At 41.5% G+C, this 125,134-nt stretch overlaps 6 protein-coding genes across 12 annotated transcripts in view; 3 read left to right on the plus strand and 3 right to left on the minus strand.

Moving 5' to 3' along the window:
* Positions 1-3,882, plus strand: part of LOC138203083 (dnaJ homolog subfamily C member 11-like) — an 8,804-nt gene extending 4,922 nt beyond the window's left edge. Inside the window, exons 13-17 of one of the 2 annotated variants that reach the window (XR_011178693.1) lie at positions 21-78; positions 1,209-1,351; positions 1,440-1,569; positions 1,694-1,820; positions 1,905-3,882. Coding sequence is in view for 1 of the 2 variants with exons in the window: in XM_069157666.1 (XP_069013767.1) it covers positions 21-78; positions 1,209-1,351; positions 1,440-1,569; positions 1,694-1,719 (357 nt within the window). In the remaining variant the exon portion in view is untranslated. Of the gene's footprint in view, positions 1-20; positions 79-1,208; positions 1,352-1,439; positions 1,570-1,693 lie in introns of both variants that reach the window. The other variant, XM_069157666.1, reaches the window with a different exon arrangement.
* Positions 3,883-3,926: 44 nt separating this feature from the next.
* phf13 (PHD finger protein 13) lies at positions 3,927-9,561 on the minus strand. The gene is made up of 5 exons (XM_069157683.1): positions 9,124-9,561; positions 8,237-8,338; positions 6,940-7,119; positions 6,407-6,827; positions 3,927-6,312 (listed from the first exon to the last, which is right to left on the minus strand). The coding sequence occupies exons 1-5, from the start codon at positions 9,166-9,168 to the stop codon at positions 6,080-6,082; spliced, it is 981 nt and encodes a 326-aa protein (XP_069013784.1). The 5' UTR covers positions 9,169-9,561; the 3' UTR covers positions 3,927-6,079.
* A 7,093-nt stretch (positions 9,562-16,654) lies between these two features.
* On the plus strand, positions 16,655-21,845 carry LOC138203098 (heme transporter hrg1-A-like). Its single transcript, XM_069157697.1, has 3 exons — positions 16,655-17,085; positions 19,497-19,664; positions 20,567-21,845. The coding sequence occupies exons 1-3, from the start codon at positions 16,956-16,958 to the stop codon at positions 20,701-20,703; spliced, it is 435 nt and encodes a 144-aa protein (XP_069013798.1). The 5' UTR covers positions 16,655-16,955; the 3' UTR covers positions 20,704-21,845.
* Positions 21,846-32,175: 10,330 nt separating this feature from the next.
* LOC138199358 (twist-related protein 2-like) lies at positions 32,176-38,643 on the plus strand. The gene is made up of 2 exons (XM_069151396.1): positions 32,176-33,187; positions 37,661-38,643. The coding sequence occupies exon 1, from the start codon at positions 32,280-32,282 to the stop codon at positions 32,850-32,852; it is 573 nt and encodes a 190-aa protein (XP_069007497.1). The 5' UTR covers positions 32,176-32,279; the 3' UTR covers positions 32,853-33,187; positions 37,661-38,643.
* A 172-nt stretch (positions 38,644-38,815) lies between these two features.
* LOC138203105 (histone deacetylase 7-like) lies at positions 38,816-81,395 on the minus strand. Of its 5 annotated transcripts, XM_069157737.1 has the most exons (26): positions 81,063-81,100; positions 75,480-75,612; positions 62,857-63,041; positions 62,111-62,198; positions 61,526-61,628; positions 61,199-61,278; positions 60,224-60,337; positions 59,849-59,949; positions 59,259-59,357; positions 58,643-58,796; positions 56,501-56,748; positions 56,001-56,246; positions 54,994-55,192; positions 54,682-54,815; positions 54,403-54,523; positions 54,241-54,290; positions 52,937-53,044; positions 52,632-52,687; positions 51,203-51,290; positions 50,382-50,501; positions 47,675-47,772; positions 44,465-44,583; positions 43,316-43,449; positions 43,146-43,230; positions 41,211-41,358; positions 38,816-41,128 (listed from the first exon to the last, which is right to left on the minus strand). In XM_069157737.1, exons 3-26 carry the CDS (start codon positions 62,986-62,988, stop codon positions 41,089-41,091), a joined length of 2,865 nt encoding a protein of 954 aa, XP_069013838.1. In that variant the 5' UTR covers positions 62,989-63,041; positions 75,480-75,612; positions 81,063-81,100; the 3' UTR covers positions 38,816-41,088. The 5 variants fall into 5 exon arrangements, with proteins under 5 accessions (XP_069013838.1, XP_069013819.1, XP_069013847.1 ...); XM_069157718.1 differs by lacking the exon at positions 75,480-75,612 and having other exon boundaries at positions 81,063-81,395; XM_069157746.1 differs by lacking the exons at positions 75,480-75,612; positions 81,063-81,100 and adding an exon at positions 72,332-72,362.
* A 12,354-nt stretch (positions 81,396-93,749) lies between these two features.
* On the minus strand, positions 93,750-121,985 carry LOC138203139 (vitamin D3 receptor B). Of its 2 annotated transcripts, XM_069157782.1 has the most exons (10): positions 121,512-121,985; positions 121,160-121,237; positions 109,554-109,701; positions 108,362-108,492; positions 106,870-107,066; positions 106,304-106,403; positions 103,037-103,217; positions 101,421-101,572; positions 100,171-100,287; positions 93,750-99,559 (listed from the first exon to the last, which is right to left on the minus strand). In XM_069157782.1, the coding sequence occupies exons 3-10, from the start codon at positions 109,697-109,699 to the stop codon at positions 99,306-99,308; spliced, it is 1,278 nt and encodes a 425-aa protein (XP_069013883.1). In that variant the 5' UTR covers positions 109,700-109,701; positions 121,160-121,237; positions 121,512-121,985; the 3' UTR covers positions 93,750-99,305. The 2 variants fall into 2 exon arrangements, with proteins under 2 accessions (XP_069013883.1, XP_069013894.1); XM_069157793.1 differs by lacking the exon at positions 121,160-121,237.
* Positions 121,986-125,134: the final 3,149 nt, after the last annotated feature.

Genomic DNA, 125,134 nt, shown 5'->3' on the forward strand with positions numbered 1-125,134 from the left:
CTCCCTTGGCCCCTCTGCAGGTTCTGCTGATGCAGGAGTCTGTGAGGAGAATCACGGAAGCAGAAGAATCCAAGATGGGTGGGACTACACACACACAGACACACACACACACACACACCACACACACCACACACACATACACACACACACACACACACACACACACACACACACACACACACACACACACACACACACACACACACACACACACACACACAGACATTACACTAGGGTGAAAAACTGAGAATCTTTTTTTAGTTTGTAGCCAGCCCAAACGTGGTAAAAATCCAAATGTGTACTTCAGACACATTTGTCATGGCAGCTGTCCACACACTACATAATATAGTGCAGCTTCAGGATCCTGTTTGTCTGACTTCATCTAATGCTTTAAAGCGAGTGATGATGGTGTTATAGGACATCTCTGTAGGTTAAACATTTAGAATGAAACGTGGGACATCAGAATGGACACTGGCATAAATCAAAGCAATGATTTCAGCGTGGTAATGGATTTCCTGTTATGTTGATTCACGACAAAGGCAGTATTACGACTTGTTGAAGTAAAGTATGTCATAGTTTTACGATGCAAAATGGTACGGTATGAGTAACTTGGGCACAACAACGAGAAGCATGGCTGAGAGCAACTTCACGGGGGAGGAGTTAGTTCCAAAAGGGGGAGGGGCTTCAGTGGTGTGGTCATCAGTTGCAAAATATCAGCTGTACAACAAACTACAGTATTATTTAAAGGCAAACTGTTACATTAATGCACACAGATAAGACTACACACATTTCTGTTTGTAATTCTGTGTTCTTGAATTTAACAACAGAATAATATTTAATATTTTTTCATATCGTCAAGGATATATTTATTGCAAAAATACCCTGAAATATATTTTTTTAGGGCCAAAATAATCCTGAATAGTTGGTAGAATAGTTGCTTTGCTGTAATATCAAGCAAACGTTGTAAAAAAAGATCACGCCAAAGTTTGTCAGAGTTAGTGTTTACATGGTTGTAGAAGGAATCCAAAGACCAACACTCACATTATAATCATGCATTAAACATCTTTGGTTTTCTGTGGTAATATTTCTGTTTTGATCCACACACACACACACACACACACACACACACACACACACACACACACACACACACACACACACACAGAGTTACATAAAAGCCCCTCACACCGCTGCATGTTACCGTGCAGGTCTGATCATCCTGAACGCCTGGTATGGAAAGTTTGTGTCAGACACCAGCCAGAAGCAGGAGAAAGCCAAGGTCATCGACGTGACTGTGCCTCTGCAGTGCCTGGTCAAAGACTCCAAACTCATCCTCACCGAGTCCTCCAAGGTGCGTCCAATCAAATGACGGTTTTGTGCCCGAAGGTCTCGTTCATCTGCTCTCATACATTGCAGTTGAATGGTTGCTCTGTGTGCAGGCGGGGTTGCCAGGCTTCTACGACCCCTGTGTGGGAGAGGAGAAGAGTCTAAAATTGCTGTACCAGTTCAGAGGTGTCATGCACCAAGTCCTCTCTGCAGACACGGAGCCACTTCGGATACCCAAGCAATGTTAGTATGCAGCCACTTTACCAGAGAGCCTCGTAGCTGCACACTAATTCCAACATTATTAAAACTCACACTATGAGCTTGCATCCATGTTCGAATTATATATATATTTGTTTTGTCTTGTCAGCGCACAGACTTGAGTCCGAGTCCTAGGAGACCACTGCTGCTGGAGAAACAGAAGGCGACTGCTGATAAAACAGACTTTGTGTAAACAGAAGAAGAGCCTGAGAGTGGAGGGGACGCATCAGAAATAAGTTTGTTTCCCTCCTCTGGCCCTCTTCTGTCACGGTATTAGAGAATCTGTTTATCAAGTTCCTCCACTCCTCCCTTTCCTGTAGGTCGTTCCCCGGGTCCGGCAGAATCCAGGAGACAGGTCTGAGGTTGTTTTTTGTTGTTGTCCCCAGTCGGCTACACCTTACAGAGCTGCTCCAGTATCAGCCTGCTGTAAGAGATCAGACATTAGCCCAGAACATAGTTTTATATGAGACTGACACTGCAGCCATGGTGATAAAAATACATAGATACGTAAAAAAAAATGTATCGATATTGATTATGTCAGGTGGATTACAGAGGAGCAGTGATCCTCCCCCCATGTCATTGTAGTCTTTGTCCTGTATGTGTATCACCCTGGTAGTTTTGAATCCAACAATGGTAGTCATTGCAATAATTCATGCAAATGTCTATAGTAACACTATGCAGGATCATGCCTCTGAGGACTGACCGAACTCATGTTTTTCTTTACTTGTCTCATCCTAATTTAATATATATTAATAATATATCTGCTGCTCAGTTAGGTGCCAGTCAGCCGAAGTAAACAGGTGCTTAAAACTTCTATCTGTGAAGGTAGGGAGGGATCGTACGAGCCAAGGAGGGAACGTGAGAACTGAAGAAGGAATTCTCCATATCGATTTTTTTTATTTCTCTTTCGAGACACCAATTTAAAGGCAAAAATTCAACTTGGATTTGATTAGCGTCAGTGTTTTATCGATTGTCTCTGCACGGAATTTTCTAAATTGATTTTTAATCCGGTGAAGGTTATAGTTTTTACTTTGCTGGTGTATGTCCGGCTCAAAGCCAGTGATAACAGTAAATACAGGTATAGATCTGATGCATTATTTTCAAATACGGATATTGAAATTGTTTTGTGGTTGGGATGTGACTCGGATCAACGCTTTGCCTCATGGAGCTTGTTTGCTGCTGAAGCGGTCACTGCAGCCGAGTCTCACTAAAACCACTTTGAATTTGGCTTTAAAATGTACATTGAGTTTCAACACCGGTCCTATGCCATATCCTTTAATTTGATACATTTTCATTCATTTTTTTTATTTAAAAAAATCTGCCACTCCTTATACTTAGTGATATACTGTCGAGACTAAAACCCTACTTCATACAGTGAGATTTAATTTCTGTATTTCAAATGATAATTCAAACACTAACTAACTGCTATTTTCTCATCAGAGTGGAGAGGTGGACAAGATGGTGACATTTATTCATATTAATTGCACAATGCAACTTCCATGTAATTAGATTTTTCTCCTTATTCTGATCTATTGTTTGTGTCCATATTTATAACTGTAGATAGATTGATTCTTAACTACCAGAAGTTGGCCAGTTATTCCATATTTTGTCGGGATGAGCCTGTTGGTGAACTTCAGGGAAATCCTGAAAAATCACTAGTGTAGGATGCAAATAGAATTTTATTGCATATAAAAGTAATATTTTGCACAAAATGTACAGTATTTAAAATAAACATTCGAGGCTAGTTGTCATCGAAGTGGTGCTGGAGCCTCTAATTGTAGCAGCAGTACACTTTTACTGAACTGCAGTTTGCATCTCGTAAGTAGTGACTAATGCAGTTATATAGCGTCCTCCTTTGATTTCAGTTCCAGTTCTATTGCTGTGATTTGTCTGACAGAAGGTGCGTAAAAATAAAACCGCACTGAGATGGAGAAAGTTTGGTGTTCAGTTTGAAGGATGCCTGTCTGTGTGTGTGTGTGTGTGTGTGTGTGTCCAGTGAGATCTATAGCAAGGATCCTGTGTAGAGGTCACTATTTGCAGCAGCCATTTTGCGCTGATTGTTTCTAGTATTTTTCTTTATTGTTTTTGTTTTTTTAGCTGTGTGTGCGCTGTGAAGTGTTTTGTCAGGTCATCTCTGCTCTAGTGCCACCATGAGGCCAGCCGACAAGACTGCACCCTGCCCTTACATTCCAACCCATCATCCGAACCTTCACTTCAGTATGTCAATGTTATGTATGGTTGAGGAGCCGATGTACTGTCCTGTAAAGACTACAATAAATATAAAAAAATAAAAAAAAGTGGCATGTGATTACTAGAACATAGCTGAAAAACCAATCAGCAGGTAAAACTGTAACTCTTTATTTACAATAGTTTACAATAGTTTCACAGAAACAGTTTGCACCACAGTACAGACAACGCTTTCTCAGTGAGGGGAAAGGACAACCCAGGACCAGAAGAAACAAGCTGTATCACAATGAGCATTGTTAACATTTATTACACCAATGTCTTTAAGACACAGATTAAAATTAAGAATTTGTGCCTGAAGATGTCTTCAGAGTCTCTTCAAGACATACGTGTCCTGAGAAACTGCAAGTGACTTTCGGTCTTAAAAACATCACAACCGAAGTGATTGCTGGGTACGAACCAGTTAGGTTAACCACTTTAAAACTCCTGTGTTCTCGACAAAACCCAACATTCATAGTGTGTGTGTCTGTGTGTGTGTCTGTGTGTAAGTTGGTCTCCGGTGAAGTCTTTGATTCTGCATTGTAAAACCCCATCCTGGACTAACATCCAAGGTTCTGAGTCTAAAAATCTGTCACTACAGTATGGCTTTGTATATAATCAGAAACAACATGTAGCCTACACAGACAGGCCCAACAGCAGATGGCACGTGAATAACAAAGCTTCAAATCTCTCATCCAAACTAGAGGAAGTTTTAGAGGAGAAATGTCCTAAAAAAACAAAAAACAAAAAAAAAAAAACATTTTCATTTAAACCTGCTTCATATAGAACTGAATACTGCTGTGAAAATGTTAGCGAGAGGTGATGAGGGACTGAGATCTGGTCTTATCGGATGCTTCAGACACAAAAACAAACCAACCCTGCCCACGGCACTTTGCAGATTTCTATTTCTCCATCTTACAAACAACCCAAAAACCATGGAGCTTAGTTGAGACAACTCACAGCACCACGTGCATCGCCGGCACCCTCATTCAAACAAACACACTCGCATGCATAATGTCAACTGGACTGTTGAGAGAATCTCTCTACCAACACTATTCTAGTTAAGATAGCTTCATTTTTTTTCTATCGATATCTCAACAGGACGGCCATAGGAGTTCCCTTATATAAATATATTTGTCTGTGATAACCTTGTCTTGGACATGAAACCGTTTACAAGTAAGTAGTAAATAATGGTTTTAATAATAAAAATGATTCATGAACAATACCGCCGCCCAACACAGTCATGAAATGCAGAACGAAAAACCACCTTTACTCGAAACCTGTTGCGTTATCCGATTCTTGTCAGATATGTGGCTGTTAAAGATATTTAAATAACAATTTCTTTATTCGGAAAACAAACAAAAAAAGGTGTGATAAGGACACTGTTTTAACACTTTGAGAAACACAGAGTGTGAAATCTCCCTTTATGGCCGAGTAACATTTTGATTCAGAGGAATAGCCGAGGCTGGAAGACAGCTTGTGAAGTGGAAGGGAGGAGAACAAGCGCTTGGTTCGGTTGTATGAGCTCATAGCTACAATGATATTCTTTCCAAAAATCTTAAATAAAAAAACAGAACAACAAACAGATGAAGCAGATGCAGACTCTAGGCTCTTATCCTACATCTTTGTTCTATTGGATTATACCTCAGCTTAAAACTATAGCACCGTCTGAAGCAATTATCACAAGGCTTAACTTGTTTTTTCTCATTTTAAATGGTTAATTAAGTAACATGAACGGAGGCATCATAGAGAAAACAAATCCAGTTTAATCTGAAAGATATACCTGTCTCTACGACAGAAAGGTCAGATGGATTTAAAAATCAAAAAAAGTGAGAAAAAGTGCAAACCATCTTTTCCCACAAATCCCAGCATGCACCATAGTGGGTGGCAGTTGTGAGGATATTCTGTCTACATGGCAGTTCAAATGTTTCCAGTGTTCACGAGACACAGAAGTCCCAACAAGTAGCGGTTTGCTGCTATGCTAATGTCATCTACAGACAGACATCCATTCAGTGATTGCTTTACGCACAGAGTCTGTAGGAAGCAGAAACAAACCTTAGTAAATCTAAAATAGCACTCAAAAGGTTTTCAAATGGGATAAGGGCTTGGGATAAGTCCACCAAAGTGTTTCTAGAAAATGTGGGTTCACGGTTGACCATGAAGGACAGAGACTGGAGGGGTGCAAGACCTGAATTTGAGGAAGGGGTCTGAGTCCAGCAGGTGGAAGGTACGCAGGAGCGGAAGGGGTCAGAGTTCAGGGTTCGTCCAGGGGTCAGTCTAGCAGATGCTTGCGTGGGCCGACACGAGAGCGGTGGGAGCGTCGGGCGTCCGCCGGTCCTTTCATCTCTCGGCAGCTCTGGCACACATATGTCTCTGGCACGTGGCTCTTGCGGATCTTGGCGCACGACAGGTGGATCCAGGTGTTACACTTGTTACATTCAATCATGGCCCGGCCCGCGAAAGGCTTCGTGCAGAAACATGTCACCAGGTCCCACGAGTCGTCGTCTGAGAAGACAGAAGAGAGAACACACCGAGCGTTCATTTCATTCAACCATCAGATTTCTGACATGTAAGCATTCGTAGCACAGTGAGATCTTACCCGAGTCCACCATTATGTCCTCATCCTCTCCTGACCCATCCTCGTCTCTGAACACCACCTGTTTCCCCTGGCGAAACACTGTTCTGCTTCCTGAAAAGCCCTCCACCTTCTGCACCTTTACGACCCCTTCTTCAAGGTCTTGACCATCCCAGTGTCGACGCTCCTCCTTGGGCTCCTCTTTGCAGGGGGATGGGTTTGGCAGGCACTGGGGGTGGAGGGGAATGCTGATCTCATCTTCAGGCTCTTCTTTGATCATTCGGCCGCTGAAGGAGACGGGGCACTGCGGCTCTGGGGTGGCTGAGCGGGCTTGCTGAACCTCGCTTTCCTCACCAGACTGATGCTCCCTCTCCTTTCTTCTCTTCTTCTTCTTCAGCTTGTCAGCTTTCCTGCGGTCGTCTGGATGCAGGGTGGTGATCGTGTGCTGCAGAAGAGAAAATATCAGGCGTGTATATCAAAATTAGGGCAAATCTGATTTGGTTTGATTTTAGGAGATGGACATATGTGGCGAATCATTTGACAGCACTTCAGCTTACGTCTTTCTTGGCGTGACTGGACAGTGTGGGTCCAGGCGGTGGGCGTTTCCTGCTCCTGTCCTGCGGGACCTTGGGAGGGCGTTGGGGGCAGGAGGTTGGGGGTCCTGGGGTCCAGCCATCACTGTCAGCTGTGCTGCCTGTACTGTTGGGTGGGCTGGAGCTACTGCGCAGTGAAGAATCCTATAATGGGAGTTCACGCTAGTTTTAGGCGATAAAGGTGGTGACTAACTGATTCAAAATGTGTGCGACAGCTCTTCACACAGATTCCTCTGCTGAACAATACAATGACCCTGTTAGAGAGAAACTGAGGAGCACCATAGTGAACCAAAAAAACCTTCAAAAGAGAGGCAGTCTGAATATAGAAACCCCTGCTGCTGATATTGACGAGGAGTGAGTAAATTTATCCAGCACTAATTCTGACAAAGTAAACTGCCCTCAACATGAAAAATAAATCAGAAAACAACACCTTGTGTGCCAGCACACAGACGGGAAGGGTGGCCTGATAACAGGACAGGGCTTCGATGTTTTGGGCAGTGTAGTGCATGTTCTTAATACACTGTGTTAAATGTATATGATTGTGTTACAAGCAGGAACATGGTGATAATTGAATTCTAAGTTGGACCAGGGCTACTTTCCACCCAACAGAGGGGTCAGATAAGGAAGTCACAAACAGCAGCGGACATTAAATGTAACAAAACAGTCAAAGGAAACCAGCAAAAACTAGCCAGGAGGCAATGCAGCCATGTCTTACACCAGGAACAGTCTGTGAAATGGCAAGAAAAAGCTAGAGATTAGAGATCTACAGAAACTACAGAGACAAAAAGGATTGGTTTAAGATAATCTCATTGTCCAGCTATCTATCTCTCTCTGTACCCAAACAGAAGATTAAAATTAGCAAATAGAGACCTTGGTCTCATACCCAAGTTGCTGAGTCAACATCATTCAAGAACAAAAAAAATATATGTGATAGACAGAAGGCTAAGTTTTACTACCCCTTCAGTTTGTCGGACTTTATTGCCTTTAATAATTTGCCACACACCTCTTGATCTAATATCATCTAATATTTATACGTTGATAAATATTAGACTAAAACAACATTATATAGGTTTTTCTACTTTACCAGGATTTTTTATTTTGCTTGTTTACATATGGAAACATGCAGTAGCTGCGTACAACAAGAGATATGGCTGATTCCAAACAGGGACATCAACATTAACAGGAGGCACCAATATAGCCCAACAATGGAGATGCGTATGTGTAGATGAACGTACAGGCACTGACAGCCTCGCGTACTTACCTCCTGGGGATACGGGATGTAACCGGCATAGGCCAATACAAAAGTGCAAAACTTGTTAAAATCCTCCACCGTCCTCCTCCTCCTGTATGGCGGACTGAACCCCTGAAGCAGAGAGAAGCATCCATGAAACGTTAGCTGCATCAAATCTACACAACATGGCGTTGACATGAAAGAAAACTGATCGCCACACATCCTCCGTGCTGACACTCAGAGACAACAAAAGTGAACCTTTTTTTTTTTTTTTTAGTTCAAGTTTGATGACATGCATGGACATATCCCCCCCCCCCCCACACACACACACACGCTGATGACCCCAACTAGAACCGGCAGCTTATGTTAGCCAGGTGAGTAGCTAATGTTAAAGGGCTGGTGTCCGTGTAGTTGAGCTGGCAAACGGAAACCTTGAAGCCGAAAAGTGCTTCGTATCACCAACTATCAAAAACAGTCCCAGAGAGTCATACAGACACGAGTGTTGGCAAACTGTTGACTGACGATGGAGGCGGACGGCGTGAAAACGATGGACAGTTAGCCGGCGTTCATGTTAGCATGCTTCGTGATGGAATGTTTTCTTTTTCGATGAAACACAGACCGAGCTAGCTGTAACGTGCACAAAGTACTGATTCAAGTCGCGACGTTAACGACTCCTTCTCGGACACTATGTCAGGATTCACTGGCGAAAGTTGACAGTCTAACGCAGACTTGTCTGAACGTTTAAAGCATGTGTAAAAACGTGCTTGAATTTCTGCACGATGGGCTAACTGTTCTGTCAACATTAGCGCGCCGAGCTAACGCTAACTAACATGCACCGTGTGCTGAGCAGGTCGACATCTCTGCTAACGTCGCTAGCCGCGACAGAAAACTCCTCTCAGTCACATAAAAACACTCACCTCGGACTCAAACGCGTGCGATGTCGATGGGTTAATGTCACCCATCCTTACTGAGGACCCGACACCACCTGACGTTTTGTCGATAACCTGCCAGGCTAAAGAAGCGGGCGACCCGCCGGGACCGTAGACACCGAGGCTGCTCAGCTTTTTCGCTCGCCAGATGTCAAACGTTACGGCTAACGTTGTCGATGCTACAACTAGAAGCAACAGTGTTAACTCAGTTGGCCATCGGCACGCGCGATAACATTACTCGGAGCGGCGCCAACCAACTACGGTAGTCAAGTTTCAAAGTTGTAAACCGCGTCTTCCGTGTCCACCGAGCGTTAACCGACGTTATTGCCGTGTCCCCATCGAGCTGTCCGGTAATGTCCCCGTTTGATCCAGTTTACTAACGGCTGCTTGGGGGAGCGGTTCAATTCGGCTGTCACTAGCTGTCTGGCCCTTCTTCTTCCTCCACATAATCAAGTCGCTGAGTGAACAACACGGTGCGTCAGCGCCCTCTTCTGGGCTGCCGTGTGAACTGCTCAAACTAACATGGCCAGAGGGGAAGATCACTGGGGCTGGAGGGCCACACAGACAATGCTTTTAATAAATGGCTACAACTAACTAATAATAACTAGCTCTAATAATATTATATTAGTACATTGAATAAATTAATCTCACATATCCGTTTTATGGTATCAGTTTCATAAAACAAAATACAAGAATAACAGTCAAAAAGTATGGGCCCATTTATCTTCTCATTTGCCATGGAACATTTTGAAATGAGCCATATCTGACTCACGGGCTGCAGTTTGATTACCCTGCCCTGTATACAAGAAATACTCTGCTTTAAGAAAACATGGACATAAGAGCCTGCCTCCAAGTTAAACGTTGCACTTCACATGACTTTGAAAGCTCCAATATCATAAAATCCAGTTTGTTAACACAAAGAAACTTTCAGAAGATGAATATAAAACAGCCTTCTAGTGGCAATTTTCTCAGCATCACTCTGCACAGTGAAGCTCAAACATCCGAGTGACTTAACACTAAAGCGAAACCCATTTAAGAGAATAAGGAGACTTTTCAGTATTGAAAACACAGTTAAAATGTTAGATCTACATGTTCCATGACACAAAACTGAAGCTAAGACGGTTGACATATACAAAGACGTGTGGAAGAAATGGAGAAGAAATTTTCATCACACATGTCAGAATAGGCCACATGGTCTCCACCATGCATTATATGAAACAGTAAAGCACACAAATGGAAAATGCATTTACTGCAGCCAATCAGAAACAGCAGAACATGATCTATACTTCATTATGGAAAATACAGTATTAAGAGACATCACCATCTTCAGTCACCAAGGAAGGCAGAACACCGGTACTATTCAGTCTTTTGGGGAGAACAGCAGGCAAGATATATAGTGGCATTATTTGTTTTTTTTAAATAAACTAATTTACCTAAAAGAGGTATTTTTCCTGCTTCTCTGGTTTAACGCTCCAGTCCAGTCAGTGGCGCCAGTGCAACGTTAAGCCGGTTTGCCACCTGCCAATAAACAACCAAAGAAGAAGAGCGCCTCTAAGACCACAGGACGTCCACTTTTAGTCACTTTTTTCCGAGGTTTTACCCGCGTCTTCTGTAGCTCTCGACAAGAAGTCTAACATTTCAGTGTAGCTGGTCATAGTGTTCAAAATGTCGCGCACCAAACTGGAGACTTTCCGGAGCTTTCTGACGGAACGGTTCACCGCCGCGGCTGTGGAGGTCTTTGGTGAAGTTGAACATATTGTGGAGGCGTGTTACGAGGAAAACAATCGACTCCGGAACATGGTGCTCAACCCCCAGATAAAACTCCCCAGGATGGGTCTGTTTCTTATGTCCGTCTCCAATCTCAACTGACTGATAGTTACTAACTGCACCTCACCTTGACTTGTTAAATAACAACACAGTGAAGTTACAAACCACATGGCTACATAACTACTGTTATTCAAGTACAATCAACTATATAAAGTCTTAAAGGAAACATGGTTAATAAAGGACTAAAACCTTCGAAAAACAACATTTAATATCCAGAGTGTGTGTAAGCATCCAAACATGAGGACAATAAACAAACTGGATATGACCAAACCAAGTAGAGATTGATTTTACAGTGATAGTTATTAGGTACTTTGCAGCAGTTTGCAGCCTAAGATTTTCCTCACAAAAAGCATTTAAACTCCTCCTGCACATTATAAAGGTTTTGAAATTAACTTCACCTCCACAACCTTGTAATGCTACCGTTTCTTTCATTAGAGCACAAAAAGAATTAAAACATGTTTGGACATTAAAAAAAGAAAGTAAAGAACACAAAGGCAGCATGTCAAATATAAATAAATTCTGATTCTATTCTGTTTTCCCAAAGCAGGCTGCTCCAACCACCAGACAGACAGAGTGCCAGTGTGACATCATGCATAAAGTCACCGAGAGGTTGGATGTCAGACGGACCGCTTAGTGGGGAAAAGAACTGCAGCCACAGGACTGTCATACACAACACTGAACACCTTCCAGTGAGTGGGCGGGGCTTCAGCTCCTTCAGGACACGCCCCCCCAGTCTCAGAGCGGAGAAGACTGATGATTTTCTCACGATTTCAAAGCCTAATTTAACAAACTTGTCTGTGTTTTTTTTCCATTGAAATTTGGATGGGTAGTTAACAACCCATATTTCTGTGGTGTGATGAACTTAAAACTCATTTTCATTTCTTTAATACTCAAAATAAGGCAAGAGATGTATAGTTAGTCAATATTGGTGTCTGTCTTTTTTTTTCATGACAGATGTTATTCAACACATTGCAGTAACCGCAGATGTCACAGAGCAGCCAAACACAGAGTTGGAAATATCGGAGCCATTGGCTAAAAAACCCAAAGAGCCGTGGTAAACAAGCATGTGTTAAATGTGGCACATTTTGACAAGAGTGAACCATCTTTTAAATGTCATCTTTTATGCATTAAGAAAAAAACCCACATTTATCAGTAATTATATTTGGCAGATTTTACAGCTCACCACCACCAGCCAAGAGTCCCTCTACTCTACATTTATGAATTTTCAGCCACTTATCTTTGCAGATTACTTCAAGTACTGATATATTTAAGGCTGTTTTGCACACACAGCATGTTTAAGATCTCCACAGACTTTGAGTAGTGTTCAAGTCAGAGAAACTTTCCTAATGATTCATTGTGAAGGAGCTATTGCAAAGCAACGAGTATAAATTATTTTATTGCAACAAAAGGTATTGGTTACAGGTTTAAAACTCATGTTATAACAGCACACCTACTGAGCTGAGCAAAGAGGCTTGCCCATTTTTTTTGTTCGTCAGCTGCCATGAATGTATAATAGTTTTGATTATTCAAACGAGATTGGTAATCACTGGACGATGAATCTACAGTGGGTACGGAAAGTATTCAGACCCCTTTAAATGTTTCACTCTTTGTTTCATTGCAGCCATTTGCTAAAATCAAAAAAGTTCATTTTATTTCTCATTAATGTACACTCAGCACCCCATCTTGACAGAAAAAAACAGAAATATAGAAATTTGTGCAAATTTATTAAAAAAGAAAAACTGAAATATCACATGGTCACAAGTATTCAGACCCTTTGCTCAGTATTGAGTAGAAGCACCCTTTTGAGCTAGTACAGCCATGAGTCTTCTTGGGAATGATGCAACAAGCTTTTCACACCTGGATTTGGGGATCCTCTGCCATTCTTCCTTGCAGATCCTCTCCAGTTCCGCCAGGTTGGATGGTGAACGTTGGTGGACAGCCATTTTCAGGTCTCTCCAGAGATGCTCAATTGGGTTTAGGTCAGGGCTCTGGCTGGGCCAGTCAAGAATGGTCACAGAGTTGTTCCGAAGCCACTCCTTTGTTATTTTAGCTGTGTGCTTAGGGCCATTGGTCTTGTTGGAAGGTGAACCTTCAGCCCAGTCTGAGGTCCAGAGCACTCTGGAAGAGGTTTTCTTCCAGGATATCTCTGTACTTGGCCGCATTCATCTTTCCTTCAATTGCAACCAGTCGTCCTGTCCCTGCAGCTGAAAAACACCCCCATAGCATGATGCTGCCACCACCATGTTTCACTGTTGGGATTGTATTGGGCAGGTGATGAGCAGTGCCTGGTTTTCTCCACACATACCGCTTAGAATTAACGCCAAAAAGTTCAATCTTGGTCTCATCAGACCAGAGAATCTTATTTCTCATAGTCTGGGAGTCCTTCATGTGTTTTTTTGGCAAACTCTATGCGGGCTTTCATATGTCTTGCACTGAGGAGAGGCTTCCGTCGGGCCACTCTGCCATAAAGCCCCGACTGGTGGAGGGCTGCAGTGATAGTTGACTTTGTGGAACTTTCTCCCATCTCCCTACTGCATCTCTGGAGCTCAGCCACAGTGATCTTTGGGTTCTTCTTTACCTCTCTCACCAAGGCTCTTCTCCCACGATTGCTCAGTTTGGTTGGACGGCCAGGTCTAGGAAGAGTTCTGGTCGTCCCAAACTTCTTCCATTTAAGGATTATGGAGGCCACTGTGCTCTTAGGAACCTTGAGTGCTGCAGAAATTATTTTGTAACCTTGGCCAGATCTGTGCCTTGCCACAATTCTGTCTCTGAGCTCCTTGGACAGTTCCTTTGACCTCATGATTCTCATTTGCTCTGACATGCACTGTGAGCTGTAAGGTCTTATATAGACAGGTGTGTGCCTTTCCTAATCAAGTCCAATCAGTTTAATTAAACACAGTTGGACTCCAATGAAGGAGTAGAACCATCTCAAGGAGGATCAGAAGAAATGGACAGCATGCGAGTTAAATATGAGTGTCACAGCAAAGGGTCTGAATACTTATGACCATGTGATATTTCAGTTTTTCTTTTTTAATAAATTTGCACAAATTTCTACATTTCTGTTTTTTTCTGTCAAGATGGGGTGCTGAGTGTACATTAATGAGAAATAAAATGAACTTTTTTGATTTTAGCAAATGGCTGCAATGAAACAAAGAGTGAAACATTTAAAGGGGTCTGAATACTTTCCGTACCCACTGTAAGTGTATGTCTCAGTTGATCAATGCTTCGTTCAGAAATGATTTCTGGACTTTCTTTGATTTGGCAGGTCTGCAAGGACGGCTACAGAATTATTTTTTCACAGTCTGATGATATGTTTTAAACTGTTGAAAGGAAATAATGATTTTGATCTTTTATCGTTCATCTCTCAAATCTTGCTTCAAAATAGAAGTATTCCTTTCAAAAACCATGCTTCATTTTCCAAGGTAGGAACAGTGACACTGAATGAATTTCCCTTTTTGTTTTTGAGGTAATCCTGCCTGTTTTTGATACATAACTAATAACATGAACCTGTTTCTTCCAGGATATTGCTCAGCAAATCTTTAATTTCTTCCCCAGCTGACTGCCACTCCTTTTTAGCAAGGCTCACTGAAGCCTTTAAGGATGTTCCTGATGACAAGAAGCCTCTGATAACCAAAATGGGTCTCACTACAAATGTGGAATTGGTTGACTGTGCTTATGGTAAAGTTTCTGAAGGTAGCCCCCTGTCCTACCAGAGCCCCGCGCCGTCGAGTCAGGATTGTGTAACTAATGACAAAGCTCCCCCTCGACCGCCATTTCCCCTCCCTTATCACAAACTGGAGCCGGCGTCTGTCATTCCTGCCCTCAGTGTCATGGAGCAGGAGCATGTGGATGTGATGCAGATCACCTGGGAACAAGCACACAATCTGGAACACTCCACACGTGAATGCAAGGAGACCTTAGAGGACCTGCGGAAGCTGCGTCTGACCAGCCGCTTCTGATTGATCTGCAGACTTAAACCAGGATGGAGCCATGTAGAGCACCTGGTGTTTAAGATCCAGAAAGAAGGAATATCGACGTCTAAAACGGCTCAGATTGGGAAGGAAATGAAGACGGAAGCGCTTCGGGAATACTGCCGCCGTTTGTGTGTCAACTGGTCCCCCTGTGGTCTGGTTGTCCATCCGAACGCTCCGTGGCTGGGCCTGATAGACTGGTGTTTGACCCCAGTGAGAAGAACCATTTTGGGCTAAATGTGTCAGATTGCGTAACTTCAAAGACTGCTCTTTCCTTGACTGCCGGGACGAAGTCTTGCGGCTGAAGACGAACCACTACTACTACTGGCACGTCCAAAGAGAGATGATGGTGACCAGCGCCTCATGGTGTGACCTGCTGGTGTTCTCCGTCGACGACCTGCTGGTTCAACGCATATACCGCGACAAGGTCATCATCAAAAACATGAAGAAGTTGGATGATGTTTTTTTCTTTTACTACTTGCCAAGTCTACTTTAACGGAGGTCGCAGCTGGCATATTTGTGGCAACATCAACCTGCTGTCGTAAAGGGTTTTTACACTGCTGCTCTGACCATTAGTCGAGCCATGCCGGCATCATGAGTTTTTATTTGCCTTTATTTACCCTCTTACTACCCTTCAAAGTTGCCCTGTTCTACCGCAGCATAAACTGTAAACAATGTTTATTTACTGATCAATCTACCAATCATTTTCTCAGTCATTTGAGCCCAAACTCAGATTGGTGCAGTTTACTGTCACACCTTTTATACATGTTTGAAAACCTGGAACGAGGTAATATTTGTTATTTATTTTTTAAAAAGACTCTGAGGATTTACTTGATTTTCAGAGAATGCTTAATTTCTAAAATTGTTGCTGATTTTTTTTTTCCCGCAGAGTAACTTTACGTTTTATCCTTTTTTGTTCAATATATTTGGATGAGGTCATTCATTGTATGAATACAGGAAGTATTGCAGTTTCAAAGTTTGGCAACATGTGACGACCAAAGCAGTAGAAGTTCTTTATCCAGTATGTTACTGTAGTTCTGAATCTGAGTTTGACTTTAAACAAACTGTTTAAATATTCAAAATGTTAAAAGCAATTCTGAAAACCTTAATAACTCCGTTGGTTTATTCGCTCAAACCAGCTACATACCAGCTGATGTTTCGACTGCATTCATCTTTAACTGTCCAACTGATATTTCTCCTTTTGATTGATCACATGTTCACATTTCAAACCCTTTCAGCTCTTAGAGCCACTTTAAACAGCAAAAACACATATTCAGCTCTTTTAACTCTCTTCACTTCCACCATTGAGACACCACTGCTTCCAGGTCTTCTCACACCATCGCTGACATTTTCGTACAATGGGGTTACTTTAACATTTCAACTCCTTCAAAATTGTATCTCCTGGTACCTTAGCTTTGCTCACAGCTCTCAATTTTGACAATCACTTCAACTACTTAATATAATATTATATATATTAATATAAACACATTTTATCCATTAATGCCCTCAAAAAATTCTCTATATATTTTTGGTCCAGTTTAATGAAATATAAGTTTATTCTTCATTGAGACCTTCATTTTTATTTTGGCAGTTTGGGTCCTCCCTATCTTTGGGACGGTTGAGATGTTTTGCTATTCCTCTCGTCCTGCAGGGGGCACTGTGTCCTCTCCACGTTTACGCGCTGCAGGACTGAGCAGATTTCTTTGGTTAATAGCGGGTGACGTAGAGTGATAACGTGTTGTTCTGCAGCTCGATAGAAAAAACAAAACAAAAATACTGCACTCCTTTCCATTAGAAATGCTTAGTCATGCCTCACACTTGGCCTCTGGGTATGTGACAGAAAGCATTAATCAGCAGGACACGCGCGTGCAGTCACATTTTGTCCTCACGGGCTCGTTTGCAGGTGGACCGGATGCAGTTGTTTAGAAAATAGCGGCTCGCTGCTCTCACAAATACTCGGCTCATACATTCCTGCAAGCGTCTCCTGCTTTTCCCCCCACACGGTCTGTGGTTTTGTTAAAAATGGGTATCAAAAAGACGCACGTCAGTATCGGCTACGCTTCGTTCGGTGCGCTCGTGGGCTTCGCTGCGTTCCTGTCGTGGAACATCGCGTTCAAACAGCCGTGGACCGGAGCTATGGGAGGACTGTCCGGTAAAGTAAACACCGTCTGCAACGACACATTCTCAGACATGAATTCATGAGGTCTGTTTTTTGTTCCACCAGTGATGCCCACCTTGTTTCTACACACCCTGATTACAAAATGAGCCTGTTATGAGACAGAGGTCATAGTTCAGACTTCTTTCTGAAGGGCACACAAATCAGTTGATATAATCAAGTCAGTTAGATTTGTTTAGATTTTACAGCTGATTTTGTTTTATTATTGACTAACAGCTACTTTTAGACGCATTTTGATCAAACTGTCATAGTGACTCATTATAACATTGTAGATTAAAAAAATAAATAAAACACAAAATTTAATACAGAGGCTGCTCACATTTAAATCAACTATTCAAAGTATATTTTGGTCTTTAACGAATTAAAACAACTTAGTGTCTATTACATCGACATAGGGAAGCCAAGTATTGCATTTTTATTATATAACTAAATAAATTAATTTATTAAGTGCATACGACATAAATTGCGGATTTTTTTCTACGAATGTTCGTTACTTTCTCTGCTTGAAAATCAATTTTGCTGCTTCTAAAAACACTGAAGTGAGAAGAACAGACATGGACAAAGTTGTACTTTAGAGACATAATTTGCATTTGATAAAATGTAATAAGTTCCAATATGTGTTTAAAAAAAAAAAAGCTTTACTACTATATTGTGACTTAAGTATCATGATAATATTGTATCATGAGCCCTCTGGTGAATCCCAACCATAATATTTTGCACCTTTTCCCTCCTGCTTCTGGTTGTAATTGATTTTAAGCCCTTACAAATAAATACTCTTACTGCACAGAAATGAATACAAATAAATGGAAATGTGTTGAATTTGTGAAGGAAAGGCAGCTGGCCTACAACATGTAATGGTTTTAATTGAAAAGTGCAAATCATATTCCACTTGATAAATGTAAAAAAAAAAAAAAAACTTTATAAAACAGGTATTAGTCACAGATGTGTAATTTTATAAGTTACAATGTTACATCCTGTTAAGTCTTTGAAAATGGAAACGGCTTGGGTTAATGCAGTTATGTAAAGTACTACGTTAAGTTTTGCATCAATGAATTTGACCTTTTGAGATGCTGAGTTTCGCAGGCTCATAGCTGTAAATTCTACTCTTATCTGTTCACAGGATGTTCAGTAATCAGTTTCAGAAGTTGTTAAATGTACTGTACATCTCACCAAAGGTCAAACTGGCTCCCTTATCATTTGCTTTTATATTTCTGATCGTAAGCGCAACCTTAGGCTCATTTTATTTCCTGCAAATAATATTAGTGACCATTCCTGATGAACTGCTACTAATACATTATTCTTTCTGACATCTACGAGCTGCATTTTCCCCGTCCAGCACCAAAAATTACAAGATTACATGATTGTGCATGTTTGTCATCACGTTGTTCCGTAAAAGCCAAAGTAGCACCCCGGTCTGTGAAAAGTGGAGAACTTCCTGCTGCGACAAATCAGTTCCTTTTATTACATTTCAAATGAAGAAAGAAGCGTGATTTATTGACTCAGCAGTTGGTAACTTGCTGTGTCATGATCTGTATGAAAAAAAATGCACATTCACCGCTCTTATCAGCAGAATTTCATGACCTACCAAACTCAGTTCAACGACTGTTATATATGATCAGGTAATATCAGCTGTGGTGTCGACCTATTTTATGACTACTTTTGATTAAAAAAAAAATATCCTCCGTAATGTATGAAACTCTACTTCCAGAGGTTTAAAATGACATTAGACGGGTTAAAATGTTTTTCTTGTTGGTGCACTCAAGGAAACTATGATGTTAAAAATAGCTTCTTTTAGCTATGCAACATAGTAATATGTAGGGCAGGGTGGCCCCTCTCTTATTAAGTGGATCAGATATCAGCGAGATGGGACAAACCCAGAGTAAATACAGATTCCCAGTCAGTGTCGCTGTAATATTCAGCGTTTGTGCTCTCAGTTACATCAGTTTATGTCACAGTGGGCCACAGATTCCCTGTTTTTTTTTTTTTTTAGCACCACGGTCTCCTGCTATCGTACATCCCACATTAAACATACCCCATGGATTTCCACGCATTGTGGAACTCAGATTTAAAATTTGGGGAAAAGAGAGCATTGATATTAGACTTGTAATCAGAACCGCCAGATAACTTGAGTTAAGGTAAATAAAGATGATACTGGATATTGTGCTGAAAATGCTCAAGTGGAAATATTCAGCTATGGTTTTAACTGCTTATTTAAAGTCTCTTCTTGCATATAAGAGATGTTAAAAAGCTGGATTTTTAATTGAAAATGTTGTTAATGGGTTAAGTTACCATGTAAAACCTCCAGCAGTGTTCACATTTAAGTGATTCATGAAGCAGATGTCTCCTGAAAACTCCCTTCACTGTGTATTCTGCGTCTCCTCACTCAGGTGTGCTGGCGCTTTGGACCCTGATCACTCACGTCATGTACCTGCAGGACTACTGGCGGACCTGGCTGAAGGGCCTCAAGTTCTTCTTCTTCGTCGGAGCTTTCTTCTCTCTGCTGGCAGTTGTAGCCTTCATCACTTTCCTGTCTGTTGCCATCAACAACAATGAGTGTAAGTTGTTCCGCATGACTCTCCATCGTCACATAAAGGCTGTTTATAAAGGCTATAATTTATGGTTAAATACTTCAGTGGGGTATTTTCTTTTTAAATGATGAGCATCCGATCAACATCACCCATCTTCATCTCTTTCCTCTCTTGGTTTGAGCAGCACCTCTCAGTTACAGTGGAGGGATCTTTTTTTAAAGTCTTGTGCTTCAAAGTTTGTGTCAGTGTTTTGAGGAAGTCCCTTTCCTGTTGTCATGTGACGATGGGTCATTGCGCAGAGCCACTTCCATGAGGAAATGTCTCTCTCAGTTTGGTGTGATAGAACCTAAGTGGTCTGCATAGCCCCAACTTCAACCTCATTGGGATCTTTTACTCGAGCAAAAGATTCAATTTAAAAATGGAACTTTTAAGAGGACGTACGCTGCTTTCCTGTTTTTCTGACGTTTTTTTTTACATTTCTATTCATGAAATGTGATAAATTCTGTGATAAATTCTTATTCCTTGCTTTGAGCATACATGTGATAACTTGAGGGTTTCTCACTTTGCAGTAAACTTTTACACTAAATTGGTATTTTTTTTCATCTTTTTTAGACTGAGTTAAATTCGTAGAAGTTTATAAATACGGATATAGATCATCTTCCAACGTTAGTACTCGACCTCACCGGTTCCTCTTGTGGCTGAATAGCAGCAGATCTCTTCAGACAGGTTTCAACATCTTTGGAAAACCTTCACAGAAGAATGAAGTCTATTAGAATAAGATGTCACATATGGGTATCCACATACTTTTGACCGTATTGTGTAGCAACGCTACAAAGATCTTTATGATATCACACTGTTGTACTGTGTATAACGTAAATGCATGAATATAACTGCGCAGAGTGCTGACTGCTCATCTCTCCCCGCCGCAGCGCTGACCGACCCCCAGAGTCTCTACCTGTCCTGCGTGTGGAGCTTCATTAGCCTGAAGTGGTCCGTCCTGCTCGTGCTGTCCGCTCACCGCTACCGCAAAGAGTTCGCCGACATCAGCATCCTCAGTGACTTCTGAGGTCGCTCTCAACATCCCACGGTAACTCCTCAGACTCTGGTGTAAACTCACTGTGCTGGCCTCCAAGCCTGAGTGTGTCACAGTGTGAAAGTGATGGAGGAGGATTTACAGGAGAGTTAATAATACTTTGCGTTGTCGATGAGCACCCTGACCCTGGTTACTCCCTTGCCTTCTTGGCCAGTGTCTCCCTTCATCTCCTCTGGGTTTTTGTCTTTTGAGTTTTCATCATGACCAGGATTTGTTGTCAACTTCTTAACTTTTCAGGCAAATCCCGCCCTGTTTCATATGATCCTCGGCAGATTTTATTTTCTTACCTTTTCACCTCCTCGGCCTCCTGCTTATTTATGCATCTGCACAATTTCCTCATGAAAAAAATGTACCTAAGACGTGGTCATTTTTTTTAACCATGCTTCTGTGAAGGGAATCACTGCATTTCAACACACTCCTGTGTTAATTAGCAGTTGCAGTTTCATACTGCAGCCACTAGAGGGGATCACTGTTCCAATCATAACTGTACAGCTCCTTGTAATCCCAACTTTTTTTATAAATGTATTTAAGTTTGTCAGTTTGTCATGACAAGCTTTCAAATGAAATCTGTACAACACAACACATCAACGCTGTGATGAACACGATGCTTTAAGGTCGATATACATCCAAACACTGCTTTAACAGTGTATCAGGGCCTCACTGAGGGCAGGTCACCTCAAACAAATCCTGCAACATCAACATGAAGACTCTCTTGTGCAATTCCAGATAAGCACCACATGTTCTGGTTCAGTGTATTTCTGAACTATGAATGGGCATTTTTAATGTAAAGAATGATTTTTGTAATGTTTTTTTATCAGTGGGACTTAAAATAAGAATAAGTTTGGGCTTTAATTCAGCAGTGATACCACTAATATGCATGCTATAAGTATTTATGTTTTTTTTTAATGTTATATCGTCTTCATTAGAACCATTTATGTTGTTGCTTAATGAGATTATTTTGCTGTATTTCCTTTAAGCGTTTTATCTCTGTACACTACTGTGTTAGAAATGAAGTACTCTGGCATTGTGTGTCCACATGTATCACTTGACTGAACGTAGGCGTGTGTGTTTCTGCAAGAGTGTGTATGAGGGTTAATAAAATATGTTTTTCGACATCTTATGTGCATTGGCAAGCTTTTTGCAACAAAATCTAAAATATAGACACATCAGTGGCCACTAACTCTTCTTGTTTTTGAATGAGGAGTTTGTCTTTTTACAGTTTCGGTTCCTCTCAAACATTTGATTCCTGCTGTTCTTTGAGGAGAAATTGCAACATCAAAAACAAAAAGATAAACTTTCATTTTTTTTTTCCACGACGCTCGTGACTTTAATGTAATATGAGAAAATGTCAGGGAATCAGATCAAGTGTGCTCCTCATTCTACTTCCTGCTAAGTCCGGGTCAGGGGGTCAGTGTTGGGCATTAGAGTGGGATTTGCACCATGAGAGCAACCAACCACTTCTTCCCACCGGACTGAGCCACATTTATTAAGAAAAAACACCCTGCAGAATTGCGATTGCAACAGTAAATGCAGGCCAATAACCTGCACTTTGAAGTTCAGGCAATTATTCCATCCATCCACATTTTTATTTTGTCCCTCAAAGGAGAGGTGGGGGTGGAGTGGAGGGGTGGGGATGGGGGGGTGCAGAGTGTTTTTGGTGTATGATTTAGTAAAGGCAGCCGCCTGATGGAAGGACTTTGAAGTTGATGTGAAAAATGTGTGACTGAATTAATGCAGTGTTATCAGTGTTTGGTAGTACAACTCATTAATGATTTGTCTGCAGAACTACAGTCAAATAACGTGTCTCTTAAATGCATCCTGCAGCTGTTAAGGAAAAAACTTCTACCATGATGAGAAATAAGGAAAGTGAACCCGCCACAGTGTTTCATTATTTACTACACTTATCAGAAACTTTTGATCCTTGAAAGGCCACTATCATTATTTCATTTTCTTTGTTGCCTCCCTGCATCCTTCCTCTGTGTTTTAAGGACATTTTTTGTGGTACTTATATCTTAATTGCATTATACTGGTTTGTTTGTAAGCCCCCAGAGTCTCACTGCATCAAGGTAATTGCGATGTTGTGGTTAAATCACCACGGTAACGTTTTTTTATCTGGCTGTTATAAACTTCGACATTAAGAAACTGAAAAACAACCCGGCTCACTTTCCATTGAGCAAGCTGGCTGCTTTGGAACCAAATGCACCCTATTAAGTTTATACACCAGCCTGTAAAACGTGTGTGTGTGTGAGAGTGTGTGAGAGTGTGTGTGTGTGTGTGTGTGTGTGTGTGTGTGTGTGTGTGTGTGTGTGTGTGTGTGTGCAGTTTGTAAAGAGAGGGAGGGGTCTCATTTTATTCAATTATGGGACTCCTCTCTACCCAAATCAAGGAAGGAAGTTGTCTTGACTGGCAGTCTGGCAGTGTGTGGTGAGACGGGAAACAAGAATTCAGACACTCAACTAACCAAAATCTCCCAAACTTCCTGTACGACACTTAAGACAAACAACAGATGAATCCAAATCTATAATAGCCTAAACCATCTACAGAGAATGTTATTTGTTTACACTGTATGCACACTTATTGAACAGATCATGTCAAAATTACAGCAACTGAGAGAACATAGTCTTCCACCTGTCTGCTGTCAAATCTGTTTATGTGCCTGACACTAAAATGTCAAGTTAGGGCACATTTTACTGCTCTTTGGCTGGTTTAGTTATTCATTACATGTTTTAAACTTGTCTGACATGCAGTTTCACATCAGTTGATAAAAGTAAAAGTCTGATATTCATAATTACATGGAAATACGACAGTGTCAGCAGCAAAATGTAGTGGTGGAAAGTAACTTTATATATAAGTACTGTACTTTAGTTGAAATGGCATTTCCATTTGATTCTACTTTTTACTTGGATTCCACGACACTTACAAGAAAACAGTTATTTTACAGATGAAGATTTTGAATATTTAAGAATTTCACAAAATGTAAATAAAAAACAACAGTGTATAAAACTCTTCCGTGATCAGTAATAATGATTCAATGACATTACTGGGGGATTCTATTTTATACTTAAACTGCTTCTGCTAAAAAACATTATAAATCTTTACTTCAATAATATTTTCAGTGCAGTACTGAATATTTGTACTTCAGTAAAGGATCTGAATCCTTCCTCTGCCACTGAAAATGTATCTAAACTACTAAACTCATTATGGAGCAGAATATAACCTCTCAGACTATCAAACTGCGTTGCTGGATTGTTATTGATGATGTATTGTACTGTAAAAGCTGTATGCAAGTTGATGAAATGCTAATTTTCAGCTACTTTATAATGTTGAGTAGTTTATTTTATTGCATATCATGTATCCTAACCTAATAAAATCTTAAGTCAGAATAAAATAGGGAAGTAAAAAGTAAATATCCTTTAATATAAAAGAAGTAGTTGAAGTATATAAAAAAAAAGGATAAAATGAAAATACGCGTATCTAAACTTGAGTAAAAGTACTTTGTTACTTCGAATGGCTGCTCAAAGATGAACAGTGATTCACAGGTTCGCTGGCTTTTCCATTGTGAAAGCTGAACAGTGGTATTAATAAGACAAAAGTAAAGCATTTGATCTAAAAAAAGAAGCATCAGGAGGGAAAAAAAAGCTAAATGAAAAGCAAACATCTTGAATTGGTCGAGAACCAGATGGCCTCTTTGACATGAAGAAGTCGCCTTGGCATTTTAAGAAGGCAGTCCCAGAATGATTTCCGAGGAACTTCCGCAAAGCGTGGTACAAAGCCCGCAGATATTTAAGCAATATCCATAGCAATTTACTGTTTTATTTACAAACTGAAACATATGTTTCCAGACCTTTGCAGCCCTCTCTCCTCCCATCTCTCCTTATTACCACACTGATTTACTGGTGCAGGATTTCTCCCACACTATTGGCTCAATAGTCTCTACTTCTTTCTCTCTTATCTTTTGCATCTGTCCGTCTTTATCATCTCTGTCCATCACTCATCTGTCAGTCAAGCTCCTTTTCCTCCCAGACCTGGCTGTCGTCAGCACAGTAGAAGCCCTACCTTTACACTTAGCTATTGTTCTTTTCCTCCCCTGACTCTTGTGCGTCTGTGTGCGATGCTCTCTATGCCTCTGGGACCACTGCGAGCTCGCATCTGAAACATTTTAGAGAGACACATATTTGCTGTTTTAGAGCACAAAGGGATACGCCATGGCAGAGGCTGTTTGAAGTGGCTTCACAGGGGGAACCAGAACCAGAGCGAGGGATTTGAGAAGCCATAAAGAAACGTTAACGCAATGTAACTTTGGGAAGGCCATCTAATCTAATGGAAGTGAGGACTGATTCAATGTGAAAGCAGCCCCCTTTGAAGCTGGCTCTGTTGATGTTTCTAATGCAATAGCTCTGCTGGGGAAACGCAGCATTCCTGTCTCCCTCGCAGACACTGCTTCACTGTACGTTTGACAGAACTGGATGCGTGATGGTGTGTAATCCTGGAGATCCCAGGTAGACACTGCTTCCAGGAACCAGCATTCGAAGTGTGAGGTTTGAGACAGCAGCATGAGACTTCCTGACAGGCTCCTTATCCGAAATAAATGATCACTCAAATGGATTTTAACATGGAATCTTTTTAACAATTTTTTTAAAAGAGCCAAAAAGATTTTAATCGCCCTTTTGATATCAAGATATTCAAACACAACCATTCAAGTTGCAGTTTACATGCATTTCTGTCCAGACTCATACAATTTATATAGTCAAGACTGGAGGAATCCTTTTCCATGTTCATATGTTTTGCCAATTAATCCAATTGAAAGTGAACAATGCTTCAAATATGGATGTTGCTGCAAAGAAGCTACAAATTCTAAAACATGGATGAATCTTTGCAGTTTCAAAGTGGACACCCAAGAATAGCATCACAGATTCAGTATCTGACCAAATATGAAATATGGTCACAATCTCCCCTTCTGCTCCCGAGTTGTTGGTGTTCAATAAAGGACCGAACAGTGTTACAGTTTGACGTCATAATAAAATTGACCTTTCAGATATGAAATGTCACCACTTCATAATTTTTTCCAATTAGACATTTTTATGAAATTTTGTCATATTTAGTGTACAAATTCTTGAGTTATCGCCACCAACCTGTTTTTTGAGCTAACGATGACCTTTGACCTCAGGAATCTAATCAGTTCATCCTCCAAGCCAAGTGATCGTTTGTGTCACATTTGAATAAAATTCCTTCGTTCGTGAGATATTGTATCGTCATAATAGGGGACGGACGCAAGGTCACAGTGATTTGGACCTTTGACCTTTTGACTGCCAAATTCAAATTCGTTAATCCGTGAGTCCAAGTCCAAAATAGAACAGGACGGGCAAGCTGAAATGATGCCTGTGTGGAGATATAACAACAGAAAGGGACCCGACAGCCAATCATATTGGCACATTTTGCAATGACAACAATAAACCTCCTTAATCCATCTACTGTATATAGACACTGTATATTGCACCAACAATACACAGCCTGGAGCCCCCCAGAGTCCAGGCTCACCACCGGGGTTGAATGGACAGTTGACACAAGGTAAAAGCCGTCATCAGCTCACTTTGCTTTGTTTTCAGCAGTCAGATGTAGAAGTTTTGTTAGAAAAGAACATAAAAGTTGTCCTGCAAGCATACTTTATAGGTTCATTTCTGAAGTTCACCGTGAAACGGGATTTTCCAAGCCAAGTGGCCACATGGTCAGCTGTGATCTGCTGAGTCACTCAGGCCTATTAGTGTTTCCATGTTAAATGTGAGTGGCTGACTCAGCAGGGAAAAGACTTAGGTGTGATTATATTCTGTATTTAGAGCTTGATCACATCAGCGTCTTTCTGTGTAGATGTTTAGACTCAGCATTATAAACTTTACTGAAAAAAGACGTGTTTTCTTCCGTTTGTGCTTCATGTGGACTGTTGCAACATAATCTTTATTGAAATGCAAAGATCTATTGGATATGTAACACTGATGAAGTGAGGATTCAAGTGTTTGTTATGTGTTGCCCCTGTTTCAAATTATCACGTGCACGGGTAGATCGTATGACCTGCTGCCCGCACATATGGACATGATATGACGTAACACTGAAGCAACATGTCACCCTCACTAATGTGCACACATGCCAAACCACACACACAGAAACCTCTCTTGTTTATAAGTGTATATTTCTTTTATTGTCTCCTGTTTCTGTGTAAAAGCTTTTGTCATGTCGCCTTTAGAAACCAAAAAAAGGTCAATGCTACCCCCCTCACCCTTACCACCACCACCACCACCACAACCGCAATCACATAGTCATTAACAGTCTTAGAAGCAGATAAATAATAGAAGCCGAGTTCAATTTCACTGAAATAAAAACTGAAATAACCAGCAAACTGCAGCTGAGTTTCACTCCATCTATTTCTCCTCTGAACATGTACCCATGATGCATTGCTTCTCCCTGGATGAGCCATACGGGTCTTCATTCAGTCCAACCTGCTGCTCAGCGTGCTCCAGCCCAGCACGCCGTCCCTCCAGCTCAGCTGTGAGCTCCACTGGGACTGTTCGTAATGTGCCACGGATGGACCCAAGCCCTTAAACACTGTAATCAGAGCCAGAGCAGGATATTGGCTAAATTACACATGAAAGCAGGGACATTTGAAGGAAGCTTGAGCGTAAAATATTATGATAAATTACCGTCTAATAGGAGGATATAAGTTGCAGCTAAACAAGAATAATACAGGCTCGCACACAGCGGGGAGGAAGGTGTTTTAAATGCAGGATGGCACTCCCACACAGTATCGAGAAACACTTGGCCAAAACCACTTTAGTTCAAAGTCTGTTTAGTTGCTGCGCTGGAGCTTTCAATCATATCACATGAGCTTCATTTTAGATTTTTTATTTTTTTTAGATGCTTTATAGAAATTATACAAACATAGAAGTACAAGAACAGCAAATATAACCAAACATAAGAAGAACAGTACATTGTATCGCTAGGGGGGATAAAAATAAAACTGTATACGAATAACTTAATAACTTAATGCAAGCTTTAATTGCTTTTTGCTTTAAGATGGTGTTGAATTGATGTTTATTGTGTTTATAAAAGATGTTTTTGTTGTTCCACATAAAGTAGTTATGAGGTGAAAAACTGGGCTTGTAGATGAGAGACCATGACAGGAAAGTATTAATGCCAGTAGTGATCATGTGAGCTCCTCCGTTGACGTCAGACGCATTTCTGCTTCCAGGTCACCTGACTTCTGCTGCTGTCGCAGGTTTGCACAGATGCCGGATGAGTTGTGTCTTTGTCAATCAGTGCCATGCTGTGGTTCAATTACGGTAGCTTTCTGTGATTTTGTAGACGCTTTTTCTTGGGCTCCCCTCGTCCCACACAGGTGACTCACCCACGGATCGCTGTCAGCTTAAAGTTCATCCTGTATCACAGGGGACTGTTGAGTGGATCGGAACTTTGCTATGTCCAAAATGTCACACAATATTTGTATTGACTTTTTGGACGACATAGCCTAATATAGTATGACATGTTTATGACATTCTTGATGATATACTATAGAATGACGTGTTTGATATTTTCTACGACATACTATAGTATGACATTTTCATGAGAAGTTGGACAACATTTGGGTATGACATTTAGACCCCCCCCCCCCCCCCCCCGGCTCCCCTCTCTCACGTAAACCTCCCCTGTTGTGTGCGAAGATGATTGAAACTAAGTCCAATGTTCCAGTCCAGTGTTGTGGAATCATTGTCAGGTTTAATCATGTTAATCAGGTGTATTTATGTTTGGCTGAGTTACCTCTACGGTTTTCTACTAAGAGCTACGTTACATTCGTTAATGCTGATTCCCTTATTATTATTTGAATAGTGATTACTGTTTATTTATGTTTAAATCAGTTAGTCAGGACAACTACTCCTTTGTACAGACCACACACACACACACACACACACACACACACACACACACACACACTGATTTAAAAAACTATTTAAAAGACTATAAACTGTTGTGCCTGTGTATTAGGTGCCTCCAACCTCAGAAAAGCTCTGTGGAATAAATGTCAGTCTCCATGTTCTGGCTGGACACTCAGTATTAAAAAAGACTTTTGAAACAGCTAAATAGTTCAATACATTAGTAAACAAACACGAGTGTTATCGTTCTAACTCGGGCCAAAAAAGTGAATTATTACCTCAAACTATTTCTTTATTTCAACTAGAAAAATCAGGTGAAGACTTTTTTCTCTGCTCGTGACCTTTTTGCTCCAAATCTCCAACCTCACTTCGACCTCATCCACACCTCTAGTTTAGTTGGCAAGAAGCCCCTCCCCTTTACCCCACCCATTCCCATCACCACCACCCTCAACCATCCCCCACCATTCTTGCACCTTCACCCCACTGCCCCCTCCTCCTCCTCCTGCTCCCGAACCCCTCTAAGTGGATACCCCACAGGAAGGGCTTCTCCAGGGGGGAAATGGGTCCCAGATGTCTGCCTTTGTGTCACTATAAGCTCCTCGGGAGGGATGGAGCCCTTGGAGGATGGATATTGGGGGGTGGGGGGTGGGTAGGAGAAGGCGCGAGTAAGAGGAGGGAGGGGGCCATCGTGCGCTGTGTGCAAACATCAATAACAGCAGCCAGGAGGGTGAAGAAACTCCCAGGGTGAAGGTGAGGAGGAATTTACTGATTGGTTCCTTTTGTTGGGGTTCAGTGTGGATTTCCAAACACATCACTTATGATCGGTCACACCGCCGCGCTCCTACCAGCCGAGTACGTCACCGCACAGCTTCGACCTCTCGGTGTATGATGGTAATTGAATTGACTGCATTAAGAACTTAAAGAAACAATTTTTTTCTCTGTGAACTTCAAAGTTTCGACGTGGCTACTCTTCCGTGCAGTGTTTCAGTCAGTGCCAAACCATGTGGTGTAGAGACAATACATTGGCCTCTTTTTTGATATCCAAGCCTCCCCGTGTGTGTTTATAAGCCCATGTACCATATATTGATATATATCGATATCTGTATGTTCTATTTTTGGCTCCAGAAAGAGTTGATTATGACCCCTGTGGAACCAGAACGAAGATGAGAGCGGGGCCTAAGTGTTTAGTGAAACATTATGTCAAGACTCTGACAAGGAAATGAAATGTGCAACATCAATCAGCCTATGAGGATCGAGATCAAACGAACCTCCACACTCCTGCATCTGGTTCTGTTTGGACAGCCTCACTTTTTTCCCCCCTTCTCCCTCTCCTTTCTTCTCCTTTTCTTTTCCCCTTTTCTTATTCTTCTCCCCGTTTCCCCCCTTCTTTTTTCTCCCTTTCTATTCTTCTATGCGCCACGACATTCCTGTTGGCCTACCCGCTACGTTAGCTCATTTTTTCCATGATGGTGGCACGGAGCCACGCTTTCGCTAAAGGTAAGCCGCAGCTCCCGAGATTAGCCTCAGCAACAATGACTTTCCTGTCCGTCCTCTCTCTCCATCAGAGCTCCCAATGAGCCTCAATTCTAATACCAGTTAATCCCGGAGCTGACTTGGCCCGTTATGTAAATTTAGCCTCATATAATTCACTGTATCTGTCCGCTTTGATGGCCAGATGAGTCTCTTTTTCTTCTTCCAAGTTGATTGAACCCAACTGCGATGGAGCTACTTTCCATTCAGCGTCACTCCGTGAATGAAATGTAAACCAGCGCAATCACGGGGCTCATCAAAAACCTTCTGAACCTTCTCTCTGTGCACACAATCCTTCAAATGCTGCTGCAGTCACACCCAAATTGTTGGCTATAGGAGCTGTCAGGCTGCGTGTACAGACTGATATGAGGTTCGGTTACAATCTGTGTTTGTAAATACTACCAGTTTTTTTTTGTCTCAATGTAATATCTCTGGACGAGGACTGAATTTAAATCAACTTTGAAAACATGAAACACATACGAAATCACATGGAGATCAAGGTGCCGAAATGCAAAGGCAATGCTGTCATCAAAAAGTACAACATTTTTGCAGTGGTGGAAAACTTCCCACAAGATTTCTTTGCAGTGATCCACCGATGAGTCACTCAAGTCATGACGCATGAAGGTCTGAATGGTTCGGTCGCTGTTGGGAAACTGATGAGGAGACGAAGGTAGATTCACGGAAGGATCTGTCATTTTGTCCCAGTTGTAGGTTGCACAAATCGAGCACACACAACCTGTTGTCCTTTTCTCAGGAGAGCGTACCTGCTGTGTCACGACTGCCAATGGGAGGGAAACGTGCTTAAGTGTCTGCAGAACCAGATGGGTTGGCGGTGTGGAGGTGGAACATGTGTCGGCTCTGCCTCGGGGCCGTGGATGGCACAATTAGGTGCTCTCTCACCTCTGCAGACTGAGGTCTATGGGCCACGGAGGTCAGGGGTTACTCAGGGTCCCTTCCTAACCCGACACGGAGGGAGTAGGACAGCTGACGCCAGCAGCGCTATCAGAGGTGTTTATCCTTAAAGAACGTTTCAACAACAAGCATTAGCCAGGTGTTGGATATTAGACGGGATAATAGTTTTACTCGCTCGTTGTTCGACAGCGTTTACAGCGAAATGTCATGAAAAAAGCTCATCTTGCGAAATTCTCTTCAGGATGTATGCTTGCACAACCTCACATTGTCACACCTACTTATAGTTAGTTATTATTTGTAGTTTATATATATGTGTATATATCACATATAAACATAAATTCCTCAACATAAAGTGCATTATTTAACCTTTAGTTCCTTCTTATTCCACAGTATTTCTGAGTTCACCTTGTGACCCTGTGGTTTGACAGATTTTTATATTGTCTGCTCGTCAGCATGATGAAGATTACGACAGAAAGACATCAGTCTTGTTCAAATGTTTAAGAAAAAAATAAAAACCGTCCACCGGTATGTGTGATTTATGATGTTGCAGGTTTTTTGTTAAAAAGCCTAAAGGAATGTGACCCCAATATTATCATCATGAATTCTGATATCATGAGAATCAAACATTAAAGTTTACGTGTGTCAGAAATACGAAGGTTTGTGTTGACACGAGGATGCAGGCGGACTGCCGATTCAGCCCCAAATCTGGAACCCATAAAGCTTCAGACATCTTTGCAACATTAGACGCAGCACTTCTTATTGGCTGAGAGCACCACTTACCCCCTCTCTCTATCACCCGCCCTGCTAATGCACACTTCCTGCTTTCCTGCCGACCACACCCTCTAGAAGCCCGCTGAGCCAATGAGAGCTGCCCGCAGGCTCCGGGTTAGCGTTTGGGTATAAAAGAGGCAGAGGTGGACCTGCCTGTCAGATGGTTTGTTGTTCTGTCTGGCAGGTTGAGAGGGGAGCGCAAAAGTGAGAGATTTAACAAGGTAACCAGGAAACAGGACAGCCGGGCGTCCAATCCGATGGAGCTTCAGCTGCCGTGACTTTGTTTGACGGAAGAGAAGGCTTTTGTTACGCAAGCTGAGGTTTGTTGAAGCTGTCAGCAAAGGTAAACCGTGCAAAAGAGCCTTACAGCATCCTGGTTTGGCAGTGGAGGTTGGAAGGTCATCAGTGGACAGTACGATGAGAGAAGAGGTGTCCTGCACCAACTCCCCTGAAGGAGGGCTCGGTGCCAGCGAAGAGGAGCTGGAGAGAGGATCGAAAAAGAGCCTGCAAACAGGAAATCGAAAACGTTCCCCTTATCCTAAGAAGGACAACCTCGGTCAGGCAGAGGAGAGCAGCACCGGCAGCCCCACCAGCCTGCTGCCGTCCGGGCCAAAAAGGACGAAGAAGAGCCCGACGACGGTCGTGTCGTTGGCCCCCACGTCTCTGGGCCCCCGGCCGGACGCGCCCTTCGAGGAACTCCACTCTCAGCGCGTCATCGCCAACGTGCGGGAGCGTCAACGCACTCAGTCCCTGAACGACGCCTTCGCCTCTCTACGCAAGATCATCCCCACGCTACCTTCAGACAAGCTGAGCAAGATCCAGATCCTGAAGCTGGCCTCGCGCTACATCGACTTCCTGTACCAGGTGCTGCAGAGCGACGAGATGGACGCCAAGTTGGCCAGCTGCAACTACCTGGCCCACGAAAGACTCAGCTACGCCTTCTCCGTCTGGAGGATGGAGGGCGCCTGGGCCATGTCCACCAGCCACTAGGACCCCACTGAACTCCTCTCACACACCCTCCTGTGTCCACATCTCCACCCCACCCCACCCACCTCTGTCTGTGTTTGCACCCATTTCCTGACCTCTGACCCTGTGAAGTCTTCCCTCACGGTCTGATCTTAACCTTTTCAGCTAAAACCCTCCTGCTCCACCTCTGTGCTCTGTAACGCTTCAGTTCCTCTCTACATCAGAATTAACATCCTCACTTTCATATCATTGAAACCCTGCGTACTTCACCCTGCTCCCCTCCACTGCTTCCTCTTCTCTCCCTGGTTTGTCCCACAGTTTTGTCGAGTGCAACAAGTCGCTCCACTGCAGCCCCTCAGGTATGAACAAAACATGCACACATTCACAGACAAACGTGTACAAATACGCCACAGAAATCACACGTGCACATGTGTATACACGTATGTTTTTGCCATGTCTTTACACGTGTACACATTCTCCTTGATCAACATGTTTCTTGTGACTTTCTTTCCGGTTTGAAAATAGTCTCATGAGTGTTTCGTTATTTGCCGTTTTGCATCTGACAAACAAATTCTGCAAACAAACACAATGCAGTAACATAGAAAGGATTTAAAAAGCATCTGGAAGTCCGTGCTGGTGAGTTGAGTTGGAAAAGACAAAATAAACAATGGACATGTTCTAAGTTTTGATCATGTGAGACACGAAGCACGTTATGTAAAGATGATGAAAAGCATTTATTTCAAAAATTTAAGGCAAATTTGTTTATAAAAGTGAATTTCCACAGGGAGACAATAATTGTGCCTAAACTGATTTAATATTTGATTAATAATGTCTTAGAAGAAAATATAAACAGTTACAATGTGTGTAGTCACAACACTTCGTACTGAGTGGGCCTACGATCACACACTGAAGATAATAGATAGTTTAGGAGCAACCATGGAAAACTTTTTTTTTTGCATTCATGTCTAAATATATTATATTATTACATTTGTTTACTTTGTTTATTTTTAGTTTTAAAAATTTGTAGTTTCTAAATGCAAGTATTCCAAAATGTTTGCCAAATTACAAATGAGGAAAAGTTGATCCTAAATATAGTGTAGCGTAAATATCTGTCAGATAAAGTAATGTAAAAAATTTACATTCCTCAATCACTTTAGCTGCTAAACTTTGCAATATTTTTTTTTGTTTGTTTTTCAAGCGTAATACACTATTAATTCTCATTTGTGTTTTTGTTTCTTTGTTGTTACATAAAATTGATTTGATTAAAAAATATTTGCTGCACGATAACAAAGTTATCTAATCAAATCAAAGCTTTCTGTCAAAAAAGGTAATATTTCAAATAAAAGTGATTTAAAATTCGCATGTTAAGTAAAAATATAGAAAGAAAAACAGTTTTGAATTGCATGTCATATACAGTGTTGCTTCTTCCTTTAATGTAAGATTGCAGTAAAAAGGAAGAAAAACTCATTTTAAAACTCGCTCTAAAAACAGTACAAAGAAAAGTCTCTAAACAATATCTGATGTTTATTCTTTTGACACATTCGATTATGAATGAATCTCTCCACCTACATGTACACAAATCCTTTTAGTAATAAATACTTTGATCAACAGAAGCAACTCTTCTATCTGACTATATTTCCTCGAACTGATGAAGCCTTGACGACAAGACGAAAATGATTAGTGCAATAAGTTAGATCAAAGGTGGAGTGTAAATTTAAAAAGAGTTCCTTCGAGGAACTCGCTTGTTTCGCTTTATGAACTAAAATGAACAGCATATTATCATCATCGTAATCTAAACTCTCCAGCTCCAGTGTTTGACAGACCTCTGATGAATTTAAGACAAATGTTTTCCTCCACAATCTCCAGGGTCTGTTTTTTTTTTGTTTTTTTTTTGGGCTACTTTAACAGACACCAGATTCCTGCACAGGTACAGAGCATGAAAGGAGGGAAAGAAAAAGGGAGAGTGAGGAGAAAAAAGAAAAGAAAAGTGGAGGCACATCACTCTCTCTCCCCTGCAGCCTTGCCCTCTTTCCTCAGGATCTTGTATCGTGCAATCAGGCCTCGCCGGGGCCCAGACATGCAGGAACCTTTAGATTGGAAACAGTTGTGAGGTATTAGGAAGGTGTGTGTACCAGGGTGAGGGTCAGGCACACGGGCCTGTGTATGTCAGTGCATGTACACGTGTACTGGTGTGCGTTTTGTGTATGTGTTTGTGGTAAGCTTTAATTAGCTGTGCAGCAGTGTGTGTGTGTGTGTGTGTGTGTGTGTGTGTGTGTGTGTGTGTGTGTGTGTGAGAGAGCCTGTGCATATAAGTAAACAGAGATACATTTACAGATGTTGCTTTAGTGATTTTTATCTCTTCCATCTCCTGGTTTTACTTTTGAGAGACTTTCTTCAAAAAGGCAGGCAGGAAGTCCTTCAAAAATAAAACGACAACATAAAAGCATTGAAGTGATTAAAAGAGTGACGGGTGGAGATATGAGGAGGAGCAGAGGCTGTGTAGAGATGAATCTGGATGTCTATGTCACACACGCTCTCGTCAGCTCAGGTCAAGGTAAACACATTGCTCACAGGCACAGATCTCAGCAACTGATTACAAACATGTGCAGCATTCACACATTTTCACTGTGCAGGACTCAGTGAATCACAAATGGCGCTACAGGCTATACAGTACAACACATATGCATTACACTGTCCAGACACACACACATGCAGCTGCGGACCATGTGCACACTGCAGGTGTTCCACTCTGAATTACTATTAAACCTCCAGTGGCCTCCGCTGCAGACGTCGAGGGCTCCAGTCAGCGCTGCGGATGGAAAGCCAAAGAAAGGCCCCCGTGCGTGCACGTGGAGCCGACTGTCCTTGAACGCATCGCGTAGTTATTACCCACCACTTTGCCTGCTCTGCCTGTTATCATCAGCTCTGCAGGGGCCGCCACAGAAAGTGCAAGAAAGCCTGCAACTTGACCTAAACGTGCAATTTTAGGAAAGAGATGAGGTTAGGAAAGGTCAGGGAACTTCAAAGGCGGAGCTTGCATGGATGTCTGTGTGTGTGTGCTTTAAAGCAGTGTGCATGTTGATGAGGTCATGTGGTTTAAATACGATGTGTGATGCTCTGTCATTCATACTTTTGAAAAGCCTCTGAAAGACTTTAGAAATTTTGAAATCATCCAAATGGTAAAGGCCCTATTTAAGTAAAAGTTTATCTGCCTGTCCTCTGTCGTAGATGGTCTGCAGGAGGTGGACAAAATAATGGAAACACTTTAAATCAGAGCTTGTAAAGTTCAGGTTTTCGTGAAAGTGAGTCATAAAGATTTACATATGTGGCCGTTTTAAAGCTAAACCGTGCTCTATTGGATTGCACTAAATTACACGGTGTTCCTGCTCTAAGTTTTTGCAAAGAAATAAATGGTTGATCGTTCTTTTTCTTTCCTGGGTTCACTTGATTAGTATGTTATTACAGCCTAAAATGTTATAGTTTCAGTGTAAAAGAGCCCTTCATATTTTCCTTGGAGGCCTACGAGCATGCACACGAACATGAGCGCACCGCGGACAGTTTGGAGCGTTGTGATGAGCACGATTTAAAGGCGTGTGGGTGTCTGGCTCAGCAGGAGACTCAGAATAAGAGGATTGTTCTGTTTGAGCTGGAACAAACAAAACTCTCCCTTCTGTTTACACTATAATCACAATGCCTGTCACTGCTCTTTCCTCTGCCGGAACCCCTGGCTCTGCAGCATCCATGTGTGTGTGTGTGTGTGTGTGTTTAACAGTTTGGACTGACCAGCTGTTGGATGCTCTTCTGTGCATATTAAATCTCTGGCGTTCACTCCTGGCTGATCTGGGACCAGATGTAAAGTCCTCTGCGGCTCATCTGCGTTTTTAAAAGCCTCATCCAGAAGTTGTGGCTTCTGATAGTCATCTTTTTATTTTTAGAGATCCAAACTAAGAGCTGGGTGCAGGTGGGGAGAGTTGTGTGTGTGTGTGTGTGTGTGTGCATTTGACTGCTGCAAGCATGTGTGCTTGTGCATGTATTCATATGTGTGCTGGCCAGACAGCTGCAGGGACAGAGGGCCACGGTGGAAGGGCTTGGGCTTCGACACGTAGGCAACAAAAGGCCACAGAACTCAAGCCACAAATCATCAGGATCAACGTTCAACCCACAGAAACAGTTCGAATAAAATCACAATTTTTAAAGTAAAAAAAAAAAAAAAAAGCCCCCCTCCAATACAAAGAATAAAATAAATTTAAAAAAAAAAAAAAAAAAAAAAAAATATATATATATATATAGGAGTTATTGTCAAATTTAAATACGTACGTTAAAATTCTTAAAATGTTAAGTGTTGTAACTTTAAACATTGACCAGACAAATATGAGGCAACATTGTCGTTACATTGTTTCATTAAAAAAAAAAAAAAAAAAAAAACAAAACAAAAAAAAAAAAACGCCTTTTGGCTGTCAATTTACACATTCACACTTTTGTTGCACGATAAACGTCACGCGATGGTACAACGCCCGCAAACATACATCGAACTCGTGCTTTCCGGACTTCCTTTCTCTCCCTCGATGTCTTACTGGAAGCTGGGAAAGGCACACTGTAATTAGGGAGAACTGAGAGCACTCCAGATGAAATGTTTGCTTGTTAAAACACGAGAAGATGAAGTTAAGGAGCTGTAGGGATTTTTCCACTTTCCACTAAACAGAAGTGTTTGTTTGTTCGTACACACACTTTACAACCTCAGACTAGGCCTCAGACTGACACACACTGTCCAATGTCTTCTTGTTTGGAAGTGTTACGAGTCTAATGTTTACTCATCGTTCTCATCTCTGCAGACAATCGACAAATGGAAACTTCTCTACACTCGAAGAAATCTGTTCCTGCCTCAACAAATATCTCCACTTTTTCTTTTTAATCTTTAAGAAACTGTTTGACTTTTTCTCTGGACATGTGCTCGACTCATGACCAAGTCGTCTCATAGTCTTCGCTGAGTGTTTCTGCAACTCCGGTGAGGAGACGTGAAAGTCTGAACATTTCAAATGATGAAAACAAGAAAAAATCCAAACAAACAAACAAACAAACAAACAAACAGCTGGCCTGCGGTGACAATGAAACAAAATGGCTGCTGGTTCGAGTGCCTTCGGAAACACCGGGACAACCGTCATCCACCCGACGACCTCGCGTTGGATGACTCACTGCCAGACAGACATTAAGATGACTAATGATAATGGCAGAGTGATGGTTAGAGGGCGGTCACAGCCAATGAATGTTTACAGCTAACATGCTAATAAGCTAATCGCTCTGGCTCTCACGGCCCCGACTTGTGGGAAGAGGAAGAGCACGAGGAATCTGACGCAGATCTTCTACTTTGTTGTGCTGTAGTAACTGGATAGCTTTCTGTGTATTTTGGTTGTTTTTTTGTTGTTTTTTTAAGTGTATTTGTGAATTTGGTGTATGCACACTGTATTACTTAAAACTCTGCTTATGCATTACTCTCGGCTTTCACGAAAAACTCCTTAAACCACTGATCGCAGTTCAGCCGCTTGGGTTTATGTTCACTTCTGCTTTTCTTTTAGCGAGCGCTGTGGAGAAAGGTGTATTTTTTACTTGGCAAGAAAATCTGATTAAAGTAGTTTTTTTTCTGCGGCTTTAAAATCTCTGTGCAAACTTGAGTTTCACTAAATAATGCAAAATTGAAACAGCAGAAAGTTTGAGGATTCATTTGTAACCATGTACGTAATTGCTGTTTGTTTCTTTTGTACCATTTTTCATTTTGCTTTTGATAATTTTTTCGTGTCATCTCCTGTGGACAATAAAATTTTTTGATGCTGTATACAAGTGCAGTATTTTTATAATCATCGGAGTGATTCATCAATGTTCAGAATTCAAATATCAGAGGGCACTGGTGAATTTTCTATGATAAAATAAAACAAGATAAACAAAGGTCAAAAACAGAAGCTTTTAGAGATAAATGAACAATCTCATTCAGATGCAGATAATTTGCCTTTATTCAGGACTTTTTTTGGAACCAAAAGTAGTAGAAAAGTCAAAAGGCAGACAAAAAAAAAACCCAAGTTATTATGTACACTGTACAGAAACAAAACCAGACAGTCAGTTATGAAGAAACTGGACTTGGCCTGCAGTTTTAATTAAGCTCCAGTTTGTTAAGGCTACCTTCACACAGGTTGGTCAGCATCATACTTCAATGGATAATTTGGTCTTTGAGGTCAAATACAAAAATAAATCATTTGCATTAATTAAGACAAAAAGATAAGACATGAGACGTGTCAGGTCTGTGACACTGTAAAACTATTTAAAGCTACACTCCTCTGTCGGGCCGTCCTACGTGTCCTACAGAGCTGAAGCGGCTCCGCGCTCCATCGCCATCATTTGTTTTCACATTTTTATTACATTAACAAATGTAACAAGTTATGGACAAGTTATGAGTTGCGAACACGACGCAACGTAAAGAAAGAACCAAACACAAAAAGCAAACATGCTGTATTAGCACCGTCATAATGGTGTTGGACACGCAAAGAGCACTTCAAAGACACAGCATCTGAACGGATAAATAGAAATCATGTCAAATGAATTTGTTTGTTATATCTGTCTTGAGCTTTTGATGCTTTTTTTTTTTGTTTGGATAAAAAAAAAGAAACATTCACAAACTCTTCAAAGTCTTTGAAGTTCTTCAGGCCATGCCAGTCCAGGGACAGGCACATTGTTCTCATAAACTTTGGTTGCGCTTAACCTGTGTCCAATTGCACTGTGTGGATATTCAACTATCTCAGTATTATTGCTGCATCCTAAATACTAAAACGCCATTGTTTGGTCCAGGGAGCAAAACATCCCCGACGCTGACAGTAAACAGACCACCGCTACGTAAATGTTGAACAAAAGACCAGATCAGATCGTCCTTGTTAGAAGGAAAAAATAAAAATAGTAAAAAAAAAGACATTAACAAATACAGCAGGAATGCTCATCCACAGGTAGAAACTCTGGTCCACTAAGCAACGTGATTAAAGTTCAGGTTTTTGACCCTCGTTTCTGAGGGTAAGTGCACTTTGTGCGGTTGTCAGAAAGTATTTGGATATGAGTTGCACCAAAAATGTCAAAACGTGATCTGCATTGTCGCATATACAATCATTACGGAGTGGTCAGGCTGCACTGAGGCATCATGGGTAATTTCGGTCTTTCCTGACGTTTCAGGAACTTCACAACTTTTCTCTCCTGATATCGATGCCTCAGTGACTCGAGGTATCAGCTCTTCACAGTGACTAATGCCACCGATTCAAACCATCTACATATTTAAGATGCACTTCGTCCGAAGACCGACGTGTCTGCTTTCATCTGTCGGCGAGCGAGAACAATAACTGCAGCGAGCTGAAGGCCGGCTGCGTGTGCTCGCCTGACAGGCCAAGAAAGAAAGAAAGAAAAAAGATTTAAGAAAATATGTGGACATCGAAAACAATATGAAACATATGTATCTCAGACTTCATTGTAGCTTCACTCTGGATTATTGGATTCTTAAAAAAAATCTCATGCTGACATTCACAAAAATGTGTGCCAAAGATCAAATGGATGAATATTCAAATAAAATGTGAACAAACAAGATGTTTGATTGTCAACATGCATCTCCACCTCCTCGTCCAGTTTACGGAACGATACGACGCAACATGATCAGAGACTCATCTTTTCCTTCACTGGATCTCTGTCACGTGGACAGATTACGTCACCGTAGCAGGACTTGTTCCTCACCGGCACGTCCTGTGGGGACGGCTCCTTCCGCTCTGAGTGACTGGCGCCAGTAAGCCGAGGTGACCTTTGACCCCGCCTTCAAGGTTACAACAGTCTGAGTGGTCTTAAAGTCATTTACAAGGTCACCGTTTAAAGACTCGGAGCCGTGCGTTGATGCTGCGTCATGTTGTGTTGCTCCCACTGCTACAGAGTAAAGATCCTTTCTTTAATCTGGGTGTCCTTCTTTTTTTTTCTTTTTTAAACTTTCCTCTCAGTTCCCTTCAGGAGAAGCCTGCAGAGACGTCATGAGAATATGAATGCGGCCCAGATGAACGTTGTTCCTCAGTGTTGGATTCAGACTGCAGCCAGTAGTAACGCAGGTGGAGTTTTTGTGAGGCTTCCAGTGATGAGCCAAATGCATAGCTGTGTGTGTGTGTGTGTGTGTGTGTGTGTGTGTGTGTGTGTGTGTGTGTGTGTGTGTGTGTGTTTCCACTGAGATTTGGTCGAAGGCAACAGTCAGGAGTCTTCAGAGAGAATCACCTTCTGCCATATTTTCAGGCCGATTCCTTAACAAACAAGAGTTTTTGTGAGACATGAAGTATGATATTGCAGCGCTGCTAAAGATATTAAAGACGATGACGTCCTCACCTGTCAGATGTGAGGGATCCCATGGACAGCGAGGCGATGGCCTTGACAGCCTCGCTGTCCGAGTCTCGTCTCAGCCTTCGTCTTTGCGCCTGCAGGTAGGACAGGTCCACGGTGTCGGCCGATTCCTTCACACTCTGCCAGTAGCCACCTGCAGGAGGCAAACAGAGAGAGCAAACAGGAGGGACGATGATGAACGGCTGCTGTTGTCGGTATTTCAGTGCCGTTTTCATCCTGAAAGCTTCCTCGAGGGGAAAGTGCCAGCATTATTAAAGCACTACTTGGTGTCTGATCCCCGGGTTGTAGCCTTTTGATCCGAATATAAACAATGACTGTGACATAAACAGCCCGTGGTCCAAATATCCATGTTAATAATTCCAGACATATAAACTCAAATTCAATCTGTTCTCTCAGGGCCTGCAGTCCTGTGTCAAAAAATAAATAAAAAAATTCAATCAGTGTTTGCGTGTTCATCTATGAGCGTGTGTGTCCTGGCTGTGCATGCAACTCGCATATATTTCACCCCGGGCCTAAATTATGGGCTTAACATTCTTGTGGCTATTCGAATATTTTTAATTAATCTAATTTGGTTGGGATAACATTTGTGTGCAATCAGGAGGGGATGTTGCGAAGGTCGTGTGCCAGAGGAGTGTTTGAAGATAATTGGAGCCAGGGCGGCCGTGTGTGTGTGTGTGTGTGTGTGTGTGTGTGTGTGTGTGTGTGTGCCTGTGTGTGAGAGAGAGAGAGAGCGAGAGAGAGAGAGAGAGAGAGAGACGGCTGGAGGGAGGGATGGGAGACAGGGATGTAAAGGAGGAGAGGTGGTCAGAGTGCAGGAGCGATGAGGGAGGAAATGGAGCAAAAATAGAAACCAAAGTTATAGTGAGTGGCAACATTCAGACGACATGCTGACCAGCTTCTAGAGATAGAAAAGAAAACAGAACTTTAATCTGCTAATTTTTGCTCCGAATTGTTAAACTAAACAGTGTCCAAAAGTTTACAAGTATTCTAAACTTCACAAAAACTCAATATTTTTGTTAATTTAATGAATATTTGCATTAAAAAAATTTCCACTTGGGGATTAATAAAGTAACTATCTATCTATCTATCTATCTATCTATCTATCTATCTATCTATCTATCTATCTATCTATGGCATAACGATACAACAACAGTAGAATAAGAAACAATCAGACTTTAAATTAATAATTCATAATCATCATAATTGTAATAACTATTTGTACTGCAATTTGACCATCCCTCCTCTGCAGCTCCTTCTAATGTTATGTTCTCCTTTTATATTCAACATTAAAGGTCTTCCTCCTTCTGGCTGGAGGGTCGAAGGATCGAGGATGTTTTGCGCAGTACAGATTGTACCAATTTTGGGTTATATATATATTAATAAATTCTGCCGTGTGTGAGGTGGCGAATATGGTGGTGTGATTATTACTGATGTAACATGACAGGGGTATTTCTTTGATCTCATCTTCAAATAAAAACATGCTTTTCTGCCAACATCAAGGGGCACTAATAACTCAGCCAATACAAATCTTTCCCTGAAAAATACTGCTCCTTTAAAAAGGCTGTTGGAAGCCTGTTTGTTCACTTCAAACCAGCTGATGGATATTTAGGTGTGTATGACCGTTGCTTGTCAATTGAAACAGGTTATGACCAACGTTAGTGAGATAATAAAGGCAACTGAGGCAGATTTAAGGAGATATCGTGCAGATGCAGGTTAGTTTGAGGAAGATGGCAAAAACTTTAGGAGGAAGAAGAAACAACAAATTTGCCAGAGTTTCCAACACACTGTAAACTAGCTTACAACTTGCAAGCTCCAAGTAAAATAAAGGGTGTGTATGATGTTCTGCTGGTTAGTAGAGCAATTTTTCTACGAGTTGTTTAAACAGTATTGAAAAACCTGTGTGCTGTGTTCTGCTCTCACCCTGAACTTGGATGACTCTCTGCAGAGAAAGCACTGCGTTCTCACAAGGCTTCTGGTCCAGCACGGACTGGGACAGAGGCTCCACCTGCGGACACACCGGAGTACCAGAGGTTAGAGGGCGGAACATACTGTATTTATCTGTGCAGGTATGTGGCAAACGCTCATCTCACCTCCATGCCCAGCAAGGCGCTGACACAGGCTTCAGAGGCATCACAGATGGCTTTGAGGTCATGCCCCCCCTCCAGAGCCAGGACCACCCGACCCCCGGCCAGTGACATCAGCTGACGGGTCAGGAAGCCAAAACCTGGTAGGGAACAAATAAAGAAAACAACAAAAAAAATACGTACATAAAGAGAAATTTATGTTTTGAATCCGCCAGGAATTTCTCTGTTGGAAGTAAAGAATTCATTCAGTGTTGCTAAGTTAGCCACGCTTTCCACGCAGGTCTCTCGCTAACAAAATGTGATTGGTCAGGATCAGGATGTGATGCCAGCATGTAAACAGTGAGTCCCAATCTCTGGACCCATCGGCTGTTGGTCTGGCCGCGATTTAGGCTTTGGGGATAACGACAAATATATAAAATATCTTGGCCCAGATATGTGCTGGCTGCACCGGAACACCCATCTGGGCCGAGACGTGCTCTTCTGTACACTGTTCATTGTTTTCAGTCTGATTAGGAACTTTAGATGCGAGAGGGGAGTTGGAAACATACATTTGCATATAAATGCAGATAAATGAAATAGCTAATTGAAAAAAAAAAGCTGAATTGTTTGTGCTCTCCACATTGATTGTTTACCTGCATGCAACCAAACCCTGCTCAAATGTGATTGGCCAATACTACTCACACAACTACAGCTACAAATGAAAACCAGAACAGTTACAGTATCTTGTCCAGTTGCCTCCAGATTCTGCATTCAAATGCAGATCGGTTTATAAAGATTAGGGACTTCCTGCCTTCGTGACGCCATTCAGCTCTCTGCATGTCATTGTTTATTATTTACTGCACATAGAAGATTTTTGAAGCTAAATTTGATCTAAAAATAAAAAGTAGTTCCTGGAAACAAAGATTTTCCTGATGCGCATCTCTGAAATCAATGCTTAAAACTGTTTAGCTATGAAAGAGCATTTATCCACCTGACAATAAAGTGTAATCAAGCTTATGATAAGTAGATATTTATTACAACTTATGTTAAAAGGTGAAGGTAAAAGCAGGTTCATATAAGGCAGATGTCAACCACAGACATGGGAGGGATTATTATTATAGAAGGTCATGTGCGTTTGTGTGTAAAGCTGTGAATGTGATGCTGGTTGAGCCTTACACTTGGCTGTGACCTTGTAGCCTCCCAGCGGTGACGAATGTCCTTCAACGGCATCAAAGCCGGCTGACACGAGCACCACATCAGGGGAGAACTCGTGTGCTATGGGCATCACGACAGCTCTGAGGACGAAGAGAGGAAACACAGCGCTGTAAACCAAACACTGTGTGCGTTAAGTTACATTCATAAACGCCTGTGGCCGAGCTGAAATTAGACAGTCGAGCTTTCAACAGGTGTTCATGATTTGCGAGAGAATAAGAACTGGGGAGAGTGAATACAGTATAACAGTGTGAGAAGGGAAGTCGCTCCGATCGAATTAACATCAGCGCAGGTTGAAAAAGATGAATTATTATAATGAACGGATTTGGAGTTGCCTGCAAAATTAAAATCGCAGCCGAGGTGTTTGATTTCCAACTGGAACATACGTACAATGTGAGACTTTTTTTTTCTGGACTGTTCACTGCAAACATTTACTTGATTGTAAACTCCCTCCATTTATAAATGATGAAAAGAGGAATTATCAAAGGCAACGCTCCGAGTGCTTGATCTCCGTTCTTGATCCACTGCTGGTCGGCAGCCAAAACTGGAGGGTGGGGCACCTCCCAGGTGTGAATGTGTGCAACTGTTTAAATGTGAAGCAAAGCCCTGTTGAAAAAAAAAGTCGCAGGAGTGCACAGAAAACCATTCCTGGATATTTAAAATTAAAAACGGTCCGAGCTGAGACTCTCTACTTCAGACAGGTGGCAAATACTAAAACACTTTCTGCCGTAAGTGACATACAGAGATAAAAAAACGAGACTCTTGGCATTTCTGGACTGAGACGTCCACATGCTGCATTGGCTGCTCAGGGGAGACCACTTTCCCTGCCTCCATGCTCTCCTTACTTCCTCTTGTCTCCTGCTGCCAGTTATTTAGCAAGAGCGCACGGCTCATGCCGCGTTTGATTCTCTCCCTAGCACACTCTCTCTCTCTCTCTCCCTCTCTCTCCGAGCGGCAGTTCAAAGGCGTTTGTGTGCGTCTGGTTCCTATTAGGAGCTCGTCCCTCTTCTCACGTCACTGACAGCCAGCCATCTGGGATCCATTGGGCCTAATTACGCCGCCTTTGGATTCCCTAACAATGCACCCCCCACTTCTTCTCCTCTCTTCTGCTGTATTCTCCTCTCCTTCATAGTTTGTGATTCGTCAGTAGCACTGGGAAATGCGCAAGAAAACACTGTATGTGCAGTGACATACAAGCAATGCACAGGCCAAAGTACCTGCATGCTCTTACTTTGAAACAAGAAGTTAGGTGTGTGCTGTTGCTACCGGTGATTACGCTGACCTTAAATTCTGTCCACCTCAGTAATCATTCCACACACACACACACACACACACACACACACACACACACACACACACACACACACACACACACACACACAAGCTACGTCATGACACTAAATCTCAGAGCAGCTGAGCTCTCTCTTGATTGTACTCGAGTCCCACCGCCGCTCTCAACCACAGTATTTCCCTTGTCACTAATACACACCCAAAAACAGAGACACACATCATCAGCAACCACCGCACTCTGGCTAGTTTTCTGTTCCATCCCGAAGAGAAACACACAGAGTCTGGAACACTCTGTAATTCAATTTGAATACATGATTTAGACGACAGAGCTGGCACCGGGCGAGATAGACTTAATTGCATAAACATGAATTCACGATGCATAAAATTTTGTCTGTATAGCGTGTTATGCATTTATTTGCCCCAGTTAATTCACAGAATGATGGCGGAGTTCACCGAAAACTATTTTAAAACAATGCATTTTGTTTGTTTCTACGTGTGTGTGTGTGTGTGTGTGTGTGTGTGTGTGTGTGTGTGTGTCTCTAACCCTAACTGATCTTAACTATGACGACAAATGACGAAGGTCTTTGCCTGCACTTGCATCGCAGTTACACAGTATGTGCCTCAGACCACCGGACCACCAGGAGACTTCTTCTCTCCAGAGCTTTGATTGGATATAAGTTTCTATGGCTAACACACAATGCGGTACAGTACTACACTGTGGTTAACTGAGGAAGTTTTACACATGAAAATACTTGACATTTCCTAAACGGGATGAAAAATAGCAAAACCAGACGCCTGCTCTGGAAAGGACCAGTTGTTTCTTAATTAGCATCCCGTGCTCCAGTAAACACTGGACTTAGTGTTTCCGAACTGGCATATTGGGTCTATGGATTTTACCAGTACGGGTTAGCTCATTAGCATCTTTCCTTTGACGAGGGGCCCACCCACTGTGTCTGCTGCATGCAGCACCATGCAGAGCTCCCATGCTGTTTAATCATCTGGTGGCGAGCCAGTGTTGCTGACAGAAACATTCCGAGTTCATTACAGTGCAGTGCACAACCAAACCATACTCATTCAGGAAAAATCACTTGAATGAAATGAGAAGTGTGGTGAGACCAAAGGTGTGTCTGGGTAACACATTGATGCACCGCTCTGTATTTAGTTCAACGGAGAGTTATTGCTTATGTTTATTCCATTGAATACAATGTGCGCAGACTCTCAGCTGGTTTATATTCAACATGTGCACCAGTGAATCTGTGATTCAGGCAGACTGTTTAAATCTAACTGTTTACCTGTGTGGTGGACCTGGGAGTGATCATCTTGTGTTTTAGTAATCTGTGCACGGACAGCCGAGGAGACTGAGTGGAAATAGCGTTGGCATGCGCTGCCGGGCTACATGCACAGCTGCTGTGTTCACTGTTGCTGGCTGATATGACCGTTGACATAAAGCAGGAGGAGATCGGTGTGTTTTGGAATCAACATTGAATATTCAGCAAGCAATTACATGCTTGTTGAGCTGCCAACCAGACACTTCAATGCATCATCCCTAAAAACCGTTACAGGTACACAACATATAGCTGTATAAATGTAAATGACAAATGAAATAGAAATATTATGATCTCAGGGGGAAAAAAACAACAACTCAATTTCAAGTCTTTGCAAGTTGACTTTTAGACTGTAATGACACAAAAGTGAACCTTGAGGAGGCTCTGTAATATGAAAACGACGTTATTTTCAGGTGAAAGCAATGTATGCAAGTATACTGAATTCATAGGTAACAGTCTTGAACATGCTGAAACACAGAATAGACCTGTAGAGTTAGGTATTCAATGGTTAGAAATGGAAATATGTGGCCAATAGAAAAAGCTTGAGTTCATTCTTTACCTGAATGCAGCGAGGTATTCTGCATCACCCATCGGAGGTTTCAAACCTCCCGTCCACCCGACATTCACGTTGAAGCCCTCCCCTGCACCTGCACCCACCTGGACAGGCAGACAGGAAGAGGAGGGAAGAGAGAATGAGAGGAGGAGAAAGAAAAAGAGTCTCCGTGAATGTCAGGAAAGTTAATGAGTCTCAGTCAACATTGAGAAACTGCGTGATGATGAAAGATTTGTGTCAAATGTTCACAAAATCAGCACCGCCGTTGCAAAACTTTGCATTGCAGCAACCGAGGGGAAAGTGGCTGCATCTCTTTAAGGAAACACCAGGGAGTGATTATGATTCCTAAATGAAAGACGGATGGCTGTTAATTCAACACCCCTGTCCCTCCATTTTGATTTTGATACAATTTGTCAAAAGGCCTTATAAATCACTCTGAGCCACAACAGAGTTACACCCGTTTACGGTTCTAAAGCTTAAGCCCACAGTGATACTGGGAATATTTTTATTTGCCAATTTCTGCCTAATATATAAAAAACAATGTATAAAATCACATACTGTATGTTGTAAAGTGAATTTATATACTGAAAACATATATAATTGAAATGACTGCATATTATGTGTTCTGTATATAGAACGTCTGGTATAGATGACATGTCAAATAAAACATACATGGTATACTACTCTATGCTCATTTTACATGTTGTAAATGGTTTTAGTGGATTTTTTTTATATATATTTTTTTTTTTATCTGTATCGAGGATGGTGTCTAATCCAAAATGCCAGGCAGATTCAGTGGAGCTCCTCTCAGTTTGACCTCACATATTTGGGGCAGAGAGTGAACTGAGGCCCGGGTCTTGGAAAGAAGGTTTAAGGATTCCTGCCTCTCTCTTTGTAGTCCTGCTAGCAGCCATTTAGCTGTTCTCTAGGCCCTTCACCATCACTCAATGTGTCAGTTTGAGGAGAGATCGAGGAGGTTGATTGACACGCTCTTGGCAAGAACACGTGGTAATTTCCTTTGTGAGTGTGTGTGTGTGTGTGTGTGTGTGTGTGTGTGTGTGTGTGTGTGTGTGTGCGCGTGCGTGCGTGCGTGCGTGCGAGACAGAGTGTGTGCATGGGTGTGAGAGGATGCTTGAAAGAGAAAGAATGCTGATGAGCATCGCAGAGCGTCTGTCTCCATTCTTCTCTCGGTGGACGGGATGTTCACAGGGCAAACGAAAAACACATGAGGCGTCCTGTCCTCTGCCAACTGGTAATGTACCCTCATGCACACGCACGTGCACACGGACACACACATAGACAGAGCCATGCACTGCTATAGCTCCAAGTCTCTTGCGCTCCTCTTTGTCGTCTTTCTCTCTTTCATGTTTCAAGAGTTGCTGGACTGGATTAGGTCTTCGCTGGTTTCTGTGAGGTACTCGGCACTTTCTGTTATGGCTATGACATCACAACCCTACCCCATGGTGTGTTATATACCTACACGGGGGACAGCGAGACTCCAGAGGTTTACCACACTGCTCAACAGAGGTTGAGAGGCCACTTAAGGCAAAGCCACATCCAAGCCAACAGAGCGTTTTATGTACCGTCCCTCATCAGGGGATTTTATGGGAAAACATTGACTTTTTTTATCCTCATTATTGTGGGGGAGGATGGGAGAATAAGAGGAGGGAATGTGGGGGATTGAATGGGTGGTGAATGCCAGCGTGGGTTGGGGTCAGTTCATCTGACTGCGGATAGTCATCACACTTGGTTTCTGGTAAGACCACAGGCAGAATTCCTGTACACAAACATAGCCATGCCATTCAACTGTACACATCCTGTTGTGAAGTCTTCACATCCGCAGTCCTCAAGCTTCTCAAATAAACCAGAAGCATGGAAATAAACCTTCAGCAAATACTTAAAAAAAACACTATATGTGCTCATGATGAATTTGCTGTATAAACACATTCATAGCATTTATCCTGAATAAGTTGTCATGGAAACAAACAAGATGAAAGAATGACAGCGGACAAAAGAAAACAAGTTTACATGAGTTTAAACTGTAAATGTTTACCTGAGAGCACACAGCCGCGACAACAGAAATCCTCTTCAATCCATTCAGATTAAACCTCGCACACACGTTGTGTTCAGATTTATATTGTTAGCGGTGCAATTTACATGATTGCACTGTTCAGATTGCAGTCATGACCCTTACACTGTTAGATAACACATCTGCAGCAATTTTTCCTTGTGTGATGCAGACTGCAATCATGAAAGTCAGTAATCAAACTGAGGTTATAGTTTAAACTTTTTAGGCATTGTAAACTTGTAACTTGAAAATGTATTTCATGTAGATTTTTTCTGTAATTTATGCTTCCTGTTTTGACAAGTAAATGCTAAACAGAAAGCTCTCTAGCGCCCTTATGTCACACTGGAATCAAACCAAATACTTCTATGCTTACATATCTATATTTTGAACTGCGCATCTTGGACAGTCAAATTAGACATCAAGAAAATGGCCATATCAATACCCCAAAATGTACTCAAATCATGTACTCCACAAAAGAAAAACTGGGGTTTGAGTATAAACATTCGTCATGTGTTATCCTTGAGCTATTGTATTCACAAGAGTCTAGGTACATCCAGAGACACACAAACGCCCAGATATCACCATGACAACACAAACAAAAGCAGAAAAACATAGTACTGCTGTAGAGGAATGTTTTGTACACACCTCGCTGGGATGTCCACTACCAGGAAAAAAGTTGCCATCGTCATGGCGATGTAGAGAGATGTACAGCACACTCGGGTCGTTATAGAAGGCTTCTTGGGTGCCGTTGCCATGGTGCACATCCTGCACAATGATCGGATTACAGGTTAAGAAGCTGCCAAGGGCAGATGCAGGTATTTCACACATAATTTAAACCTTGATGGAGTCACACGTTTGTTTAAAACAATGTAAACGATCAGAAAACCTTTCATTGTCTATTTTGTTACTTTACAGCACATGTTAAACATATGACCGAAAATGAAGAAAGCAGAGTTGTAAAACCTGCACAGCCTTTCCCTGTCAATGTTAATGAATTTCAATCCAACGGCTTTTTGATGAAGCAGGTAATATCTAGCGTTTGATGCTGTAATATACCAGAGAACATGCAGTGTGTTCAGACAGGCTGCAGGCTCATATACACACACATGCTGAACAGAAACAGCCACCTGGCTGCAGATCAATATCTGCACATGCATGTGTGGGTGTGCGCTCAAGTGACTGTGAGTGACTTTGTGTCTACTCTAAGCATATTTGACAGCCGAGCTCACAGATGGATACCAGAGATAACAGCGTCTTAATGATCTAAATGATAAATAGGAGTGCTACTGTACGGGGCTGCTCTGCATCTGGGACTTTGTTTGTACCCATGATTCATCTGTGTGCCCGTGCGATTGCATTTTTATTTGTTTATTACTGTCCATGTGGGGACCAGTGATACTGGACATGCGAGGGTGGGGGGGGGGGGGGGGGGGGGGGGGGAGGGGGGAGGGGGGGGGGGTCCTCACCCAGTCCACAATGAGGATCTTGCTGACGTTGAGTTTGTGTTGGAGCTGCTTGGCAGCGATGGCCACGGAGTTGAAGAAACAGAAGCCCCTGTGGACAAACAGACGGGAAGAGTGGCAGCCATATGTGTTTATCAGGACATCTTCAGCAAATTAATATCATAGAAGCCCCATATGGACCTTAGGAACCTTTCAGTCATGTCTTCAGTTATTTGGCGACATGTGGGGGCTATTCAGTCCAGGCTGTGACAATTACAGAACTTACTCCAATGTGTAAGTCACAAAGGGAAACTCTTGCCACGTTCACTCTAACTGTGAATATTTGACAAATGTTTTACTTCAACTTGTTTACCTTTCAGTCATGTCTTCAGTTATTTGGCGACATGTGGGGGCTATTCAGTCCAGGCTGTGACAATTACAGAACTTACTCCAATGTGTAAGTCACAAAGGGAAACTCTTGCCACGTTCACTCTGACTGCGAATATTTGACAAATGTTTTACTTCAACTTGTTTAGTATTTTACCTCCCTCTGCTGACAAGCGAAACTTGCGTTTCATATCAGAATATTATGCTTTGTCTAAAATCTTGTTTCCCTGAGAAATGCAGAATCCAAAGATTCAGTGACAAACAGAAAAACAAGCTTATCATAAAATTCCCTCCACATTTCAAATGATAACAGAGTGAGAATCGCTGGCAAGACGTGCGAGATGATTTCAGAGAAATGAACTCACAACTTGGAACAACATTTCCCTCAACACTCCCCGTCTACAATAAAAGGTATGCAAAAAAAGTGTTGATGTATGAAAAACAATGGAGGAATGTTGGAAGTGTCAGTGTCAGCATGGGTCGTAAAGTGTAAGTGCCTGTGTATGTGTGTGTGTGTGTGTGTGTGTGTGTGTAAGTGAGGTATATATTATATTCTGTCCAAACTTTGCTCATCAAGAAAAGTCATTATCATCCCATAAATAACCAGTGTCAAGCTCTGCTGAGCACGCACACACACAAACAGTCCCAGCTGAATGTGGTTACTTGGCTAATGCCTCCTATCAAAGACTGACAAATCTGTGCGCACAAAAAATGCACGTCCACACAAATACACACGTGCAGCTTTTTTTTTTTTTATTTTGCTGTGCTTTGTGTCTTGAAAGCTTAAAAGAAACTGAGCGGAGGAGGTAGTTTGCCTCGGGCATTGGGCAGGTAGCACACATCACACAAACTCACACATTAAGATAGAGAGACATAGGCTCGCTTGCTCTCTCTCTCTCTCTCAGACTATGGCTGATCCGTAAAAAAAACCCTTTGAAACACTTTGCAGGCCTCCTGGCTCCTGGTACGTGTGTGTGTGTGTGTGTGTGTGTGTGTGTGTGTGTGTGTGTGTGTGTGTGTGTGTGTGTGTGTGTGTGCGCGCGCGCGCGCGTGCTGCTGTACTTACAGAGGGGAGGAATGGTTTGCATGGTGTCCAGGGGGCCTCACCACTGCAAAGCCATTCTGTGAGAGGACAGAAAAAAAAAACCTCAACACTTTGCTGCTTTTATAAAACCATATCCCCAAACATCACAGCTTAAAAAGGTTCAAGTCACATTGTTGTAGATGTATTTAACTTTATAGACAATAATTGATAAGTTGTCAAAGTAAAGTGTATGTGATGTTTCCCCCACAACCTGTTACACTGCAGCTTTGAAATTCCCCACAAAACACACAACAGAGATGATGAAGGTATTTCATACGAAGACCCACCTTCAGTTCCCCTTGTGCCACCTTCAATGCCAGCTCTGTAACACACCCAGCGGCAAAACGGGAAGCTACTGATGTGTGATGTTCGTTCCAAATGGTATCTATATCTACCTGTCAGTAAAACAGTGGGAGACATCTGAAGTCAGTTCAAAAGTCAGCCACAGATATTAATAATAAAAAAAAAAAACTTATTTATTTACAATCAGTTTCAGACTCATCAAATCTGGACAAAGTTTGGACTGGTTGATCTTTACCGAAATCCAGTCTGATCAGTTTTACCGGACATTCACCCCAGAAAGCATCAATAAGTTTACAAGAAACATATGACTTTAACAATATTCTTATAGAGTATTCATATAGCTTGTTTAAAAATAATGAAACAGGTGACAGTGGACCTTTAATTTTTCTTGAAACAAACAATTGTGGAAGATTCCTTTTCTTTTTACACTGTCTTTGTCTATGTTGCATCTATTCTCAGTATAAACCCCATCTTTTGTTTCTATGTTCAAAAGTCATCTCTGGTGGTGTGCTGCCGTACTGCTCTGGAACAATGAAATCAGAGGAATTTCTTTTATCACAGACTTTGCCATCTTGTTCCAATCAGCTCTCTCCGCCAGAGCAGCCAAGGGCCGGAAATCCAGGCAGATCAGTCCTCTTATCAACTGACACCCAGCCCCCTTCAGCTTTTACTCCTCTCTCTCCTCTCTCCTCTCACTCTCCTCTCCTCTCTCTCACTCTCCTCTCTCTCTCTCCTCTCTCTCTCCTCTCTGTGTAGCAATAATCAGAGGAGAAATGTGTTTTGTCCGGTATCCACTTTGTTGTTCCTTCTCTGATTGTTCATTGTTAAACTTCATCAGTTCTGGTCTCCTATCTTTGCCTCTTGTCAAATTTTTCTTCCTTTTTCCCTGTTTCCCCACTTCCATTCCCTCTAAAAAAAAAAAAAAAAAAAAAAAAAAAAAAAAAATTCCTTTGCTGCAGTCTTTATGTTTATCCTTTTATTTCCTCAATCCTACATCTCACCTTTGTACAGTCTTTGATTTCTGAGGTCTCAAAGTTATCTTAGCCAAAAATAATAGCATTTGCAATTTGTAGTCTTATTAGCTTAATTGTGTAATGAGGCATAATCAGCCATGTAATGTTTGCTGTTCAGCACTGCAATTAGATAAGTGGAAAGATTCCCACATGACTTGGGTTTTAAAGAGGCCTGTGACGTGTGTGTGTGTGTGTGTGTGTGTGTGTGTGTGTGTGTGTGTGTGTGTGTGTGTGTGTGTGTGTGGTGTGTGTGCATATGTTTGTGTAGCACTCACTCCAACTCCTCCACACGGTAACATCACAAAACTCTGTTGAGATAAAATTCCTGCAGGAGATAATTTATGACATTTAATTGTCGTGAATATATTATATTATTTCTTTTATTGTTATTAGTACAGTGTCAGCATTATGTTTTTCACCATTCTTACTGATCTTACCAGCGAGCTTGCGGTTGTCCAACTTGAGGCGGTTGAGTGTGTTGGTGCCATACAAAAGCACATGTTTTTCTGAATGGACTGACTGCAGCTCTTCTGAGGTGGCCTTTCTACTGTGGATGCGCTACAACACACACACACACACACACACACACACACACACACACACACACACACACATGTATTTGTATATTTATGTGGCAGCTCTGTATACTGTGTACACTATGCTGCAGATAATGCTCTGGGCATCTGCCAGTGTAGTGTATAGTGTGTGCACCATACCTCACACTGGCTCCTAAGCCCTCTTTCCAGCAGTCTGGACCAGATGCTCTGAACCCTCCCAGCATGCTCAGGGTGGCGGCTGTTGTCCCCACAGGTACACTGGTGCTTCTGCATCTGAGCATCATAAACCAAACCTACATACACACAAACACAAACACACACCCACAAAAACACATCATCAAACCTAATTTTCTGTCTTTAATATTGTTACAATTCAGTTCTACATAAATTGTAACCAAAATATTCTGTATCACCAAGTAATTGGGTTCTGGCTTCTTTTCACATTTTCCTGATCAAAAAAGAGTCACTCACCTGTGGTGAAGCGTAGCTGGATGTCAGTAGCAGGGTTGGACAGTGACAGGGAAGGTATGGTGGTGGGTGAATGTGAAGCAGGAGGCAGCGAGGTGGAGGCCGGGGAGGATCGGGCCCGAACCAGAGGCTGGTGAGGCCAAATTACGGCAGGTACACTCAGGGAATCAAGCTGGGGGACTGCTCTAAGGATCACCTGCCTCTGTGTTTCCCAGGATAGAGGGTGAAGAGGAGAACAGACCATAAGGGTAATGGAAGTATTTCACAGCAGCAGCACATGGTAAAGACTACTTGAAGTAAACCTCCACATACTCAAGTCCAGTGCCTCTCACCAGTAAATTATAGATACTTATTTGGTCAATTTAGTTCTGCTTGTCTAGAACAAGTAACTGATAAAAGAAAAAGTCTCCATTGCTAAGCATGTTGCAACAATACAGTGACTCTCACTCTTTTTAGCTCGTATGAATAAAGCAACAGCGCCTCCTGATGGCAAAAACATGGTACAGTCAAGTGAATTCACATACTGTACATCCACTAGGGATGCAGGTATTTTTTTCTATGACATTTGACACAGTCATGAATAAAAGAGCTATTTTGGTTGCCATAACATGGCCTGCTAATCTGTTAATTCATACAAAGCACAATTAATGTGCACTAATTATGACCAGTTATTATTGTACAGAGGTCATAAATTAAGCTACGTTCATTAGCAGACACACTTTTTGTCAAAACACTTTTTGTTTTCAGTACCAGGAGAAAGTATTGATGAAATTTTCTATTAAGGAACCTAAAAGGCTGTGGCTCAGTCGGTAGAGTGGGTTGCACACTAATCAGAAAGTTGGTAGTTCGATCCCCAGCTCCTCCTGTCCACACGCCTAAGTGTCCTTGAGCAAAACACTGAACCTTAAATTGCTCCCGATGGTGTACCATCGATATGTTGTAAGTCGCTTTGGATACATCATCAGTCTGGAACAGTGTGTGTGCAAATGTGACCATGACTTTGTTAATACCTGATTGAGAGAATGTGAGGTCTCGATCAAGCTCTCCCGGGAGGAGGTAGTGGACTCTGTGTCGTAAACTGAGTCGGTGCTGGCAGTGCTCTGTCTCCTGTGGTAGCCGTCTTCACAAACTGAGCCCGGTTCGGAGCCGCAAACAGAACCTGTACCGGAACCTGATCCTGATCCACCCTCCTCCACGTCCATGTCCTCCGATGGGATCTGTGTCAGACGAGGCTTCTCAATGGATTTGCTTGGAAGCTAATAAGGGAGAAGTTTTACAGTGTTCAAGTGTTAAAGTTGTAAATTCTCTCTTTAAGGGAGTATCTGTACACAACTGATAATGAGAAATAATTTCTGTCTGTCCACAAATATTTTAGATGTTTAAAAAGGACATCCACTAATTTCTACACAAAGACTCCATAGAATCAGTCTAATGAAGAGCATTAGTCAGTCAGTCCGTATTAGAATCAATTAGTTTACTTTAATTTGCGTCAAAGCCTGCCTCCACTCACCTTGCTCATGAGTGGATTCTGCTTGAACCTTTCCAGCCCGCTCTTGTGGTATTGCTGGGGCAGCTGGTGCTGAGTGTGCAGGTGATGGCTGGCGTGCAGAGGGAGGGGTGAGTTGCTGTACGGTGGCGGCTCTGAGCGCGTTCTCTCCAAGGGTTTGTGAGATGGCAGGGTGAGTAAGCCCTCTCTTCTGGAGGGGGAGGACAGGCGAGGCTGGTGCTGCTGCAGAGGAGCAGAGCTCAAACCATGAACTGCGGTGAGGAGGAGAGAAAGGAACAGCTTACAACAGGGAATGCAGACGAGGGAAGACGGAGCCAACACAGGGGAAAAAATGAAGCACAGTGAGGATGGAGGTAAGAATGCCAAAAATTTAAATAAATATGCAATAGCTGTATTTCATGTTGAAAACATAGTTACAAAGAAAAAAAAATATTTTTAGAAAATCTTTTAGTTATACTGTGGAACACAGCTGTTGGCAATTCCAGTATATCATGTTGCCTGCATGTAAAGCATATTTCTGTATTGTTAAGGAATAGCATCACTGTTAAAAGCTCAGTAGAGAGCGCCCTTGTGCCGTTTATAATATTCAAGCAAACGACATGCAGTACAAGACAGTCAGGAGACTGATGTTCCTACAGCTTCCGATTTACAGATGAATAAAACATTTTCACTGCAGACATTTTGACTTGAACAGGAGAAGTTTTTTCCAGGAGCAGCACAGTTGCTACTGATGACATTAACAGTGGCTCTGTTCCATTTAGATATCTCTGCAAGGCTTGCCATTGAGCCAGGATGCTCAACATCAAGACCATTAGCTTCCAAATCTAAATGAAACACCCAATTACACCCACGGATGTCACTTAGTTTTGCAAAGTGGTGGGACCTTAAGAGAAATTTTTTTTAATAGTCTACAACATATGTGATTTTAGGCATGTGGGGATCGGAGGGAGATGAGAGTAGATAATTGCAGTGGAGAAAAAAAACAAAACCATCTCATTAAAAGGGCATTGTCTAGGCTACATGTCAACAACACGAAAATACTCAGCATGAAACCCACAACAACATTGACCACATGAGTAAGACTCCAAATGCATCACATGCACAGCTGCAACACAATGTCTCAGGTCAGACACCCCAGCGATAACATCCATAAACACTGGCCTAAAATATAGCATAATGAGAAAAAAAACACAACAAAGGAATAACGTGAACAACATTAGAACACTGGTTTCTTTAGACTGATTCAACATACTCGTAGTTGGTAACCAACCTTGGCGTTCAGCGAGACCATGTGGGGGCATTCATGTACAGGAACTTTCCTCTGGAGCAACAAACACAACATACAGCCATCGAACACAATTATGCTGCAAACTGAACTTTTTCTGGACAATTTTACACTGACTAGTAGAACCCACTACCTGCAGCATGTACTTTACTATGGCTGGCTGCGATAACTTGCAGGTGCTCTTTCCTCACACACTGGAGGGAGGGCGCTACTTCCCCTAACACACAATCAATGACACCCACACAGCTTACCCACAAGGCCACCATTCTTAAAGGGGAAGGCAGTGCCAGTAACAACCTCTATATTTATGTCACACTGTACATTTATAAAAAAAACTTTACACCTGCGCTTTTCTGGCTATGCAAAAATGTCTGTGAATTCTGTGAAGACAGCATATGTATGTATATATGTTGTTTTTTTTTTTTTTGCTGTGGCAAGAAACAGGAAGAAAAGGTGAAACTGTAAAAGAATGTATGCAATTGAACACACCACCATACAAAAAAAGAATATGATAAAAACAGTATGTCTGCCTATCCTCAATTTGGACTGATAAAAATGTTGGTATACAGAACAGAAAAGCCATGGGATGTCCTTATTATTCAATTGCATCTGAAAGAGCTCTGAAAATCCTCCAGTGACCAGATATACCTTACAGAAGCAGGGACTTGCAAAGACAGCAAGTGTGAATATTGAAGACGGACCCAAAGCCAATAAAAAATAAGGTAAAAAAGATATTTAAATATGCATACATGTTCCCTTGTGTTTCACTTTCTGTAAATGCCCAAATGCACGGCTTCTTAATATGTGTATGTCGAGGGACTTCATGCTTCTGGAGTAACATGAACAGTTATACAACTCACAAGAGACAAGCTGGGAGCGCACCAGCCCAGTATGCGGTTCCAGTATGAGCACAGGCTGCAGGTGCTGAGTCAGGGCCGGACTGCTGCCCTTCAGAGGCAGGTAGACCTGATGCAGGGCTGATACTGGCAATGGCCTTGCTAACCGCAAGCCAGCCTGAGGAGAGAGGGGAGAACAAATGAGTAGAGGAGAGATTATGTTTAGAAATTTCATCCCTCATCATGGGTGCAGTTTACACAAATGAGCAAAATGAAGGGTTAATGCTTAGGTCGGTGCTTAATGGACTGTCACATTGCAGAGATAGACTACTTAACAAATGTGTTAACAATGTCATTAAGTGAGTAAATTACTAAGATGGATTCACCTTATATAAAAAGCACTACAGAGCTCATGAGGGAAGGGAAAGCCTGAATATGCCACATTTCTTTCATAAGTGTTCATGTTGGCAGTCTCTATTTTAGATATTCAGTCTTAGATACACATAATCATGGCATGAATGTGTATCTACGCGAACTGTATCCTTGAAGTTGACACATGATTCTTGTTTGTAGTTTTTGTTGTCATATAACCATTTAAATAATGATTCTGAAGAGAATCCTATGATGTGTTGTTGCTCACCTGTGCAGGAAGTCCAGCAGTGATGTTGGGCAATGCATTGTGGTTGAGAGGCAGGGTGAAATGGGATAAACTACCATCGTTGTGAAGTAACCTGTATGACTGAATGAGGCAGAGTTTTTCATGATACAGATAATCAGGCACAGATTATTACATGAACCATTTTTAACATAAAAACATCAAGACACACATTTACATAACTCTCTTTAGTGCCTTTCACTGAAAGGACAGGATGAGCAAAAGTAAAGTGTTAATAAAATGGATGTATTTAAAAAATGTGCATCAAGCTTTATTAAATTCCAGTATATAAAGGATCGGGAATTATTACTGTATTGCATTAAACACCCAATTATCATTCAACTGTTGGTGGTTGTCCTTTAGACCAACCCTTGCCGATACTTTATAGAGTAAGTTGGACATCACATTTTTACTGCTTGACAAATAAAGCAAAATAATGTTGTATGAATTCATCCATAATGATGAGGATGTACGCTTGAACAAGATACTCAACCCCATCGCTATATTGTTATATGCTAATGTGGATTAGAAAGTCTGATAAATTGCTACAGTATAAACATAAAAGAAGGGCTCACCTCATGAGCCAGTGGAAGCAGCCCATTATCTGAATGAAGGCTGTCATTCGGTGAGCTGCACCCTGACGCTGGGGTGCTGCTGCTGCTGCTTGGGGAGGAGTCTGGGGGACAAAATTGAAAGACACCTTTTGTATATACGACACCGAACTCTATCGGAACTGTTTGCACGTAACAGAATAGAAAATCAATCTGTGTCAATGTGTTTCAAGTATGAGCTGAAATTGCAGAATGTATGTTGCTCAAATACATCTTTTAAGTGTCTTGTGTTTAAAAAAAAAAAATCACATCAAAGCAAAAATAACGGGAAAAACTTGCGACAAGAACTAATAAAACAGAATCTCATGAGAGTGATCCGGATAAATGTAGTTACTCTACCGTGAGTTTCTGTCCGATGCTTGACGGCAGGAGGGGCACTGATCTTACGCTTCAGCGGGTTTGGCCTGGTGGTGATGAGTTTCTTTAACTTCCACTTTAGTGTGGGCTCAGAGACTGCACACAGACACAAACATAATTATTACTGTGGTCTCACTTTAATTTGTCTTATATGGCTTCTCTGTCAGCTAGAAAGAACCTACTCATTAATGCACACACTATAATGTTGTGCTCAATTCCGATAACAGAACTGAGTTAAAACAATCTGAACCAAACAAATACCTCAGCCTTGGTCAGAAGCATAAAAGAGTTCCATGTATACATTAGTCAGTCTCCAATAAACCCAAACAAAGTAATCAATCAGTGGCTGGCTCAGCGCAGATAAAAGGAAAATCTTTGTTGTCGCCGAGCCAACAAAAGCACTGGAGGGTGTGTGTGTGTGTGTGTGTGCTGAGGGTTCTCCGGCAACGCAAATAAATAATGGTTACTGTACTCGCAGAAATGTACAGGAGGATGGAACTACTCCCATTCTCATTCACACGGTGAGGGAGTCCTGCTCTGGACTCTCACGCGGTTCATTTTACACATACCTTAATTAAAGTTATGTAACTGCTTTGGTCTTTGTCTCTCCCTGTCGCTGTTGTTTTTATGGCTGCTCAGCCTTTCTCTGGCCCTGCAGGCTTAATGCTTGATGAGCTTCCTTCATCCCAAAGCAAAGGACACTCCTGTCCCTCACTTTTCCATTCTATGTAACATAATGACAGTTTGCTGAAACCCTGAAAAGTATCACGCCAAACAAAATATTCCACTGAGCTATAATGCGGTGAAATGACTTTGAATCTTACTCAGGTTACACACACACACACACACACACACACACACTACAAGAGAACAGAGCTGATATGGAAAATCACCGGTGACCTTCACAGCTCTGACCTCAGGCTGAGATCCTAAACCACAGACACAGAAGTGTCTTACCTGTTCTGCGCAAGGCGAGATCCTTAGGCTGGTCACAGTGTGTAGCCTGGGGCTTCGGGAACATGTCAGGAGCTGGTAGCCTTGGTAACCAAAACAAAAGCAGATACACTGCTTCACTCACGAGTCTGTATGAGGAGAGTTTCTCTACTTTTTAATTATATTTTATTACTTTCAATAAAGTCAGAAAAGGAAGAGGCCACTTCACAAAAACCGAAAAAAGAAAGTTCTCTCAATTTCTTCATCCCATTGTTCTGTAGTTTTACCACAATAAGAGTCATGTTTTTTTCTGAGTATGTGCTGTGTTTGCATCATGGATGCTTTTCTCACCCGTATCCTGGAGCAAGACTGCTGTGATTGGGAGTGACCCTGTCGTTGGTAGGCTGGTTCTTCATGATTATATGTTCCCGAAGTTTCTGCTTCACCAGGGCACCTGCCAGACAATACAATCTGTCAATAAAGTCCATCATGAAAGGGACAATGATTTCCATCGTTCGCAGCTGTGATGGATATTATAAAATATTGATCAAAATTTTTCGATTTGCAGGATCAGAAAAGATTTTTCTTCAAGGTACTGATATTACCGTGTATCAAAAAACAGACTTAGTAGGAGAAGTAGGATCCAAGATGTTTGTTATGTCATTTTCCTCGACATGGTAAAAATAAAAACTTCACAAAGTGTGTCCTAAAACGAGTGTGTTCGTTTAACTACGGATTGATATGAGTACAATTTTCCTTGGAATATGAGAATACATCACAGTAATGATGGAAATCCCCTTCTTTTAAAATGAAAAACACAGTACAGTGTGCTATGACTCAGATGAAGAGCATGTCACCCACCTTATAGTCTTTTAACAAAAAAGAAACCTACCAAAGAATATGACAGTATGGAGAAATACAATACAGGCGACTCACTCTGTTCATTTTTATTCTTTCGGATCAGAAGTGGTCGCTCTTCTCTTTTCTCCTCGTCCATCTCTCTTTGCCTTTGTTCAGTATAATACTGAGAAGAAAGAAATGAAGAAATTTTAACACTGACATGGTGTGTCTGGCCGGACTGTGTCCATAAAGAGACCGAAAACTGTTATCGCAACAACATTTGCATATCGAGTAAAAGCCAATTCTTGACAACAGAAAGATAGCCTTGCATTCAGAGTGCAGCCTTCATCAGCTGATTTGTAATGAATGTCGATCAGAATTAAATGCCAAGATGCTGGTCTGTTTATAGTAACCTGACCTGCTTCTCACTCATTTCTGCTGAGCATTGTGTCTAGGTAAAGGCATGTGCTGAAAGCAGCTGGCTTGTTCCTGTGGCTGATGTGGAATGAGGTCTGTCTGCTTTGGACTCGGTGTGTCTCGCACAAATGAAATGCCAATGCTGCCTGATGGGGCAATACTTAAATGAGGTCAAAATCACATGAAGACACTTGTTATGTACTGAATGTTGATAATACAGAGGCTTTTATTGTGATGAATTAAATTCGTAAAAATAACCCACTGGCTGTACATTTACGCAGCCAATGGATTTGTCCGATCACTCTATGTCACAGCCATTCGTGTTGTACATTGACAGTTTGTGACTATACTTGGATCCGCTGAAGCTTCATTCTGTCACCCTCTGTCTGTACTGACTCAAGAGTGATACCTCCGTTTGGCCTCACCTGCATCTGGTGCTGGGAAAACTGGGAGCGATGCTGAGTGTTGAGAGGTCCCGGGAGGAAGGGAGGGTGGGAGGCCAGCATGGCCGGATCTGGGCCCAGATGCAACAACCTGTGGGTCACACTCAGGTCCATGGGCTGCTCCCCACTACTGGGTAATGAAACCTGATCGCTGATGATCACATCCACTACAAAAGGAGAAAGAGGAAAAAAAATAACCCATGGTGTCCTTGTAGTTATGGCTGCAACATCACATACTCTGTCACACTGTGCATGTTACTATTTTTCAATGTCGTCTGCCTGCTGGTCCTAAATAGATTGTCATCATTGATAAAGAGCATGAAAAGAGGTGCACATATCTTAGATTTCCAGTTCAAACACAAAGGGTCTCCCGGAGGATGTATGCATTTACCAGATATTTCCAACAAAAAAAACCCCCACAAAAAACCCCACAAGAACAATTGGAGAGTCACGTACTGTTTGTCATTTACATAAACATGATGAAGGGTGCACTCAGTATATTTAGCATACGTTTATGTTTGGATGTCCACTTGACATCTGTACATGACCCCATCATATTTCATTGTATTCAAGTCTTACTGCCTCAAGTGAAATGGCCAATGCCCAACATTAAATACAGGAAGGCAAAAGAGATGGGTGTTTGCATATAGTGGGTTGGATGTGTTTAAAAAGAAAGAAATAATGAAAGAAACTGGGTGGTGAGCTGTATTTGAACATTGTGTGGTTAAGGCATTTGGGTTAGGTACATAAATCTATCATCGCCCTTCAAGGTTTTTACAAAAATGAAAAGAAATGAATACCTAAATTTAGTAAAATTGAGACGACTGAACCAAACTTTGGTGTCCTAACAGAAGACAGATGTCTTTTTACAGGTGCAGAGGAGTGGAAAAAGGTTTTTGATCCATTTGTGGAGTTTGTGTTCGAGGGGCAGAAACCCTCTCTAGCTTTAAGATTAGACTCAAAATGTTCCTTTTTGATAAAGCCTATAGTTAGGGCTGGCTCGGGTAGATCTGAACCAACCCTGAGTTATGCTGTTATAGGCCGAGGCTGCTGGGGGACCTCGTTACACGCTGAGCTTCTTTTCTTTCCTCCTACCCTTTAACTGACTCATACCTCACCATCCTTTTCTCTCCCATAGTTTTTTCTTATTGTCTGTTGTCTCCATTCTGTTCCCTCGCTTGCGTAGTTTCTCTTCTTTCTTTTGCAGATGTCCCGTCATGGAGCTGCATGTCTCTGCCCTGCGCTTGTCGTCTCCCCCAACAGTTCTTCTCTTCTATCTCTATGCTGTCCTTTTCTCTCTATGCTCTCCTCTCACCCCAACCGGTCGAGGCAGATGGCCGCCCACCCCTGAGCCTGGTTCTGTCGGAGGTTTCTTCCTGTTAAGAGGGAGTTTTTCCTTCCCTCTGTTGGAGGTTTTTCTCCCTTACAGAGGAGAGTTTTTTTTCCCTCCTAGCTTATGTGGGAATTGTTGAATTGTTGGGTTTCTCTATAATATTGTAACATCTTGCTGTAAGGACTTTAATGTGTTAAGTGCCATGAAATAACCTATGTTGTGATTTGGCGCTATATAAATAAAGTTGAATTGAATTGAATTTATGCAATCCAGAGGCCACTGTACAAATCTGGGAGAGACTTTACTTTTCACCACGGATGCTTTAAACGTTGCATGTATGGCACTATGTGGGCCTGATGACATGACCGACATAAGATAACACAGAAACAAAGGCTAATAAGAACTGGTTGTGAGAAAACATCAGCTTAAGTTTTTTCTCAAGTTTGGTGAAAAAAAAAAAAAAAAAAAATTACAAAAATAAAAATAGCATAAGCGAGCTCGCAGGTAACTTGAAACTGTTTTCATGTGTCGATGTGACTGACACCTGAAACCAATAAATGTGGTGAAGAATGTTTCGGTATTGATACAAAGGTGTAGACAGATACAGTATGGAAGGAGACACCTTGCTCCCTCTGGGGTGGAGGGACAGTGGGAGGGAGGGAAAGATGTGGAAATTTACTGCACCACCTGAAAAAAGTCATCAACACGACTCCCAGAAACCCTGTAAGCGGGGGTTTATTTATGGTCCGTAAAGTGGAGCGAAGTTATCAGATTATTTTTAAGATGTGCAACAAACCAGCCCAAAACACAACTCGATAGGCAGGCTACAAATAAGTCCTACTGAACTGCCTCCCTGTCAAAGTCATTCCTAACAGCATGATTGACAGACAGAGAGGGAAATAATCATGTCCGTGAAGACATTCTGAGTTGACGGAATTCCTCTGAAGAAGAAAACATTCCCACGCTCTTCTTACTGCTGATTGTGTGAGACTCTACACACAGCAGGACATGAAAAAAACAAAACAAAACAAAAAAACAAGAGGTTCAAGCCAAGAGGTTTCAATATTGTTGCTTGATCACCCAACATCGAATCCCAAATAACACCCTTTGTTGTTGACAGCCTTGTGCTTTCGTATTTGCTGGATGTGTGACAGAGAAAAACTGAAAGACAGACAAGCATCAGTGACAGCAAAAATTTTGACGCATGATAATTTCCCGCATGGTACAAACAAAAGGAGACACAAGACAAAAAACCTCTTGTTAAAAAAATGTATGTCCGCAATTTGCTCTGGACAGTTTTCCTGCATCACTGGATTCCTACCTTAACAGGTAACGCAAGGAAGCCAGAGAAAAACTCTCAGAGATACTGCAGCCGGTTTCTGCCTGCGTGACTGTATATTATGCAACACTGCTGAAGTATATGGGGCTTGATTTTCTTTAAGTTTCAGATGTTTTTAAAAAAAAAAATTTATGTTATACAAAATTGAAAGTTGCAACAGGAAGTACAAGTTACAGCAGCACAGCATGTATAACCTGAAAAAAATGTGTGTTTTCAAAGGAAATCAGACAATCACTTGAGGAGCGGGACGGTGGTGGTTGTGGTGATGGGGACTCTGTCTGTATCTGCAAACACTCTCACATGATCGCCAAACAAGTCAACTCCCCACACAGAAAGGAAATGATCAGCTACTTCTCTCATCTAAACGGAGAAAAAAACACCTGTGGCATATTTAGACAGAGAAAACAGCAAATACCATTCTGCAACAAGCATGCGTGTCTGACGTCTACTCACTTTGAACAATTTGACCGTACAATGCATGTCCTCCCAGAGAAACACTGTTTACGCCGGCGGACGTTTTTGTATTTTATCCCACATTTTTAGACAATTTTACAGACAAGCCACACTTAAAAACAAATAGGTTTTGATTTTTGTACTGACGCTGTTACTTTAAGCAGAGTTACAGTGTAACTCATTATATGACTAGACACAAAACTAGCTTGGTCACTGCATTGTGCATTCAAAGAGCCAACGAAACAGTTAAGGTTTCTCCTTCCCTGACCCCGAAGGGTTTCAAAAGCTCCTGATTACTTCTTATATTACCAAATCTTCAAAAAGAGACAACATATACAGAACACACTTGTTTTAACATCACATTACAAAAAAGGAAAGCGATAGTAAACATATTTTTAGCCTAAATTTGATTTTGTTCTTCAAATATGCTCTGAAAATACAAGAAACATATGATAAGAGACAAAATCTGGAACATTTAAAAAAATAAAAAAAATAAGGAGAAGTGCCTCATGATAAGATCTGTGTGCATGCTTCTCTCTCTCTCTTTTGAGCGTTGTGATGCTATAAATAGCAAAGAGACAAACTTCTGGTTTCTGTAATAGCACATTCGTTTCACAACCACCATCCTCTTTCTGTGGGCCCTCAGCAGCAACACACTGTAGCACCGACACAAACACACACCATGGCCACACCTGCACACATGCATAGACTTTACTGGAGCGCGCACACTCACACAGACACACACTCTCACAAAGAAACAGTGACTTCCTGTTTCTAAAGTTAGTCTGCACCATAACATCCTCTTGGTTCATTTAGGCAAGCAGAAGCTGCTATTTTGGTTGAATGGCTTCACTGGCTCCTCTCTGCAGTTTGAGACAGTCACAGATATCCTTCGGCCGTATTTATATCCACACTGTGGCAAAAAATGTGCTTTGTTTACGGTTGGACAAGAGCGTGAACTTCCACAGTGGTATTGGATGAAGTAAAGTCTGGAAGTCACACGAGGTTAAGTGCTATTTACTGTACAGTATACATAAACACTTGCAGCAGGCCAGTTGCAAGCTTGGTTAGATGAGCAACAAAGCAGAAAGAGACAAAGTTCAGAGACAAAATGTTGCATTAAATATAAAACACATTAATATAGTTTCCAATTAGATATCAAGCATGCCTCTAAATGTAAATGTTTACACTCAGCTCTTTATTAATAGACCCAGTCGTACACACAAAAGTAATTGTACGACAGCTCCTTCCCCATGTTGGCCACTTTGAGCAGTCCCTCCTAGCTGCCACCTATCCCTCCGTCCTTTTCTCTGTCCCTCCCCCGTCCCTTCGTTTATAGGAATCCACAGCTGCTGGGCACATTCTGTCCCTCTGCTTCCGAGCAGCTGGAGTATCAATCTCCTTATGTGTTCATCCCCGTGTGTGTGTGTGTGCTTGAGTGTGTCCATCCTATGCATGCCGCGATATTAATAGCTTGCAGTTGTTTCTTGTGAGTGTACACAGCAGGTCTTTGTGTTTGCATAAGTACGATCTGCTTGTGTGACAGTTGAGAGTGTGTGTGCATGTGTATCAGTGGATAGGCGCTGGCGTGTATCGGTGCCAGTGTATTTATAGTGCCCATTTGTTTCTTCTTGAGGAACACTGAGGCTCTGTGTGCAAGTTTCAGGAGATGTAAAACCATGCCAGTGTATTTTTAGTGTCACCTGTCAGTAAACACTTGTCTTATGATGTGTAATCATGCAACGTGCACGTGTTTGAGGACCCCGAGTTTGTGCATTGCTCTTTTCTCGACATATTAATAGCATCACACCACTTGTTTTTATGAGTGTGTGGCATGTGTATGTGGTTATAAGTGTATTAATAGCATTGCCAATTGCCCACACATGCTTCTGTATGTGTATGGCGTGTGTCTGTCAGTAACTTGAGCCTCAGACGTACCGCAAATTAATGTGAATATGGAAGTTTTCTACGGCCAACCACGATTGGTAAATTGATGATAGTGGATCATTTTAATTTTTCCAGTGCTGAAATACAGTATATGTGGTTGTCAGATATGTGTATAGAAAGTGCAGTTCATAAATGTTTATTGGCCTCTTTTTCCAAGTATGTTTGACTCTCACTCATCTTGATCTAATACTTTTGTTATATTTGCTGATTTGTTAATATTTCGCTATAAAATGTCATAAAAAATGTGCACTTAATAACAAAATCTGAGGAATACTTCTCAAAGTTTTGTCTTGCAAAGAAATCTGTGGTCTAAATGTCATTGTCAGATGTCTATCATTTGTTGAGTAGTGCAGTGAACTCTGTAACACATACTGCATTTTCTTTTTCACCAAGACCTGTGAAGTAAAACATATTATGCCAAGACATAAACTATACGCTCCTACACTTCAGCAGGGTAATAGCACAAGCACATACGAGGTTCCTTTACCATCTGGTTCTCTGTGTCATAGTCATCAGCATTGTTTTGTACCGTTCCTGACACTCTTTTAGTCCAAAAGTTCAGAGGTCAGAGAGTTATAAGGCTTCTCTCGATGTCGTGTTCCTGAGGCGGGCCCTAGAAAAGGTGAGAAGTCTCCAGCTCACTGTGTGTATATGAGAGAATATCACAAGCTAGCATGGTCTTTAGCGAGGTTCTCAAGCTTTATTTCTCACAGACAAAAAACTGGCAACTGTTGAAATGGCTCCATTATTTCCCCCGTGTGTACCAAGGGGTCTTCGTTTTTAGCAGAGGAAAACAGGGCTAAATTTAGCCTAGCGTGCTGTCATAAGACTGCCATGAGTGATGAACTTTGTGATGCCCAAGAACATACGCACTCAGATGATATGCGTGTTCTGCTTTCTTGACCTGGGAGGTGTTTGTCATTCATAGCAGAGAGTGGTTATATAGTACATCAACACTACCCCAAATTCAAACCTGCCACACACACAATGTGATAATTCACATTAACGTTACTCTCAATTATGCAAATAAAGACACGAGTCACCATTTGACCAAACGGGACCACCAGCTGACTTCCTTTACATACTTCAAAAGAAACTGACTGATCATCTGAGCATGGACTGATTCAGGTCAGTGGTCACCAACAAATACATTGGCATATTTTGTTTTTTTACATGTAAACATTCAGCACCTGCATGATTTGACTGAGAAAACAGGTTTTCATATCAACTTCCTACTGTACGTGAATCACCCGTGAGTCTGCTTTATACTGTTCATCACTGTCTGTTATTGCACACTAGGTAAGAAGACTGTGTACACAGAAGGGCTTCTTTGTTTCAAATACACCCTGCAGTCAGTAAGAATAAGGTTACGGTCTTCTGTACTGGCCAGATTTTACTGCTGGTTTTGATAAAGTTACTGTTACTTTGGTTTGAACTTTGTTCATTCCCCAATACCTTCAATTATTTTGCTCTCTCACACACTATCTCACACTCTCTCACACACACACACACACACACACACACACACACACACACACACACACACACACACACACACACACACACACACACACACACGCACGCGATACACAGCAGAGGGATGGTGCTGTTGCTGTGTTTTTGAGGAGCAGAGTATATCAGTAGTCAGCTGAGTTGATCTTAAATCAGGAACAGGAAATGTGATCTGGGGCTCTGGCTGGTGCAGAACACTGTCCCTATTGTGAGTGTGCTGCTGTGGCGCACAGTGGGAGAACACTGGGGACTTTTAAAGGTTATCTGTCCTGGGAAAAGGTTGATATTCCCTTTCACAACTACACCACAGCAAATCAGGTATACAGAGAATGGATATCTGATGACTAAATATGTCTTTGTCTTTGCTCTGCTTCATTTATAAATGTGGAAGTCTATCCGTGTTCAATCGAGGGATAAGAAAAACACGCTTTTCTTTCAGTTTACTCAACTTTGGTCAAACCACTGACACAACATGCTGGAAATAAGTGATTAATCCTGGTGGTGGAAGGTCCCTGGTCAGCTTAGTCATCCATGCAGTATGCAACATGAAAATAAAACATTCCACTGAATGTTTAATGTCCTCTTAATAAGAATAAAATGGCTCACACGTAGGGCTGAAATCATTGACCATCCTTTGACAGTAAAAATTAATTGGCAACTATTGTGACAATCAATTCATTGTTTATGATTGAAACTAATGAATGTCCTGTCTGTTAAGTCACTGTCCATTGCTGAATGAGGTAACACAATGGTGATCGCGTCTGTGGCCCACCAATAATTTATTAAGTAGTCAATCAGCGGAAAATTAGTCCACATATACTTTGATAATTGATCAATCCTTTTAGTTATTTTTCAAGAAAGACATATTGTACAATTGGAAATTGAATATGTTTGGATTTTGGACTGAGTGGCAGATAAAAAAAAAAGAAAAAGCAATCGGAGTACATTATCTTGGACTCTGGAATATTAAACTGGGACATTTTTTGATACTTTCTGACATTCATCAAGAAAATTATCAATTAGATCATGAAAACAATCTTCCAGCCTTACAATCAACTATAACAGAGAGAAAGACAAAAATAAATTGCATTCAATGGAGATAAGGATTTCAAATTCAAAATTTAAGGTTCGCTAAAATCAAATAACTAAATCTACATTAAAGGCTGTTCTAAGCCAACTCGAACGCACACTCACAGCAAAAGAAAACTAAAACAACAAGCACACCTGTTTCCTTACAGTATTTGTGTCAAACCACACGATGGGCTGAGTGAAAAGAAAACACTCTGAATGTACATGATCATCTTCTGCGTTTTAAATAACTGTGGATTACTATTAGAGGGCTACCCACAATGCAAAGTGAATCCCAGCCTCGAGAGTAAGTCAAAACAACACTGACTGCTCACAACCCCCATCACAATGCAACAGTCTGATAAGAATTTTATGAATAGCGAGCATTTCTTACAACTAGTTAAGCCAAGGCGTGACTGGCAGCTGATGCCAATTGAATGAGAAAAAGGCAACTGAATGCAGGCTAAGGTGGTGAGAGGTCACTTGAACTTTCAGCCATGGACATAGACATATGGTACATAAAGAATGATACAATTCTTGTTTCAGTGATGCAATGTAAACATACAAAGAAAAGCACACAGGTAGATATTAGAAATTATGATAGGAAATAAAAGAAACTAAGGCGTTTTGGAGAAATCTAAAAGGCAACAGAGTGGAGCAGAGGAGTGTAGGTGGTGTCGATTCCTTTGGCATGGCCCACATAAAACTAATGTAACTTTATCTCTGCAATGGCACTGAGGCTATGACCTCATCCCGTGCTGAGAGAGCGAACCTGGACACATGAGAACATTATACCACGCATGGCTGCTATGGTGTGTGTGTGTGTGTCTTTTAATTTTCAAGGGGCTTGGGTGGGATTGAACAATTTTTACGACTTCTGTCATAATACAGCACACTCACAGAACTGCCCACACCGAGGTCACAAAAAACAAACATTTGTTGCCATGTAATGAATGATTTGGGCTTTTCCAATTGTGGGCAGAAATAAATCCACTAGGAAATTCTACACCAGCATGAACAATGAGGCCCTAATACCATAATTGCACAATTATGTACTCCATTTATCACTTTAAAATAGTCATGCTGGCTGTCAGATTAGGGTAATTACCAGGGCACCTGGTGTTACACAGCCAATTCATGCAGGTAAGGTAGGTATACTCTGGTGTCATGGTCACAGTAACACATATCATTTTTTTTTAAAATAAATTGTGACACCAGCATTTTCTTGAAGTGTAATTGACAACCATCTCGCTTTGAAAATCTCAGCCAGGTGACACTTTACACCTGCAGATTTTGGACACAAGCCAGAAGTAGGAAAACATGAATAAAGCAGTGTCTATGGCAGGAAGCTGCACATTTAAATTACATGTACACCACAAAACTGAGTAAACACAGCACGTTATTCAGCTGACATGCGATCCTGTGAATAAGAAAGCGGTGTCAGTGAAGACATTTGTCAACAAAGTGTTTGAAAGTAGTTTGCTAGCTACTTTACGGAGAAAACAACGCCTACCTTTTTGAAGTGGTGTTGAAAAGCGACGTATTTTGAATTTCATGCGACACCGGACGGACTGAAAGCCAGTTTTAAAGCAGCTGTAGGAAATCAGACAACAGAAAAAACGGATGCAAACGACGTCCGACAGTCTATTCTTGTCATCTTCGGAGTTGTTTTTTGGACTAAACTGGTCGTTATTTTAACCGTTTTTTTGTAATAATATGAAAAGCGTTGTTTTCCAACCGTCAGCACGCGCCGCTGTCAGAGCTGTAAACTAACCTGAGCTCTTCAACATGTGTCGGTAATTAACCTGAGGAAGAGGAGGACCGTCCGCCGTCACCGAGGGCTACTTTCCATTTATCTGTCTCCTCCTCACTGAGTTTGTGTGTCGGCGGTGAAACTGATAAAACCAGCTGGAAGTCTCACTTTCATCCGCGTGCGCGCTGCTGGTCAGAGGGCTCCATCTGCCGCACTCAGCTGGGTAAGGATGTTTACGGACTGTGTTTTGCTGCGCACCTTCCGCTTCACATCTGGCTTCAAAAATCATAACCAGCCCCACTTAAAAATGGTCAACAGTAGATAAGTACTTCTTTAATCTTTTTTAATCAGTTAAAAAAAAAAAAAGACATTAAAATGACCAGATCTGCTATATTTAGTCCGTTTCATGAGATGATTATTTGGAGAACAAAGAAGAAAACAAAGTTCTGATACACATCTTTTTTCAGTTTTTGGACTGTTTCTCTAATCTTTGATTTTTGGTGAGATATATGTTGGATCATTCATTAAAATGAAACCATTTGAGAAGTTTAGGAAAAGGGAAAAATCATTAGGTGGAGCTGTTAACTCAGACATCTGAAATGTGACTGACTACTCACTGATTTTTGGAAAGTTGGAAACCACAGGTTTAATCTTGAACCATGTGTTGTATTTCAAAAGCTATAACTTTAAAAGTTATATCATCCATTGTGTCAAATCTTCATCTTTAAAGTAACTAAAACTGTCAAATAAATGTAGTGGAACAGGAAAAAATAGTGCAGTGAAAGTATAAACTAGCATCATGTAAAAATACTTAAGTACAAGTACTTCAAAATTGCAGTTAAGTATAGGACTTGAGTAAATGTATTTAGGTAGTTTTCACCACTTACTGTATTAAAAATTAAAGTTAGTCAAGAAAAGAAAACATAATAATCCAAATTAAATGTGACGCATCTAAATTGTATAGTTGGTCCACAGCAAATCGTTGTTGTTTTTTTTTTTATAGTAGACTAAATCTTAGAGTTTTGGTAACTGACAACATTAATATTTTATAAGCCTGTCTCTATGTTAATTTAAAAAAAAAAAAATCGTAATTGTAAAGTTAAAAAAAAAATAGGACATGATCATTATCATAGGGAAAGCAAAGGTGTGTTACTTAAGATTTTAACTGTGGCTCCATTCTATCCCTGTAAACCATAACAGTGTTTGCATGAACAATACCAGGACCCTAAAACTGAAGCAGCAACACAGTAAATGGAATTTAACTGACATTAATTTTAATAGACACTGGTGCTTTTCTTTTTATGACATGTCAAAGTGTCATCAATGAAAAAGGCCAGCATCTACAGCCATCCAATAAAAATGTGGTGGAAAACAAATAAATGTTTGGTTACTTAGTTTCTCTTCCAGAAATGCAGAAATACAGGTACAGCAAGAGGTGAGATAAGACAAAAGGATGAGTCACTTTTCATGAGGTCACAACAGACACACCACAGATCCCTACGGAAATAGCAATGATTTAAGTGAAGCCACAGTGAATAACCACTGTCACTAAGTGTTGACATTATAAAAACCGGCAGGTGTTTATCAGCTACGTTCAGGGACACAAATTGAATACATATAATGAATTTACCCGCCCACCATGCTGACTACAAGAGGAGGACACAAACAAAGAGCTGAAATATTTCCAAAGTTATGATGAGCTAACTATGGACATGTAGATTAACACAGTGCAACTCCCCCATCACTCTTGTCCTCTTGTTTTGGTTCATGATCATACTGTGCAGTCAGTAAGGAGGACTTATTTGGATATTTTACTTTTCAAGTTTTACACAAAGTCTATCTTTAAACAATGCAACATCTGGTTGTGGTTCTGATTGTCCTGTCAGACAGGACAATTTTAAGGGAAGTGGTCAAAAGAGCTCAGAACAAACTGGCCAAAAATCTAAGCACGGCTCTGAAAATGATTAGTAAACCACAGCGGCATATGTAAAAGAGGAAGGTCTCAAACCCTGTGATTTTTAATTTCCATTTTATAGCACATTTGATTTGTTTCATTCAGGAGGGTGCTGTCGAGCCCTCAGAGAATGTATGCACATATATATATACACACTTGTACAGGATCTGACACATACCTACGTGAACCCAAAGGTATTTTTTGAATCTCCCTGAACCACAAAATCCTATTTTATTTCACATGTATGCTCATGATATTTACTATTCATTTACTCAATGTTGCTCATCCTCACATGTCCTCTTCCAAACTGAAGTCTTTCTATGTCTTTCAGTCTCCTCACCCTGCTCTGCCAAATAAGGTCAACATCATTGGATCCATGAAGACAAACAAATCTTAGAGAATACAACTAATAAAAGATGGTGAAAACGGCCCTGTTTTTTGTTAGTTTTTTATTCCATGTGACTTAGATCTTCCTGGCCTTATGAGGGAGTTGGTGCGTTTGCCATTGTTAAGTTAAATTGTATACCTAAGGGGAAAATTGTGGCCTGAGTTAAAGAGAGAGAGAAAAAAAAGCTGCTATCAACAACAGTATGTCTTTTCCCTGTACTCTTGGCAGGATTTAGCAGTCTATCCCCCAGTCACGGGGTTGACTGTGGCAAGAATAATTTGAGATACGTTCAAGCAAATTGAATCTCATAACATTCCATTTTGAACAGCACATGCTAGAGACAGAGCTTCTCCTATTGCAGATATAAAGACGGCCTGGGAACGGTAGCGACTAAAGTGACACTGGAAATTTATATATCTAAAAATTGATGTATTTACTTATCACAATTTCATGAGCCATTATATTCATATTAACTATGTCAAAAACAAACATTAGGTCTGCATAAAATTGAAAACAATATCAACTATGATGAGACTGCTTAGTATTTGTGTTACCACGTCTGTCATTATCAGATAGAGCTCTTCCTTCTTATCTTTCATCATAACTACATCGGGGCCACTGCTGGTAGCATGTTTTGGAATTTGTGTGCGGGCATGTTACTCGACTAGAAGGACAGTCATTAGACCCTTCAATAAAAACATCCCCACCTTGCACTAAAATGAGAATATAAGTGAGATGCTGTGGAGAAGTCATCCCCAAAAATCTCGCCCCCAGAATCTCAATGCGGCTCGATTTTCCTACAAAACCCGCAAGAAGATCTTAATAACTGAGAGAAGAGTAAAGATAAATATGGCATACATGGGTAGGACTCCAAGGTGGAGGTTTGTGGCCAGTGGGGCTCACTCCTCTTCCAGTCACAGGAAGCCGGTAGGAATGAGAGGAATGCAGTCAGGCCATACGGTGATGGAGGGAGCAGCAGTTGCAGGGAATACTGCCAGAAAGAAAGAAAAAAAGAAAAGAGTCAAGGAAAAGATAGCGAGGGTGAGAAAGTGATTAGAGACAGAAAAGGAGAGGGGCGTTAATAATTAAGATGCCTCATCGGCCAAAAGCCAATGTTGACATGCCTCCAGAGCTGCAATGACACACTTGCAAAAACAAATGCCCAGCGGCAGCCTTTGTGATTGCACACAGTAAAAGTGTGATTTGTTTCACTGACATCCGACAGTTTGATTTGAATAATGTGCGTGATATTGGAGGGGTCCGGGACGGAAATGCCACAGTATATTATTGGGACCTGTGGAATGTGTGGAGTTATCAGTCGGACAGATTTCCTGGTAACGGGTGCAAGCTGGGGATCCACAAACAATAATCTGTTTTTTACTATCCAGGGGGTCATCCTCACTGACAGACACGTACAGAATACGAACCGAGAGACATGTTATGAAAACACACAGACACACAGCCACATGCACACAAACGGCTATAGACACGGTGTGAACGCGGTGTCCATTTTATTCGTACAGTTTTTTTTTCTTTTATTCTAATATCTTTTAGCTTGAAAAGTCGCTTGCTGTTTTGAAACTATGATTTAATTTTTTTTTACATTTTTATTTTGTTGTACACTTAAATTTGATTTAAATGGCAGAAAATCCCAAATTTGTCTTTACATTCATTTCACAACAGGACAAAACCTAAGGATCTTCAAGAAGTGAAACAAAAGAAACCTCATCCAGATTGACATACAGAGTCAACTAAATTAGAAATAGTAATTGTAGTAATCCTGCTATGATGCTATTGCACTGATAAGGGTACAACAAACATTTAGAGCTGCATTTAATATTTTGTCAGTATCAACTAGAATTACACTTTCGTGATTGTGTGGTTCTGCTAGTCAGTCAAGTTGCATTTTACATCCATATCTGTCCAGACTCGTATAATATATTTAGACTTTAAAAGAATCCTCTTATTTGCTTGCATGCTTGGCCAATAAAACAGATTGACAGTAGACAATATGTATGAATTAAAATATGAATGTTGCTGCAAAGAAGCTACAAACTCCAAAACATGGATGCTTCTCACACCTTCAACCCGACAGCACAAAAGCTCCATACAATCACCACAGTTTCAAGGTGGAGACTGTGGAAGATTTTTCTTGAGTAGACTGGTCACAGGTGAGGCTTGGATCGAAGGTAGATTGACTTCCTTATTTAACATGCAGCACGGTGAGAAGTTCATAGCTTGTGAGACTGCAAAGTTCTCCAAGTTGAACGAAAAATAGCACAGTATTTATACACTCACTTTACATAGCAGTGGGGTAGGATGTGCTTTTCTGAATCAGTAGCGTAAATTTTTGGGTACAATGGTTACACCCAATGGTGTCAGCCGATTAGACATATGTCCATAGATAAGTACAGGTCACACTTCGCAACCATGTTAAAAATAGAGTACATCCCGGTCACACCTCGTTTATCTATGAATGACAGTTTGTGTGTGTGCACGTTGTCAGTTTTCACAATGAGGCTTGTATTCTCGCAACAGAGTGAAAATATATACTAATAGGTTTTGCTGAAACTGCTCATAAGCTGCTATAAAAATATGTTATGTTATGTTATGTTATGTTATATATGTTAATAATATATGTTAATAATATATGTTAATAATATGTAATGTTATTAATCCTAACATGTATATACAGGAGATATTAAATATCTTTACAACACCTAAGATTAGTGTCTTCAGTGTCTGAACAAATGTGAAATATGGTCATAATCTCCCATTCTGTTCCTGAGTTATGGCGTTAAATAATGGCGAGAAAAGGGTTTTTGCAGGACATTTTGATGCCACAGTAAAGTTGACCTTTGGGCTGTAAAATGTGATGGTTGTAATATGTTTGTGTGAAATCTTTCAAAATTAAATGATCAATTCTTGAGTTATGACCACAACAGATTTTGTGAGGTCACACTAGCCTCGACCTTTGACCTCCTGGTTTAATGTATTCACGAGCATGGCATGGACAGCTAATAAAAACAGTCGAGCTTCGAGCAGCTAAAAAGTCAGACGGTGGAGTCCAAAACATGTTCACCACAATGACTTTATAAGGTGATAAATTGTCAGTGTTGTGTTTACAGCTTGTTCTGCTGCTCAAAAGTAACAAACAACAACCACAGCAAAGAGACACTGCCGACGCTGCTCTGAACTGTTCATGTGGGATGCAGAAATAAGAAGGAAATTTCATTGACCTAAAAATGTTTATATCATTGCCTTTTGTATTCATAAATGAAACAAATTAAAGTACAAAGAAACAAAAGTAACAAAGTTCTATTTCATATATAAAAACAGTGGTTTTACATGTGAACTCGTCTGATGAACTGTATGATAAAAACATAGCACGTGTTCAGATGGGTTCCACTAAGCTCGAGCTGACAGCTGTGTGGTGACATTTGAAGCACGAAGGTGCTGGAGGGTGCTGGAAGCTGCTCACAGCGGCGGGTCGCCTCTAAAGCATTTCCATTCCCAACAGCAAAGCAAAGCGAAACCACAGAGAGGAGCGATAGCACTCGGCGCTCGCCTAGTTTCTCTGGAAACTGAGTGTGATGCTGGAAAGTGTTGCTGTACGACGCCCTCACACTCCCGTGTGAACACGTGTGGGAAAAGTTCAAAACAGAGTTTAGAACGACGTGTAAACCTTCGGAAAGTTGTAGCTTTTAATATATCATCAACCTGAACAAACCTGTGAGGTGAAGCTGCTGTGAAATTTAATTTTGAAAAGGTTTTATGATGTGGGATTCAATGTTGCTGCCTGCGTCATAATATAAACAGAGAGGTGCGTAGAAAGCAGAAACCTTGAAATGTATTATATTTCTTGCTTGTAGGGGTTTCCAGCTCTAGACAAGTCATTTCTAAATCTCTCTAGTTACACCGCTCAGATTCTTGTAGTAAAAGTACTTTTCCACAAGATGGTGGTATTCAAATAAATGACTGTCTCATTTGTTTATTAATGAACACAAACAACAGCCTGCTAGGATATTAAAGATAGAACTGGCCAATCACTCGTGTCTTGTAAATCAACCACTCGCCTTGGGCTAATTTGACTTCAGTTTGCCACCTTTCCTGTCATGAAGAAGCCTCTTCAGACCAGAACAGAATTAAGTAAAGGTGACCTGGTTTTAACGTCTGTATTTCTGGTGTTTAGAGACACTTTAATGTCATTCAGCAACTTGGAAAATGTAACGCACCAGAGCAAATCCAATTTGGTAATTGTAAACAAAGATGCTTACTTTTTCCAAAAGACTCATCCAGCACCGCTGTCACAAGGACAGATACAGGAGATCATTCCTGCCCACCGCTATCAGACTATACAATAACTCACCTCTGGTCAAATCCATCACCCAACAATAATACCGTTGGCTGTTGTTTACTTGCTTAATTCCTTGCACTATTGTTTAGTTAGTTTAATTTAATATTATTCTATTTTATTGTATATATTGTGCATTTTCATATTTAATATTTTTTTATTTTATTGCTTTACCTGTACCTATAATGCTGCTGTAGCGGAAAAAAAAAAAAAAAACCTCCCCTTGTGGGATTAATAAAGTAACTATCTACCTATCTATCTAGCTTTAAAGTTTTGATTGGACAGTAGAGCCTAAAAACATTCTCAGAAAACCGTTATTGAAGGAGACTTACATGGAAAATGAATGTCTTCTTTTGAGATATATCTTCAAATTTTTAAAGATAGCTTAATTCACATGACAAATGTTGAATATTCAGAAATGAAACACAACATTGTCGGTAATCCTTCTGTATCTTCGATACACACTCAGAGCTGTAGTCTGAATCTGAGAGAGGGAAAGTTAGTGTGTCCCAGAGGGCCACTTCCAGCCAACTGTGGCCTCTTAACCCGGCACCCCTCGACCTTTACAAACCACACAAACACAAGTCTGACCATTTATCACAATGACACAAATACAAACCGTCAAGCTCATCGAGTTACAGTTTGGCTGCTCAGGCTGATTTCTAATTAAGCACAGGACATTTCTTTGTTCTCCCCTAACTTAACTAAATATGGCTCCAGGTTTCAATATATTCCCAGTAGCGCTACAACTTTGAATTATTTTCATTATTGATTCATATACAAATTATTTTCTCAACGAATAATTTTGTTCTACGTGTTTCCACAAGTCCCCCAAAATAAAGTCTATATATCTCAAATATCTCATTTAATCCAACCAATCCAAACAAAGCCGATTTACAGTCATCAAAGACAAACTTTTACCAATAATCAACTTCTTAAAACACAGATTCTCAGCTCATTGTTGCAGTAAGTCCAAGCAAAACTATGACTGTCATCATTATAGCTCCATTATTTTTGGAGAGGACACAGAGCAATTAAAGTCTGATTTACAGTCCAACAAACCACGGAGACCGGTGTCTAAAAATGGAGCGGCACATGAGAGTAAAAATAGAGCAAAAGTTTGGTGTTTTCAATGAAAAAAGAGCAAGCAGAGGTTGAGGCCAGCACTTCATGTCATGCAGCAAGATTTATGTAGAGTGCACAATAACAAGGAAGAGGGGGTGAAAAGCTAAACCTGCTATAAACAGATGACTGCTAACTTTCTTTTTACCCTACTTTCTAATAACGCAGCTTTAAATCATGTGGCAATGGAGATGTGATATACAGAGTTTTCTATATAACGATTTGTGGGTAAAAAAATTAATGCAGGATTTAACATATCAATGTTTGCTTCTTGTCTGCAGTGTCCTTGCTTGAAAGGACATTTATTCAGTCCAGAGGAGAGTCAGATGTTGTGAGAGCAACTTGATTAACTCTCCCTGTCAACCAAACCTCTTTCTAACCTTTCACTGTCGTCTCCCTCTCCATCTCTACCACTCTGTGCCTGTCTCCCTAATTGCAGTGAGGGACTATTGCTTTGTGCCTCCTCACTCTCTGCACTCTAATTCTTCTCGTGGACAGACGAGCTCTCCGGGGTGGGTTGGTTCTGTTTCCAATTTTCTCCCCTTCCCCATCCTGAGAAACAACACTTCCAAAACCAAACAAGCAAAACCAGAAAAATGAAGTCAAGTTATTTGTTTCTGTTTCTCACACAAGGCTCCTCGTGTACATTTTATATGTGTACATGAATCTGAAGCACAGATTACGATGTGTTAGGGTAGCTGAACAAAAGCAAGCTTCTCACTGCTGTACAAAACCAAAATTGACCATTTCCCAGGAGTAACAGCAAAGATGAACCAAAGCAACAACTGGATCAGATCCTATCATAACTGTCCACATTAGCAACACAGCCAGAACAGCCAAAAACCTTCCTTCATCACATGAAAGATTGACACACTTTCCGGAAACACAGAGTCACTGAAGAAGACACAACTTTAGCACAGTCTTTGACAGATGGATCTGTTATGTGAAAATGTTCAAAATCTCACCGGTTTTGGGTGCTGACATTCAGTGAGAGGTTCCTGAGCTGGTCCACAGCAGTCCAGTCAATCAAAGAGGCAGCTGGGGGACGGACCGGGAGGCTCAGGGAGAAGATAGCTTCTGCTCTGACAGGGGAGTGGTGCTGCAGCGCTGGAGCCCCGGCTGTGCACTGACAAAGAGAGTCACAGTCAACTGCTTCACACAGTGAGCTTCCCTCTGACTTTTCTGTGCCTTGCACTTCCTCTCGTGAGCCAAACTATCTCGCTTGCATTTTTTTCTCTCTCTCTCTCTCTTAATCACACCCCCTAATTCTCTTTTTCAGAGAAGACACAGTTGCTCTGCCCTATCATCCCCCCTGTAACTTTTTGGCAGTGCTGCCCCTGCACCAGAAGCTCTGGGCAAGGGGAGGAGGTTGTGGAGATTGTGTGTGTGTGTGTGTGTGTGTGTGTGTGTGTGTGTGTGTGTGTGTGTGTGTGTGTGTGTGTGTTTTGTAGAGAGAGAGAGAGAGAGAGAGAGAGAAAGAGAGAGCGTGTTTCACTTGTGTCTGACAGACAATGGCAGGAAGTGTTGCTTTAGGATGCACAAAGTACACAGGACTGAAATAGAAAAACTGCATCAAGGATTAACATTAATTAAGTGTTTAAAAAAAAACTATTACAGTGGTGCTGACACATAAAGTAAGACAAATAATACTAAAACAGTGGCGAGGTGATTGTTTGGAACAAGATCATCTACACAAGTTTAATGATATTGGGAATAATGCTATAGATGTAATTATTTTGGTGTATTAATGAGTTCTTTCAGAGCCTCTCACTGCCTTCACATTTACCAGGACTTTCCTAAAACACTCAGACTGTCAAGAAAATCAAACATGGGTCATACATGCAAAATACAATACATAAAGGCACCATTTGACTAATGGTGCTTATCAAGGTCAGATAACTGTAGTATTTCGTATTTAATTTTTTTTAAACACATGGCCCAGTCAAACCCTTACTTCTGTGTAAACACACAAATGGCTCATTCATTCCTAATACTCACATAAGGCAACAAATTTCACGGCAGTAATTTTATTTCAGCATCAATAAAAATGAACAAGGGAGAAAACAGACAGGAATTTTATAATTTAGTAGAGAACAGATCCAAATAGATTTTCAGTGCGATCTTATCTCCGTGAACATACTCACGAGCTACTTTAATCATTCATGGCTTTCATATCACTTTGAGGAACTGAATTAGCAGCAATCACAAGTTTTAACTACATGACATAAATGTATTCATTTTTTAGGTATTGAAATTTGAGAGAACGTACATTTTTCCGGAAATAGAAACGGGAAATGCAGGTTACTGCGTGTGGTTTTGTTAGGTTTGTCACCACTTAGGTCTTTGAGGATTCATTCATATAAAACTGCAACATCAGAGAGCTCAGAAAAGCCAAACCTGACAGACTGCAATCATACGGCGGTACAGAATTATAATGTCATAAAATCTTGGTTTGGCTACAACTAAACTTATTGTACTTTCCTTACCAATTCACCAATGGTATGTTTTATCCTGCTTTTATTCAATCAAAGCATCTTTCCATCTGACCCACCACAAACCTTTCTGCAGACATAACAATGCCTCTGGAAGACATGAAAAGTCAATAGCAGACGGCAGCTATGCCGTCACACATTAGTCCTGTTAGCTTGAATTAACCTGTGTTGATGGTTTTAGGCAGCGCATGTTCCTTGAGTTCCTCTCTGTGGAAGAAAAATGCAGCTAAAAAGTCGACAACTATTCTGACCTCAACTGTTGTGTGGTCTGGCTCTCTCCGCTACTGCGTTAGCAGCTATGGATTAGCTTTCTGGTTCCAATGTAACTTCATCCTTTGGGAAAACATACTGACCAAAGGGAACTCATGTTTGGGGGTTATGACCCTTTGTCCTCGTGGCAAGTGAGAGAGATTCTAATGCTGGATTTCTTTGGTCTCAATTTCTTCTAAAACAAACTTCACGAGGAGAATGTGATGTGTAAACTTTGTGCACATTTTTGTAAGAAACACTTGTGTCTCAGTGAAACAAGCATTTCATGAATTTAAAAAGATGCCTCAACGTGTTTGTTTTAATCTCCCAAGAAGCCATTTACTGGAATTTCCATGTCTTCTCATGATCTTGTGGATGTTAATATGCATAAAAGAAACCTTCCTGTGACTTTCCAAGCTCTCTGAATACCGGTTTCTCACAGTCTGGTTTCATCAGTGGAAGTCAGGCACTTGTGGTTGAGTCGATACAAACAGCTAACATGTTCCTTTTGGAGGGCAGAGAGGAAACGGAGAGAGAAGAAAAAAGACATGCAGGCTGATAAGAAGCAGGTTAGGAGTCCTTGAGGAATACAATGGGATCTGGATCATCTGGAAACATGAGGTGCAGGCAGACTGTTAAAAGTCCCTAAAGATCAGTGTGTGGAGGAGCAGAGGTGGAAGGGGGGGGGGGGGCACCTTTATCTGCTGCAGCAGTCGAGACAGATCAAAATAGAGGAAAATACTGGATACATCTTATCAGCCTGTGAATGACTACCTTTTTTTTTTTTTTTCCCACTTTTCATTTCAAATTATCTACTTTATGACTGCTCTTTATGGCATTTGCGAGAAATTCAAAGAGATCGTTAGAACTTGCCTCATCCCCAAATTTAGGCTCCAAAAACCACATAGTTAGGTTTTGGAAAAGATCATGGTTTAAGGTCAGATAAGTAATTTTATATTAGCAACATTACTTACATCACATAAGTTATTGTGTAATGTTATGTGAATAATTGCCCTCCAATCCTCCGGGTGACAGTCCTGTGTCTGGTCCAATAAACCTCCTCTCAACTCTGGTGGTGACCAGGTGTATTACATGCTGGTGGTTTGATACTAGGTTGTCTTGTGATTATTCACAGCAGCAAAAACAACTACAGTGCTCATGTTCATCATAGCTCAATGTGGGAACATCAGACAGTGTTTTGAATTGTTTTTGAGCAATAATGGGGGTCTGCGGCCAAGAGGATATAGTATCAGCTTCACAAAAAGGCTCTTTTGATCCTTCATTGGATTTGTTTGAGAAAAATAAAGAATACAAGCAGACTGCTCCTCTAAACACGATTAATAATGACAGCTTTACTCAACACTTTTCAATACTTGGTTTGTTTGAAGGTTCAAAACCAAAAACAACAAACACTGTAGCTGTCTAGACCTCAAAGGTTGACATCTAATGGGTCGTGATGACCTCTTGAAGAAATACATCCACCAACTGTGTCAAACGCTCGCTCACATACTTCCAAGAATGCTGGCTGTTGTGCTTCTCGGCTTTCAACCAGCCTGAGTGGCGAGCCTCAGAGCCGACCCTGTCTCTCACAGGAAGGGGGAGTTTCCTGAAAGGTCACGGTTGTCCTGGCCAGACCAAACACTGGCTAATTGCTTTGTTGTTTGTCGGGTCAGTGCCTGTTTTTGTGTTGCACTTTTCCTTTGTTTAACATTCCCAAGTATATTACCTGAGCTTGTGCCTAAAAGACGGGGAGGACAGTGAGGGGAAGTTTGAAGAATGGGAGACAAAGGAGGGGGAGGTGGTCAAGCACTGAAAATATGAAGGCAGTGGTTGCATGATGGATGCCTTGATTAGCCCGTGAAGGGGCCCCTGCCTCTAAAGCTAAAAATAGCAGGAGTAGGAAGGTGCTTATGGGAACCAGAGGGGGGGTGGGGGGACTGGAGGGGACCTGACAAGCAGGGACCACAGTAATTGGTAGGAGACAAACAGCTGGGAGAGTGTGTGTGTCTGTTGTGTGTGTGTGTGTGTGTGTGTGTGTGTGTGTGTGTGTGTGTGTGTGTGTGTGTGTGTGTGTGTGTGTGTGTGTGTGTGTGTGTGAGGGGCCACGGCTGCATGCAGCTGTACTCTGTCTTTCAGGCTCTGAGAGTCCGCTCAAATTGTTACATTGCCTCTTTCTCTTTCACACACACACAGCAGGAAGGAGTGTAATGGGTCCCTGACAGCCAGAGCCCTAAAGAATGAAAGTATGTGCAACATGAGGCAAAGGAACAGCTGTATAGAAGGAGAGGGGGGGAGTTGATTCATAGAAGAGGGGCGAGGTACAGCCGCAGAAGAGATGATGTATAAAAAGGAGTGGAGAGGGGCGTGGGGGGTGGGGGGACTCTGTCTGAGAGTAACAGTATGTGGAGAGAGTGGACTTTTCTGGGAGTGGAATCAACAGATTTATCGGTTTATGTCAAACGTTGGTCTAAATCAACTCCAGAATGTCCTGGCTGGGGACTGGAAGCCCAGCAGATGTTTTGCTCAGCTGTTGCAGAACCGATTTGCAGTTGGGTCGATGGGCGTCCCATTAAGTGGACTCTCTGTAATGAAACAGCCTTGGGAACTTCAACGGCTCAGAGAGGCTGAATGAACAAGCACCAACAAACTGCAGATCCCTTGTGTTTGTGTGTGTGTGTGTGTGTGTGTGTGTGTGTGTGTGTGTGTGTGTGTGTGTGTGTGTGTGTGTGCGTGCGCGCGCGCGTGTGCGTGCGCGTGTGCGTGTGTGGGAGGAGGTGGGAGGTAGTGGAAAAAACATGAAATCACCCTGACTAAGAGAGTACCGGCTATTTAATTTTGTCTCTGGACTGCAACTTCACGTTGGTCTGTTCAATTGTACTTATTCCTATAAATGCCCCCATTTTATGAGGTTTTTAGCAATTTTTTGTTTTGGAAGGACCTGTGGTTGAGATACTGTACATCTGTACTTTATGTTTCGTGTCGTTGTCACTGTCTGTGTTTTTATGTTAGAAAGCATCTGCATGTGGTTTATTGAGGCACTCCCATTTTTCGAAGGACGAGCTACATTTTTGTTCAGCATACACACAGAGAAAGAAGAGAAAATAGATGTGTAAAAAAAAATAAAATAAATAAATACAGCACGGCAAAGCCTGAAACATCATGAGCTCGAGGACCAGGGCAGCGAACAACACTTTACCAGTGTTGATACAAACATTCAACAACTCGGACAAACATGCAAGTATTTTAGACAATTTTAGAGATCAGTCAAACACTGTTTATTTCTTCTCTTTATGTTTCTCCAGGAAACGTGACACTTACTGTCAACGCACACCTGGATCACATGTGCACACTTTGTTTAGAGAGGTTTTTTTTTTGGTTTTTTTTTAAACCTCTGAGGCTTCGCTTCTTGTGAAATCCCCTCCTCCTCTTCCTCGTATCTCTACTGAAAATACCACCGTCGCCCTGAATGTACATGACACCTATTGCAGCATCTGCTGTGTGTGTGTGTGTGTGTGTGTGTGTGTGTGTGTGTGTGTGTGTGTGTGTGTGTGTGTGTGTGTGTTTGTGTGTATGAGATCAAGGTTGTGCAGAGGCTACATGTCACAATGCACCTGTGTGCCGGCGGAAATGCAGCTCCCCACCGACCAGCACCACAGTACACACACATACACAAGCAAATACACACTGGCCACCTGTACTGTCTCTTTTATGTCTTGCAACTTAATACTTGTGTTGTTGAACACATTCTCACTGCAACTGTGTTTTCTGGTAGAATGTCAGTAAAATGACACACATAGTACACTTTTAACATAAAAACAACTGAAGAAATTGACAACAATTTTACAATATTATGACAGAGCTTTGTGCAGATATACAAAACTCATGCATACAATGGTTTCAGCAATGGTTATTTTTTTATAAATCCCTTTTATGTCTCATATAGTGGTTTTACATATACACATGTTCAATGTCAAGTATAAAAGAGTACTTTCTGAGAGTATTACAATGGGAGTTGACCAGAGATAAGAATAAATTCCTTAATTCATTCACTACAAAAATTAATAATAACTAGTAATTCTTCTTCAAAGTTTTTAGCAGTATGTAGGATTTAACGGCATCCAGCGATGAGGTTGCAGATTACAACCAAATGAACACCTTTTGGTTTGTAATCTACTTCCAAGAGTGCATTTTAGAGTCAGTGTTTGGTTTGTCCCTTCTAGGCTACTGTGGAACCATGGCGGTGCACGAGAAGACCCCTGTTATGATGGGCTCATTAAAAGGTAACGAAATTACAACTTTTCTTAATTTAAGCTGATTATACACTAAAGAAAACCTAATTACGAGTATTGTATTCTATTTTTGCTGAGAGATCCCCCCAAATCCTCCACACTGAACCTTTAATTATCAATAGATCAAATGTAAGCGTATGGAAAACAGATCATTCATAGTAACAAGCTCGACAACATTTTAGCATTTTTTGACACATTGTTTGTTTGAGGCTAAAGAGGAACATATTTACCTCACAAGTAAATGAGACTAAAGCTGAAAGAAGAGTAAATACAGTCTTTCAATGGGTAAATTGGCAACTGTTTGCTAACAAGTCCATTGGATGATAAAATGTCTATATTGTTTTTGCTGCTTGCAGATTGACAAAATAACCAGTAATGGAAGGTTTGCTAATTTGCAGGTAAAATGTCCATCTGAGAAGCATAAAAACACACAAACACCCAGAGACGGTAGGGGACAAATACACACACGCACACGCAAACACACACGCACGGATGTTTAAATTGAGTGCTTCAGGGTCACTTCCAATGAGAATCCACCATCTTTGGAGGACAGTGCCAAAATGCACGTGTAAAATGAACTAAGTATCAAATCATTACATGCTGCAGGACTTTTTTAACGGACATATATTCTGTAACTTTCTCAGCATTTTGTTTGCATTGACTCATGCCCTCTATATCGCCTTTTCTCTGTAAAAAATGACTCAGTCTGATTTGTTTCTACAATACTGAATTTTTACTGCAAAATGTTCCACCCTCTGCTGTGTTCGATGCATTTCTGTGTCACTGTGTTTCTGTATGTGGGGCAGGAGGACCACAGGGCCCATCAGTGCGACAGGTGTCCCCCTGACTGTAGGTTTTACTAGGAAATTGCCCCGCTGCAGAGCCGTAAACCCACTGCTTAAAACCAGAGAACCCACACACACAAACACATTATAATGTTGAGTCTCCTGCACATTAACATCACATTATACATGCATTCATTATGATACACAGCCAGCCAATGAATGCATTCAAATGTTATGTTTGCACGACCACTGCAAACAAAACCACGAGCACAGAAGCTCCCGTGCGTCTACTCACACACTTTGATATGAAACTTGTATTCTGGTTTATCGACAGACCTGCTTATCTGACATGCGGCTGATTTTACGGCAATGTTTTCTGTGCTCTATATGTCTGTGTGATCTCAGCCAAGCCCGAGATGTTAAATGTTCAGGAAACCACAGAAACATTCAGCTGGAGCACCACAAGATGACATTTAACATCACATATAGACACACACATCACGGGCACATGTAGTCAGGTGACTACCTCTCTCCACCAATGTTAAAACTTTGGGATGTTGCAGTTGTACATATCTAGACAGGTGCCATTTGATGCAGGCTTTCAGTGTTTGTATTTTGCCCCATTAACAGATGGATTATTTTGTTTTTAAACCCTCTGGAACCTCTCCAGTTGTGAACAAGATAATCACTCAGTTGACACCTGACGTCAGCGTTATAGAGATCCGTGTTTGTTCCCCTCAGTTAAGCTTGAGGGGAACATGAGCGTATGTGCAAAATTTTGACCTAAACCTTCCAGTATATTTGTCTCAACAGAAACTGGACCAAAGTGGTCGACGGTCTAACATCTGTGGAGCCCGAACGGCAACCAACAGTATGAAGCCTTCACTTTGACTTTTTGGCCATCGCCGTTTTGCTAGTTCGGAGCGGTTTGGAGCCAGAAGTGACCATATTTGGCCGAGTTGTGGAGGAGCGTCTGATGGATCTGACTCAATCTGATTGAAAAGCCAACAATTCAAATCAGAAAATGTAGACAGTTATAAACCAAAGTAAACTGAGTAATCACTTCTGGTCGGTACATTCAGGTTTATGTCTGTGCAGTCTTGTATTTGCAGCAAGACAAGACACAAGCTGGAAACACCACCGTACACTAAAATTGGTGTAAAGTATGTGGTGCATCTGTGGTATAAACTGTGCCAATCGAATCAAACCACAAAAAGATTCTTATAGACTTCAATTTAAAAAAAAAAAATTCAGTTTCATAATTCAACACTGAAAACTTTCACTCTTTTAGTAAACATCAAACAGGTGTTAGACGTGTTCTGGTTCTTTGAACGAGCAACGACTCATTTTGTTTCTAAGGTATTTGTCAGCTTACATGAAGTGACAGTAAACAACACAGCAGAAGGCAATGCTGAGAAAACCGTCAAAAAATAAGGCGATTCTCATCTCCATTTTCCATACCTGTGCCCGTCGTGAGAAAACTGAACTGAAACCTCTCAATGTGTCACTACAAGCCAAAGAGTTTGTTTTTCACTCATGTAGGAGTTTACCTAAACGCCGACATTTTAATCAGGCTGCTGATGTCGCTCTGATTACGATAGATCCTTTTTCCAATCATTATTTCTCCAGAAAATCTCTGCAGTGCTGCAGTGCATGGAGGATTTTTTTCTTCAAGGATATGCCTGCAATTACAGCCTGGACGTCGGTTGTTACAACCTGTCTGACTGTGTTGTAAAGAGGTTTTAAATGTCTGTCAGTGACACACTGGTAGATGTTTGTTCATTTTCACTGTCAGATTTCCCCAGCACTTCTGGAGAATGAAACCAGTGACCTTTCATTTGTATGCAGCTTTACAGTCTGAAAAACACAACCAAAACGTTGTTTTTTTTTAAATGACACTTTCACCCAGAGAGCAAAATATCTTAATCAATAAAGTCTCGTCTTTCAGCTGAAGTTGTGCTGGTTGTTGGGCTTCTTGTAGTGTGAAAAACAGCAGACAAACTATTATGATTATATAACATATATAGCTTCAAATCAAATTAAACAAAATTACAATTTGTTGCAGCAGAAGACAAGTAAATAAATGATAAAAAAAAAAAAAAAAAAAAAAAAGTATCAATCAGAAGGCAATAATAAACAATACATGAGTGAAAAGTGTGTGTTTGGATGAAGTTTGATTTGGGCACATTTTATAAGTAATTTTGCCTATAAATACCTGAACAGAATGGAAGCCACAATTTAAGTTAAATGTCTTTATTGACCACAGCTTAGAAATGAATCAGCACCTCTTCCAACTTTCCACCCAAACTGTATGTATAATAAAATCAAGGCCATTATAGAAACCACATGACTCAAGGGGCTAAAAAGTGAATAAACACAGTGGTATGCGATGTGTGTGTGTGCGTGCTGAGAGTATAAATATAGGGCACGGGAACACATGGAGGAAATGTTTTGCCATTAATGCGACTTTGCAGCCATTATTTTCCAATGAGTACACTTCCCTATACACACTCACACACTGCCTCTTCCTTTTGCCTGGAAATTAAGGAAGGCACAAGAATGACAAAAAAAAAAAAAAAGAAAGAAAAAGGCAAGGTGTTTTTCTTTCCTCCGTGGAACAATGTCCAGCACAGAGGGGGCAGAGAGTCAGAAAAAGAAACACTTTCAGAAGAACATATTATTTAATGTGATGTTTTTTTTTTTCTTCGACTCCGTACGAATTTGTATATTGCGATCACCCAGCTTTATAATGATAACCTTATTCACACTGACTAAACTCTTGCTACTGTGAAGAGTGAAGGAGCAACTTAAGTCTCATACATCCCTGAGTGTGTGCAGATTTATTGATGTTCTGTATTTTCTGTGCGCCTCCACCTACAGCTCTGTGAGAGTGGGGAAAGTTATTTTGCCCCATGGAGGGCCTGAGAGAAGAGGAACAATTCACGGCCCGTACATGCGTTCCTCACATTCTGGAACTAAACCACATGGTGGGTTTAGCCCTAATGATATTTGGATGACTTGCATAAAGGGCATCCCACATCCAGTCTAGATAAGTGGGCACAGACTCAGTAGAAAAGAGGAGAAAAAAAGAAAAGAAAAAAGAAGTCTTCTCTTTTTTAGGGTCACACGCAGGCAGAGTCAGTGCGGTGCGAGTTTCACATTAATGATGTGACTGCATCGTTTTCTCTGCTTCATCCTCTCATCGTGACTGTTTGTTTGGTTTGAAATGAAACTCTCTGTCTCTCTCTGTCTCACACACACACACACACACACACACACACACACACACACACACACACACACACACACACACACACACACACACACGAGATATGCACACAGAAAACAACACGCCCTTGTTATTACTGGAAAGTCACAACTGACATCCCCCTGCAGGCGGCTATGTGGCAACTGAATAGTCCTAACCCCAAGCTGGGCCGCGAAAATACAACACCAGCACTATCTGTGTGCACATGTGCTGCAGTATCAGCCCCTCATCAGGGCACCACCCGTCTGTATTAATACCCCCAAAGACAGAAATAAATGCCTTGAGGACCACCTTATTGTGCTTGTCCACTGACGCCACTCAGGACTGTGTGTCTACATCTTTATCTGGTACCCCCCGACTAGTGTCTGCCTCACCCAAAAACCGAACAAAGTCACGTCGTGCCATTCCAAGAAACTGTCCTGGTGCGACCTCAGTCACAAACAGCCAGAAGTGAAATCTTCAGAAACTATTTCTAATCCCATCTTTGTCACATTATGTATGATGTAACTTTACAAAAAAACTGAAAAAAAAAAAAAAAAATTTAGCACCCTGACATTTGAAAACAAGTAAAGTATTTATTGAACAAACTTTTTTTGGGGGGGGGGGATACTTTGGAGAAAATAAAATAAACTGCCGACATATTCTCACCTCATACAGTTGTTATGGAAACAGTGTTAGCGAGCAGTTGATTATTGACACATCTGGCAGACAAAGAGCAACATTTTCATTCACTATGGAGATGTGTTTCTTCCCTCCTGGTGAATATAAATCCAATATTCCCTGTCTTATTAGATCTTTGTAGGCAGGCTTTCTGCATCTTTTTCTACATCTTCTTCTGTGTCCTCCAGCTCAGCGCTAACTGTTCCTGTGTATTGTTTCGTGCTGAGCTGGTGGGGTACGCCGGGGGTTTTAGGATCTTTTTAGCTGGATTAGATTAGATTTAAACTTTACTAATCCCACAGTGGGGAAATTCGGTCGTCACAGCAGCATAGAAAAACAAAAGGTGCACACAATATGAACAAATTTTACAAATACATATAAGATATAAGAAATAAGATAGATAAAACAAATGATTATTTTAGAAGAAAAAAAAATAAGAGCAATCAATAAATACACACACACAGACTATATACACACAAAACAAAACAAGTGTCCTGAAAAGTGACCTAAAACCATGCTGATGAGAGCGGTGAGACCGAACCAAACAGGGAAGCAGTAAAGCTCTGGTGTTAGATGATATTTCTCTGTGGCTTTACGACTACTTTCACATGACACCTTAACATTTTTACCGTTAATACTATGAAAAATGTATGGATTTGTGGAAGAAAATGGAAGTAAAGTGATGTGTTTAGAATTTTATCCAAAATCTGAAGACAGTGATTCATAAAAAGCGCAAATCAGTGATAGGAAATGAGGAAAAACATAAATCTAGTTTGGCCTGGTAATCGTGTGGACGTCCTGAAATTGTCAATATCTTACTTTTAGGCAAGTAAAGAATGCACAAACGTATAAGTAATGCTCACGTGGCTGTGGAAAAGTACAGGATGTGCATTTTCTTGCTGCTCCGTTAAACAGCACAGCCACAAAGGCCTAACCTACGGGATGTTGCTGCAACCAGAACCTCTCTTTCCTCCATCTAACCTTGCGTGCAGATGCAACGGCTCAGCAGACCGCACGAGCGCAACCTTATCAGCAGGCAAAAGAAGGGCCTCAGCTTCGTACCAGGGCTGACAATTAACTGTCGCGCAATGACTGGATTTCTCTGATAACCTTTTATTTGTTCCTCCTGCACATCAGCACTCGCGCAATCTCCCTGTGTACACGTCCCGCCCGGCGAGATATGAGCTCGAGGTGCGCTCAAATCTCTTCCGACATATTGTACATGTGTCAGATATATTTTGATGAATGTCTGCCGAGTGTGTTAATCTGCGCTGGTGCGCCTCCACCAAGCCCGCCACAGTTGTTGTCCAGTACGGCCTAAATGATCTTAACTGTTACAGGCTGACATCAGTGTGAAATCAGAGAGGTCATTAGGTCAAACAAAGTGTGCAGGTATACAGCGTGAGAGACAGTGCCCTCTGGTGGCCAGAAATGTCACATCAAGGAAAGAGAAGACTGAAGGAAGACTTGAGGACAAAGAGAAGAATGTAACAAAGTAAATTTGATGCAAACTATAATGTGAGAACAGAATATCAAACTCTACCAATATTGTGATGAACAAAGCAGCAGCGTACACATTCAACATATTAAACTCCTCCATGACGGCACAGACAGGAGGCAAAATTATTTACATGTCATTGGACCGTGAATACCAAAACACAAAAGTGTCGGTAGGCTGTGGCACCTCATAATGAATCTTTCCGATTACCATTGTGGATACAAGTGGAAAGGTTTCTGTGTAGACTTTGCAAATACATTTTTCTAATAATAATATAGTTCTCTACAAATATTTTTGAATAGCAACTGAGCAACAAAAAGGAGCAATCTTTTTATTTTACCGAGATATGCTGACATTTTATTTAAGAATAAACTGCTCATATGTGAAAACAAATCAGACGGAAGACCACTGCTATGTACAACTGTTTATTTTTGATTTGCAAAACATCCGACAAAAATAACATTACATAAAACACCAATTTATAATAGAAAAAAGAAGATCTTTGAAAAAAAAAAGAAAAAAAAAGGAGACAAAAGATAAATTGCAATTACATTAGAATTTAAGTGACTTAATAATTGGAGCCACATCATGCTGACCTACACAGGCAGTTTATGGCTAGTAGCTTGATCACTATACATGTGTTACAAACATTATATTAAGTGCTTTTTGTTGGTTCAGGCATTTTAAATTGAATGTGGCATGATTTGGGTTCACAATGCAGGGTTAAGAATTCAATGCCAAAGTCAAATGTATTCTTTATAAAAGATCAAAACACGTGGCCGACAGAGTACTACGTAAGAAGCCAATCTCAACCTCCCCGCGCAAATTCAGCCGGAGAGCATTTGAAGCGAGCTACGTTAACACCCTCCCCTGCATAAAAAGGGTCATGATATGGCACACAGCTCTGGGTAGATGTGACCACGGCGACGTTGTTCCTCAGTATTCACTGATCAATAAAAACTCTCTAATTTCATTCAGTGTTTACCTGAAGCAGTTTGACATGAATACAAAAAAAAAAAAAAAAAAAAAAAAAACTTGGTTTGAATTCACCAAAGTGAGTAGTTGCTCCGTTAATATGATACCAGGATCTGAATGGAATAGTTTTCCCCAATGAGCACCACTAAGTTGCACCGACACGATCTTCCAATGAGGCCGGTCGTGCAGTTCGAGGGGCCGTGGGGTGTGGGGAGAGGGGGCAAACTTTGGACGATGCCCGCATTACGTGGTGTCTATCACGCACAACTTGGTGATGCTCCAGATAAAAGCAGCATTGCATGGATACTGAGGATTTCACCCCTCCTAATTCCCCTCGTTTGACCAAACACTGGCAGGGAATGATGAAGGTGCGGGAACAGACTTTACGACAGAAGGAGAGACGAAGAGGAGATGGAGGAAATGACGGGAAGAAATAAAAATCGGACGGCAAGGATGACGTACTACAGAGCATAGACCATGCTAACAGTACCAAGTGGAGCACAAACACACCTCTCGCTTCTCCTACTGCCACAAACTCTTTCAGGTTGTTACTTCTGTTACAGCTGCATTCACTCAGAAAAGCTCTCCTCTTCAGTTTGCTCTGAACAACTCTAACGATAGAGCAGATATCAGCAACACGGCAGCGAGATCAGCTGCATCTGCTGCTGAAAGCTACACGGATATAAGTCCAGAGCAAAAAGGACAAAGATGCAGAGAGCGATGCTGCTTTTTGGAGTAAATGCAGCTATATCCTAGCCAGAGCCCCGATGGTCAGAGTGCAGGCACTATATTAAAAACACTCCTGGTATTTTGTGCGTTAAAAAAAAAAGAAAAGGAAGAAAAAGGCATTGCTAAGTCTGAGAAGAAAAAAAACTGTACAAAAACAGAAACAAAACAAACTATGAATGACTTCATTAGCTGGACTCTCCCAAATCTGTGAGATATCTCTGAGGTAATCATTGAAGTATGACTCATTAGATAGCAATAAATACCAACATGAATACAAATATTATAAAAGTAAAAACAGAGGCAAATGCTTAATGCTAAAGCAAAATCTGAGCTAAAAGAGGTAGGTTTTTTAGGTAGATTATGGTGTACATCCATTGTGGACACTCCTTTTTGTAAGAACTACATTAAGTTTATTCCATTACAATCCCTGTCCTAAAAGGGAGGAACAAAAAAATAAAAATCCTTTGCATGGGAGATGGCCTGCAGTTGTCTGTGACTGATATCATGTTTTTCAGACAGGATTTGTAATGGCAACAGTTATACAAAAAACTTCAAACATGTCTGCCAACATGATAACTGTAAAGCTTGCTGGTGATCGTGTACTATGAGTTGTATATTGCAGTCATTGTTACCGTGTTATGTTTGCCGATCTTATGGAAATCTCAACAAAGATGGATCCATACTACTTCTGGTGGATTTCCATTGACGTACGGTCTTCACGTTCCAGTACTTTCACAACAACGCAGAGTTAAAAAAAAAAAAAAAAAAAGGACAGATTCTGAGCAGCCTACCGTGGGACAAACAAACAGGAACCTCTGGTGATACAATATATTCAGATTTAACTGGATTGGGAAGGGAAATTAATGGGACCAATACTACTTGCTGGATTAGCAGCCGTATGAAGCTTTCACAAGAGTTTTCCTGTTCGGTTGTCAAATCCCCAAGCGCCAACTCCTCTTATACCCTGTTCTTGTGTGAAGGGAACTCTCCCCATGGGACTTCCATCTTCACTAAACCTCCCGCTGTATTTAACATACACAAATCAACACTGCACCTCTATCTCAAAAAGAAAAAGAGTACAAAAATCAAACCCATATCCACATACGGAAGTATGCATTCAGGAAAAAAGATTAAATCAACATGGAGACTTTTCAAAACTTCAAAAGTCAATGTTCAGTAACCAAGCACATCATACCCCTCATTAAACGGACATACATTACATACGAGTGGTACTGCCTAAAGACACTCGAGCTTCGACCCCTTAAAGTTCAATCACGGGGACGTTTGTGGGACACATGGAATTATATATAGATTCATATAATCCCAATGATTTCCAGGAAGAAAATCCAATTTATCTATATTATTATGTGAATATGGGAACATCCAAAAACTAGTTGTGCTATGCAGATTATCGAAGCATCAACTGACTGTCAGCTTGCCGAGAGTCACAGTGAAAGCGAGGAGTTGGAATAGAGCCACAGTGACGTCGAATGGATTTGAATTCCTGCAGTAGGTTCAAAAAACCGATATGGGTTGAACAGATCAAAGCAACGACTGTTGCACCTTCTCACAAAGCGGTTGTGCGGCAACGTTTACCTCAACAATAAACACGCTCCCCTTCCCTCCCACCATCTTACTCACAGACATCTCTACTGAGATCGTGGAAACTCTACAACTGACATTAGAGAACTCAATGGCCGATCACAGGATCCGTTTCAAATACAAGTCTTCTGTCACGCAGCAAATAGGAGACAAAAAGGAAACCTTTGTGTCATCTCTGCACATGACTTCCTTTGAGCCAAGTGGCCTCAAATTAAATCATCTGCACTCGGCAGGAAATGGACTTAACATTTCTTCGGGGAGTTGTCTCGATATAGAAGAGAAGTCATCTACTTTTTGACCATAATCCCACAAGCAGCAAGCCACACGTTACTGGCCTGTAAACCTAAGCGTTTAAAAGTCTCTTGGCAGTTTGGTTGAAAAACCATCGGACGCTGTCGGATGAAGCACAAGCCAAAGATGACTGACAGCAGAGAGAACAGCGGACAAGTTCCTATCACGCACAAGATCATGTTCCAAAAGCCAGAGATAAAAAGCATAGAAGTTTAGTAGATTACATAATGAGAATGTCCAAGGCTCTGGAGTCATCGTTCTGTCAGGTATCAGTATCTTGTTGTATCTGTAGCATAGTTGTATCTTCTAGCTTGATTATGTATATGGCTTATATTTGAGAGCAGCACGGTATGTTTAGCTTGTCCTCTTTCTGGAAATGAACCTTGGAAATGACCATCGACCCACCACCAAACAGATATTGATCAAATACACAGGCAATCCCTGTTGAAGCCATTCCTACGCCTTCCCTCCCATAAAACATTTTTTACCAAAGTCAAAACAAAGAGCAAACCGTTTCAGAATATGGTGATAATGGATCAGACACAAAAAAACAAAACTATTTGCATATATTTTTTTTGGAAAAAAAAAAAAAAAAGCCTCCAGAATCTAAGTAGCCCTATGTACAGCGGCAGACATATTATTTATATACCTGGTATTTACACGATGCAGCCACTAGAGGGCTGCGCAGCATACATCATCAAACAGGAGGGCCAGGGTGTGGAGGTGCGCAGCAGCACTACCACCATCACCACCACAACCAGGCCCCCGGACATTCTTAAAAATCCCCTTCCCAGTCAGAAATGAAAGGGGTGTGATACCTGTGGAGGTCTGAAGCAGCTTCCCAAGCTCTGCGCCCACCGAGCTCGCTGTATACTGATGAGCAACAATTCATGGAATTGTTTTAAAGGTGAAGTTACATATAAAACAAAAATCCTCTATTGCAATTATATCCATATCTATGCCAATTCCAAGTATGGTATGCAGCTATACAAGAGGGGCCCCTTGCTTTGGCCTCAATTTACTATTCCAGTTAGATTTGGCATTTTAGCCCTTTAAAATCTGTTATAATGTAGATACTGTATATCAATACATAGGCTTGAGTAAAAGGTGGTATAACAGTGCTTAGGATACATGTGGTAGCAATTAACTATTTACATGAAAATAAAACAATTCATCAAAAGAGGAGGAAGAGTGAAAAACAATTTCAAAAGAGAGTAAACAAGCCATAATGCGGGCTTGGTTCGATTGACAGTTAGCAGTGTAAAAGTAGCTAACACATTTAGTGGCTAATTCTCACCTCAAAACCAGGCACCCTAAAGGACTATTAAAACGTCACTAAATTACAAACTATGCTCTGTACTCCGCAGTAGAAACCGTTATCATGACATTTTTCCTTCATAGGCTGTGAGGCTAGTCATACAACTTGCCGAGTGGCTGCACGAGTGAAGCGAGCCATGGAGCAGCAAGCTTATTTTTAGGTACTGGAAGCTTTTTGAGAAGGTAGTTGACCATACCTTTGGTGAAAAGGTGAAAGGCATGAGTTTGATTTGTACACAGTCATCTAAATATGCTGCCTTGGAGCTAAGCAGATTCAAAACAAAACAAAGTACATGATTTCTGGAGAAACAAAAAAAAATAAAAAAGATTCAAAGTAATGTGCAGGCACTGCTTTTGCACCGGTAAGTTGTAATATAACCCATATTGTTATCTAAACTGTTCGGTGTAAAAGTTATTGTTTCACATAGGTGATGTAAATCCAAAACAACCCCAGTAAAACCAAGAGGTAGCTTAACTGAATGGCTAAATGAATAACTGAGTATGTTTGTAGTGTTGGCGTGTGCACGACGTGAGCACACGGTAAATGTCCAGGCATTTAAAGCAGCTGTTTGTTGATTTAAATACAGACAAAAATACTGTATAAAGGCAGAAGCACTATGTATAGTTTATTTCATTTGTACTAAAGGAAATTCCCTTGTTTACTGTGTCTCTTAACATCTGCTTCCTCCCCATAAAACCTTGGCCTTTACACCAAGATAGACTTCTTTTGACGCATACATGAAGCCATAAACACACATAAACAGATGCCCACGCACACACACACACACACGCACACGCGCACACACACACACACACGCGCGCGCGCACACACACACACACACACACACACACACACACACACACACACACACACACACACACACACACACACACACACACACACACACACATCACTATCTCTCTTCCACTTGCTTCATACCCTACACCTCCATTTAGTCTATCCAGCACATCCTCAGCTCCCTCCCTCCGTGTTTACCCTCTGGGGTTCTGTCTCCAGCTTCCTCTCCACCTCTTGAGGTTCGGAGGTGGCTTCTAGGAGACCTCACTGCCAAACACCTCCAACACCAGCGGGGTGAGCTGCATACTGTGCTCCGGCTGGAAGGACAGTGAGCGGTACTGTTTGGAGTGCTCCTCGTTGAGGCTGCGCAGGTCGGCCAGTTTCTGGATCATCTTGGCGTAGAGCAGCCGCCCTCCTGGGTGGTGCAGCTGGATGTAGGCCTGCAGGGTCTCAGACAGCCGGTCTTGGAGGGCTTCGATCTGCGCGTGATCCTGCACACCTGGGCGGTCTGCAGCAAAAGGTTGGGCACAAGCAACAGAGCAGCTGCAGAATTTACCTCTTGAAACTGAAACATCGTTATAATACTAAGGTTGTTTATTTCTGAAATAAGCCTGAAAAACACCCGCGAGGTTCAACTGTACATTATATACCATTGTTGTGTTGGTATTTCTGCTATTCCCATCAGGTGGCTTACTGATTTTAGATCAGGGAGAGCACGGATGCATTGTTAATGAGGTGCACAAAGGGATGCAAATATCCACTCAGTTATACATGCTTGCATAACTTTACATGTATAATATATACACTGTACCTTCAGCAAATGCATACCATGCACAAGAACGCGTATTCACAGGCTGTAGTTCCCGAGAAACTTCAAACACTCTTCAAATAGCACAGACCTTTACCTCAGTGTGATTAATGCGGAGTGAAAGATGGCAACGAGGCTTCAAACATTCGCTAAACAAAATGTATACGTTGCTTTTTGGCCACAATAAAAACAATAATAAATCATTTCTCTATTGAAAAAAAAAAAGCAAACGAAATCGACCATCAACAATTCATGATGACCCCTGTACATCCTCCCCCCCTCACCCCCTCACACAGTCAGGCCTTCAGTACCTGGAGAAAGCAGACAGATGGCCATCAGCAGCACATGTTCCTCCTCGTGCAGGTTGAGCTTCTTCAGGCCCACCTGGAACTTTACCAGCGGCTCCAACAGCTCCAGAGTGTGGCCCGCTAGAGAAGATCAACACATGATTACAATCTGTGCAGCTCCACGCTGTCACAGAAGTAAAGCCCTCGAGGGCACGTTACCATCCCTCTCACTCATTAATATTTCATGTTGCCTGTTGGAATCAGCTGTGAAGATTTGTTTTTTTTGTTTTTTTGCATGCTGTGCATTCTTGGGTTTGTTTTCACTAAGAATTACTGGCTGTCAGCTTTGTTTAATAAACAAATTTTAATTTGAATACGTGTGCATGTTATTTCTTAGGGGATCGGCTCCTCTGAAGGTGTGTCAATGAGAAGCAATACAATCCTGATCACATGTTTTCACTGATCATTATGAGTGAACCTCCTTTATTTGATTTTTATAGCTGGGTTGTGTATTGAACATCACTGCTTTCCGAGCACTTGCCTGATGGTGCCTGTAGCACAGAACAACTTTGCACCAAATGATTTGTGAAATCAGTTGTTTCCGCTAATTATTTAATTCAACAGAATTAAACAACTTTCTTATTCTTATGGTGCATTTTTTGTGGCAATGGTCTTGTACAGTTTACTTGGGTTAAGAAAACATGGATTTTAAAGAGTGGGTGAAAAACGTGTAATTGTTGCTGTGACTGCCATGGTGAAGCTTTCAGAGACAAGAGTCCATGTGGACGAGTTCAAAACACATGCACTATTGATTACTGCATTCAAATACACATCTATATTCCAGTCATGTTGATGTCAACTATTCAGAAATATTTTAAGAAGAGCACAAGAGTGCTTCTCGTCCTGCTTCAGACAGAGCTTGTTCTGTGTGGTGAGCAGGTCATGAGGGACATTCTTTGCTTGATCCCAGAAATACGGGGTCTTTTTTAAAAAGGCAAATGAAAGTCATGCCCACAGGGGCTTCTGCAGATATGTAGGACTGATTTTGCATCTTTTTGTCTTTGGGTGTGTACACAGGCCGGTAAGCTTATCTGTACTCCCACACTAATGATACTGTTACCTGCTCAACAGCGGCCTGTTTCCTTCAAGTGCGAAGTGTTAATGTGTAACATGCACAGCTTTTCTTCAACTGTCAGCTGAGAAAACTGAGTTGACCGCACAACGGCTTGTCTTCACAGCACTCAACCTACAGACATGGCAGCGATCAGACTGACCTTTGGTGACATCACTGATCTGGTATTTAAAGTCAGGCGCCCCACAGCTCCAGGACATGTCTTCCAGGTTGAAGCTCTGATTTGAGCGCAGCATGATCACCTCAATGGCGCTGGACTTGAGCAGAGCAATCTGGTCCTCTGCAGTCAGCTCCCTGCATGGAAAGAAATCATCCATTATGTTCCACAACAAGTAAACAAATAAACAAATAGTCCTTAAATCAGGTTAATAATTTAGTGTTGAATGTGTAAAACCAAGTCCCTGCCCACACAGTGTGTTTATATCTGGAATATGTTTAGCGCTTGTATAAATCTTTTCAAAGGATTCTTCTTATCAGTGGTTTAATGGGTACGTGTTCAAGGCCATTCACAGTCTTCAACGTTTATCAGTAATATAGCATGCGGGAAGAACAAAAACATCCAATAATTACTCTGTTTGCTTCCTCCTGCTGTGTGTAGGACACACATGAGTCAAATTGATGTTTTAAATTGTCACAATTAAAATCCTTCATCTAGTATGTTAAATGTCTTCACATGTTGTGAAATGAAACAAGTGAACTGCAGGAGACATGAGCTGAAACCTGCAGCTCTTCAGGGGAGGTCTGGGCTCTGCTTTTCAGGGATTAGAGAGCAAATCGTAAGTGGACAAACATTCCAAAGGTGATCCGTCATGTCCATCACTCATTGCCACAACTTTCAGGAAATACAGGCCCCGACTGGTCTCAGCCTTGACTTTGGGGTTAACATGTTGTACTCTCGATCTACATCTTTTCTGTTTCTGTATATCACGTAGTCTTAAAATAACTGGGTCATCGTCGGATACGCAATCTGTGGGTGTACGTGGAACACAGGAGTGTCTTCCTCTAAAGTCAGGCACTCACCGACTAATATACTATACTATACTATGCTATACTATAATTCAAGGACCAGATTTCACACTGACATGAACATGGCACATATAAAACCTCATCCAGTTAAGGAACAACACTATGTATTTAGATTTGTTTTTTAATGAGTTGGCCTGTATCTGTAACACATAGCCGGCCAGTAATCTGTGGCCTTTAGACCGCAGCCATCATCATGGCACAACTAATAAAAAAACTAAAACAAGTTGGTGTACAAAGCCTTCAACACACATTTAGGTAAAGAGTCACGCAGTAAATAAAAAACATTAGAGGAGGAGTTTCAAAACTAAATTTAGGCAAGGACTTGATTTCGTAAGAATTTAACATTTGGTTCAATAAGCAGGACAATTCTCATGCAAACAAACTAAGAAAAAAACAATCAGATAATCAGAGGGTTTTCTGCAGACAAAAACATGTATGTAAGCCATGATTAACAATAGACTGCTAAATAAAAAAGACAAAGTCAAAGTGCATCGCAAACAATCCTGCAAGACTGAAAACAAAATTGGCAACACGTCAATCTTGCATATTCATGGAGTTCTTTATATATTATTTCTAATTTAAAAAATATTTTCTTACAATCTTATGAAGATCATCATATACTGTGCTTAGCAAGATCCTTTTTTTGGCCAGCTTAAAGGCCTATGAGTCAAATTCTCCTGATTGTCAGCAGGACCACTGTGACAGACAGACGCTCCTGACATGCACACACACCTGAACCCAGGGATCATCTTGGCAAAGCCAATGACCTTCTGGATACTATAGGAGACCAGGTCAGCCAGGTGGGGCAGCATAGAGAAGCTGGAGCCCTCCTCCTCACTGGAGTCTGGGCTGCTGCCCTGCTCCTGGTACATCATCAGCAGGTTGTTGAAGTTCATTTTGGTGTCGACTGACTCTGCAGTGACCGCAATAAAGAGAGCAGATCAGAGGACAGGAGAGAGCAAAGGGAAAGAAAATAGTTAACATGGTGCATTTGATCATTTCAGACATTTTCTCTATAAAATACACTCTGGAATAGAGAGGGCTTGTTGACAGAAAGGATCATCTTAAAATACATGCGCGTCAGGTCAGTAGAAGTGAGAGGAATCTTAAATGACAGCTTGGACAACATGTGACACGTGCAGAGCTAGCCGGGGATCTTGGGAGTTATTTGTCTCGGCTGAGTGTTGGCGGGAGGTCACGTGACCGTGTCCCTCGCTGTGCTCACTCCATTAGTGATGGCTGCATTGATGAACTGATGTTTACTAGTAAGAGTCAGGTGTCTGCAGGATACAGGTTTATTCACAGGATTTCCACTGGATTCTCAGTAAAGCAGCCTAACAGATTATATAAGCCATCATGCAAACAAGTGAACTGGAAAATGGAACCATTTTAGGTCAAGTGTTAACTCCTAGTATTACTTTTCTCAAAACGTGTCTGCTGATCACGAGAGTTAGAAGATTTATAAGAAAGGGCAAAGCTGCTGAAAAAAAACAACAACAACCTTTAATTAAATCACTAAGCCAGGGGTGGCCAACCCGTGGCTCCCGAGCCGCATGCGGCTCTTTGCCTGGTTTCATGCGGCTCTTTTACGTTCATATCAACATTTGTGTTTGTGGTTTTTTTTTTGTGCGTGTTCGCTTCGCTTGAGTTCAATATGGTATTTTCGTCAAACGCGCATGCGCATGAGGTGAAATTCCGCAAAGCAGGAGGGGCAAACCCATTCGAGTAAACAATTAGTGTCAATTTCGCTCTCAAAATGGCAGGGAAAAAATGCACAGCTAAACGAAAATATGAAGATGAACACATGACGTTTTTAACAGAGTGGGAAAGTTTATATTTTTTTGTTGAACGTAATGGCAAGCCATTCTGCCTGATATGTCAGACGTCATTAGCGCATTTCAAAGCTTCAAATCTTCAGCGCCACTTCAGCTCACTCCATGCTAACATCGACCAGGGATTTCCAAAAGGGACTGAACTTCGCAAGCACAAGTTGGACACTTTGAAAAGTCAGGCAGAAAAGCAGGTACAGTTTTTCCAAAAAATTACGAAGCACTCAGAGACTGTCACGCTTGCATCGTATCAACTGGCTTGGAACATTGCACGGGCTAAAAAGCCATACAATGAAGGGGAGTTCGTTAAAAAATGCCTCAGTGACGTTGTTGAAATCTTGTCTCCTGAAAACGACAAACTAAAACGGATGGTATCAGACATCCAACTGTCCCGCCACACTGTTGAACACAGAATATCGGACATTAACACGGCTATTGAATCACAGTTGCACTCTGACCTTCAAGCATGTGGGTATTTTAGTGTCGCATTGGATGAGAGTTGTGACGTACAAGACAAGCCTCAGCTGGCAATATTTGCACGGTCTGTGTCAAAAGATTGTGTGATCAAAGAAGAACTCCTTGATGTTGTGCCATTAAAAGACAGAACCCGTGGCATAGATGTGAAAGAAACAATGATGGCTGCATTTGCGAAAGCAAATCTGCCCATACCGAAGCTAACTGCAATAGCCACGGATGGAGCGTCAGCCATGATCGGATCTGTGAACGGACTTGTGGGGCTGTGCAAAGCTGACCAAACATTTCCCGAGTTTTGGAATTTCCACTGCATCATCCACAGGGAGCAACTCGTATCTAAATCATTGAATTTAGACAACGTCATGAAGCCTGTGATGGAAATCGTCAACTACATCCGCACACATGCGCTTAACCACAGGCAATTCAAGAATCTCATCGCTGAGCTGGACCAAGGACTTCCAGGTGACCTGCCGCTGCACTGCACTGTGAGGTGGCTGTCAAAAGGCAAGGTGCTCGCTCGCTTCTTTGAGCTTTTGGATGCCGTGAAACTGTTCATGGAAGAGAAGGACAAGGACTATCCCGAGCTCTCGGACGTCGAGTGGATTATGGATCTGGCCTTTTTGGTCGACATGCTGTGTCACTTGGACAGACTGAACCTGACCCTGCAGGGTAAGTTAAAAATGCTGCCTGACCTGGTGCAAAGTGTGTTTGCGTTTGTCAACAAACTGAAGCTGTTCAAGGCGCATATTCAAAAGGGAGATTTAACGCATTTTCCCACTCTGCTAAAAGCCAGCGGGCAAGTCACCAGTGTCGCCCTGAATAAGCAAAGAGCCAGATATGCAACACTGGTTGAAAACCTGCACGAAAGCTTTGTCATCCGGTTCCGTGATCTACAACTGAAAAGGCCACAGATTACGTTCCTCGTTGACCCATTTAATGCGGAGACGGACTGTTTGAAAGCCCCGCTAGTCACAGATGAGGCCGCGGCTGAGTTGGAGATGATTGATCTTTGTGAGGAGGACCAACTGAAACCTGCTTTAAGTGAAGGGACCATTGAGTTCTGGGAAAGTGTGCCAATGGAAAAATACCCCAATGTCAAACGGGCTGCGCTTAAGATACTGTCAATGTTTGGGTCAACATACGTCTGCGAGTCTGTGTTTTCTACCCTGAAACACGTGAAATCAAAGCATCGATCTGTTCTGACTGACACCCATGTGAAAGAATTGCTTTGAGTGGCAACAACAGAATACAAGCCAGATTTGAAGAGGATTGTTCAAGGCAAGGAATGCCAGAAGTCGCACTAAGCAACATGCATAGTAAGTGAAAAACGCTATTGTAAATTATTATGTTTTTGTTTGTGGACTTTGTTGAACTGAGAGTTTGTGTGTGTGAGACAGTGCACACAATGTTCATTGTTGAAAATGACTGGCCTGTGGTCTTAGTACTGTAGGAGTCAATTTCTGTCATTATCATGTTGGTGTGTGACATGATAATGTCACACAATAAATTTGGCTGAGCAGAGGTGTGTGTGTAAGAGGAAGGGATGGGGTGATGTTCATGTGTGCCCATGTGTATGATGTGGCTCTTTGCGGTAACACAGTAAAAAATGTGGCTCTTAGTCTCTGACTGGTTGGCCACCCCTGCACTAAGCAGTCGCCGTCTTCACTTGATCTTACGTGAAGTGTGTGTCGTTTACCTGGAGAGTGACTGAAGGAGTCAGAGGAGGCATCAGACAGGGAGTGAAGAGAGGCTGCTCTGCTCGCGCTTCGTGTCACTGGGCCTTCGCGCACAGGAGGCTAGACAGGAGAAAATGGCACATGTAAGGAGTGCAGTTACTAAAAATACAAACCAAAAATGAAAAGCTGTTTGATCTCAGAAGAATACATATTCAAGCAGGAAAACGTCCAGATTCTAATTCAAAAATATAACATGAAGTTTTGTTGCTGAAAAAAATGGGACAGGATTCACAGACTTTGGAGGAGCAAGGATTTAAGTGACCATTGGTTATGATTATTTTTGTGCTAAAAGTTAAAAAAAAAATTCTGCTGTTGACTTTTTTCAGAAGAAATAAATAACTGTCACAAGTAAACACTTAAAAGCACCATAAAATCGGAGTTCTTTTGAAAGTAATGTCATTATTTTTTATTTCCTGGGACCATTGAAGTGACTATGGCAACATTTTTCAGAAATCTAACGTGGCATTTTGTATTTTGTCAATACTAGTTGTTAAATGTGAAATATTTGATTTGATGAGACACAAACCCTAAAACGGCAAAAGTCAGAGTAGGAGTCGTCGTATGTCTTGTGGTGGGCCTCCACCAGCGAGGAGATGACCTGACTCTGTTCGTCGGAGAGTCGGGGCCGCCGCGCCTCCCGTTCTGCTTCGCGCTGCGCCTCCTCATCCTTCCTCCGCTGAATCAGGTCCTTCTTCCTCTGCACTTCCTCGTCTGTCAGAATGACTGGAAGGCCGAGACAAGGGGGAGAGGGACTCGATTAGAATTATGAGCACACAGAAAAAATATGCTTTCATAACAAAACAACATGTATAAAGAATGTATTTTTGTCAGAGTAGCCTTAATAAAACAGAACAGAACTCACTTGAGGCAGAATCAAGGAAACAACTGCAGGATAAAATATAAATATCCAGAAAAGCAGAGTGCACGTACAACATCAAAACTGTTTTAAAATACACCGCCTCTAAGGCGTTTCAGATGTACTCGTGTTTTACATTGTGATGACAGCTATGTCAATTTTGTGTTGCGTTAAGGGGTGTTGTTATTCTCTGGAGGAAGAAAACGGGAGGGGATGGGTCCATATGGAGACCCCTGCTGCACACAACAACTAAACGCATTGTCTAGGTTCGCTCCTTGTTGTTCAAGCCACTGAATTAGCTCACAGAGACAGAGAGAGAAAAGGGAAAGAAAGAGCTCACTCAACAACATGCTGATGTATTTGCAACAGCAACGCAACTGGCTCCTGTTCACGTACAGTAAATTGTCGTTACCACCACTCTTGGGGTATTCCCAGAAACACTGGGAAAAAAAACATTCGGCTGGTGAGGGAAGAGATCTTTTCTTAAAAGACTCCCGCGGACAATATACGGATATTAGAAGAAAACAAGAATAGATGGAGCTGCTATTGCCTGCAGACTGTGAAAACAAACAAGACTGTGTGGAAAGAAGAGCCCTGCCTAGGTTGTGCATAAGGCGTTTAAACTTCAGATGGAGTATACTTACTGTACACAATGTGGGGAAGGCTCCACTAATTCAAACAGAACATGTAAACACTCGATTGGGGCAAAGACCCAGAGAAACTTGACCTCAGTCCAAATATTGCATAATATTTACAAGAGGGAAAGTAGGCCCCCAAGACAGCAAACACCAGTTGTGTAAATCTTACTATCCATTCAACAAAAAGAAACAAGATTGAGTATTTTTCCAACAAAAAATGACATATAATGGAATTAATGCACAGTAGAAAACATTAATGTATACATTGTCTAAGTGGGAAGCTGGTCTTGGATCAGTACAGGATGTAATATTGATACATATTCAGCATGCTAAGCCACAAAAACCACCGCCTCATTATACCAAGCTCTGTATACTAATTAATCACATGATTTATAATAACAATCAAGCACTGAGCCCAACAGGCTGAGCTCCGATCCACCTTCAAAACCTAAATAACGCCTCTATTTAATACCGGCAGGTTCAAGTAATGCTCTGAAGACATATGGGTCATCTGTCATACTTACACTCTTTCATCATGCCAATGTCCACACAGCGCTTGAGGCGGCATGCCTGGCAGTGGCGCCTGTTGTCCTTGGTGATGGTGCAACTGCCGTTAAAGGGACATGTGAAGGTGGCCTTGCGCTTCATACTGCGCCTGAAGAAATTGCATACATTTTACAGCCCATTAAAATACAAACCCAGTGAAGTCCGTGAGCAAAGAAAAATGAAATCCGAAGAACTCATTGAATTTATTAGGAATTAAACATTTTTCTCCAGGCTTTATGTCTGTGCCTGAACATGTGTTATTATACTTATAATAGAGCTATTTGCAAATAATTTTGATTTCACACCGTCACCTTTGAGAGTGTTTTGCACAAATAATAACTATGGCCTGGAGGGGATAAATATTTGTGTCATTCAGGCCTGGTACCGAGTGAAACAGTCCAACTATAGATGAGTGCCAAGGAATCCAGGGGTAAAAGATGAGTCTTGCCAAACGGTGATGCAAAGCATAATGATTTAGTCAGTGTTGGAAATGTATGTATGAACATTTATACACAGATGTGAGCAAAAACACAGACACACACACACGCTCCTCGAGAGTTCAAACGGAGGCCATCTGCGAGACGAGGAAGGAGATTATCAAACATCCGTCTTTTTTTCTCCTCTCCCCTCGAATATCAACACTGGTGAGAGGAACAGACGCAGATGGACGGATACATCAAACACACACAAGCTCACACAATCATGACTTGCTCCAGTTTTGTCTTTGGTTAAATTGGAAACTCATGTCTGTATCAATGAGCAGAGAGCAGCCAGGGCATTAACTATAAGACCGAGCTCATTTGTATTCTCGACCTGCTGCTGAGCATTAGTGCAAACACTAATTTTTTTCAGTGGTGTGTGTGTGTGTGTGTGTGTGTGTGTGTGTGTGTGTGTGTGTGTGTGTGTGTGTGTGTGTGTGTTCCGATCCAACTGTGGGCGGCAATTAGATTTTATGTATGTAAGCATGTGGGTGGTCATTATATAAGCAATTTCAGATGCGTGTTTGTATCATGTGTTAATAACGTGGTCAATATGTACTTTCTTTTTTCCATCAGGGTAGTTTTAGCTTTAGCGTCAGCTACTCAAAGGATACTTAGTGTTTGCATTTATTGTGCACACAAGAATTTATCTCCGTTTTGACTTCACAAACTGGTGCATGCATCTGTGTACCTGAAAAATCCCTTGCAGCCCTCACAGGTCATGGCGTTAAAGTGGAAGCCGGTGGCTTTGTCACCACACACGCCGCAGATCCGTGGCATGTTCCTGTCAAACTCGTCAGGGGCCAGAGTGGACGTACTCACAACCGTGGGCTCCATCACTAAACAGGGAGGGAAAAACAGCAGGAAATAAAAGGAAAGATGAATCCAGCTTCTGGATTGTTCACTTAACTTTGTAATTTTTCCACCAACCACAAAAAAAAAAAAAAAAAGAAAAGAACTAAAATTGCCTGCCAAGTTCTATTATTTGAAGTAAATTAATAGATATTTTCTGTTCTATTATAATCTGTTCTGTGTTGCATTACCCTGCATATCAGGGAACAAAAATAATAAAAGTCAAATTATATCTAAAAATCTTATCTATTTCTATTTTATGAAGGTTACTGGAAACACCTTCCCATCTCTTTTCATCCGTCTCCTTGCCAACCAAACTATGTCCCTTCCAGACAGGACAGATTTAGCTCCCCAGACTACCCATTGGACGTGAACTTAACTCCTGTGTGTTTGTGCCGGGGTGAGGAACTGGAGCCACACGAATCAAGTGGAAAAACACTCGTTTCCAAAAAAAAAAAGAAAGAAAGAAATGCAGGATCTCGGTTACATTTGATTTCATAGCACTCTGAGTGTCTATTTCCCTTAACAGCCTTGTGAGAGGGAGGGAAAAAAAGGCATGTCACCACAAGGCAAGCATCCTCATAAACAAACAATCACTGTCCTTTTCACAAAGCTCCTTTCTTATTTCTTTCTTTGCTTCCACTGCAGAGTGAAAGCGAAGCAAATGATGGAGGAAGGAGGAGGAAGAAGGAGGAAAGAGGGGGAACTGAACCAAGACAAACCTCAACAAACTGACAAATCAACAAGCTAATGAGGTAAAGGCCCAACTGAATAATTTAAAATAATTTGGCAGAGCTCTCCATCATTCACGTCTAATTAAAAAATAAATAAATAAATAAATAAAATAAAATAAAATCACCCTGTTTGCATAAAAGTCTCGACAATGTTTTTTTTTGTTTGTTTGTTTTTGTTTTTGTTTTTCTATTTGGTTCAACTGTGAATGTCCACAGCACAACTGACAACCAAACTGCTCCTGGACGTGCATTCTTTATTAAAAAGGAAGGTCAAAAGAAGAAAAGCAACAGAGGATCCAGTCATTGCCGTACTGCCGCAGGCGTCACGAATAGCGGCGGCGGCTCGAGCTTCTACAGAAGCTAGAATAGGCACCACATGCTTCAACCAGGAGTTTCGGATACATCTGTTACCGTATAGTAAAACATGTCTGCAAATATTTGTCGAGGGAATTCAGCAGATGGGTCGAACAGAGCTCTGAAAAACAACAGACCACAGAGGACCTCTTTAGACAGTTTGGCCTCGCTGCAGAAGCAGTACACTCCGGTCAGGTGATGGAAAGAAAACTTGAAGCAGAGCAATAATTCTTAACACACATTAGAAAAAACTGTAGCTGTATAAATAAAAAATAAAAAAAGAGAGAAAAAAAAGAAGTGATTTGTATTCAGCAGAAGATTTTCTGTCACTAAGTAGTTACTGTGTAAAAGCTTCTATGAGCACTGTGGCGACCCCGTTTTGTTTTACGGTTAATAACTAACCTCTGGGGACAGACTAGAGGTTAGGGTGTGTCCTATACGCTGGTTGTTCCCATTTCTCTCAGTAAACAACTTGTGTTTCTTTCTCCCACCTGGCCTTCCTCACATCCTTTTCTTTCCCAGTGCAAAGTACACATGTTGACTTCAAGGTCCTTCAGAACGACATGGCAGGCTACAAAGGTTGCACTTACATCAATCATCTTAAATCAATTACATTTCTTTGTCACAGCGTTATACAAGGATTTATCCATGGATACATCAATTTAAGACCTTTAGGCCATTCACAATGGGACGATGTCCAGGCAATGAAAACATGAATAGGCAGAGGTTTTACATTTCAAACACGCACACTGCATGTTTTCTACATAATGTGAATTTCCCTGCTGACCAGGACTCTACATGGAGTTTGTTTGCAAGCACTAAAATATACTACGACACAGTTGAACAGGATCTCTCCAAACCAAACAGCACCATGAACATACTGTTTAATACAATTAGAGTTTGGCAAACTTCCTGGTTCAGTCACAGAAGTTGCAGCTTCTTAACTATCATGATTCTTCAATAAAAATGATTCTGTGTGTAAACACAAATTCTGTGTAAGGTCTTCAGTCAGTCAGTGACAGGATGACAAATTTATTATTGATGAGATTTAGAAATCAGCAAGGACATTATGGAGTCTTGCTGCCTCCTGCTGTGATGGCGTTGAAAGCTCCTTATGTTGTTACAACCTTCAACCTTGTTTGGGATGTGTGTTATAAAAAATGACTTGGTAGTGTGAGTATTTGAAAGGGTTGACCCCTACACACAGAAATCATGGTCAGGCAGTGTCCCTTCAGACAAAAAGTCAGGTGGTGCTGATATTTCTTATGTAAAGTCTTGAAACAAGCATAAGTCCTGCTGGTATCTGGAGGTGACACATTATCAACACAGAGTACTCGATGGTCCAGCAGAGAGAGTACTGTGTCTATGGCTCATTTAAACAAATATCATCTGTTCTGTTGGCAGGCCGAACAAAAGAACCTCAAATCTATAACTACTATCATTTAATGTAATGTATGTAAGTCTGACCGGTATGAGTGACAAGGACCTTTATTATAAAGCATAACAGCAGTTCCACTGCACGTAGGAAACCTGCTCCAAGCAGACATTTACGCTCATCACTCTCTGCAAACCAAAATACCCATTTACTTTACTATATCATCGAATGATCACTGGAGTCAGTCTGCTGTGATTGTGTTCAGCCTTGACAGGCCCTTACACTAAATGCACAGTAGAATTCAGAGAGCTCTAAATAATGCATCAGGTTATTAAGACCAGATCTGTACTCATTCCAGTCTTCAGCACGCAAAGCCAGGGAACAGGTTTTCAGCTTCGGGCTTCTACTGAATGTCTCACTCTTGAATGATATACATATTGTGGTGTACGCTGCTCGGCTGCATCAATCACATCAGTCATTGTGGTAATGATGCAAAATAGTCTGCTCTGTGTGTTACAGCGACATTAAGTCTAATCACAGAAAAAGTGTGATTAGTTTCCAAGGTCCACAATGAGTCCCGCTCCACGATGGACAAACTAGTATGGATTTTTCATCTGAAGGCTGAGTGATAGAAGACAGCAGGCGTTTCTCTGTGTCCTTCAGAAGGATCCTGAACGGCTGCATTTCGAGGACGCTACGCCATCAAGTCCCGCCGAAGGACTGTGCTGATTTCTAGCATCCTGCGATTTTTAACCCAGGACTGAGTTCTTCTATTAGGGAATTTTCAAGGCTGTCCTATGTACACATACAAGCTCAGGACCTTTCCAATAACACATACCTAGAATATAGGGACTGTACAACACAGCAGGTGGCTATAATGCTCCGATAGTTGCAATTTGCCATCAAAACAAAGAAGATGGTGGCGAACACAAAGAAGAACGCACACCTCGTAATGCGAGGACGGCATCTTGCCTCGCCTCTGAAAGATTTGGAGGGCTCAAGCATCCTTTACATAAGAAAACACCCAACAGAAACTTGTAAAAGGTTTCTACATTAAACCTAAACTATGTCATTCTTTAGAGAATCAATTCCATTTGTTTTGAATTGGTTATTGCAGCAAACGGGACATTCTGCATTATGCCACTGATTGTATGAGTTCAAAGACTTGGAGTGCAGCAACTGGAAAGAAACAACTATTGAATTCTGCTGTGCTGGAGCTAAAAACCTTTCAGGTGGTGAACAGATTTGTTGCTCTCTGCAAACAGAAGCAGCATATTTTTGGCAGAAATAAGATCTTAAAAACAAACTGAGGATACAGATGGATGGCGAAAAAGGGACTCTTTTCTACAATTTCTCCTCCAAGCCAAACTCTTCAAGAAGCGGCTAACATGCTAAGCATTAATTAGGATGTGATTACTGTTCATTACCTCCCAATCAAGCCAACTTGTTAACTAAAAGCAAGAAACTTTCACAAGTTTGAGTTAACAAAAAAAAAAGAAGGCGTTAATTTGGGCCACAGCTCACTACGGCTGAGATCTGTGCCCTGCCATCCAAATCGCACCCTGCCAGAGCTCAGCTCCTCCTTTGTGTGACACAACGTCGCTAACTCTCACACAACTCCTGAAATCCACAGTAACACATACAGACAAAGCAAATGTAGAACATCAGGTCATTTCTTTCTTCTTCATTAAACAGGCCATCCCACAGCAGCAGGACTGATGTGTCTCATGATTGGAGGATGGCAGTGTGTAACTTCTGTAATTATTTAAATAACCTGACACGGCCTTGTTATCTGACCGTAGTCTGAATGCTTTTCCACATGGCAAACATGCGAGAAGCTGCACCAGCTGATTCCAAGTTTGGCTGCAAAGCACCATCAAAGTTGTCATGTTTTTTTTTTTTCAGCAGCTAGCCAAATATCAAACTCATAATTCAGCAGGTGCTGTAGTTGCATCAGTGCAAAGATATGTCCATTTTTATATGTATTACATGGCAGAAACTTCATTCCTGAACCATTAATTCAACACAATTAATCAGTCAAACAGCAATGGATTTTGGTATAGGTCTATAACAAGGGTTTGTATTATTGTCCTTTGGGACTTTTTTGAGCTTCTTTTTTTTCTGTCAAAAAAAAATAATCAGGAAATCAGAGCTCATGATATGTTTTGACTGCAATGGTCTCTGCTCCCACAGTGGCACTTTCTATTGGGCCAGGAACTACTGGGGTGCAAGTTTGCTTACTTCAACAGTAACAATATTAGTTAGTAATTGAAATGTTAATTTATTGTAATATTAATCATATTTAAACAATTTGGAAGACTCATGAAAAAAGGAAGTAAAAAGAAAGAGAAAGAGGGTTTTTGGTTAGAAAATAAAAGATAATTTCTAATGTAATTATGCTCTAAACAGAAAATCTGGCAGTAAAAACAAAGCAAATATTTGTGCCTTTAGAGAAACACATCTAGCGATTGCCTCTTTTTTTTTTTTTACTTTTGTGTTTCCTGTCATCTAATCAAACACAACATGGTGTTATTTAGGAACAATAACATCAGGCTACTTCTAAGGTCAACAGAGATAAAAGGGGAAAAAGCAAGGACAATCGTAGTCAGAGAATGACACTGAAAATTGCCCATATCCCATGTGAAACGGGGAGATTTGGGGGTAATTAGGGTCGCTCATCTCAGCCGCATGACTAGTGTGTGTAGGAATGACTTAAACCAGCTGAAGAAGGCAAATCTCTTGAACAACTACTTTAAGATCATTGAGACAGCTCCTGGAAAATACTTTGAATGTGCTCTTTATCTCGAAGCAGTGGTTACAGAGGACGTGTGTGATTTCACTGCTTTCAATTTAAGGACAAAAAACACAGGTTTAACATTGTAACATTAATTGTTTTTGCTGCAGCAGAATTTCCTCAAGCTTCTGTAATGCTATAGAGAACATCCCAGGTCGGGATGATTTCACTCTGCTTATGTGTTCATTACCACCTTGCTGCACAGATAGCGTCGATGAGTTGCCGCCTATAGCAATTTGAATGGCTGTTTGCGTCCAGAGAGAGGAAATGCCAGGCCACGGGAGCGAGCAGCGAGAGTAATGTAGGAGGAGAAAGGGATGCACGAGAGAAACAGGCCAGGGAGGAGTGTGGAAGAGCGAAGTGGCAGCAGCGGAGTAAAAACCGAGATACAGCAAGAAGGGGAGGGGTGACCTCTTTGTCACAGTGACTTTCTGTGTCACAACAGCCCACTGTACCTTGCTGGTGGTTGTGGAAATGAGGGAGAAATAATATGAGGAGCAGTCAGTACAGCACTGACTGAAAGAAGGCGATCAACACAAACAGACTGTTTTTGGTATTTAAAAAGCTGGCCAAAAATACACTGCCATAAGCCACTTCAATTACGGGCTAGATATAAATACATGTCTCATCTCTGACAGCCCTCATCTTGAGGAGGATCAGGGGAAAAATAAATTTGCTTTTCAAGTTAGAATAACATTTATGGCATGATGTATTTCTGCTGGTCCTCCTTCAGTCCCATTTTAAAATCAAGGACCAGTTGTTTTGTATGTGTGAAAACTGATATTTTTTTTAATCTTAACGCAGGTTTCTTTCAGGCAGGAACCCTAAAGATTCAAGGGACTGATATGTTGGAGGTTGGAAGCAGAGTTTAGTCACATGGTTCAATCACCACACCCTCCTCCTCACCCAGTGAGCGAGATGAGCTGAGTGACGGTCTCTCAAAAAGAAACAAATGTCTTTTGTCGTTCCAACTGGCCACTTACAAGGTGCAGTTAAAAGACGGTTATACAGGGGGGGGACACACACATTTTTAGACGATCTCTCCAGGGAGACATTGATACACACTATTACACATGATAACTGCCACAAATAGTTGAATAAAAAAAATGAAAGTAAAGTTTAGTACAATGCCTTCAGCTCTTCACTCCAACGTACAGCTGGCCAATCGGGGCTTTGAAGGGCATGTGAGTTTTGGACACCTTCGCATCATCTGACTTATAGTTTGAATTGACCATAGATCTCGTTTAACACTGAAGGCCATAACAGTTATTCAGTTTTAGTGGTTGGTCAAGGGAATTAGGGACAATTAATATTTCCCCAATTAATAAATGTCTGACCAGCAGTCCAACAGCAGACTTTCAATTACAACAATATAAAACAGATAAAGCAGCATATCTTGATTTGAATTCATTAATTATTTGATTCTATAGAGATAAAGTTTGAGAAAAGAATTGATCACAGTGTAAAAGAAGCACCTTTTGCACTGACTGCACCTTTCTCTCCACGATGTAATAATCCTCACATTAGAAGTAATTCATCGACTTTATCTGAGAAATCAAATGATAAAAAAAAGAAAGGCAAAAGCAAAGAGCACTGGTAGACTGGTAGTTTGGAGGTCTGACAAACACGGCGGCAGTGGCCGATGAGCAAGAGATGAGGCCGGCTGTAATTATGCACTGTACCACAAACTGACTACAGGATGTCATTTTAACTGGGTGGTGAAAGATGCAAAATAAAGACATTCCCCCCAATTTTGGTGGCAGTTGGAGGAGAGGCTAGGGAGTTTCCCCTTCCTTTTATCCAACAGACTAGCTGAGGGAGAACAAGTGCTACTTAGCATGCAGTGACTCATCGTTTCCTCCTGTGATTTTTTTCACATTATGGCTGAAATGACACGCATGTTTCATATAATCCAGGGACTGATATTATAACCAGTCCCAGGTTGGATTTAAAGATATGACACTGTCTGCAGAAGACTTAATGCTCCACAGTTGGGGAAGTCATCAATTCTAAAGATAAATGGTCTAGTGCTGTTGGCGGTCTGGCCTGAATTAAGATCAACACGTCTGAGAAAGCCCACATCTTGTCATATAACATAATATCCTTACAACCTAAATCTAACCTACACCCCATACAAATTCCAGTGATTAAATATTTATTAATAAACACCTGGCTGGATCTGAACTCAGTGTGGCATTGAAGGCAAATCCCACCAAAGTTTGCATAACATCCTCAGAAAATGACACAAGGCCTACCACATTTATCAGTGTAAACTGTTAGCACCATCTGCATCTCTGGGTCCCTAAAGGATACCTTTGATTTACTTGCACCTTCTAATTAGTTGACATTTGATGTCAATCAGTGCGTAATTTGGTCTCGACTACAGATGGTGCAAATCTGAGGAAGAGCAGAGTCACTTGTTAGGAGCTAATATGAGGTGTAGTAACACTTTAAAATTATGATTTCTATGCGTGAAGAGCAACGCTGTTTTAATACAGTGATGTATGCATCTGTGTTTTCCTGCATGAATCTGTGTTCTCCTGCTGCAGTTAATGTATCTACAGGGAGCTACTGTGAGATATTCATACAGGGATTAGTGCCAATGTGGACTATGACACGGGTCCAGTACCACTCATAAGGTAACTTATTTCCTTCTGTTCTACTGGCCACTTGATTTCCAGCTGCATCACAAGTATGTGATTATCAAACAGGAGAGTGGTCATTGGTTTTTGCTGTCAGGTGGCCTGCTATTTACAGAAGAAAACATAACTGAGACCTCAGCTGTGGAAAAGATTTGGAGCACAGCCCAGATGTTAGATTAACTTTCATCAAAGTCAATATTAAGTGATTATAAAAACCCACCCTCAACCCACGCCCACCATCTAACAAACCTAATTAAGTGGTGCCATTAGTGGCCTGGGCATTGAGATGAAAATGTGATCGAGGACAGGGCAAGATCTAACAAAGTGAGTAAAGGGGAGGATCCAGAAAGCATTTCAAGGGGGGGATCAATTTAAGTGCACACAGACGTGCAGAAGAGCAAGGGGAAAGCGGGAAATAAAAAACCTCTGGCATCATATCCCAAGAATGTCAGTAATGAGCTTACAGACCACATCCCAACACATAAGAGTCAGAGTCAGAATCACATCCAGACCTATAACAGCACTGGAAGAAAGACAGGGATTGCTGTGGAACGCTTGTGTGCGAGGAGGCGGCCCCGTATGACAGTCCAATGAGCATCCTCCATCCACATCACATGACGCAATCCCACAAATGGTTCTGAAATTGTTCCATGCTGCCAAAAGTTTCTCTTAAGGGGAAAAAAACACAGCAAAAGAGTGGGAGAAAGATATAAAGGAGGAAAAAAAGAGGGCGAGAGAGGACAGAGGGAAGTAGTTGAGAGAGTTGGAGGGAGAAGGGAGAAAACATAAGGTGATGTGTTTTACTGCATACCTCAGGCTGGGTCACTACGAGTACAGAGGAGACATAAAACAAATCAGATCTGGAATGACCCGGGCTGCAGAGAGAACGGGGCAACAACAGGCAAACATGGCCTTGTCATTCACACATAGAAGCACATAAAAGCTCACAATAAAGCAAAAAAAGGTGATCTAAAGGTAAATGTAGAGGAGGAGGAAGCTGGGGATAAAGAAAAAAAAAAGCATCATCAAAAGTAAACAGGTCCTGGGATTACTGAAAGTTTTATTAAAATTAAAAAATTAAAATCTTTTTTGGTTCAGAAATTTCCCTCGGAAAAAAAACAGTAAATGGCAGCAACAGAGAGACGAAAGAAAACAATGGACAAAAAAGACAATGTGGAACAACAAAGTGGACAAACTGAGTCTGTAATGCAGCTAAACAACTGGCTGAGCAGACTAGTCCAGTCCTGTCTCTTAGCTTCCCTCTCTTTCATTCTCCCTCCCGCAGCCTCCACGGGTCTATCTCATGCTCTTTTCCTACGATCACAGGGAGCATGTTACAGCAGCAGTAATAGCACATGACAAGGTGACCTGTGCCCCACACAGGATGGGCTAAACTGGGGTGGGGGTGGGGTGGGGGTACCACGTCCCGTGTCCAACCCTATGGTCTCTGTACACTCCCCTCCTCCCTCCCTCCCCCCGAAATCCAGGCCCCACTACTGGCCAGCAAGGGGAGAGAGAGGCAGTGACTGCAGCACTGCCCCCTTATGCTGGGCCCCTTGCTGGACTCTGGAGAGGGAAAAGAGCCGAGGCAGGGAGAGGCCCACTCAAACACACACCGAAAGTCCTGTTTATGTCTATGCTGAATTCGACACAGAATGCACATTCTCCAGCGCTCACACACACACACACACACACACACGCACACGCACACGCACACGCGCTAAAAGCCAACAGGACAGAACCGGACAGACAACAGACATGTGGGTGAGGTGGGTGCAGAAACACTTAGGCCACAAGTCAAGTTATATAACGACCATAAAACGCTGTCTCTCTGACAGGAAATACTTCTATTAGAAACGTAAACTCCAAGAAATGACTGGCATTTGTATTTCTAATAAAAAAAAATTTAAAAAAAAGGTGGAAAAAATATACACTCACACTAAAATGTCATATTCGAACCATTTACACACCGAGATTCATTTAACAGGAAATAAAAAGGAACTGCCCTCGATATCAAACAGTGACATTCATGTATTTTGCGTTTCAAGAACCATTTTTTCTGCATGGCTTGCTCTCTATATACAACAAACATTACCCGTGTAATGTGTTTGGCCTAGAAACCATCAACCACAGGAGGTAATTGAGGACCTGAAGACATTAGGGAGAATTTAACACTTCATTAGTCTCAAAGGCAACTGAACATATGTGGAAAACGGCACGCATGCACATAGGTCTACAAGTAGGTCTTTACAGTTAAGTCCAACAGCCACTTTTTTTCTATAGGGTCACATGTAAGAGGAAGCAACCAATTACTGTAGTCACAAAAGGGGGACGGAGGTAGGGTACTTCGGTGTATAAGAGACCTAATGGACTGTACCATCACCACGACATACTGCTCCATAAACAACCTGCTACAACTCGGCCCATTTTGAAGGTTCCCGTCACAGATCTATGCTCCGTCCTACGACTAAAGTGATCAGAATAACACCCCCACTTGGTCTTCATTTGGATAAATAACACTACTCGCCAGTACATTTTCAGATCATTTTAAATCGGAACACATTTGGTTATTGATCTTATGTCAGCTAAAATGTTGAGAAGTTAAACGCCATTCATTTTTCTAAATCAGTGAAGCAGGTGATACACAAACATATACACCCAGTACATGCATTTGCTATTTCTCAGCAGAAATGGATCGACGTGAGACATTTAACATTTGAGCTCACTGGGAAAACAGGCAGGGATATATAACCCCTTGCTGTTACTTGTACTTCATCCCTTCAAATGGGCTTTCAAGTGATGAGCAGCGGAGAGGGAGGAGATGGAGCTTGTTTGAATTTCAGACTTAAAAGAGGGACGGGAGGCGTATAGTGATTAATGATGTCATTATGATCTGGTGGCTCAACCATGGCTCAACCATGACTATTGAAGTCAGTGCTTGTGGTGTAAAAACGAAAGGGCTCGTAGAAATATAAATAATTTGACTCAGCAATGGTGTATGTTGTGTTTAAACTCCTTCCATGAAAAGATTACAGCAGTACAGTACAAGCAAAGACAGGTGAGCAGTTTTCTGCGCTGTAGGGCTGAGGTCACTGCTGCTTATCAGTATCTCATTATGTCTTTACAGACACTATAATACGGAGGGGATATTACAGTGTGCATAATGTGACAAGGCAGGTAGCAGATCATATATCTGTAAATATCTAACTTTTAATGTAAACCATTAAAAACTGTGTTCTCATTTGGACAGAAAACAATGCTCTTTACTTAAATAGATTGTATTGCCAAATTTTCAGTTTAGCTTCTTGTCCAGTCTTGGTCCTTTGGTGTTTTGAGTGTCACAGCTTTACAGGACACATTAAATTAACCCAGAGAGAGCTTATTCCTCTGAGGTTTATTTACACATTAAATAAGTGAATGAAATACAAAACGTGAGTAGAAATATTTAATTTCAAAGTAACAAAAGTTAGAGTTCATCCACTCAGGTATAGACAATTTACACAGGTGCATATTTGCCAGGTGTGACATGAAAGCAAAGTGTCTTACCTGGGGTTTTAGCATGCCCTTGCACAAGAGGTAAGACTTGAAACCCTTCCTTCAGTTTTTTCCCGAAGTTGTTAAATCCTGTTCAATACAAAAGCAAAAATGGTATGTCGCAAGTCACTGATTGGGCCTCTTACCCAGTACCTGACCTGCAGTTGCTCTGTTTATGTAACGCTGAACTATTTTCAACAGCAACATACACACTCGGTGGTCAGCATATATATCAGTGAGGCAAGTACTTGGGCAAACAGCGTGACAAAACGACATCGTTAAAGTGTTATTGTCCGAGTTCTTGAGCAACAGAAATCACGATAACTCAACTTTAACATTCCTCCTGTGCATGCGACTTTCATACCTTTGCTCAACTTTTCCCCATCAAGACCCGAGTTGCTTGTAATCCTCTTTAGTAGTCGCACGTCGTCGTCCTCATGCTCTTGCAAAGTGTCCCCTCCATGTTGACTTAAGGGATAGGGTAGCTTAAAGGAGAGAGAAACGCCGCGTACACTAAACTCAGAAGTGTGAGGAGACGAGTGTGGAGAACACGTCAAACTCGTACGCCCTTCTAGACGTTGGCTCACACAGCGGCGGTGGTAGTAGCTAACGTTAGCGTGGCTAGCTGGCTGCTTTAACCCTAAAACGCGGCTCCAAGTTCAGCCAGCTTATTAACCGCTGTGCGGCAGCGGGCGACGAACATCCAGCGGGAAAAAAACGGCTGAGAAGCAGCTGTGTATTACTGACGGGCAAACGCACGCGCTAACATGAACGAAACTCAATTGCACCTGCGTAGTCCGAGGAGAAATAGGCTATCCCTTCTTCTTCAGGACCCAAATAGATGGCCATTACTTTTTTGTTATGCACCGCCCCCTCCATGGGACCTCTACGGGGAAGAGGGATTTCCCCCCCAGCCCCTACGGTAACCAATCACCGGTGGGCTCAGCGTGTCTTCTTTGTTGCGGTTGGTAACGCTCATAGTACCCCGGCTCTGATTAGTCGGCTCTGGTGCTCGTAACTCAAAGGGCCGCCCCCTCAAATAGGGGTGTGTCGTGACGTCAGAGGTAACGAAGAGGTAAACAACTTTGACCGCGTGAGGTTTAAAGCAACATCGTTTTGTCTCTGATCTCTGAATCAGTGGAGACCCGGTGAGAGGATTACCGTGCTAACATTAGATACGGTGTGCGCTCTCAATGAGGCCTTGTTTTCATCTGCACCCGGGTGCCTTTGTTTGCAGCAGCACGCGCCGGGCATTACATGGCACATTTTAACAAGCCACAACACCATTACAATCGCTATCACGCCGTTGAAACAGTAACACGAGTTCTGTCGGGCTCTCAATCGTCCATTTTATGCAATGTGCGTCACAATTTCTTCGACACTTTTGCAAATGTGTGCAGTGAGGCGTGCGTATCGGAGGGGTGTGTCTACTCTGCAGTACGGTGGTAGGCTGGGAGGCGATGCCGCTGCATGGCGATGTTGCCATATATTTGCATTTCATGAGAGATTGTCGAGCATGCTAAAAATAGACGATTAAACAACAACTGCGCTGCATGGTCAAATACTGTAGGTTGTTTTTCAAAAAATCCATAATTTTTCCACCTGATAATTAATTCATTTCTGTGACATTTGTTAATAACGGCGCTGTTTACATATGATCTCCGGTATGTGGCTGAAATAGTGTGTGTGTGTGTGTGTGTGCGAGTGTGGTATTAGGCCCAGCGGAGGGGGCTTGGGTGAAGGTCAGAGGTGTGTCTATAATGTAAACACTGTAAAGGCCTCAGATAAGAAGGGGAGAGGGAAAGAGAGAGGAGGGCCCCATCCGGTCCCATACATCCTTTTCCAACCAATAATGAAAACAAGAGGTAGATCCTTGCAGATTGTAAAGAGATTACAGACCTCATTGTTGCAAATTATTGTGCATTTCTCATGATTTAACAGAAGCCGCCTTTCAAGCAATTTACAGTAATGTCTGGCGTTTTACAAGGTTTATGTTTCGTATAATATAATCCTGCAGTAATGCATTTTACACCATAGATCACAAAGGGAACCATTGTACTATTTCTATCTCATCTCCTACATCATCTTTGAATGATATTGTAAAATTGTCTTTATTTAAGTTTGAAAATATATTTAAAACTGCAACAGCATAGCACCATAGAGCCAATGTGAAATCAGATAATGGCAGTAATAAAATTTCATAGTTTATTGCATTTTACAATTTACAATATGCCTGAACAAGCTACCTCTGTGTCTGTGTATCAGATATTTTGCAGCCTTACAGGCCTTCTGTTCATCCCTGCATTGAGATCACGGTGCTGGAGCTACAGTATGATGTGCACTGCTGTTCTGCTCTCCAAATCACCTGCTAGCATTGCTTTGCCTCCACAACGACAAGAATTTTTACAACAAACATTCCCTAGATATTTTAGTCCATTCCACATTAGACAGCTACACATTTTGTACCCACTGTTTGGGTAAGGAGTGCAGACAACTCAACAATTAAGCTCGCATCATAAACCCCAAGTGTACATGTGCAAAGTTCACTGTCAACTTGTTTATGCCAGTTTTGCGTTCTATTTGCACCTAAGAATTAGCATTTCTTGAGCCCGTCAGCACCTCAGACATGTGTCATAAGCTTATTAACTATTGATTCATGTCCAGTTTCTGGGAGTAAACTGTGTGGGTGTTGGTTCATGCTCATGGAGAGTTGATTCTTGTCCTGTGGCCTGGCTTAGCACCAGCTCTGGATCAAGCCATTCTGCTAACGGGGATTTATTTGGCTCCACACCACCCATGTCAGACATGTATCCTGGCCCGGCCATTTTGTGTCCTCAGATACTCTGGCCCTGAACACTGGGCTGGCTTGCTGTTTGGAAATCAGGAGAGTGGAAATCATAAATCTGAAACACTTGGCCGACTAAAACGATGGGAATTAGTATTTGTGGCACTGTTGCAGACACATAAATAACAACCATAGTAGCAGAGTTCACACTGGAATATGGCATGGGACAGCCACATTTGACTTTAGGCTCTTTCGTACCGCAAGACGGACACAGGACATGTAAACATCAGCTGAACACACACATCACATTCAAGCTGTGTTGTGACACTGTATTTTGAAGATGTAAAGTGGGACATTTGAAATACCGTTGATGCATTATAACACTTAGTCGAAAGTAATAAACTGAAGTGGACATCCTTGGCAGTCTTGAGTACAATTGCAGCCCAGCTGTATGTCACAAAGCTGCCTCTCTCCCTCACAAATTGAACAAACTTCACATGTTTTGGGAATTACAGTAAGAACCTGTATGTCTAAGAGCACTCACTGTCCTGTGCAAAGCCCTCAGGTGAAACAACCCACTTAAAGTACCTGAGAGTATCCCTGTTATATTCTGAAAGCATGTACTGATCAGCTGGCAGATGTCCCTGTGGATAAATGCCATCTTTACCTGCTCCAGTTTGGTAATGTTTCAGTGCAACACCACCTGCATCCATGTTATGCCTGTGAAACTCAGGATATCCTGCCTGAGGGACTGCCTCCCTGTTACACTTGCATCTGTCGTCATGAGATGCCTCGGGCTGCTGGTCAAAAACCCTCATAGACTCACTTCCCCTCCAGGCAATCTGCGCGCTAGACATTGAGCATTAAATCAACTGACATCCCCGTAACCCCACGCTGCTCCGTTTCACTTCGAGAAAAGGGAACACACAGTCGGGGAGATTGTTGATTTCGACACAGCCTTCATTATAATTCTTTTCACCTTCAGGGACCACGTCTGAGCGCCATCATGTGCAACTGAATCCTGCACTCGCTGACAGGCCGGCCAGTGGTGGTGAAGAAAGGCACTTCCTCCACTCTTATGCTCAGCTCTTCAGACAACCAACGTTGCAGTTCGCACTGATCGCACATAACCATGTGGCACTTTAATCAGTTTTAGAAAGGCACCAAGTGGAAGAAGAAGAAAGCAAGTCTGATTATTTCTG

Source organism: Embiotoca jacksoni, unplaced genomic scaffold, assembly GCF_022577435.1.
Source record: "Embiotoca jacksoni isolate LCO1_2020_lvr unplaced genomic scaffold, fEmbJac1.0.p SCAF_1, whole genome shotgun sequence".
Taxonomy (NCBI): Eukaryota; Metazoa; Chordata; class Actinopteri; family Embiotocidae; genus Embiotoca; species Embiotoca jacksoni.

Bases quoted from the DNA above. Each gene is read 5' to 3' on its own strand.
- phf13 (XM_069157683.1), bottom strand. From the start codon at position 9,168: ATGGGTGACATTAACCCATCGACATCGCACGCGTTTGAGTCCGAG. The intron at 6,828-6,939 runs GTAAGCTGAAGT...TCTCTTCTGCAG, and splicing joins CCAGTCACGCCAAGAAAGAC to CACACGATCACCACCCTGCA. The intron at 6,313-6,406 runs GTAAGATCTCAC...CTGTCTTCTCAG, and splicing joins GGACATAATGGTGGACTCGG to ACGACGACTCGTGGGACCTG.
- LOC138203098 (XM_069157697.1), top strand. From the start codon at position 16,956: ATGGGTATCAAAAAGACGCACGTCAGTATCGGCTACGCTTCGTTCGGT. The intron at 17,086-19,496 runs GTAAAGTAAACA...CTCCTCACTCAG, and splicing joins AGCTATGGGAGGACTGTCCG to GTGTGCTGGCGCTTTGGACC. The intron at 19,665-20,566 runs GTAAGTTGTTCC...TCCCCGCCGCAG, and splicing joins TGCCATCAACAACAATGAGT to CGCTGACCGACCCCCAGAGT.
- LOC138203105 (XM_069157709.1), bottom strand. From the start codon at position 72,082: ATGAAATTCAAAATACGTCGCTTTTCAACACCACTTCAAAAAG. The intron at 43,450-44,464 runs GTAAGGCTCAAC...GTTCCCTACCAG, and splicing joins CTACAAGGTCACAGCCAAGT to GTTTTGGCTTCCTGACCCGT. The intron at 41,359-43,145 runs GTGAGAGCAGAA...TGCCTCCTGCAG, and splicing joins GAGAGTCATCCAAGTTCAGG to GTGGCTACTGGCAGAGTGTG.
- LOC138199358 (XM_069151396.1), top strand. From the start codon at position 32,280: ATGAGAGAAGAGGTGTCCTGCACCAACTCCCCTGAAGGAGGGCTCGGT.
- LOC138203139 (XM_069157793.1), bottom strand. From the start codon at position 109,699: ATGGAGCCCACGGTTGTGAGTACGTCCACTCTGGCCCCTGACGAGTTT. The intron at 107,067-108,361 runs GTAAGTATGACA...TCGGCCTTCCAG, and splicing joins CATTGGCATGATGAAAGAGT to TCATTCTGACAGACGAGGAA. The intron at 106,404-106,869 runs GTTTGTGTCTCA...TCTCCTGTCTAG, and splicing joins CTGACTTTTGCCGTTTTAGG to CCTCCTGTGCGCGAAGGCCC.